Here is a 144,179-nt window from a genome sequence, read left to right on the forward strand (position 1 = left end):
ATAAGGAAGTATAATATTCAAGTATATGAGGAAGTATCACAAATGGCCACAGAGAAATATATATATATTTATATCTATAATACTGTATCAAACAGATGGAAAGGGGGTGTGAAACTGGTAGTGTGTACACAAATCTAGCTGATCAACCAATGTTCTAATCAGACACGAGTCCACCCTAATGAAAGTGCTTCATTCCTAAGAGATGCACTTTATACCACTTCCTCAACCACAGCTCAAATGTGTCATAACTATTTCTTAATTAGTTAAATAATTTATTGGATTGACTTATACTCTGATATAATTATCCAGGTCCCAAATGTTAATAACTTAATTGAATCTTTCTTCCCATTTATACAAAATAACGCTTTAAAAAAAACTTATTTCTTACATGCTCTTCCCTTCCTGCAATCAGACTCCTTGATTTAATTTAACCTGTAATAAGTTACAATGGGCAGCTTTTTACCTTTTCACCCAGCAACAAAATAGTGAAATGAGCAGCTTGGATTTTAACAAGGCCTTTCAGGATGTAGTGGATAGCCTTCAGGCACATGAAAGGTAGAAATGCAATTTTTAAAATAATATTACTCCATGCAAAACAGAGCAGAGCAAAAATAATTGTCCAATTGTACTCATGTAAAGCCAGTATCTTCCTGTTACAAATGGAAATCAAGTCAATTTCTGCATATACTATTCTTTTTTTTAATATAAAATTGTAACAATTATTACAGTTTGGGAATGAGATTATTTATTTTATGGTTTGTAAAGAATGAATATAACACCTGCTCAGAGCCCACTCCTGCCAAGAGCTCATGCCTAAATAGTATTACTTCAATGCTAAACGAGAAATATTCACAAGCCCTGCTTAGCGAGTGCGGCAGTGACGTCCTCGGCCAGGGTGGCAAGCTGGGGGGATTCGAGCAGGTTGATGCTTCCAGAAGAGGAGACGTTGCTGAGTCGTCGGGGGGATGCCACGCTGGATCTGCCTGGGGACTGCGTAATGATCTCAGCCCCGTGGTCCACACGGGCCTTAGCATGCTCTCTGAAGTTCAACTTTTGGCTGTCAATCTGTTTAAGACAAGCATCAGTCCTCGTTAACTCAAGCATCTTAACTGTCGCTTAGCTCCTTCTCTACATCCCAGAGCTGACACTCATGTCACTTCTATTCAGCTCTTACCATCCCTACTTCTAGATGTCCAGGCCTTCAATTTGGGACCCATTTTGATGAAGAGTATTTCAGAAGGATTTTTTAAAAAGGCAAGATCGGCTCACGATCTTGTTTCTTACCTTGACATTACCACCTCCAGGTACGTGGTGAGCATTGTCAAGTGAACCAACTTTAGCTTGGGCCTTTTCTTTGAAATCCAGTTTCACACTCTCAATTTTCACACGCCCACCACCTACGTAGGAGAGGAGAAAGGCTTTTAAATGCCTTGCTAAAATTAAATCTTATATTTGTGGTGACTAGTTCCCCAAAATGATTATAGTAGGTAGACCATGGCAAACGACAAACTTAATGACCTCTACTACCCCTCCGACCATGGATGTGAAAGGAATCTTTTAGAATTTCTAGTCTATGCCATTTTCCCCACACCAGCTACGGTAGTGACATCCTTTTTGTACCATTACGTGGATTGCTCTACATGTTAATTCCTTTCTCCTCTACTCATGTCTAACCTAAAATATCAGAGGGGTTTTTCTTGTCTGTGTGATAAAAACTCTAAAAATAACACAATGAAAGTATCTTATGTATCCTTTCTCAAACTTGGCACACTTAGTCTCTTATTTCTAAGGGAGCAAATTAAATTGCAATGAAGCTCTTATTTTTCTTAATGGTAATAGGTCACTTGTTCAAAGAACTATTAGCCTAGCAATGGAGTGCATGTGGGTAATATTACCATTTGTCAATTTTCAGCATTGATAGCTTGACTTATGAAACTGGAGTCAGGGGCTAAGTTGCTTAAGAGCTTCCATTTTAATTAGCAGATGGAGTGACAGGAAGAGACTCTTAGGAGATCCCATTCTTTTCCAGATGCCGTAGGACCAATGTGACTCTGACTTTGATCTGATAATACTGAGATGGAGTTTTGACCATGCCATTTCCTTAAATGCTAATTAGTCTGAAACTCAAGGATCTGCTGATAGATGAGAGTGCCATGAGCCACACTTCTGTGGCACTCCCCATTTCTGCACACCTTTCTCAGGCTTATGAATGTAAGGAGTTCTACATTGAGTAGGTATCTGTTGTCCTTTAGCCTGTTCTTGAGCCTGTCTGCTGATGTCTTTGACCTGGAAGGAAGCTGGATTAGACACCTTTACCTGTCTCCACCTAAGAGATTAGCTTTGACTTGCATTATTAACTTGGTTTTGGCTCTATGCATTTTTTTGGAAGGCCAGTGGTAAGCCATGTGACCCTCTACTATCATTGCATCTCTCTTGGGATTTTGATTTGGGAAAAATACCTGAGGGACTCTATGGAAACATGGAAGAGATTTTTCAATTTTGGACTCTTGCTGCTTATTTATCTCTGTAGACGAGAGAAAGGTCTGTTAAAACTTTACAGGTCACTTAGGCCTGTGGTGTTTTTCTCATGTGATACCTGGACATTTATATTAACACCCAATTACCTGGCCAGGGGCCCCTTGAAATTGTATGGTGTTACTGGATTAAATTTTGAAGATTCATTCATTCTCCTGCTGAAGGCTTAGGATGTGCATGATGTTATTTAACTCATGCTTACAGAAGACATGTAGTTGTCCTTCCCTCAAAAGATGCATAACTGCAGGAGTGTTATCCTTCCAACATTTTACTTGGCCCCATGGGTCTCACTTGTTGGTTGTTACAGGATTAGTGTGAGTCATAAAACATAATTATATTGGTTAGAGTCTAGAAGATGTTGAGCTTTCAGCTACATGAGATCAACTTTCTTAGGATCTTACTTTTCTATTTTTTGGTGGCCTCTGATAGAAATTGTCTTTTCAAGTTTTCTTTTATGGTTATATACTGTGTCTATGTAACCTTGTTAAAAGTTTTTTGAACTGTATTTTGAGAGAGAGAGAGAGAAAAAAATAACAATGTAACATTGACCCAAAATATATTCAGAAAAGGAAGATTGAGGAGTCTATTTCTGTTGAAGTCCTACTAGGTATTTTTACGTAACTCTTAGAGAAGTCCATTTGAATTCAGACATCTCTGCCTTTGGTTCTGAAAAATTCTGGCCCCATCAGGAGCAGTAACTGCAGAAGACTATAATCCCCATCAAGCTTCATATGTCCCGAAGTGAAGTCCACAAGACTGGATATTTCAATTTGTGGCTCCAGGTGTCAAATTGTTTCCTTTATTTTCTCCTTAGATATTCCACAATCCAAAGTAACTTTGTGAAAAGCTTGCTATTGTCAAGGATCATTGTGCTAGTACATCTTTATGAACTTAGTCATCTGGTTCATTTATTACGAAGTAAGAGCTAGATTTAGAAAAAGGTGGGAGTCCATGACAGTAGCCTTTTATGACCAGTAAAACATACACAGAATATTTTCTTATCTATATAAGATTTTTCTGTGCATCAAGACCCCAGGTTAATTTAACTAAATGTATACTTACTGTCTGGAATGAAAGAATCCAATATTGTCTTTTGTATTCTGGAAGAAAGTAGGCAGTGTAGCCAAATACTTCTGTCATACTGTTGACACAGTACAAAGTCAACTAAATGTTTGTAGACTTAAGTAATAGATGGGGGGTTGTGAAGATACCCACATGGGAACATATCCCTGCTGTTTCCTAAGTGACAGAGAGCTAATTCCAGGGTAGCAATTCTGAAACCAGGAATGGAGATTCCTTACTCATAGTTTCTAACTCCTTGACTTGCCTTATGAACACCCTTTGCCAAAGAGAAGCCTGATCTCTAGATATGTTTCCAATTCATTTATCTATTTTGAAACATATCCTATCTACCTTTGTTTTTCAACTAATAAATTCTTCTTAATAATCTCCTGGTCAGAAATCTCATTGGGCTCAATTGTTTTTATACCTTGTTTTGATAACATTTGAGACAATGATTAATAGGAATAACGTATTACCTGGTTTAATTAAGATGCCAAGCATAGATGCTTAAAACCAATTGCTTCCTCTTGTTCTTCAATGGTATATATAAATTGTCAAAATATTCTCAAGAAAAATTACAAATTTGACAGTTGTCCATTATTTACATATGCACAAAGGTGGAATTTAGCAAAAACATAATACACGATACTCAGAAAAAGTGACTCAATACATTAGAGGGAATTAAGGAGGGAAAAATCCCCAGCAAGATGAGTAGAAATTCTACCTTAGTGCATCAGTCTTATGAGATATTCTAGAAAAACAAGAAGTCCATGGTCAAATAAGTTGGGGGAAACATTGCATTCTGAGGATTCACAATACTTATTGATCTGGATCTGAGAAATTCAGCAGAAAAGTTAACTTTTTCAGCTTTGCTTAAGCACAATCCTTTTTTCACATAATGTAGAAAAACAATTTCTTGAAAACTCTTTGGAAATGCTTCTTTCAGTGCATGTATTATGTATAAATACATGGCTCAATGTATTTTATAGACTATATATTTCCAACGAGCTCCAACATGCATGTTGAGTACATAGAGATAAATGCATCTCATGTACCTTTTAATTTTTATTTATTAATTTTTATTTTTTTGTCTTTTTCTCTTTTTTTTTTTGTACCTTTTAATTTTTAACATATCCTATGATACGTGGCCTGTTTGTGGTAACTAAGTTTACTTGTCCAAGTGAAGATGCCTTGAAATTTCTAATGTAAATTTCTATTAATAAAAGCATGAAGTATCAGGATTTGGAAAAGTCCTTCCAATTAGATATTTCACAGCAACACAAATTTTGCTTGTCAATTTCTTGAATCCAATCTAATATCTCTCAGACTACTAAAAAGCACTGATTTACCTGGCCTGTGGCGGATGTTTTTCAGAGAGCCGCATTTGGATGTCACGTGGCTTAGGTCTATCTTCTTGGTGACAATCTGTACCTGTGTGAACCACATAAAATGTGCTTAAAATAGTTTAGACATAAACAACCCCCAAGATCATACGTCAAATCTAGAAATCCAAACTCACAACATACAACAACATATGCACACAAATGGGAAAACACAATCTTCCATAGATCCTCCCACATGTTTGGTTGGAAAGAAAAACCAAAGTGAAGGAAAATCCTAGAATAGAAGATTTTATTAGCAGAAAACAGATCATGCCACAAGGGGATAGAAACACCTGGATTCATAAGGCAAGCTTCCACCCAGAGAACGAAGCCACATCGTGTCAAACCTTTCCATAAGCAAAGAGCCAAGTGAAGAGAGAAATTATTCTTTAAAAAGTGATTTTTACATAAAAGTGACCAACTTTGCTCATAGAAACAAGAAGCCCAACACTGCTTTAAGATAACAAGAAGAAGAAAGCTCTAAACATGCTTTTCTAAAATACTATTGTCATGTCTTGGCTAAATGGAATTTTTATTGCACACCAGATTATCAATATAAAATGACAGCATTTTTTCTTCTTTGTGTCTTACTGAAATTATTTCATCTCCCAATATTTGAAACAGTGCTTTCCAAGTGTGATTCCTGGTCCATTTGCATCAGAAATACATGGGAATTACTTAATTGAACACTGGAAATGGCGTCAGGGAATCTGCACATTTGAACAAGTGATTCTTCACTAGGGGGAAATTTCAGGTTACTGTTTTGGAGGTTGGAAGCTCCCTTACTTACTTTAGAGATCATTAGTTATCTCAATTTATCCTTTTCCATGTAGGTGTTTTGACCGGCAGCACCCGTAGTAGAGGGCAGCTGGGTCTACCCTCTGATACCCTCAAATTATTTACTAGGACCAAGATTGCTTCTGTGAGAGTACCACATGGTGTGAGCTTACAGTCAGGGCAACAGGAAGGAGGGCAACCTTGTCAGTGTAAATGCTGAGCCTGAGGCTTAGCCCTGCACCCTGGAAAGAGCCCAGAAAACCTTGCTGTGGTCCTCCCACATGGCATATTTTCACGCCCAGTGGAGCTACTTTGAACATCAGGTGACAGCTCCTGCTAGAAGGCACTTGCTTGTCTCTCCTTTCACTGCTTGACTCCATCTCTGCCCAGTTGAGGAGCAAGGAACCAAGAGTTATTAGATAGGTGAGAATTCTGGATCTGATAATCTATAAATTACTTGAGTCACAGATGGCCATAATCTGAAGTTTAGGTGACAGGATCTGTAGTATAGAGAGTCACCCAGTTCATCTTTTTTGTTATTCTAATTTTACAAAGAACCATGCTTTCTTTAGCTTGAGTTTGCCTGTTTCAACTCTTCCTCAACTACATTTGAGAAACATGGATTCATCTTTCCCTTTCTCTCATAGGATATTCTTTTCACTCAATTTAAGAGACAGGAAAAAAATTCCATCATGACAGAGTATACCGGGACTTGAATCTTTTCACTGAATTACAGATGAGCCATGCTTCACCAGTTTCGTATTATTCCAAATGATAACCCAACTCTCGTGAATAATGAAGCACAAAATATTGACATTATACAGTTTGGGTACTTTCAAGTACATCAGTCTTTGCCTCAAGAGTAACTTAAATGGAGCTAGAAAAGTGTGTGCACAGCTGACTTTTGCAGGGGAGCAGAGACAGCATGAGAAAATACCTTGAAGCCAAAGGCCAGCAAACAAATTGGCAAGTGAAGTGGGTTTTCCATCTCCCCGAAAACCACGGTGTACCCCATTAGAAAAGCAAGAAATTCGCCAGTGATCTTAGAGGGAAGGATGGGAAGGCCATCACCAAAAATGCAAGGCTAACATGCCCCCAAACCAGGGGGACGTGTGGAGCAGCAACAAGAAGGGGGGAGTGGGTTGGGAGGGAGGCAGGAAAGGAGACCAAGTGCCTGCTGTGCAGATGGCTCCACACAGTCAGGACAGCTCCTAACAGAAGCTTCTACTTACATTTCCACCCCCAGCAGAATGTTTGATGTTATCCTTGGAACCACATCTGGACTGAACCTTGCTAAAATCAATCTTCTTGTTTAAAATCCTAACCTAAAAGGAATTGGAAGTAACTTCACTGTGCATTTTTCTTTCAGTATGCTGGGTATAGGGAACCAGAAATGGGCAGCACCAAAGAGGCTCCAAACTCCCTTCCACCTACATAATCATTTAAGAGAAAAAACTAACACTGAAACTGAAGAGCAGATCTATCATATGAATATGAGCCCCTTTTCTCCTGCACCCCCCCCCACAAGGGCCAAATGCTTGAGAGCCTTAGATATCCCAGCTGTAGGCTGCTATAATCTGGAAACAATATAGGAAAAGAATAAAACTTGAATTATCTGTGAGGAGGAGGCTTCTGATATTGTGGGCAATGCTGGGACTCAGGTCCACTCTATGGAAGGGCCAATAGTGTAGTGCAGCCCAGGATCCTGAAGGATACACCAGTGCCCCCTCCTCCCCCTTAACCCCTAAAGTGTCACCCATCACAATTGTGAATCACCTGGTACACTTGACTTGACTATGACTGGTCCACATAGAACAGGTGAGGTTCACATTGGTCTGGCTGAATGCTACAGGTGAGGGTTCTCATTCATCCAGGGGAAGAAGCCCTGGTTTCCCAAGATGGTCAACAAGGAGGCTCTGGGCCTCCTCTGCTGAAAGGATTTATGACTCCCTTGCTGGTTTGGCTTGGTAGCCTTTTGAAAGGCCTCTCTCTGACAACTGCTCATAAATAGCCATTATTCTTGGATTTGGTGTGAAAACATTATTTCCATTTTTAGAGGGGAGAAGACCAAGGACCACTAGCTAGCTGACTTGTACTGAGTCATGAACAGGTAGTCCAGGCCTTGGTTGGGCCCAACAGATATGAGGTTAGGTGTTCTATTTCTATTTTCAGCAAGTCCAGTACTCACCTTGAAGGTAATAGCAAATCCAGGTAATAGCAACTCCAGATCTGGAAAGATATTACTCTGGTGTAATGTAATGTGCAAAGTAATAACTCTTGTAGCTTCTTTCATGTGTTTTTGAATTGTGCATGTTTTGGAGGGCCAACAAGCAATGTAAGAATGGAAGGAAAGGTTTATTTTTGTTTGTTTTATCTTACTTTGGCTACAACTACCCCCCAATAGCTAAAGGGAAATCATGTATTTAGTGCTTTAGGGGACAATTTATCCTCTTATATATGATAAAAAAAGCTTAATAAAATTATCCTAGGGGCTTCCCTGGTGGCGCAGTGGTGGAGAGTCCGCCTGCCGATGCAGGGGACGCAGGTTCGTGCCCAGGTTCGGGAGGATCCCACATGCCGCGGAGCGGCTGGGCCTGTGAGCCATGGCCGCTGAGACTGCGTATCCAGAGCCTGTGCTCCGCAGCGGGAGAGGCCACAGCAGTGAGAGGCCTGCGTACAGCAAAAAAAAAAAAAAAAAAAAAAAAAAAAAAAAATATATATATATATATATATATATATATATATATATATATATATGTCTCTAAGAATGGTATCACATCTCCTGGTATTCGCAAAAAAAAGTAAAAAATTCAAGAGCACGTTGAATCCTGACTATTTTTAACTAGACAAAGCTTAAATTGCAGCATCTGCCTAACATTGACAAGATAGCTTGCTCCTTACAGGGAAGTATCATCGACAGCTCTCATCGGCAGCCCAAGGGAAGGGCCTCTCGTCAAAATCTGAATTCAGAAGACATGATGATTGCGCCACTCTTTAGGGCATAATAAAAATTCCTATTAAAAAAACGGGGGCTATCACAGAGTCTGTATCTAGCCATATGTGTAGTTGCACTATAAGAGTTTCACATAAATTGTAGATGCAGATAATGAAGTCAATAAGGGCCACTACATTTCAAACCTCACAGGTAAGTTAATTTTAGAAAGCAAATAATTTTGATTTGTTATTTCTAATAATAATACTTTAAATTATTCTCCATAAGGATCTATTTATTTTGGCAATGAAATAGAATTCATCTAAGCCATTTTTCTAATCCTTGGGGATATACAGAGTCTCATATTTCATTTACAAATTTTAATTTAGAGATCATAAGAGTACCAATCAAGTGACATTACCAAGTGATCAAAAGCCAAATGTTAAATCTGACTCATTTGTTGCAAAAATGGAAATTCCAAATTCAGTTACATAAATTTGTTTGACTCTAACTTTTAATCAATTGTTTGACAATTTGTATGATTTCCAAAACAAATGATTCAAACCCAAAGGGGACACATTGCTTGCATTATTTAGAGATGATTCAAATCTTAAATTCTAAAACTTCAAGGCCAACTTCAAAGTTGATTTTCCTGAGAATCATAGATTTTCTACTGAAAAAACTAGCTGGCCTTTTTTTTTGGGGGGGGGGGTACACGGGCCTCTCACTGTTGTGGCCTCTCCCGTTGCGGAGCACAGGCTCCGGACGCGCAGGCTCAGCGGCCATGGCTCACGGGCCCAGCCGCTCCATGGCATGTGGGATCTTCCCGGACCGGAGCACGAACCCGTGTCCCCTGCATCGGCAGGAGGACTCTCAACCACTGCGCCACCAGGGAAGCCCCTAGCTGGCCTTTTTTGATGGTAGACTATATTAACATTAACCCACGTTTGCTCAATTTGACATGCACTAATAGCACATTCTTTACATATTTCCATAATTGCAAAAACATTTTTTTTTAAGAAGATGTTGGGGGTAGGAGTTTTAATTAATTAATTAATTTATTTTTGCTTTGTTGGGTCTTCATTTCTGTACGAGGGCTTTCTCTAGTTGTGGCAAGCAGGAGCCACTCTTCACCGCGGTGCACGGGCCTCTCACTGTCGCGGCCTCTCTTGTTGCGGAGCACAGGCTCCAGACGCACAGGCTCACGCACAGGCTCCAGACGCGTGAGTTGTGGCTCACGGGCCTAGTTGCTCCGCAGCATGTGGGATCCTCCCAGACCAGGGCTCAAACCCGTGTCCCTTGCATTAGCAGGCAGATTCTCAACCACTGCGCCACAAGGGAAGCCCCATGGTATACTGCTTTTGTCTAAAATGAGGCAAAGTATGACATTCATTTTGCTTAATGGTTGAGTGGACAGAAATAAAACCACTCTGGGCAGTGAATGTTTGATGTTCAGTAAGTTTTACACTCTAGCTTGACAACTTATATCTGAGCCATGTGACTCACATTTATGCCTTAGCAAAATTACAAAATACTTCATGCCAAATATCTCTAGGATCATTGGCAAATAACACCTTAGAGAGTTAATTCCACAAATACAGGCAGTCCTCAGAAACCATCCCATAAAATAGAAAAATAGATGACTGCTCTGAAGGATAAGGCTTTATTTCAGATTAGTTTTTTTTTTTTTTTATCAGAGTTGAGTTTAACTTTCTGTTCTCTGTGGATAGATGAAATAAAAACTACTTTCTTTGGGAAGAAATTTTCATTGGACTTTTGTTTTCCTTAAAGCCTATGCCAAGAAAAATTATTTTAACATCTTAGAGACTGTCTAGAAAAAATATAATGAACTTCTATTTTACAAATGAACTAATTTTCTATTTGAATGATATGAAGGAAAAATTATTTCAATAACCATTATCCAACATTAACTCTAAATCACATTCTAATCTTTGTTAATTTCTTTCAATCAAAATTTTTACTTTCTCTATTAATGCAAAGAACATGACAACCTTTCCTTCTGCATACTCCATAGTGGAAGTGAAATGTATTATTGTATCAATCAACTGGATCATCCTCCTAAAATTCTGCCTTATTCAAAATTCTACCAAACTCCCTATTTCCTATTAAATACAACAAAACTTTTAGCCAGGCAACCAGGGTTTGTAGCAATTCTGATTTTTGAGTCCTCTCTTAATACTTTACATTTCATCCAGACTGTATTCTAGTCCATATTAAGGGCCTTGTTACATTTTCAGGTTCACCCCCATGCTTTCTTCATGTTATTATCTCTTGACAGAATGTCCTCTTTCCAAGTTTAGTCTGTCACAGTTCATCCTTCAAGGCTCAGCCAAATGAGTCCCTAGAAGTGGGAGGCTGGCAAAAAAGGATTTTATTCTCATGGGCATACATTGATTACTTGTATGCACACACCACTGATTTTTCATTCATATAAGGGTCCTATAAGCATGAAGAGTTATAAAGAATAGGTTAATGTAATTGAATAATTAATCAGAATTATTTAATTTTAATTTAAATTAATTCTATGTATTCCTCCACAATGCTAGGAAAGAACAGAATAGTTACTTTCTGGATATTCTTGATGTGACTCTAGTTGAATTTTACCATAATGGTTCAATTGAAGTGATCTGCCACTGTACTCTCTCTGCATATACGTTTAATTGCTCCTTTAGAGAAATGAGCTTTTTGTGTCCCCCCCCAATATGGGGTTACTCTAAGAAAGGGCAGGAATGCAAAATGCAGGCTATGCCTGTAGACAGGAAAAGATCTCTCTTACTAGAGATTAGCTGGAAATATGAAACATGAAAAATGAAAGAAAATACAATCCTAACATAGTTTTTAGTAAAACAGTTTATAAACCAGAGGCATTAATCACAGTGTCAACTTGGATTTCTTGAGCAACAGAAACTTGATTTTTTTGACACTCTCTGCTGCTGCTTATTTAAGTAAAAATATCCCCATGTCAGCTCAAGATAGCAAGATATGGAAAGTAACTGGGAGTCCAAAAGTTTGGATTCTGTTCTCAGCTTCTTTACAAGCTGGTACTAGGTCTTTCAGGTATCTTCTAGGTATGAACCTCAATTGCAAGAAATTTCTTTCTTTCTCCATCCAAGGTTGTCTTAGAAAGAAATTCTTTTTGAAAGGTAGTGGACAGTGACACTCAATTGACTTCCCTTCAACTTTGTGGGGAATTAAGCTTTTCCTTTGGGTTTGCATCATTTCTCAGGAAGGCTTATTAAGCTTTTCTTTATACTTGCATTATAAAAACACTCTGTCTTTCTCAAAAGTATTTCCTATTCCATAACATTCAATTTTAATGAAAACTATTTAGCCTCTACCGAGTCCAGAGGTATCATATATTAAAACAAAAATGTTATTATATCATATATTCCTGAAGATTGAAAGTTCTCTGGAACAGATGATGTTCATCAAATATTCATCTGTTAACAACACTGTGCTCTGGTCAAAGTGCATACAGGTATACAAACATTATAGTCCATTCTGAATTTTAATTAACTCTACCGACACTGATCAATAACTTCTTCAAAACTAAGTATATAAATATAAACAATAAGTATACTTCAATACACATTAATAGAAATAATAGTTTATGTCAAAACATACAATTCCACAGATCTCTAAGGAAAATAATATGGAAGAGGGCCTATTAAGGCATCAGCCCAATTTTCCTGTGCAGACTGTCAAAAAGCACAGAAGGTAAAACCTTGTTGAGAAACTCTGGGGTGAATGCATAATGCTGAAAATTTTAGAAAGAACTTTTTGGTGAAACAGACATTGAGTTTAGCCATTAGAACCACTGTTAAATATTTTAAGTGGTCTGTCCATGGGCACTGGAAGGAAAGTTATGAATATAGCAGTCATTGTGACTCATGAAAATTAACAGATAATGAGCTTTATCTAGTTCATATGCCAAAATCTTGACATTACATTTTTTTCTTTAGTTTAAAATTTTAAGATATTTTAAGGAATACTGGACCAAGTTGGTAAGAAAGTTAACTTTTTTTTTTTTTTTTTTTTTTTTTTTTTTTTTTGCAGTAGGCGGGCCTCTCACTGTTGTGGCCTCTCCCCTTGCGGAGCACAGGCTCCAGATGCGCAGGCTCAGCACCATGGCTCACGGGCCTAGCCGCTCTGCAGCATGTGGGATCTTCCCAGACCGGGGCACGAACCCTTGTCCCCTGCATCGGCAGGCGGACTCTTAACCACTGCGCCACCAGGGAAGCCCGAAAGTTAACTTTTTGAGAGTCTGTTCAGTTGTTTGAAAACAACCCGAGATTCAATGCTGTTCCCATGTCCCTGCTTGGTTTGTAAATGAACAGCAAACAAAAACAGACTCTACAGGCCGCAACTTTGTAAACCCAAAGTAATAATTTTTCCATAGTTTTTAATAATTAATATTTATGAAGCTTAGCTCAATAACTTTTCATTACCTTAGAAAAGATACCTGAATTACAGTTATAAAATTCTATTGCATAAAGACAGGGTCCCTGATCTCAAAGAGCTTTCATTTTGAGATAATGATGAATTTAATAGCAAAAAAATGCCTTGTAATGTATTTTGGTGAACAGTTTTTCTTCATGCTGGGTTGTATTTTACAGTTAATGGGGTATTTTATTACACTTCTTATTTAGCATTTATTTGGAGGCCTAAGGAGATGGAAAGAATGGCTTGGAAAAAACTTAAAATTAAATAAAGGCAGGGCACTAGGGGAGGACAAGAAAAAACAAATAAACAAACAAACAAACAAACACTTTTTTTCTGCCTAGATTGTAGAGGCCAGTGGATGTTATTGTCATCCATTCCCCCTTTATCGTATAGTGTCCAGCATAGTCTTTGTAAATGATGAAAGAATAAATATACAAATGAGAAAAAAGATCTAAATAAGCTTCAGTCTTTCTCTCTCTTTTTTTTTTTTTTTTGCGGTAGGCGGGCCTCTCACTGTTGTGGCCTCTCCCGTTGCGGAGCGCAGGCTCCGGACGCGCAGGCTCTGCGGCCATGGCTCACGGGCCCAGCCGCTCTGCAGCATGTGGGATCCTCCCGGACTGGGGCACGAACCCGTGTCCCCTGCATCGGCAGGCAGACTCTCAACCACTGCACCACCAGGGAAGCCCAGTCTTTCTCTTTTTAAAATAAAATTTATAATTTGTAAATTTGCCTATATATTAATAGCACTCAGTAGACCTTCACAGTGGTTACCATCATAATTTTATATAATGAGAAAAAAATCCTGTTTTACTATAACTTATCAGTTGCCTCCAGAATTAATTCCATTTTTTCATTTGAATATAAAATTGAAAGCAACTCATTCAAGTTAGCATGTGAAAGGCCAAAAAAGTCTCAGGATAATGCCTAAAACTTTATAAGAAAATATAAAAAAAGATTCCACTCTACGTTTCGCACATTTCATTCTCTCCTTCCTCCTTCCCATTGCTCCCCCTTCCTCAATTACACTCCTATTTCAGAAACACTGCTTTTTCACTCAACTTCAGCTGGCCCTTTGTGTCACAAATATTTATGGAGTCTATTAGAGTACCTAAATGAATGTTTTTTGATGAGCTGCAATGCAAAAACACTGTAGAATCATGGATTTGAGAGCTTAATGTATCCACATAGTCTATTTAAATGAGGTGGTGCTATATACAGAAACAAGTATTATTTTGTTGTTTCTATCTTACAAATAAGAAAGTCGAGGGCTTCCTTGGTGGTGCAGTGGTTAGGAATCCGCCTGCCAATGCAGGGGACACGGGTTCAAGCCCTGGTCCGGGAAGATCCCACAAGATCCCACATGCTGTGGTGCAGCTAAGCCTGTGCACCACAACTACTGAGCCTGCGTGAGCTCTAGAGCCCGCGAGCCACAACTACTGAAGCCCGTGTGCCTAGAGCCTGTGCTCCACGACAAGAGAAGCCACCACAATGAGAAGCCTGTGCACTGCAACTAGAGAAAGCACATGCACAGCAACGAAGACCCAACACAGCCAAAAATAAATAAATAAATAATTTTAAAAAATAATAATAAACTATAAAAAAAAAAAAAGTCGAGGACTAGAGAGGTCAGTATCTAAGGCCACACAATAATTTAGCAAAAAGCTGGACCAAGAACTCAGCTCTTACATTCTGATCCAATATTCTCTCAGCCAAAATTCACTGTGGTCTCAGCGTGGGGTGTTTCTTTGGGAAATAACTGTAACAGCTTTAGGCAGTCACACTCATTCAACAAGTCACTAGAAAGAATGCATCTCTCGATGCATATAGTATACTACATTCATTCAACTTTCACTCAACAAATATGCCAAATACCTACCATATACTGAACACTGAGGACAAAACAGACCTCATCCCTGATTTTATGGAGCTTATGGTCTAGTAGGTGAGACAAGATAGACATTAAATAATCAATTATACAATGGAATTTATAAATATGGTGAGAAGCGCTGGCTACAGTATCGAGAGTATATCAGATAGAGAAAAGAACAGAAATATTCTACTCAATATTCTGTAATAACCTATATGGGAAAAGAATCTGAAAAAAATGGATATATGTATATGTATAACTGAGTCACTTTGCTGTACACCTGCTACTAGGACAACATTTTAAATCAACTATACTCCAATATAAAATAAAAATTAAAAAAAAAGAGAAAAGAACAGATGAAGGGAGACTAGTTAACAACTATTGCAGTGATATCAACAAGATATATCCTGTGCTAGGGTGGTGGAGAGTGGACTGAAAGAAATGGGTAGAATAAGTGCTGTTTGGGGCACAAAATCATTAGCACCTAAAGATGGCCAGGATATGGAATGAAGGAAAGGGAGATGAAAAGAAAACTCTTTGTTCTGATTTGTGAAACCACCTCATTAGTATCTTTCAACTATCACAAGGTGCTTTGTATACTGATCTTCATAAAGCTGACGGAGAAAAAACAAGAAACCTGTCAAAACATGTAGGAGTATTCCATATAAATCAAAGTACCTATAAAAAAAAAATCTGATCCACAGATAGAAAAAGTACCATTCGTTGAGTTGTTGCTTAAATTTTTTATGCCTCACATTTAGAGAAATCGTTTATTTTCTTATCTTTGTTTAAATCAAGCAGCCTAGTCCTTAAAAAGCTAACACTATTTATTCTAAAATTTAGCTTTAGATTTAATGTAGATTAGGGAGCTAGGTACATTGAGATAGTTTTAAATTAATACACTTAATAAGATAGCTTTACCTATGCCTTGAGTTAAATCAACCAAGCTTACTATCTATAGTGAATCCGAGATTGCATATGTTCTTTACAGTAGAATGAATTTATATTTTAGCTGAAAAGATTAACTTTATTGCTTTCTGTAAAGCTCCTCATATCTTCAGCTAGCTTATCTATTCCATTAGGCATTGATTTGCCTCACTGAACTGAGCCCTGAGCTGAGCCTCTTTGCCAATAGAAAATTGGACTTCAACAGAAGAGATAATAGCCATAAGCACAAAACTTATACATATGGAAGAGCAATAAATGTTCAAAATGGGGCAAATAATAAAGCTTCCCAACTTGGAAAGTTGTTGAGTTCCTAAGACACTATATCTTTCATTATACATTTCCTCTCCCTAATATTAGTGATTGCGCAAACTTTAAAACAACAATAATAAATCTTTTAAAATTAAATTATTTACATACAATTAAACCACTCTGAATTTTATGACAATAGAGTCTGTGCAGATGGTTTGAATTAATTAAATTAAGGTTACATCTACCAATTTACTCCCATCTTCACCAATGAGAGTTGTGTGACTTTTTTTCTCAATAACTATAGATGACATATGTCTATTACAAAACAGGGCTCCTACAGAAGGTATAATATTGTTTTGGTCCTCTTCAGTGATGCTGGGTTGGTCACTGTCCATTCAAATATCCTAGTATATACAATTACTATTGGGGACAACATGCCACTGGCTTCAATTTCCCCAACAGGGTGCATTTATGGATTCTCTGTCAGATAACAAGGGTCTTTAGCATATCATCTTCACAATTTCTAAGAAGCTTTAACATAAAAATTTCTCTTAGTCATTTTATAAGGTTGAACCTTTAAAATCCAATCAAAATCCCCAGTTTAACATGTACAGAAAAAGACCCTTTCCTCACTCCCTGTATTTGAGAAGATCATACACTATAAGGAGGCTTTTACGGGGATAAAGTGTTGAGTGAAATACTTTTCCTACAAAAACAGTTCAACTGTAGTGCATCTCAATTTCCCAATTCATTTTCCTGTCCAATTTAAATGCACTGATGCCACCTATCACAAAATAGAAGGCAAATATATTCCCTCCATCTATTTCTTATCTTGGTGAGGAAATACCTCCTGCTTCTCCAACAAAAGTCACTTCATAACTCCACTGTTGTAGATTTTTTCCAAGTCATCTGAAGATGCAATAGGATAATTTTGCATCAGGTTACCACTTGCCTCACGGAACAAGAGATTTTCTTCAAATGACATGCTGATTTGAGGCTATTTTTGTTCCTTCTGTAATTTTTTGTGTCATATCTTTACTAACCCTTAATTACCATAATCTCTAGGGCAGCATTAGTTCAGCTCAAACAAGTGAGACATCTTTATATCAACTTTATCAATTAACAAATATAGTAGAAGTCAATTAAAATTAGACATAGAAATATTCACAGCCAGATATCATAATGAAGTAGAAAGAGAAAATAAATAAGTCTTCATATTTTGGGCTTCGTTTAACTTAATGATTCTAGCAAAGCTGAGGCCAAAACAACTTTTTGTCTGTCTTGAAAAGTCCTTTGAATAAAATCATTTATTGTCAAATTATATCAATAATTATTTCCTTATTAGATTTTCTTTTTAGTTTCAATAAAATATCTTTGAGGTACTTAATATTCCCTTGTGATACTAAGAAGAAACAGGTTCTTTTAAGTATCAATATTTTCCAGAAGATAAGCAAGTAAACCTCGCATTTAGTTAAGGACAATACCAGGACACTGGGATAGTTATAAAAAGAGAATTGATTTTAAATACACATGATAATTACTCTATTTTAGGGGGTAGCTCAAAAGAGCTAAAATAATAAACTTGCAAATTGGTACTAAATTTATTTTATTCAACTACTCTTTTCAATTATTTATGTATAAATATAAAAATAATATGACATTTGGATATTTCCAAAAGGCTCAAAATATTTCCCTCTCTTGGATGTGAAAAACTATGATAAAGGCAAGAGTATGAGATTTTTCGAATTACAGGCTTAAACTTGGTAGAACTATTTTTGTTTTATGCTTAAAAAGGGTTTCTTGTAGCTCATATTTTAATGACATTTTTCTATGAAAAAGCATCTTTCTGTGACTATATTATTATAGAATGTTATAGTTGTTCTGAAAATGGCATACTGAGTCCTTCGTCCCTTCTTTGGTTGATTTTTGCTTAACTCTTTGGACTTCCTTGAACAGAATCACAATGAGAAAGCAAAGAAGTCTGTTGCTAAAGGAAGAAGCAATACTTTTTGTTTCATCACTGAGTAGGAGTCTTCGACAGCCTCACGTTTTGGCAAGACATTTCTTCTAAACCTGCTGAAAATACATTTTCTTTGGCATGAGAGAGGGATACCAGAAATCAGTGGCAGGAAATATAAGAGATAAGAAAAAGAGTCGAAGAAAATAATATTGAGGTTAAAAAGAAAAGCTTTTTTGGTATATTGAAAGGGCATTACAAGTTTGCTAATGTATAAAGGAAATTATTGCTTTCTCTCTTCTTTCACTAACGGATGGGTGTTTTATCTCTTCATTGACAATACAAGTCAAACTATGGGTATATCAATATCACAAGGGAAATATTAAATGATATTTGTATTTGTATTGTATTAGCCCTAATTGCTTTGTCCAAACACATAGTGTAAAAGCAAGGTTCAGGTTAAGGTAGAACTCAAAGCCCTCTGGTTGGAAAAAAATGTGAATGTTTGCTCTGAAGCTGAAGTTAAGAGTTAGTAGTTAGAATTTTACTAAGAACCCTATTCAATACAATTAATCTGAAATAGATTTTCCAATAGAACCATATAGAACTGTCTATTAATTATCAACATGAATATTTGCCCTTTGCAATGTTTAGGCAATAGCAGCCAGAGAAGAAACTTGGGGAACCATGCTCTGATTTGGAAGGAACATGGGAAAATGGTAGAAGATGTCATAGGAAATCCTTGGGGAGAAGGAAAGAGATAAAAGTGGAATTACTAAAAGATGGTCAAAGGAACTCACAGTCAGGATCTAAAATAGATCACTCAAATTCATATCAGAAATGTAACTTTAATCTCTTAAGTTACAATCCACAAGGCAATAGAGATACATTTAGAAAAGATCTGTCAGGTAGTCAACTAAAAGATTCTCTTATATGGTTAAATCAATTTTTATCTAGTAATAACCACAAGGAATGGACATGCCATATGATTTCCATCATATTTCATAAGCTATCTTTCTCAGATAAGATCCATACTCTCAGCAATAAATCATAACCTGTAACGCTTTAAAACCTCCATCTCCCCTTTGTTTTAAGAACCGTTAGCCTATAATATGAGGATGGCAACATAATAAGTAATGGGATTTTACTTTGGCAGCAAATACGTGTGTTCATGTGATTCTTACCTGCCCCCCTTTAGGTTGGTATTTGATGTTGTCTGTCGATCCAATTTTGGATTTGACGTTCTTCAGGTCTGGCAGTGGTTGGTTGATAAGCCGAAGTTGCTTGGGAGTAGCAGGAGATTTTGGAGGCGTACGTATAATGGCAACTTTCTTCTCACTGGGCACCAAGATGGCAGACTTGGGGGTTCCTGGTGTGTGAGGGGTCCTGGGGTAGCTAGGGGTTCCAGGAGTGCCTGGTGTGCGTGAAGAATAGCTTGGTGGGGTCCCAGGAGTGATGGCGGTTGATCCGGGGGTAGTGGGTGTTGAAGTGCCACTTTTTCCTGCTCTGCGAATTGGCTCTGACCCTATATTAACAGACAAAACAGAACCCAAACCACAGTGTCAGAAAGTTCTCCTGGAGAAACCCCCCTTCCCATCCATTGTTAGAACTCATAATTCATTAAATTTCTAAAGGGTTTAGAATATTTATGAATTACAACAATGCTCAAAAAGGTGAGAACCTCCTATTTTTAGGCCCATAAACTGGTGACATTCTTTTGATTCTATCAATGTGAAGATAATACTTGGGTTTTCCTGATTTATTTATTTTTTTTTTTTGCAGTACGCAGGCCTCTCACTGTTGTGGCCTCTCCAGTTGCGGAGCACAGGCTCCGGACGCACAGGCTCAGCGGCCATGGCTCACGAGCCCAGGCGCTCCGCGGCATGTGGGATCCTCCCGGACCGGGACACGAACCCGCGTTCCCCTGCATCTGCAGGCGGACTCTCAACCACTGTGCCACCAGGGAAGCCCCTGATTTATTCTTAATTCTCATTATGAATGTGTCAAAAGTGTTTTCTTCTTGTGTGATCATTTAGGCATATGGATCTGCCTTTAGTTGGAAAAAGAGTCTGCACTTAACGTTCTTTGTGGACTCATATTTACTGAAGAGTCCTTAAATGACATGCAGACCACGCGTTCTTTTGTGTAGTAAGTTTATTCCAAGATCCAGGTGGATACACAACATAAAATTGTATATTTAGATCACATGCTTTTGGCCTGCATAGAAAATTATTTAACTCTAAAAAAAAAAATCTAGTTCTCTCCTTAGAAAAGTGGGATGTTATAAAAATTTATTCACATTGAATCTTGTACTTGATTGTGTTTGCAAATATTTCCTTTATAAGGAAATATATCTTAGCTCTTATTAGAAAAAAACAAAACAAAACAATTTCTTTCCTTAGAAAAGTAGGGTGTTGTAGCAATATGTTCACAGTGAATCTTGTACCAGATTGTGTTTTCTCCCATACGTTCATTATTAGTTTGCAGTTTGGAGTCAAATCAATAATCCTTCACTGTCTATTAATAATAAAGATATTGTGAGGTGTATTTCTTTGCCTCAACTTGATGTTAACCTCATTTTATCACTTAACTCACTTCCCCTCATTTTCCTATGCTATGTTTCTCACATTATTTTTTTAATGTGGGTTTAAATGCCATTTCAAATGCTTTTTTGAAAGAATAATGATATAAATGAGTATATACGCCTTAACAGATTTCAAAGCACTTTTGTGAATACCGAACATTTGATAACCAAACATACACACATGCAGTAGAGGCAGCTCTTATTATGTCTAATTTAACAGTAAGGACATTGAGGTTCATTTACCCAGATGATACTAAATGCTAAGCCAGATATGATATTTAGCTTCTTAATAGTTGTTGAACTTTCTCTTAACTCTAAAAATCTTTCGTCTAAAATAATACATTGATTCCAATAATAGAACACTGATTTACATTGTTTACATTTATTATACAAATTGTTTCACTTTTTAAAATATGTTATAGAAGGGCATGATTTTTATTTTTTACTACTGAGTATGATAATCTCTTTGTAAAATCAATGAATCTTCTGGAAATTTTGTAGAGGATAAAGATATAACTCATTAATTTTAAAATCAATGAAGTAAAAGGGATCGTAGAGTCATCTGATGTAATTCATCATCAGTGCAGAAAGTTCTTCCTGAGAAAGGAGACAATTAATCTTTGCTTAAATATTTACAAGGAGTGAGCTCAAGAGCGCTTCTGAGATAATTGTAGTCTGCAGACAAAGTAAATCTACCCATTGGTCTAGACTCAGTCTCCTGGATAACCAGAATAATTTTACTTCCTCTCTCAGTGAACAGTTTTCACATATCAAGGCAAAGTTGCCCTGTGTCCTTTTGGTCTTTTAGTAGAAGGGCAAGACATGGGTAGACTATTCAACTGGCAATATGAAATGGGATTTGAGAAGAGTAAAGTGATAAATTAGTGATTTTTATTGCTTTCCACAAATATGACATTTCAAGACCAGGATAATACAACCACATTCAACTTGTCTTTTTGTAGATTCCTGGCTATAACATTTGTTTATGGCAAGGTTTTGATGTTGGTTTGAGTCAGTCACTATGTCCTGAAAAATCTCTTCAGAAACTTTATTTCTTCTTCAAATGTATTCTCCATCACGTCATCACTTTTAAATAGCTCAGGTCTTTTGGGGAGAGAGATCATCTCTGTATTATTTGCCACTCTACCTAACACTGGTGTCTTTTATGGGGCCTGAACACAGCAGGAGATCAACATATTTTTTTTAATGGTATGAATTTGATTCAGAATTTATCCAAGTGTGCTGAGGTATTTTTCACTTCATGGAGACTGAGTTAAAGCAATAATCTGGATGTGCATAACAATATTTACTAAAAGAAACATTTGTGTAAAAGTAAGAGTTATTTCTATACCCCTAGAAAATGGCTTTAAGTTTTGAAAAAGCAAAGGAGGAAGGTTCTGTGTTATATCTGGAGAATGAGAAAAAAACACAAGTATTAAGAAGCTCTTAATGCTGCTGTTCAATAGATACTATCAATTTTTATTGTAATAAATTATGTTCTAGTCATCAAAAATGACAAATTTGAGTGTTTCTTATTAGTTCTGAAATAGAAAAGATTAAATCTAAATTACTAAAATGATTTAAAAAATATTTATGAGTTACTCTATGACACTATGTTCTTATTTATCTTGTCAACTCTTCAGTGACAATGTCTTTCCCTCCTCTTGGGCTGAATGAACTTCCTGCGTAGCACTTTCTTTCAAATCTTTTCAATAGCTGTACAAAATACTAGAATATTCCTGTGTGCAGTTAAGGAGATGATAGGCAAATGGGAGGAGGCAAACTGCTTGTTCTGCTAATTGTCCCTATGCCTTTTAGCTATTGCTATGTAGAGCTAAAATAGACCCTATGTCCTAGATTATCAGAGTATCCGTTATGTTCATTACCAAATAATACAATGTCATATGCTTATGAGCATAAGTAAAGGTAAAAAGTCAAAACAGAATTGGCTCAGAACATAAAAAGCAATTTGTATACAGATACATTTTAAAAGGCAGAGTACAGTGACTCAAAGATGTGGATTTATGTAAGAAAGTGTCATTTTGCTTCCATGGCAACAAATACAAGCATAATTCAAGGTGTGCCTTTGGGAAGCACTGGGGCCTTTGTGTTGGCTCAACATCCCTGGGGTAATTGCTGATGCCCAATTCCAACTCCAGGTATTTGTAGTTAAATTCTCTTCTCTGGAGATTACTAACTCTTAAGCGTCTTCTTTGCTAGTTTGCATACTTTACATGTGTTAAGGTGAAAAAGAGTTTTAGTCATTTCAAAGTGTTCCTAGCATGTATTTCAAAGGATGTTAATGCTTTATGAATCCAAACGGTGTGGGACACAATGGTTTTAATTATAATAAACACTTTCACCGTAGGCAAAAAACACTGTTTAAGTGTCACACAAAATAGTCACATTTGAAGTGGGGCAGTTATTATTAAATACTTAGAAAATAAGTGGTGAAATCAACTATAATGTGATAGTAGTAGCAATTTCCAACACTTTTGTAATGGATTTTAAATGACAGAGATGCTATTCTCCAAATGTTTCCACCATTTTGTAATAGTTTTTAAATGACAGGGATACTATTCTCTGAGTGATTCTACAGAACAGTTCCCTAATACTATTTCTTCTAAATAAATATAGAGAAGACATTAAGAGGACAGGTTGTGAACTTATCAGTGGGCTGAAAACCAAATTCAACCATTTCCTAGCTGTGTAGTATTGAACAAGTTACTGTCTTTAAAAGGTCAGTTTTCTCATCGGTAAATTTAATGAGGTTATTAATACCTAACCATCAGCATTGTTAATTAAATTGATTGAAAAATGTGTCTTAAGATTTTAGCACATATATGTGATTAATAAATGGTAGTATTTTTGTGGTAATAGAAACACGTTTATGAAAATAATTTAAATTACTAGATAGTCTTGGTAGCAACATAGCACATAAGTGGGTAATGATTGGAACTTTTTATATTCTTTACATAAACTGTGATAATTGCTGACCATTACATTATGAAATCAAAAGAAACTGAAGCTATTGCACAGAACATGCTATGTTTACAGCCTCATTGGAACACAAATTCTTACCAAATTGAGCAGGATCCTTAATTTTGATTGTTGATTTTCTAGTTAGATTTTAGGACTTGGAATTCTAATAAAGGTTAAGCTTTTATATTTAAAAAGTCCCTGGACTTCCCTGGTGGTCCAGTGGTTAAGACTCGGAGCTTTCACTGCAGACGGCGCGGGTTCCATCCCTGGTCGGGGAAGTTCGGTACGCCGTGCGGTGTGACCAAAAAAAAAAAAAGTCCCTGACTATGGGTTTTCTCTACTAATTAGTTCTTTCGAATTTTCTTTTTTTTTTTTTTTTTTTTTGCGGTACGCGGGCCTCTCACTGTTGTGGCCTCTCCCATTGCGGAGCACAAGCTCCGGATGCGCAGGCCCCGCGGCCATGGCTCACGGGCCTAGCTGCTCCGCGGCATGTGGGATCTTCCCGGACCGGGGCATGAACCCATGTCCCCTGCATTGGCAGGCGGACTCTCAAACACTGCACCACCAGGGAAGCCCTCGAATTTTCTTTTTTACTTTAAACTTGAAGAGAGAAAATACATTCTGAAAATGACTTTATTTCAATCCTATTTAATGGATAATGAGGTAGTATGTACTCATCTCCTCCATCAGTTGTTTTGACTCAAATAATTGTTTTGGACCCATTGATAGCCTGGGTCTCTGATTCTTAAGACAAATATAATCTGACTTTAATGCATATTTTATTTGCAAATGTAAAATATAAGTACATTATAAGCTACTCCACTTAAGGGATTTTTAAAAAATGAATGAACACGAAGCCAAAACAAAATAAACCTACTAGTGGTCCGCCGTGCAGAAGAGGAGATAGAACTGTTGAGAGAGAAGGAGTTCTCATCTCTGTCTCCTGATACGCCTCGTCGAGGAGGGAGAATGGAGGACGGTCTCGGCAGAGAAGAGCGCTTTTCTGGGCTCTTGGTTACTCCATCCTGATTGGGGAAAATAAAACGACGTTGCGTTCCTGTGAATCTTCGTTTTAATTATGCAAAGTAATTACATTGCTCTGGCTAAGTTTCCTCCTGTGCTGATAGATGAATTTCTTTTAATCCACACTACTGACTTTTATATACTTATAAGAATTTCTGCTTCAAAACTTAGAAAGAATTCAGATTTGCCTAGAGGTTTTATAAAAATATATTATTTTGGAGTTAGTGCTAAAAATCGATTGTGAAATTCAAACTCTAAATGATAACATGGATAAAAATAATGTGCTCAAGTAGTCTCCAGGTAATTAATAATTTTAACTGAGAAGTGTTCATCAGCATGATAATGTATTAATCAGAAAGGACTGGCAGAAAGGCACTGCATGCGCAGTATTTAGCAATTATCACCACCATATACTGTGCACTTACGTGACAGGAATGCTAAGTACTTTACATCCATTTATGATTTAATTTTTACAAAAAATGTTATATGCATTTTAGAGCTGAGGAAACAGCTTTCATCAGTTTATATAATTTTTTCAAAAATCACTGAGTTGAGAGGTAGCAGAGTTAGTATTAAACCTTGATGTGTCTGATACTGAGCCCATACTGTCTATTATATTATATATAATATAATTTGGTACAATATTATATATAATATGTCACATGTAACATCATATATAGTATATTTTGTATTTGAAATTTTACTAAATATCAAATAAATAATAAATTAATTATGCATTATATATCTTACAAAAAGACATCTTTTTTTAATGATTAGACTATTTATAACTATGAAACACTTAATTTGTACTTGTTTTTAATAAGGTCTATTGTTTATATGTCAAACACTTCAGAACTGAAAGTCTTTGCTTTCATACATTTACTGAATTGTGTCCTGCTCCCAAATTATGTTCCTTTCTGCACCTTTGATTGGCTTGCTGCCTTACCTTGTTCCCTGATTCTGAGTATGGTAAACGGTCTGTGGAGCCCGCTGAGGTGGGCTGTATGAATAAACTGTCAGAAAATGTAGCCCTTTTAGTCGTACTAGGGCAGGCTGAGCTGCATCGTGGGGACTTTGTGCTACCCTGTAAGGCAGGAATCTTTGACAAGGTAGAATTCTAGCCATGAAAGAAAACAAACAAAAGCACAAAATAAACCAAACTATGAAGTAAAAGGAAAATTTTAAAAAAAACATGTAAACGTATAAGAAATTAAATGTCTGCTTTTAATAAGAACACATGATAAATGGTTTAATCAATGATAGAGATGTATATTATGTGAGAACAAGAGATTTTCGTTGAACACATCTTTTTAACTGGAACTAACTTAAGAATACATATATAATGAGAATATAGATTAAAATATTATTTATAAATTCTATGTATAAGGTCTCTGATTAAGCCATAAACCTTATAATGATACCATATTTGGAAAATATCTTGAGAGTCTGTTGGAATTGTTCCTTTAATAAACACAGCCCTTAAATGGGATATATAATCAACATTTTGATCACATTTCACGAACTTTAGAACAAAGTATATTTAAGGCCTAATAATGGAAAATAGTTCTTTTTTAAGTTGAGAAAATGTATTTTCAGATTATCTACACTGATTTCATCAGAAAATTGCATATTTTATATATAATGAGTTCATTTTATGAGTCAAATGCATACCAGGGACCAAGTTATACCATAGAATTAATAACATTTTTATGCAGAGACCACAGTTTGTATGATGTGCTATAAATTCTAAAAATGAAAGTCAACACTGACTAGATTGCCCATAAAAATCACAAGACTTATTTCACAGGTGTTGATAATCCCTGGGAAGATTGTCAGAAAGAGCAAGTGTAAGTGGTTGTACATATATATACAGCTTTTGGAGAAAGCTATGCTGGCATGCCACATGTCTCAGGGGAGACTGTTAAAAATACAGACAAGTATGACAAAGCCGAGGAGATTTTTATCTTCAAATAATTAATATGATTTAGCCGATAAAAAAACAGCAGTTGAAACTAAGATTTTATCTCAAGTTGTAACCTCGGTAGACACTTCGAAGAGGCATAAGTATTCACAGATTGCACGAATCACTTCTTGTTTTAAAGACCCAGCACCTTGAGTGGGAAGTATAACTGGGTCAGCACAAGTCATTCTTTTTTGACTGATGCTACCCACAAATTAGTGAATTTCAAAAGTGTGGAATAGGAAAGAAAATGGAGTAATTGGATTGCCTCAAATTATGAAAGACATCTACTAATCTCCTGCTAAAAACAAAAACAAAATAAAATGAACAAACAAACAAAAAAACTCAAATGAAATGAAAGATTATAGGTTAGGTTCACAATAAAGATCAATTGAAAAATCGGAGAGAACTGTTCTGATGGATGTACTGAGTTAATCTTGAGGTTTTAGGAAACATAGGAAGAGGATGAGGTTACAAGGAAAAAGGCGGATTTTAAATGAGAAAAAGTTAGAAAGAATGGTGGTCTAATCTCCCTTCTTCAGAAGGATGAGATGGGCATTTACAAGGAAAAAGGTTAGTTTTTGTGTCAGATGTATATGGTCTCTGTCCAAGTGTAAGCATTGAATGCTAATTCTTGTTGAGTTACTTGAAGACCAACAGACTTGAAAATTTCTGAAAGATTTTGCAAACAATGTAATCTTAAAAATTATTTTCATAATTATTCATAATATTTCATAAATATTATGAAATTAATAATTTCATAATAATTATTTACATAATAATTTCATAATAATTATTTACATAATTATTTTATGTAATCTTAAAATTATTTTGTAATCTTAAAAAATATTTTACCAAGAGAAAGCTCAGACTTACTTTCTGTATCTGCTCCTAAAGGCTTCCACTTTTAAAATAATAATAATAATAATAATAATAACTATTGCTGTTTATTGAATAAATACTATGTTCTAAGCACTATAGAATGTATTATTTCATAAAATTACTTACTTAGTGTTTACAACTCACTTATGATATAGGAATTTTTACTCCTCCCTTTATTTTTGGAAAATTAAGACACAGGAAGAAAAAGACCATATAGTTAATAAACATTCAAAACTTGGATCTGGCCTGTTTCATGGTCCTGCTCTTAACCAACACAACCCACTAGTTCCCCATCAGAAACAAGGTAAAGAGATACAAATCTTGAAATAGCAGTGTGTTCAAAATAAGGACTAAAATTACCAAAGTGCTAAATGGATTCTATTGCTTGCCATAAGTTCAGGAATATGTCTGAAAACATTTATATAATAATCAATATACATATTTTTTTTATTAGTTTCTGCTTTATAACAAAGTGAATCAGTCATACATATACATCTGTTCCCACATCCCCTCCCTCATGCATCTCCCTCCCTCCCACCCTCCCCATCCCACCCCTCCAGGCGGTCACAAAGCACCGAGCTGATCTCCCTGTGCTCTGCGGCTGCTTCCCACTATCTATCTACCTTACGTTTGGTAGTGTATATATGTCCATGCCTCTCTTTCCCTTTGTCACAGCTTACCCTTCCCCTTCCCCATATCCTCAAGTCCATTCTCAAGTAGGTCTGTGTCTTTATTCCCGTTTTACCCCTAGGTTCTTCATGACTTTTTTTTTTTTTTAAATTCCATATATATGTGTTAGCATACGGTATTTGTCTTTCTCTTTCTGACTTACTTCACTCTGTATGACTACATATATTTTTTAATCAACATAAAGTCCCTTGGCTTCAAAATGATATAAAACGTTTGGCTGTCATTGAAAATGAATTCCTATTTTTCACAATAAATAAAAAGAAGTCTAAAATTTTATTAGTTTTTAGAAAGCTAAACTAAGAATTGTGATTTACATATCATACATGATGGCTAAGACCCAGAACATTGTGATACATTACTAATTATCAACACTCAAATTATTTGTTGTAATTTTAGGATTCCATGATAAGTCTTTTAACTTTTTTCTTTCAATAAGAAAGAAGTAAAATACTTTGTGTTGGTTTTGGTCTTTTGAAAGTTTAAAAAACATGATTAATAATATAAAGATAAAATTTGCGAAATAAGAAATATAAGATTTATAAACATAGAAGAAGCTAAACATCATTAATACAACCAAATTAAAACAACAAAATATTTCATCTCCATAACTTGGTAAATATAGAAAAAGTATAGAGATATCTAGTAATAACGAATACAAGCATGTTCATATACAGCTGGAGGACATATAAGCTGTAGAACCTTTCTGGAGGACAATTTGACAATATGCAGCAAAAAGTTTAAATGTGGACTTTCTTTTTGAAACAATGATTTTGCTACTACAAAATTACCCTAAGGACGTGCATATGGATACATTCATAGATGTAGCCAAAAAGATTTCTACAGTAATACTGCTAAAATAAAAGAAAACTAGTTTGAATGTCAAGTAATGGGAAATTGATTAAGAACATCACTGTAAAAATACAAAATGAAATATTATGTAGTCATTAAAATGATGTACAAGAATGTTTAATGACACGGAAATCTGTTTATTGTTTAATTAAAAAATTGATATGTGGTGTTTCCATCTTTGTTATTAAACATATAAATGTGTAAAAAAAATTAAGATTTTATGTCAAAATGGTAACTGCAGTTATCTTTAGATAAGGAGATAATATATTTTTACTTATTTTTCTCATCTACATTAATTTTCTCATATCCTTATTTTGTAAAACAATAATGAAAATGTGTTGTAAAATACAGTTTAGTGTTGATTATAATGGTTTATCTTGATTCTGTGAAAAGTAAATAAATTGGGCTCCCCCACTTTTGCCAGATCATTATGGTGTTTCACATGTTTTTGTCTTACTAACAAAGAGGCAGGCTAAATCCCAGCTCTGCCCTCACCAGCTACCATCACATTCCAGAAGACATTCGGACATGCTTGAATGCCATCAAGAATCAATCTGGGTGAGTTGAATGATCTAAAATGTTTTAAAAGAGTAAACATCTAAAGTCTAAATTTTATCTAAAATTATTAAAACATTGCCACTAATACCAAAGGGAATGTTGAATGAAGAGCAAGGAAAAAGTTATTTTACTCACAGACACTTTGTCCTTTGTCTGTTTAAATACACTGGGAGCCTGAGCTGATTCAGCACCTGCTGCTGTTGAGAGAGGAGACAAAAACAACCCCACACTTAGTGGCTAAAGACCACTTAAATGCATTTTTAATGCCTTTTGGATATTCAGTTGTGTCAACAGACTAATGCAAAGTGAATTTTGTTTATATTGAGACTCAAATTCAGTAACTGAAGAAACCCGAATAATAAGAACATTATAGCATGTGGCTCCCACTATAGAGTGTGCTAATTACTATAACCCAGTGTTTACCAAAGCACAGGTAAGCACACCAAGTAATTTTCTGTTACCAATGTACCCTTAAATTACAATTGATCCGTCAGAATGGAAATCATAGGACAGTAATCCGAATGCTGCAGAATTTAAGGAAAAGGGGAGTGACTGGTTTCTAGGGTGGGCATCACATAAGAATATTCACAGAGATTCCCAAACCTTCTTTATGTAGCCACTGTCATATCTACAGACATTTCTGCATTTTATATTTTAAACTGTCATGGTCTGCCAACCCCTTTCCCTCTGCACCCCTTCATTTCACAATATGAATGACACACTTGTTTGACGTGAAACGGACCACATGAGAAGGGAAGGGAAGAAAAATGGCTTGTCAAGAAGAGAAAACATGAGAAGAATTTTAAGTTCAGTAAAATAGACCATGTTCTACACATGCACTTCCTGTATGAAATTATTACCACATCTGTTACTGTTGTTTCTCTTGCTGCTGTTTTATACTTCTGGTTTCAATTTTAAACTCCATCATCTCTAGCATAATTTCTGCTGATGACTTACCTGACTTGACTTAAATATCTTTCATGATTGAACACAACCCTTTGTGTTTGGGGAAACTGTCCCTATTTAACAATTGGGCTAAGAAAATAAAAGGCATAAACTTGTGTGTTTACTTCCACCTTAATTTTCTTTCACAAGAGAGAAATCCTCTGGAAAAAAAATACTTATCCTTATAAGCGCTCCAAATGAGTTTCAAAAAGGTTTCTTGTGCCATGTGCAGTTCTAACACAAAAACAGTAACGGCCTACAATATGTTCTATGCTATTTAGGACTGGCTAGTAAGATTATTCGCAGACTCTGAAACTATTTTTTTTTTTTAAAAGAAGAAGTGCAAATTATGCCTCTTTACTATTTCTACAATATAGCTCACTTTTTCTGCGACATATATACTTTGCTTTAAGTCAATGAAACTCATGTTTGGTATATGCTTTCTGTTCGAGTATCTTAATATTTGAATAAAAAAGGAAGATCCTAATGAGTCCAAAGATCTTAAATTTCCTTTAATGAATGAAATAAAAAGGCAAGCTATTCTCAGTGTGGCATACTGAATACTAATGACATGCAGGTACTTCACCAAACCATTTGACATTTCCTCTGAAACTGTACGATCCTAATATATTTTTCATCTTTTTAGGTGGCATATAGGGCTTTTATGCCCCAACCAAGAGATTCTGCCTGTGCAAGCATTTTTCTAACTAGAAGAAAAATTCCAAGTTTAATGAAAATGTACTAAGTAAGATGCACTATAAGATTTAGAGATGTCATGTTAATTCCTAACTCTTAACTTAGAGGAACCCCTCATTCTAAACCTTCATCATCAAGGTGTGTGTATAATTATGTCTTCTACTTTCAAATCCTGCCTTACATACTAGTTCTTGAAGGATGCTCATGAGATATTTTCTATATGAAGAACACAAATTAAAAATACTTGAAATTTTTAGTGGCTATCATGAAACCATTAACCTTGATTTTTTTTTCTTACAAGGGTTAATGCTGCTCCTAACCCTTTAAAGCCATCCAAAGATTCATACAAAGGCACTTCTAATGTATAATGGATTGGGAAATATTCCTTTCTGACTTAAGAACTCTGATGCCTTCTTTTGTAGACTGCAAGTGTGTCATTTAATCAATGCTAAAATAAAATATATTCTAAATGAAGAGTATCCTAATACAATTATACATTTAAAATAAATACTTTGCACTGAAATTTAGGAATAGAGTTTACATTATAGATATTATGTATGGTCTTTTGTGATGATTTGTAACATGTTTCACTCCTTCATGTTCACTCCTTCACTCCTTTTTAAACAGTAAAAAACAAGTATATCTGAAGGAGACAGAACAATAAGAAGGTAGAAAAATAGAAATAAACCTAAATTCTAAGATATTAGGAGGGAAGGAGTTTATTAAATTTTAAATTTATTAAATTTTTGAATGCTACCTTATGTAGGGGAATTTAGCAGTTTGGATCCAACACATTTAAGAAAATCCCAAGGACAAAATGTCAGCTAAGAGATGTAGTATCACCAGAAAGCCTGGCTAATTTTGGATATGAAAAATAAAATCTGATAGGATTACCAGACAATTTCCTTCTCCATTTTTTTTCTTCCATCCAAAAGCAAAGTAATTTTTCAACCACAATTTCACCCCAGATTTGCTTTTCATTTTCCATCTCAAAATCACTATGCATTCTTGGTGGTTCTCAGTAAATTCATCAACATCAGTAACAGATTTGGCAATAACAATATAGAAAATAGGACAAATACATATGGGTTTTTAAGCATGAGGGAGATAAATAAGCAAAATAATGAGAATGCATACCACGGTTATATTCATCGCCATCGTCTAACCAAAAACACAGAATGAAAATAGGAATCCCCAGAACGTGACACTAGAGCACAATGCCAAGATACAATCACTGTTAAGTCTGAGCATGACAAAGAAACAAATGGTCATGACCTCTTCTGCAGGGAGGGAAAAAAAAAAGAATAATGATACAAGACACTTAATAGCGAAATTGTTCATGACTGCTGAGATTCTTGGAAGAAAAACAAAACGAAGCTGCTACGGTAATGAGATAAAAAAAATACATGTCCATGTTTGCCAGCCACATTGCAGAATTGAACAGTCACCTGTCGTTTTCCGCTTAACACAGGAGAGATGAGTTGGTCTAGTATATTTGATAGCAGGTTTTAAAATGAATTTCCTGGAGGGAGAGTGGGCCTGAACTTCTGTTTTTTTAGCAAGTTCAGCCTTCTTATAAACTGCTATGAATAAGAAAACACAAAAAGCATACCATCAGGAAAAAATAAACACTTGGAGCAAAACCGAATGAAATTTCATCAATAATTAGTTACCATGGTTAGGCAGTTTCTTCTACAAAAGAGTAATAATGAATTACTTCAAAAACATTTTTAAAGAAGTGATTGTTAAATGAACCTTTTTTCCTTCTCACTTCATCCCTGGAGACTGTGCTAGGTTCCTTTTTAGCTATTTTTCTTTCAGGAGTGGAAATTCTGCCTCTCCCGGTTTTAAAAGGCTTTTCTTTTCTATGTTTCTCAAGAGATGGTCTCCGAGCTTCCTTTTCAGCTTTCTCCTCTTTAGGAATAGTTTCTAACTGTTCTGTCATGATGCTCCTATCATCATCTGTGGATCAAAGCAAACCATGACAACAACAACAACGAAAACATTAGTAACAAATGTACAAAATCCTTCATCTATTTAAAAAAATGCAAAATCAAGAGATAAAGGGTCACTTTAAAATGTTTAAAAATGAAAAAAAAATTCCACTAGGTTACTGGATTTTATTTGGGAGTAGAAAATTAAAAAAAAAATAATGCACACCTTGAGTGTCCACCCAGAGGCTGTCAGCATCCATGATGGAGTCATCAATGGTGGTCTCGTCTTTGTAATCATCATAGGTTTCTGTCTTATATTCTGAGAGTCCAACCTCTTCTCTCTCAGGGGAAGCCGGAGCTTCTGGGGAGCCATCCTTGGGTTCAGCCTGGGCTTCAGCTGCCTCTTCTACTTCAAGCTCTTCTTCAGCACGGGGGGATGGTCTCCTTTCTACCTCAGGCTGCTCTAAGGCTGCAAAACGCACACTGTGGGAACCCGACTCCCCTTCATCAGTTGTGGTTTGCACGACAGTGATGAAATCATCCTCGATGGTTACAACAGACTCAATCACTCCCTTGTGTTCACCAGGGCAGGTCTCCACAAATTCCTCCCTGACACCTGGGACACCCAGGTCAGTAATCTGAAGGGTGTCTGAGCGGAAGAGCAGTTTATCATAATCTCCCTGGGCTTCTATCTCTTCTTCCTCATCCTCAGCCTCTGCTGGTTCAGCTCCAGTGGCTTCAGGCAATGGTTCTGTAACATCAGAGGGTGTGATAGATATATCTGGGGTCTCCTTATTTTCTTCTTTTGGCAGCTGAATAAATTCCATCTGGACGTCAGCTCTCTCATCTGCGGCTAAATCAGCCTCTGAAACAGCAGGTGCACAGGGTATTTCCACAGACAATTTGATGGCAATCTCGTCTTGAATTAGAGAAGATTCTGGGGAAATTTCCTTCTTGCCCTCATCAGCTTTCAAGGACTCCATGGTGAGGCTTTCATGCTCACCGCTGGACTCATAGGACTCCTCTTTGTCTACAGCCTCCTGGTGCACCAGGTCAGGCTTGGCCACCTTCTCCTTGACTTCTGTTTCACTAAATTTTGTGCCTTCTTTCACGTGGCCAGACTCAACACCCATAAACGCATCTGCCTCCTGAGGTGCTGTGGATGAAGGGGCGAGGTCCTGGGTAGCCTTGAGTTTAAGCTCTGCTGCGTTTCCAGCATCTATGTGTAGCCCTGAAGCCATCTGTCCAAAGTCACTGATTTTAATATCTAACTGACCCTGGTCAGCTTTCTTTGCAGCAAAATCGAGTTCTGGTTCAGCTTTTTGGGATGGTTCTACTTCAGCTACCTCTGGCACGGAACTAAGACCTTTCTCTGCTTTCTCAGCCATGAGAGGTGATGCATCTTTTGAGACTGTCAGTTCTTTGGCTGAAGCTTGCTCATGGGTTACTCCTAACCCAAAAGTTTCAACTTTATCACCAGCCTCTTCTGTTTCCTCGGCATGTTCTTCACTTTTTTCTAGTAAAGTATCCAGCTTATCATTCGCTTTCTTCTCCAGATCAAACTCCCTACTCAGTCCTGATTTGTCACCAGAGATAGGCGGGGATACTTCTTTCTCAGCACTGAGTTCATCTTTGACTCTTCCAGCAGCTGCCAGTTTGACTTCAATCAATGAAAGATCCGTGACCAAATCTCTTCGTGCTTTATCATCAGTGCCTTCATAAAAGGAACCGCTCTCCCCAGATAAATTCTCACTGTCTTGAACAGGTGATGGGAGTGGGACTGTGTATTTATTGAACACACAGTAGCCCAGGTCTTCGAGCTGACTGTCAGTCTTAACAATGACATGGTTTTCATCAGTGACAGGGGGGAAGCCAGTACTACTCTCCTCCACCAGAGTCTCTGATGTGACTGATTTTCTCCTGGCAACCTCAGCATCTGCACTCACGGAAGCTAATCTTGACCTTGTGCCTGCCAGGTCTAGCATCTCAGGCAGGTCAGGTGCCATGACAGTACCATTTTTGTAATAATCTTTGGCTAGGAAAGGTGACTCACACGATGACTCGACTTGGGTGTTTTCCTCTCCAGTAGCTTTTTCCCCCTTGATCTGTTCTTTTTCTTCTTTGCTTTCTGTTGGGAAGCAAGGGGCTTTGTCCACTGCAGGTGTTGTGGCTGGGAGGTAATCATCTCCTTCGTCCATACTTCCACTAGTGTTGGTTAGAATATCAGAAGCAAGGGGAGAAAGATCATGCCCCCGACCAAAGTTAAATCCAAGGGCTATGGAATCCAGGCAAGACATGGGCAAATTGATTGACATGCTTCTTTGCTCTATTGCAGACCTACCACCAAGTCCTAAACTCCTGCTTAGTGTCAAATCATCCTTATTCTTACTGTGTAGATCCCTTTTCTCCCCATACACTTTTGGATCAATAGTGAACATTCTTTCTTGAGGAGAACTGGGCTCTTCAGGTAAGTCAGACGGATAACTCTGTGTGAGAGTGCTATACCCTGCTTCTTGTGCTGGAGCACTGGGCTGGGAGTCTTTCTCTGCCATAAGTGCCTTGTCGCCATTTTTATACATGGAAGATACAGTATCAAAAGACTCTTGGGCACTTTCTCTTGTGTCACTCAGTTCATAGTAATCACTGCCTGGCTGGATACTTTTTGTCACTTCTTCTTTCAAGGCAGATGTTTCAAAGTACTTGGACATTCCTGACTTATCTTCATAAAATGGCATGTCAAGCTCAGCTGACGTTACAGCTCCAACTCCTTCAACCTTATTATCTTTGTCAGCAACTTTTTCTTCAAAAAGCTCCTGGGTGGCACTCTTTTCACTTAGTGCAGCTGGTTCAGTCATGACTTTTTCTGGTGTCTTAGAGGTCACGGCTGAATCGGTAACTGCTTGCTCCAAACTTACAGGGAATAAGTCCTGTTTTAATATATCTGTGGGAAGCTCCTGGCCTTTCGGTTCTTCTTTGGAGTAAGCGTGCTCTGTGGAGGGCTGAATTACACCTGTTTCTTCATCTGTCAATTTTGGGGCTTCACTCTCTTTTGACACAGCTTCTTCATCAGAAATGGTTGTTTGTTCTTCAAGCTTTAGGTGAGGTTCCTTTTCAGTAAGCATAGACTCCTGTTCACTGAAGGTGGGAGTCTCTTTTATCTGCACACTCTCTTGCTTTATTGCCCCTTTCTCTTCTCCTAAACCTTTCTCCGGAACATATTCTTCCACAATCGAAATGTGAGCATCTTTGGGTGATGTAACTGCCTCTGAGGCTGGTGCTTCTGCCATTTTGTCAGGTTGATCCTTATGGGGCTCTTCAACTTTAGAGCTATCTTTGGCAGTCGCTGGGCTACCAGTTTCTTCCAAAGATTTTTTGTCATCTGGCTGTAGTAGGGCAGGGGCAAAGGGTGATGTTGCTGCAACAATGTCATTCTTTGTGATATCTAAAGGAAGAGTGAAGCTTCCACCCTGAAAGGGACTTGGCATGGGAGAATCAAATTGTTTCCCTTCCCATTTTGGGATGTCCTCAAGTACGTCTTTTTCCTTCATGGGTGTTAGGGGGCCAGGAGATACTGGAGCAACTAAACCCCACTCATCCTTTTTTGCTTCCATTGGCATTTGGATGAACCAGTCCTTTTGCTCTTTTGCAGCTGAGGGCTCTGCGGGAAGGCCAATATCAGGTACCACTAGGCTCGTTTCTGTCTTCTGTTTTGTGTCTTCTAGGCTGGCACCCAGAGTATGCCCAAACAGAGTGGGAGGTACTTTTTCTTCTTCTGTGTCTTGCATATCCTTTTTATCAGGGGAAGTTTTAGTTGTCTCAGGCTGAGAAACTAAGGCAGCATGTTTAAGGTCTTCACCAGGCTTACTTTCTTTCTCTGACTCCTTTTCCTTCTTGTCTAATGGCTCGGCTGGAGAGGGAGTCAATTCCTGTTGATCATGAAACTCCATCTTCGAGGCTGTAAGCAAACCTGAAGTAATTGGGTTGATTTTTAAACAAATAATAGGCAAGTGCTTTCAGGCAGTAAGCTTAAAATTATATTTTGAAATGGGAAATGAATGGTAGGGTATAAAGAAAAACTATGAAACATGCAAGCATGCTACTCATTTAAAAATCAATATGAAAATGTCAGGACTGAGATATATTTGTACGATTGCTAAGATGAACTCCCACTGTGAATTAATATGTACATAAATTGTAATAAGAGTATATTTTGAATACTCTTTTTTCCTTTGTTTGGTCTCTCTAAACAGTATGTGATGTGTACTGAAGTAGAAAAAAATTTTCATGTGCCTTCTACAGATAAAATTACAAATTAAAGAATATTGAATAAGTAACTAACATTAAGGTACAAAAGAATCTATATAGTAATCTAAATATGGGAAAGAATTGATTTCTACTGACCTTTTTCTTTGTTTTCTAATTTGTAAGTGAATTGGCAGGCCATGGGCAGAAGGCCAATTAAGTTATAGCTATATGTGTTAAATAAATTCAGTTAACTGGATTGACAAGTTCCAGGACCAATTTTGGGGGCACTGAAAGGTTACTAGAATAAATTTTTAGAAGTCATCTGAGAATAAATTTTGGTAATACAAATAAATGATTACTACTGACTTTATATGATATGACCTAAATATTGACAAGTCAATTTCTACCACATATCAAAATTCTTAAGTTCTAATCATTACTTACTCTGTATGGTAGAGGTAAGAAAATCTGAATTATACTGATAATACTGGGAAGTCATGTGACTAACAAAATTTTAAAGAGTCAACTATTAAAATTCTTTCTCTCCTTGGTCATGACCTCATTCTCTGGAATGTGACCAACTGGCAAAGCACTGACCAGTATTGGCTTTAGAGATGCTTCACAGAGACTAAATGACTCTTTTTAATTTTTATTTGTTCAGCATTCCAAAAGGTTTCAGAGTTTCAATTGTATTTTAAGGTCAAAGTTATTCACTGTGGTGAATAGGGCTAAATGTAATTATCTGGAAAATAAAACTCAGTCATCTCCTGAAGAGCAAGTGTATGGATCATTATTACCTTATATACTTGTGTGTCTTGTTGTCACAATAGAAAAGAAATACTACACGAACCTTTCTAATAAAGGTTAGATGAATGAAAACTCAAGAGATATGGTGATTATCAAAGGGGTTGGCTGCCATGGAAAGGAAATGATATGAGAAGCATCAGCAGGCGCTTTTAAGGGAACCAAACCAGTATTCACTGAAGCATAAAAAAATATAGCACACTGCGGTTGCAAACAAAAACGATTCTACCATTTAAGCCTGTATGTGCCAAAATCCATCTCTACAGTTTGAAAGAAAAGCATATGAATTGCTGTCCCCCAAAATAAAAATAAAAATATACATGTATTAGCAATGTGACTGGCAAACATTTGAGATGAAGAGCGGGGGCGGAAAAAAGCTCACATAGTGTCATCAGCCTGGCTGCAAAGCGTATTGTATCATGGCAAAGTAAAACCAGGAATCAGCTGCAGCAGTGGAAAATCAAGCTGCCACACAGCACCTGCACAAGCCACACTCTCTGCTCATTAAGTCTCAAACAGTGGTTTTGGGATCATGAGAAGACCCAGCGATGGAATAGCATTGGAAAGGCATCAGGTTGGTAAGCTGCTGGAGAGATCTATCTTTTGCAACAAAACACATGCAAATCCTAAGAAAGACACACCTTCCCCGGCAGAGGAAGGGGTTTTTACTTCTGGAGACACCTCCGCGACCTCTTTTATACTTTTCTCCTGTGGGGTCCCTGCTGGGGCGCTCTCTTCAGGAGCTATTTGGGCCTCCGCACTAGACTCCACTTGGCCCTCACTGAGGCCCTTGGGCTGGTCTGAGGCCTTGGCAGCCTCACACTCTTTCCCAGGAAGAGTGGCAGGTTTCTCTTCCTCAGCCATTGGACTCGCTAGCATTTCTTCTTCTTAGGGAGGAAAAAGATGTTGACATCATGACCACAGAAACATACATGAAACAACAGAAATATTATTCAAGGAACACTTTCAGCTCGATTATATTGACCTCACAAGAATCTTTTACCATTTGGATGAGCAAATTAATATCCTAATGCAATGGACATTATGTATTGCTTGGAAAATTATTATGCATAATCTGCAAATCATGATGCCTTTTACAGTCTTATGAAAAGGCTCTTTATTTTAAAACTTGAGAGCTGAAAGGGTTTTATTGCTCTATTACCCTCAGTGGAAATGGCAGTAAGTTGTACACAATGTGGAAAGCTGGCTAGAAATAAGAGATGGTACTGCCAGATAACAGATGGTTGTGAAAAGATAGAAGCATTGATGTGCTTAAACAAACCTTTAAATTTGTTAGACATGTGCTGTTTTCTCCAATGCAGGAAGCCCCTACATACGAATTTCTGATTACTTAATTTAAAACACGCAAACTTCGCTAAAAAAATCTTTGGGAATAAAAAGCCTGGTCTCAAACTAATATCCAATCAACTACCTTATTATCAGCTTTATCATGAAATCCATCAAAACTCTTTAAAATATAATTTATTTAGTATTTTTAAGGCCAAAGACTACCAAACTTAATTTTACATTCATTGCATTATATGATTGGAGAATGTAAAAGTTTTCAAGAAGTAAGTAAAATATTTTGAAAAACAAGGTCCAGGTAAGAGTTAATTTCACTACTATTTAGAAAAGTCTACCTCTGGGACATGACTGTTATCAGATTGTTCAAACCACTGAAATATCAGTAATATAGTTCTTGTATAGTCCTCTTTGACACTGAAGAAAGAAAATGTGCATATTATAAAGCCTCATTTCTGCAATTCAAAACAAAACCACCAAGGAAAGATAATTCAGTGGCAACAAAACTGCCAAAATATCCTCCCCAAAGATGTATATCACACAGAAAAATGTTAACAATTAAAATGTAAAAAACAAATTTATGAAGGCCATGAATTATCGTGTTCATTTGTTTCTCATTTACACTTCAAATGTCAGTAAAATAAATCCTATTTTATTGCTTAAGAAATTACAGGGAGGGATTTCCTTGGTGGCACAGTGGGTAAGAATCCGCCTGCCGATGCAGGGGACACGGGTTCGAGCCCTGGTCCGGGAAGATCCCACATGCCGTGGAGCAACTAAGCCCATGCGCCACAACTACTGAGCCTGCTATCTAGAACCTGCGAGCCACAACTACCAAGCCAAGGGGCTCTCTAGAGCCCATGGGCCACAACTACTGAGCCCATGTGCCATAACTACTGAAGCCTGCACGCCTAGAGCCTGTGCTTCACAAGAGAAGCCACCACAATGAGAAGCCTGCACACTGCATAGAAGAGTAGCCCCCACTCGCCACAACAAGAAAAAGCCTACACGCAACAACGGAGACCCAATGCAGCCAAAAATAATAAATAAATAAATTTATATATACAAAAAAAAGAAAGTAGAGGGAAATATATAAACTGTTTTCTAGTTCTGCAAATGAATGGCTCTTATGAAATTCCTAGGAAATTCTTATGAAATTCCTATAATTTAAACAATTATACATTGTTTAAATGGACCTGTGAGAAAGACTACAGATGGAAAGAATTTTTTTGAGAAATATTAAAATCTTTAGAGGGGGGAAAAGAGTACTACTTCTATTTTCTCACATTTAGCACTCAGAAACTTTCATTGTTGTAATTTAATTATGTCAGTAACATTTTAAGCATTCAGATTCTAACTCATTATTAAGGCAATTTTTATAATGCCATAGAATTAGAGATTTTGATTAAAGCTAAGAGACTTTTAATATAGCTGCTTTAATATAGCACCTTATTGGATGAAATCTTATCAAATTAATTTACATGTTTTCCAAATCCATGTAATTTTTTAGCTTTCCATTTTCTCATTTTGTCTAAATCATGTTTATTTCCACACCTGTTCTTTATTCAAAAATTCACATAGTTTTCTGAATTGTTTTAAGTTCACTTAGTTGTACTCAATATGGGTTATATTTCTCCATCAGAGTGTCTGAGCCACTGGTGCTCTTGCCTTGGAACTATCTGCCCTTACATTAAATATTGTGCCATATAAAAATAAACTCTTCATTTAAGCAAGTTATTTTTCCTCATTTGAAAATAACTTCTTCATCTAAGCAAAAAAAAAAATTGAGCTCTATTTTTTTTCCTTATAAAACTACCTTGTTAGAATGAGACAAATTGCAGCCCACTGCCCACTTATTTTATCCTCACCAGAGTCAACTATACATAGGGTCTCCACCTTCATGAGACTGGAATGACAAAAGCTTTGGAGCATTTCCCTCATTTTAGCCCACTTCTACTTATTTGAAGCAAGATTTAGGTCACCTGGGGAAGCCTCTGTAGTTTCTGTAGATGATTAAGTGATTTGGAGAAATAAATTCATTCCATAAAATTTATTCTACCCTAAACAGACCTTTCTCTTTTAAAGAGCTATCACATTAACATAGCACTAAAAAGAAGCCTAACTCTATTGAAGTCTGGTCCTAGAAATATTACGTATCCAAGAGGATAAAATTATATTAAAGTTCATCTTCTTTGGTTTGGGTAAGAGAATATATTCTTCCCCCACTAATTTATTTGCAAGGGGCAGAAAGAAGTCATACTTTATTTGAACTTTTTTTGCTTCCTTCTCAGAAGCCGTGAAAAAAAAAAGGAAGTACTCACATGTCTCAAATAAGGCTTCTTAGACATAAATTGTTGAGGCGTTTGGATGGACTGAGCTATATAGGGACTTCACTTTCATATGGAGAAAGCAGGCTCCTGTCCCTCCCACTCCACACATGAAGGCACGCTTAGTATGATGCATGTGGTCAAAGCTGCAGGCAGGGGAGGGGGATCAAAAGGGGACCATGCTCGGTTCACCTTTCTCCTGGTCTAAGTGGGCCTCTGCACTCTGCGCTGGGACACTGGGGAGCACACTAGAGGTAGTCCACTGTGAACTGAACAAAGGATGCTTATAGTACTCCTCATCGGAATTGGAAGAGTCATCATCAGGCACAGACACCGAGATGGTGGAGGGGGCTAGGAGCCTACGCCTCTCCCCACTGGTGGCAGGTTTGTGGTTGGACAAACTGTGTAGAGGACCCACTTGATCCTCAGCCCCTTCATCTACAAACAGACACACAGGAAGAAACTGCAGGGAGAACTGGACAAGACAGACACAAGATCAGACAGACACCTGCGCGAGGACATGGGGCCATGGAAGCAGCAGAGCAGGATGGAGGATGGGAGACAGTGACGTCTCATGCTTCAGTAGCCGCTGCATTTCAGCTATCCCTTCAGTAATCTTGCCATTGATCTAAAGGAACCAAATGCTCTGACACCCCCACTGCATAATAGAAATTATCTTTACATTCCCCTCAAACAAGTTAAAACAACAACAGGACACTGGAATAGAAACAAAGCACTATCAAACAAATACACTTGTTAGAAGAAATTCTTTCAAGTACATAAATTTTCCTCATGCTTTTATCAATATATTTATAAGTTAAAAAAGAGGAAAGCTGTTAGGATCTGATGCCTGCACAATTATGGGGGAAATCAGTCCTGATGAAGTACAACCTTAATTATCTAGTATGCTCACATGGTTAGCATTTTGGTTGATTTAATTTTTAGTTAATGACTTCAACCAGAAAGTAATTTTTAATTTCAATCCTGTTAAGAAAAATCTACAATGCATTATCTTTCTTTCCTGTCTTGCTTAGGGGAGCACAGTTGGCACAGCTTTTACTTTGGATGCAGACTCCTAGGCATCTTTTTAAACCCTGGTCCTCATTTGCATGACTGTGAAAATATTAGAAAGTTTTAGAAAGTACCTAGCAATATACAGTTGTTTTCCCGTGCTCTGCTTCTCTTCTGAAAGCTTAATAGATTACAGGTAGCTGAGAATTTCTATTGAGTTGGCTTCAGACTCATCAGTATTTTATTCAATGCAGTTTCACTTGCACTACTGGCTTCTGACTGTTTTTATATCTCAAACACCTTATTGCATATTTCTCATTGAAATGCCAAAGGAACTGCTCTCATTTCTCTTCTTTCCTGTGTCTTGGCTTAGAAATCTGCATTATTTAAATATACTTCCTTAGTTACACGAGTGTAGATCAATCAGTTTGCTTAGCATTTGGATTCTTGCATATTTTAATGATCCTTAAGGATGATGACAAAGAACAATATCTGGCTGCTGATGTAGTACAGACACTACACCTCAGGACTACATGGCAGGTTACTAAATTTGCTAATCACTATTTATTTACTTATATAGAGAATAATTTTAAAAATTTTGTAATTTTCAAAATGTGTACTATCTATATAATTTTTATTTCTATCAAAATTTAAGTTGACAAAATTACAGCAATAATTTGAAAATGCATGATATTTTTAGGGCAATAACTTATTTTTAGCAAACTGAGTGCTGACAACTGGAAATGAACCTGAAATCATAAGGATGCTAAAATAACATTTTGAAAGGAGAATACTTTTAATCTTTTGAACACATTATTTACTGATTGTTCCATGGAAGTTGTTTCTGGATGGGTGCTCAGAATTTTCTCAGCCAGGATGCTTATTATAACATGGGATAGAAGAAACCTAAAATTACATTTGATATTCTTAGTTCAACTCAGCATGATTTCTCAGCTGAGCAGACAACTGGCTGAGATGTGGCCTACAATGCTGGCTGAATCCTAAGTCCTGGGCTTGTCACAAGTCCCAACCATTCATATTTCCTCTAGTGACTTCTGAGGCTGTAGCCTCCCTATGGACACAAGTTCCTCCTAAAACTTCTAATACTTTCAACAAATTGCATGGACAATCCATTAGTGAAAATGACATATTTGCCTCTGCTTTTCAACATGTTCTGGGGAGCAGAGCAGACTACAGTTCAAAACTAAAGAATTTAAAGCTGAGAGCTGAGAGTTCAAAGGCAATACCCCGTGGATGTTTTAACCTTTTGAAGATTTTGGCTTCCTCTTTCTTGTTGCTTGTTGCTCTTTTCTGCAAGTGCCAAAATGTGAAAACAGCCCAGAGTCTTGCTTCTGATCTATAATATTTCAAAGAAACAGTACTTTCTATTCTGAAAACTTTGACTAATCAGAGAACAACAAAAACAACAAAAACTTTAAGTGCTTCAGTGGAAAAATAGCTTCTCTGTAGTATTTGTCTGGCCCTTAGCCAGGCAACGCCAAAAAGAATGTCTGGCAAAGCCCAGTCCTGTCTGGGTACTGTGAGCTGTATGCACTCCAAGTCTCTGTTTAGGACCTATGAGCCTGCAGTCCATCTACATTACAAGTCCCAGAGATGTGCCAGGCAAGTGACACTTAGAGCATCATGGCTGGCTAAGTTCAGACAGTGTACCAGTGCATGGGCTTCCAGTGATAATGCTAGAAGACAAGAGATCCTCATTTGCTACAGAACTGTGTATGGCAGGTGGTCTCAGTTCATTCCCAAATAGAGGTGGACACATAATAAATTGTAAATGAGTGAATTATAAATACATAATAATTATAAATAAATACATTATAAAAGAATGAATTATTTACATGGGAGTAGTTTGGATAAAAAGGAAATCAGTCCAGTGGCTTGTAACCAATAAACTCATTAGAAGATCACTTCACTTTCATTGTCCCACAGTAAAAGCCTAAATAACATACAACTTTAGGGATGCAGTGAGGCTGTGTTTGTAGGGAGTTAGATTTGGATTTAAATTCTGGATAAGCCACTTACTAGCCATGACATCCTGGGCAAGAGTGGAAGTGAGTATTATCTGTGTGGGTTGCTTGGAGGATTAAATGGGAAGGTATTTGAGAAAGCACCAAGTATCCTGTTCAATTCCATATACATTAGCATCTCTGTCTTCAGTATATCAGACAAGTTGTCATGTACCTTTGCTCTTTACTTTCATTTGACACATCAAAGCTAGACTTGAGAGATTTATGAAAAATGAATTCATAACAGTTTTGTTCTTTAAGGCCAGGATTGAATGTCTCCTTTTAACTATAAGGACACTTGCTTATGGAGTCTCTGCTTCTGCCACAAAATAGTCTGTTTCATTTAATAATGTGATACTTTAAAGGACAGGGTAGCCTTATGAACCTTGGACTTTTACATAAATTTCTTTGCATAATGATAATCTTTAAAAATGAAGTTTACCTGGTTTCAGTGGAAGAATACATTTTCCCTAATTGGCTTTCACACAAACCTTTTTTTTTTTTTAAAGCATTTGAAAATTTATAAAGTTTGCCACACAAAATTCAGTCTTCGTATGTCAGTGCCCTTTGGTACAAATGATAGTCACTTTTATGAGAGGCTGAGTCTCTTGGGGTATCAATGACTCAGTGATTTTGCCTGTCCTGGCATCACAGCTTCTGCCCCATGCCCTGGGGCAGCTGGCTCCACTAATATTGTTTCTTACCATCTCTAAGCCCTTTCCATTCTACAAGCTTTTGATGAGGACTCCTCAGTTGGCCCACTGTATCTGCTGCCCCAGAATGTTATGGAGGGAAACTGCTTCAAATCAGCAGTTATAATGTGGCCAAATCATTGACTCAGGAAATCATCACCCTAGGATTTGGAGCAAACCTAAGAGGGCAGAAGCATTCCTGGTTCTGTTTTCAGATGTTTCCACTGTTCGTGCACGGGCTTCCAAATTCTAACAGTTCAGTCCAAATGACAGCTATTATGGCTAGGCCAAAAAGAAAAAGGAGATTAATTTGAAAATATCATAAATAGTACAGTATTGGTTCACTGTACCTGGCTGTCCTTTCTAAACGTGCTACTAATTTAATTTTTTCATTAAAATCCCTTTGTTTCCCAGAATAAGCAAGAATTCTGGGAATTATGAATATTAAATCAGTTATAATAAATGGATATTCATAAATGACAGTAATTAACATCTTAAATTATTTTTAGTGAGAGCTTTCATGCTTTCCCTTTGGGAAAGAACAGCTTTTAAAATGTTTGATAATTAATAAAAAGTAAGTATATCCTCAAAATCATTGAATTACTCAATTTAAGAACTCTTTTACGTTTGTATAATAGGATTGAATTGTGACATTCACTGTGCCTTTAGATTAAAGTTGCTTTGAGAGTGTTTTGAGGAGGGTAAAAAATCTCCCAGATGAAAAAATCCACGTGCTTTCTTTCCACCCAGCATACTATGAGCAGTATATCAATGGAATTTTGGCTTGGTCTTTACAAACCGATTGGTTTGAATAATTGAAAAGCTGAATCCTGTCTTGCGGTTTTTCACTAATTTTTTCTGATAAAACAAAACAAATAAGTTATTATACGTACTTTAAAAGCGGTTTAAAATAAAAGAGATGGACTAGTTTGATTCCCTAGATCACATATCTTTCATATATTTAAGGTGAGAATATCTGATCTTTTAAATGAATGAGGTAGAGTTTGTAAAATACATACTTTTTTTCTATATAACTCAAAAATATGGTTATCCTTTTAAAAGCAAGTCATTAGGCCTTCGTATAGGTTAATGCTTTCGTTTGAAAAAAATAAAAAATAATAATTCAATAAAAATACAGGTTTGGTTTGAAAAATGTTAAAAATAAAATATGTTCCAATTACTTTCAGTAGGAAGTAAGTTGACATTTTCCCTAAATATACTGAAACGGCTCGAAGAAAACAATCCCGAAATGTGAAGGAACAGTTACTTTGGAAAGTGACACCTAAGTTACCAAAATGTGAAAGTGATTCTATATTTTATTTATATTTTCATTATATCCACTGTACCACCCCCCAGAAACAGACTGGGTGAATCTCGGATGGGAGGACGCTGCTGCCCTTTCGGCTCCAACTCCCATAAAAGAGTAAGAAGAAAAAATTACGTGACCTCTAGCTGACTTTGGAGTCAACATCATACCCTTCTCTGGGCTAAGAGGATTCTCTGACACTTGGAAGGTTTTAAGTACGGGTTCAGAAACATTTTCAGTGACCTGAGGGAGGCACAGCTGTCATGGAAGGCTTTCTACTGCATCCAGAGTAAAATCCAGGTCCCTGAACCAAGTCGGCTGCCGCTTACTCCCAAGCTCCTTCAGTCCTCTACCCTTTCTCACACATTAGTCATAGGACTCCTTCAGTTCCTAGAGCACTTCATGTGCTTGCCCACCTGAGAGCCCTTGCACATCCTGGACCCTCTGTCCAAAATGCCTCTTTCCTCCTTCTTTGCTTGGCCAACACCTCCTCAGGCTTTTGAGATCAGCTCCCAAGTTGTGTTTTCCCCATCCAACAAACTAAGATTACTCTTCTATCTTAAAGCTCCCTGTTCTTTTCCTTCCTAGTGCTAAGCTTATTTATTGGATATCTGTTCTCCACCAGACTGCATGCTTCTTTTAAGCAGAGATCATGTCTGTTTTGTTCACTAGTGTATACCTAGAATGTGAAGACTGCAAGAACCTTGGGCTTCATAGGTATGTGCCGAATGAACAGAAGAACATAAGGCCAAGAAGGATCTTTCAGATCTATGAATTAAAAGATCAAGTCACATTTTCAGGGAGTTAACTAATAATCAGTAGCTATAATGACACTGATTATATGCACTGCTTATAGTCCTCAAATTTTCGTTTATTCCTTAGACTAATTTAGTTTAACATTATATCAGGCAGCAAAATGAGAAAAAAAAGGCCTCAAGTTAAGAAAAAAAGATCTTGCTAAAAAAAGGTTTAAGTTTATAAATCTGTGACAAAAATAAATTATATTTATTGATAGTTTATAGTTCAGTAATTTAGAATAATCTCCATTAAGGAATTCAGAAAGTATTTTAAACAAACCTAATTACAGATTATAAAAAGACAGTGGGTCTTTTGTGACATTATTCCATTTTTAGCACAACAAAATGAGCTCTAAAAGGGAAAACAAAAGGAAAAATAAGTGAAGAAATAAATGAATAAAATGGAGAAGTATTAACATTCTGATTTTAGTATACAAAAACTAAATTATATTGAAACAAGTAAGCTTTCAATATATTTTAAAAGCTTTCTTCTGCCTTCTCCTGTAACTCTCAAATAGACAAAAGTTACCTGATCTAAGTCAGAGAACCAATAATAGTTTGCTTTTAAATAGTGCCTTTCATCTCAGATTCTAAATGAATATTCTTCAAAGGCATCTGTCTGCTTCATCACTGAGAACTGAAAAGCTGACATGGCATTGCATGTTGAGTAAATGCATTAAAAAAATTCATGGACAATAACAGGTCTCAGCAGGAAAGAAGCCATGATCTCAGTTTCCAGTTCACTACTCTCAATATCACATTCATTCACTGACTTCTTCATTTATTCATTAATATTTATTGAGAGTTTGCTACAGGCCATGCCCTGGGGAAGCCCTTGGCAATACAATAGTGAGCACAACAGAGACAGTTCCTGCCAACCCTTCCATAAAAATGTGTTGATTTCATCAATAAATGTATTTTGGTTCAGTCACTTATAAAATTAAATTGTATCTTCTCTGTCAAAACTTTCTACATGAAGTAAACTGGTTCTCTGTAGTTATATATTCTAGTTAGCAATTTAAACACAAAGTTATCTTTTCCTTTATCGAGCAGATTTTTCCTTTTTTATTTTACCATATTCATCTACTTTTGATTTTGTATAGAGAAATGATAATACATTTAATTAAAGTCTTTGTTTCTTCTTGACTATTTGAAACAGAGCTCCCAAACTGGGTCACATACTAACCCATACAGAAGTCCAGCGCTTATGGGTTGAGGTTTATTTACCCTTATTAGAAGACAAACCTCAAAGAGTCCAGCAAGCCTTACCTTCCTCCACTGTCACAGTCTGTTCTGAGGCTGGTGATGGGGGTGGAGAAGGAGGCAGATTAGCTGTCTCTTCAGCTGCTGAAGAGGAAACAAACGAAAAAATGAGATACAACAATTAATCCGATTAGGACAGTAGATGTGTAGGCAGTTCTGCTATCTGTAAAAAGGACTTTTTATTAAATTCAGGGAAAGACTCAATAGCAAGCTGCATTTGACTTATTTTTAGCCCCATTACCTGGTTCACATATTTCTGAAAGCCTAAAAAAAAGAAGAGCATTTGATATTAAAAAAAACATTTTGTCCTCTCCATAAAAATGGATTAGAGATGGCTAAAATTCTATCATTAATCCCATTAATTTGTGTCTGCTTGTTCAATTAATAAAAGATTTCATTCTGGTCCTAATTTACTAAATTCAAACCTACCCAGGCAAGCATTTTAGTTTGGATTTGGCTTGACTGATTAAAAAAATGTTAGAGCTCTCTATTGTTCATTGTGATCTGGAAACTAATCACAGTTATTTTAGGAGATGTATTTTTTAAATAACATTTTGTCCACTGATAATGTTGAAACCCATCCTCTGTATGTATTCTTAGAAAAGAAAAATGAAGCTGTCACAGCTTGAGGCAACCTTAGATAGAAACATGTACTAGTGGGAGCTGAGAAATATTCTAGCCTCGGCACTACACATGAAGAAGGACCAAAGAGAGAAAGGTTCTAAAAGATGGAATTCATTCACATTTAACTCCAACTTTTCCTCTTCAAGACCCTTACCTTCTTTATGACCACTCATATGAAGGTAAGGGATTTTAAAAGGAAATATTTATCAGTCAAGGGCAGTGGTAAAATTTATTTTAAATAAGCCCTGTGGGCTTCTAAGCCATATTTTAAAGTTTTAATTTAAAAAAAAATTATTTAATTTATTTTTGGCTGCGTTGGGTCTTCATTGCTGTGTGCAGGCTTTCTCTAGTTGAGGCAAGCGGGGGCTTCTCTTCTTTGCGGTGCACGGGCTTCTCATTGCGGTGGCTTCTCTTGTTGCGGAGCATGGGATCTAGGCACGCAGGCTTAGTAGTTGTGGCATGCGGGCTCAGTAGTTGTGGCTCGCGGGCTCTAGAGCACAGGCTCAGTAGTTGTGGCGCACGGGCTTAGTTGCTCCGCGGCATGTGGGATCTTCCCAGACCAGGGCTGGAACCCGCGTCCCCTGCATTGGCAGGTGGATTCTTAACCACTGCGCCACCAGGGAAGCCCTCAATCTTTTTTTTAAAAGGGAGATTTTTCTTTTAAAAAAGAATGAAATTTTGTCATTTGTAGCACCATGGGTGGACTTGGAGGGCATTATGCTAAGTGAAAGAAGTCGGAGAAAGACAAATGGTGTATATCACTTACACGTGGAATCTAAATAATATAGCAAACTAGTGAATGTAACAAAAAGAAGTGACTCACAGATACAGAGGACAAACTGGTGGTTACCAGTGAGGAGGGGGAAGGGGCAACATAGGGGTGAGGGTGTGGGAGCTATAAACTACTGGGTGTAAGATAGGCTCAAGGATGTATTGTACAGTTCGGGGAATATAGCCCATATTTTGTAATAACTGTAAATGAAAGGAACCTTTAAATTGTATTAAAAATTAAAAAAAAATAAAAAGGGGTTTTTGTTTTATTTGAAAGAATACAAGTAAACCACAGAAAGAAGGTTAATTTTTTAGATAAGTTTTTCCCTCTCTGTTTTAGAAGAAAATAATCCTTGATAATCAAAGAACATTTTACTGACTATAATGAGATTATTTTTAATTATTATTCTGGGAGAGGAGAAATTTTTAGTAGACAATGGAGTGCTAATCAGAAGATCAAATATTAAGGATACATTAGGGGCTTCCCTGGTGGCGCAGTGGTTGAGAGTCTGCCTGCCGATGGAGGGGACACGGGTTTGTGCCCCGGTCCGGGAAGATCCCACATGCCACGGAGCGGCTGGGCCCGTGAGCCATGGCCACTGAGCCTGCGCGTCCGGAGCCTGTGCTCCGCAACGGGAGAGGCCACAGCAGTGAGAGGCCCGCATACCGCAAAAAAAAAAAAAAAAAAAAAAAAAAAAAGGATACATTAGATTGAAAGACAGAAAAATAGATATGTACCATTTTTAGGCTTTAAAAACCATACCTTTCAATGTGTTAGTTATATGCACCTGTGAAATAAACATATATGTTGAACATAAGAGAATTTCCTTTTTTATGCACCTCTGCATGTACATACATCTACATTTAGCATCTATCTATCTATCATCTATCTATCTATCTATCTATCTATCTATCTATCTATCTATCTATCCAGAGTAGGGACAGGGAGCCTTTGGCTGAGAGTGTTTTCCTTGGTGAGCACCATTATTACCTGTTTGGCCCTGCAGGGCATTTGACTTGTGATGGAGTGAGAGGGCAAATGCTATCTCATTTTCCTTAAATGAACCAAGTGAAGACCAGTACCATATATGAGATACTATGTCACTGATGATTCTAACAATCTCTGGCTATAGGTTTTGTGTAGCCTGTTCAGGGAGACCAAAAAGAGACTGTAGTATAGACAATAATTAATGAAAACCCATAACAGGAAAAAATCATCTCTAATTAAAGCATTAGAACATTTTCCTTATGAGTAGGGGCCATGACATCAAAACGCACTGGCTTTATTTTTATAATAACTATCTCCAGTGGTCTGGAGAAGGAAAATTAAGGGCAATTTAGGGGCAAAGTCTAATTATAAGTTGACTGTCCTAAAGACTACCGAAATACCATGAGTCTGTTGAGAAAGGTGAAAATAGATCCCAGTGCATCCCAACAAAGATGTTTGATGAATGTCACAGTTAGGGATGAAGTATGAGATATGGCCTATCTTTGAATGCGAAGACTTGATTCTGTGATCAGGGTGCAGCAGACACAGCCCCTGACCTGAGGCTCTTTCTCATTTACCTAAAGGCAGAGCTGCAGGCTGATCTTTATGCTGAGCTTCTTTCTCTTGTTCACCTTTCAGAACTGCTACAGCTTCCGCCGTGACTACTTGAACTATCCTTGCAGACACCTCCTCTGTAATAAATAGTAACAAAAGAAAATAAAATGATGAGCCATCCAAAACAGGTAGCAACGAGGAAAAATAATCAAACAATATAGTCAATTAGGATTTTATTTTCACTGTCTTTCTCCCAAAGAAGTATAACAATTTATTAAATTGCAGATAAATACACACACACACCACATATAAACAAACAAACAAGAAAAAAAGTGAGAGAGAGAGAAAATAAAAGGAGTTGGCATTCTGGGAGCTAAGCAAAATTAACACAGAACTAAAGAAAAATAATTAACCTGTATGGCAGCTTAAATTTTAAAAACTTTATACAAAAAGAAACAATGTAATATTTTGTACCTAGTAAAACAAATTCTAAGAGAAGAGAGGATTCATTTTAGATTTAACTTAAAATACTGTTTTATAGTTTTCTTACAGTTTTATAGAAAAGTATATTAAAATAATCTTCTATGCTAATTTGCAGAAATACCATGATTTAAAATCGAAAGATGCTTCAAAATGTGAATTTATGATTAAACAGCACTATCTGGGATTAGTTTGAACACAAGAGATTAAGAAAAATCTGGGAAGATAAAATCTGAGTGAAATACATGGAAATGATATATCAGATGGTCTCTTTCTAAAGAGCTACTACTTTTCTAGACAGTGGATGGTTTAAAGATCTTTAAGGCCATATGATATATATTCAACCTAGTCAGTGCAATAGTTTCATTAAAAAAAAGCCAGGGTGGGAGGGAGGGTCATCATTAAAATGATCAGTCTGTGAGATGCCTGATAACTAGTTTTTGGCCTGAAATGGCATCTGCTGAACCATTAACAATGCTAACTTCATATAACCTAGTCAGAAAAAATTCAGGAAATGATGTTCCATATATCATCAACTAAAAAGGAAAGATGCCTTTTGAGATTAAAAATATTTTCTAAATTAGAAATAAATTCTACAGAATTTAACTTTTCATCATCTTTATATAAAAACATCTTCCATACTAGGAAATAAACCCACTTATAGCCTTAATAGAAACAAGTTGTCCTGGATAAGGGGATGGGTAGGGACTTGTTCTCATAATTTTAATCAAGATTTTAGAATAAATATTTCATTGAAATTATGGTTCCTGATTGGAATTTACACATTCACAAGCAGGTTGGGGGAGATCTGCCTGTTTTTACCTGGCTGGTTCATTTAGACACAGCCTCCTCTAGAAAGGCTTCATCACCCCACCCAGGATGACAGAGACCATAGTGCTTGAGAAGCAGGCTTCTGGATAAGCAATCCACTTGGACAACATTTATCTGAATTTTAAAAGCTGGATTACCTGATTGAATACATTTGCCTCTATGTGTTTAACTTCCTGATTTTTTAAATAGCCACTTGACACTATACCCTATGTATATAGTCTTAAAGGATGCACTGTAAACACTCTTATCTACAGCCAGTAGCAGTAATAGTAGGAGAAGCAGTATTTTAAAAATATTATAGTGCTCACTATGTGCCAAACACTTTGCTAAGGTGGTTGCTCTCATCATTCTAATGCATTATTTACTATTATTACTCCCATCTTTCAGATGATGAAACAGAGGACAATAGGATTAGATCATATAATCAGACATTCTTATAAATATCATAGTTAGAATACCAATTTTCAAGTAATTAGTATATTATAAAATGCCTTAAACACTAAAACTAAACTAAGCGTGATTTAATATATTTTTAAAATTATCTATTTTGTTTATTTTTATTTTTGGCTGTGTTGAGTCTTCATTGCTGCGCATGGGTTTTCTCTAGTTGCAGCGAGCAGGGGCTACTCTTCGTTGCGGTGCGCGGGCTTCTCATTGAGGTGGCTTCTCTTGTTGCAGAGCACGGGCTCTAGGTGCGCGGGCTTCAGCAGTTGCGGCTCGTGAGCTCAGTAGTTGTGTCTCGCGGGCTCTAGAGCACAGGCTCCGTAATTGTGGCACACGGGCTTAGTTGTTCCGCAGCATGTGGGATCTTCCCGGACCAGGGCACAAACCCGTGTCCCCGGCATTGGCAGGCAGATTCTTAACCACTGCACCACCAGGAAAGCCCTGATTTAATATTTTTTTATGTTCGAAGTATAATTTTAAGAAGCTGGAGTCCTAATTTAAATTTCAAGTATCCAAAGAGCAAGTATAGATAGGCTACTTAAAATTATTTCTGAAAAAGCTTTAATTTCTAAGCAAGGCTCCAGCAAATTCATTTCATACATTTATATACCAAGTATTTTTCATAAAGCAATTTTTTAGACAATACACTTTGCACTCAATTTAGTTTCAACAAGGAAGGATCTTTTTTCTTTACTATTGCAAACATGTACAGAATAATTACAATATCAAACAGTATTGATACAATTCATCCTTATAAGGATGTTTTAAACTATACAATTTAATTCATAGCATCACATAATTTTAGAGCTAAAAGAGCTCTGAGAGAAGATTTTGTCTAAATCCTCTCATTTTGCAGATGAGGAAACAAAGGCTGGGTATACTGATGAGATTTGCTCAAGTTCAGACAGCTGATAGAGGTAAACAGACTAGAACACAGGTTTCCTATTATGATGTTTTTTCTCTTAAATAGACGAACAGAAGGACTAATGGAGAAGCAACCAGAAAATTCTCTAGCAGTCATGTGAATGGCTAATGGAAATATATGAACTTTAAAGGTATGAACCAAGGAAACATTCTCTCAGACCTGCTTGTCTATTCATCTATCTAATGTACACTATTACCATTCCTGATTATATTTTGAGACTATGTAACAAGTGATTGACCATGATTGAGTAATTACCTATCTATCTATCTATTTATCTATCTAATCATCTACCTATCTACCTATATATCTTGTAGACCATGTTAGATACTGTAATAGATAATTTAACTCAAGAAGATGAATACTTTATTTCTGAGACAGTACTATTTTATTAGAATTTTTGTTCTATTTTAGTGTTTGAGCAGAAATTTTCATAGTTGTTCCAGGTAAATAAATGACAATAACAATCATCAAAGCATTGTAAGGAATACTAACTGCTGTGCTATTGGGGGGGGGGGGCAGAAGAGGAGGAAGGGCTGTGTGTTTTCGTGAAGCCAGGCTGTTGGGGAGGGTTTCTCTGAAAAATCCCTGAAAGGCTAGTCTCCCAAAGTGACATTTTCAATGGGAAAGAATACCGCAAAAAGGGCTACAGAAAGTTAAATCCACTTTGAGACACCTCTTTGTTGTTTACACTGCTTAATAATATTGCAAAAAGAATTATTGCATGTTTTGCGAATTGCCACTTGCATATATTAATTTTCAATGCAATTCAGAACTTTAAAAATCAAGAGTGATTTTTAGCACTTCTAACATCCAGGTGTTTTATGGAAAACTGGATATAATGGAGAGGTGGAGCAAGAATTGCAGAAAATGGGACATATATAGAACCCATGCGTCTTCTGGATCATTCCTGCATCTCCTTGTTGGCATGTATGCAAAATTTAGTATCTCTCTATGGCATATAGTAAATACATCTTGCATGGAATTGTGTCAGTACACAAGCCTTATCTCCACTACTATGTAAAGTTTCCCAAGTCAAGGACTTTCTCTCTGTCATTGCTGCAATTCTCGAAGCTTCTCTCATTGAACTTGACCCAGATTGAATGCTTAATACAAGTTTTTGAAAGGATGAAAAATTAACATGAAAGGCTTATGATGCTTACACAAATTCAGAAATAATCTGTGCTTGTTACTATATTTACTAACTTAACTCCCCCAATTTATATCATTTATTGTATTCTTGTTTAAGTTTTTGATGCATTTTAGAATACTACTTCTTAAATGGGTGTTCCAAATTCTTCTGTACCTACTGAAGAATTTTCCAGGATCTAAGAGTAGTTTACATAAATTAAATTTGTTTAAATTGGGAAAATAATCCAATAAAAATAAGTATTACTAGTTTATGTGAACAAATTACAACTGAGCTATACTACATTATTCCAGTCTTTTTGTTTGAGATTGTATTTAGAATAATTTTGAAACCATGGAGAATTAGTTTATATGCTGTTGGCTAATGAGAACAGAGGTGAACTTAATAAAGAATGCATTAGCATGAGGTGTAGGCCAAATGACATCATTAGGCACTGTACAGACTTTCAAAATATTCTAAACAGAGATAAGTAAAGGGAAAATTGAATCATTACTTATCTCCAGTCAGTATAGACACGTCCAACCTAAATAAAATGCACTGTATCAGCTGGTACCACCTATTTTGTGAGTGATAATTTAGTCTTAGCAAAACAATATTATTTTTTTAGATGGGAAGAGGCAGGACATTTGAATTTTATTGGTTTTGTTGTTTCAGAGAACATTAATTTATAAATGTGTTTGAGTTTCATAGTTGAATAAGCTGATTTTGTATTTGTATGTATTTAATCAAAACTAGTAAGAAAATAATTTAGCCCATTCTTGGGATAATTGATCATTTTTTTCTTTAAAAGAATTTAACAGATTATAAGAAATGTTACTTTAGAATAATCAAACGGGCTGTATGGGAGTCAAGTTCATGACATGTTATCTTCCGTTTGGGGGAAAAATAATACTGTTAAAACTTTAAAAATAGAAAAATAACTATTTTTTAATATTAATTTCATAGTGTATTTAGGAAAACATGAGTATAGGATTGCTCTGGGTGTCTCAATTGGTCCAGTCAATTCAAAAATCTTCCTCTAAGAAAGGGCTGTCATCAGTGCAGAGATGGTAGCTCCCCCCACGGAGGATGGCCTTTTTGCAATGGAGGCCTAATCAGCAGATCTCCTGAGTGAGGCTCACCATTATAGCCCGGCTCCTGGAACAGGAGCAAATTCACTCAGGGTTCAGGTAAAGTTCAGGGAAGATTAATGGTAAACGTGTCAAACATATACAAAAGATAAAGGAAGGCAGTCACAAAATCAGACCTATAAAAATGATAACATAAGAGTTACAATGTGTGTGTGATTATATATGTATATATATGTACTTAATTTTATAATTATATATATAATTTCTTTATTCATTCTACAAGTATTTATTAAACGCCTCCATCCATCCTCCCATCCATCCATACACCCATCTATCGTATCTTTCTATCTAGGGGATTACTGTCATTTATAGTGTGCATTAGACAAAGTCACGTGGACTTTAATTCAGAGAAATGTGGGTATAAACTCTAGCATTACTACTTTCTAGTTACTTCATCCTAGGAATTTTACTCAAACTCACTGAGTTTCAATTCTTCAATCAAAAAATGGAAATGATAATAGTACCCATCTCACAGGTTTTTGTGAGGAACTCAATTACAAAAATATATAACAGGCCTGGCACATCAAGGAACTCAAATAAAAAGAAGATCTCCCACTAGTTCTTTACCAAGATGTTTTCATTTTCTCTCAGCTATATATTGTTCTGAGTCTTCTACCTTTATATTTCTACTTTAAAGAAAGAGCAACAGTGATATGCCCTAAGGGTCCAGCCCAACTAGGCTATCATTATGATGAATATCAGATAATATGGTTAGTCTGCAATCATCTATGTTGATGGCTAAGGGCAGATTTTTGTTTTTTTCTAGACAGAGCTAGAGGGATGTTATTATTTATTCTCTGGCTTTATACCCACTTCTTTGGCTGTGTAGGTTCTGGTCTACCATCTGCTCCAGATTCCAGCCAGTAAGTCCCAATTTAGGACTGTCTTCTAGACAGCATTCTTAAAGGCATGATAACCCCTATCTACTGCTGAGGACAATTAGCAACATGAAACATTCTTTTTGTAATTAAGAGATTAGACATTTTAATTTTTCATTGCTCACTTGTTCTACCTCCTTATTGCCTTTCCTAATTTCTAGTCTAATTCTTTGTTATTTTTTCTTCCAAACATTATACGTATAAAATTTTGAATAGAACTTAGCTGTTCAGAAGATTAAAGATGAATACAGATTATGCATAGATTGAAAAAGTACTATTCATTATACTTCATTGAAAGTTAGCATTGATCTTCACAGCTGTAAACATGACACATCTTACTGTAATCTGAAATTCTGAAAGGCTCGGTTATGTTTCTTTTGAACGTCTAAAATTTTCTGGAAGTGGACATTTTTAGTCTATGTTAGAAATTGTCTTAGTTAAGGAGCTTGTATAATATGTGTTTTATTCTCTCTTTTGTTAATGTCAAGGATTTCGAATTTCAGTGAAAACCTTACAACCAGTATTTGAGTATTAACTTGGTGTTACTTTATTAGCAGTGTCATTATGGTAATGAGACAGTTTTTATAAATAATACAAAAATGTCTCATGATGTGGCTGTAAAGTCCCATCATGCCTAAGCAAATGAATAACTTGGAATTGATCTGATAAATGATCTCGCTGTAAATCAGTTGGAATAAAAACAATAAAAGCCTCATTTTTTAAAAACAAATTCATCTTATAACCTCTAAGTAATGTTATTGATTATCAGCTGATATAAAACAAGGGATTTAAAGACACAGCACAGGGAATAGAGCAACAGGTGATATCATATCATCACTATATAGATAAACAGCTACAGGTAAAAAGTGAAGTCTGTCTTGTAAATGTATTCTGGATAACAGATATGGGGTCAGTATTCACAAGAGGATCAAAGCAGTCCTCAGTAGACTGAATTGAATTCTGGAAAGAAGAATGTTTTTTCTTGTTGTTGGATAAATATATTGGTGTTAACATATACACCAATAGGAGTAAATAGATGTAAGAAACTAATTGAGGGACTTCCCTGTTGACTCAGTGGTTAAGAATCCCCTGCATCGGATTCGAGCCCTGGTCCGGGAAGATCCCACGTGCTGCTAAGCGACTAAGCCCGTTCGCCACAATTACTGAGCCTGCACTGTAGAGTCCGTGAGCCACAAATACTGAGCCCGCGCGCCTAGAGCTTGTGCTCCGCAACAACAGAAGCCACCGCAATGAGAAGCCTGCGCACTGCAACGAAGAGTAGCCCCGGCTCGCTGCAACTAGAGAAAGTCCAACGAAGACCCAATGCAGCCAAAAATAAATAAATAAATTTATTAAAAAAAAGAAGCAACTAATTGAGACATGCTCTCATCCACAGAAACCTACTTGATAATACCTCAAAGATATGATGCTAAGATACTTACATTATCATAAATAATGAATGAGCATCATACTGCAATACAAGGTTATTAAACAAGTTGCTACACTAGGCACTTTTATTTCCTGTCAATATTATTTAATCCACACAGTAACACATTTTCCAGGTTGGAAAACTGGCAAAATAATGGATAAAGGCAATTTACTGTCTCATTTGAATATCACTTTGATTTACGTCAGTGCAGTACTAATATTTTATATCATAGTAGAATCTGGTGTCAGAAAATCTGGAATAAAATTCTCTCTTTATCTCTTACCATCTGCAAGTAAGTGACAATCTCTCTAACCCTCAGTTTCCCTATCTGTGAAGGGGAATAGAAGTGATATTCATCTTTTGGTATGTTGTGACAATTAAATGAAATTTATATATCAAGTGCTTATTTAAATTACATATTACTGTTTTAATCACTTTTACAGTCTTGTTATCACCAAGTCTACTATCATCATTTGATTGCAAAATGTAGGTAAAGACCTGAGAGTTTTTGTTATACATTAGGACGATTCTCTCATTTTTCCCAGTGAGTACCTTCTTGCCTGAATTTTGGGTCACTATCTAACAGACTCTATCAGGCTCCTGCCACTTATTATTTAAACTAAAATGTTAAAGTAAATTTTACTCTACCCTTGTACCATACTATTCAGCATTTACAGTTGGGTTGCAGCCCTCTGTTTTCTTCCATGATGCTGATTCATGCTACACCACTCCTATGCTCTGCTGGTCACATTATTTTATCATGTCAAATTTTGTTGCCAGTCTCAGAACCAGTTTTTAGCACCTATTTTAAATTTAGTTATTTTGTTATATTAATCTATCAATATTGTTTCATTGATTTATAATAAAAACAATGGAGTTGAAAGTTTCTAAGTGGTCCTGAGAATTCCAACTTTGTCCTGAGCAACACAGGACATTGTTGGTATGCACAGAAGTCTGATTTTGAATGTGTACCTTTTGGGTTTTCATCAGAACCAGCTGTGATTACTTGAACATGTAAAGCCTCATCAATTAGACTGTGAACAAAAAATCCAAGCAAGTTGGCATATGCCTGAGAACATATTTTTGTTGATTTCTTTCAGGTTGTTTAAGAGAAAAGTAAGAGACATCGACAATAAATTCAAGCACATGGAATATAAAAGCCAGCAAGTGTTTCTGCATTTAAGAATAATGAGCATAATAGTGCTGTGTTAAAATAAATGACAAGTAAGCCTACCGTACACTTGTGAAAGAAGGAAAACAAAACAATTTTAGAACGCTCCTGTCAAGAAAAGGTTTTTCTCAGTAGGGTACAGAATGGTTGCCTAGGAAACTGATGCTAATTGCTGCTGCTGATGGAAACTAGTCAACAAGGAAAGCACTGTGTTGGAAGCGCCCTGCCAAACAAATACCTTAGATAAATTCATAAAAGCAGGGAAAGAAGGAAAGTTTCTTGCTTCTACTCCTTGCTTAATTTGGAGAGTAAATATTCTCTCTGAAGCTATTTCCTGTAATCAACTGGTGATGAAGGAAATTAAAAGAGCAGATTGGATTTTTGTTGTTGTTTTGTTTGTTTCTCTGGCACCTTAGCACTTATTAAAGAGGCCAGTGTTGGCATATCCCTCGCTAGTCAGACTCCCATTGATTCCAAAGGGTCACCCTGGCCAACACTACAGCTGTAGATCTCTGCATACCAGCTTTTTCAAAGATTTCTTCCTAAAATTTATTGACTAAACCTAGGATAAATTTAATCTATGGGGGGAAATGCTTTTGCAGTAAAGTTAGTCTATGGAGATAAATGCATTTAAGATACACGATCATGATTGCACAAAGTTCATTCTGATGGGTACTTAAATTTAAGAGAATTTATATCGCATCCACTATAGATGATGGAACTATGCTTAGTCATTACGGGGGCTACAAACATGAGTAAGACATGGTGTTCCTACATTTTAGTTGTGCTTGAAAGCGGGGCAATCTCATTGAAGGGCATGGTTTTGTTTTTTAAGATTTTTCTAGTAATGGCCACTGATTTTAGCTGATCTCACCACAGTCACTCATATGGTCCTCTTCTGAAATGCATTTGGGCTAGGATTAGGAGTACGGTGTACTATTATAGGAGAATTTTCCCTCTTTCGCTCTCTCTTTTTCCCTATTTCAACCTGTGTGCTTAAATCCATAATCTTGTTTAGACTGACAATTTAATTTACTCAAATGAAATTTTTAGAACTTGGATAGAATTGGCCTAACATTTAAATTTAGTCAAAGGGAAAGGCTTAGTAAATTAAGATGGTTATCAGTGAAAGGATACTGCAGGTTAAGGATATTATAGTATGGAATCAAAAGTAATTAGAAAAGCAAAGCATGGATCAAAAATAGTACCTACTGGAAAATTTTACTTGTAATTTTAAGGGTACAGCAGAAGAAATATAGTAAGCAAATATGGTCTAGCTTTATACTCACATATTCTAGTTAAAGATTTGTGCTGTTGTTGGTATTGGGGGATCCCAATATAGTAATGTGTGTATATTTATATTGTTGTTTGTACTTCATATATTAAACATTTACTAATTAAATCAGCTTGTAATATTTTATTGATCTTAAATTAATTTGAGAAAGAAATGTCTTGGGGAATATGTCCCTCTGAAAATTTCAAAAAGCTTAATATTAATAAATTGAATACAATAATTAAGGCACTGAGGGAATTGATAAAATGCTTTTAGAGCTTTGAAATACTCAGTTTTGCATTTTGTCAAAACCATTACAAATGTACTACTTCTTGTAGACATTGAGAATTTGGATTATCTTCTGCATTGTCTTGAACACATCACACTCTTGAAGGAACGTAGCATAAGACATTATTAATAACATTAATGAAAAGGTGAAATATCAATAAAACTAAGAGAGCTTGAAAAAATTCATCCTTAGAGTAACTGTGGGACAAACAATACAAAATGTACTGTGTATGCAGAACAGCACTTGCGCACACACGTGCTTATGTGAGTGTGTGTGTGTGAATTTACGTATGTGCCATCATTCATGCACATAAGGGTCTCTCCATGTCTTCAAAGCTTCACCTGTATTTGGGTACCTCAAAGGACTTGGGCACCAGGCGCAAGTCTAAGATTTCACGTGGGGAAATCATTGCTTCTACAGTTGCAAAACCTAGGAATGTCCGAGGCAGAGGATACAACGGAAAAATGGAAAAACATTCTAGATTCCAAAAGAAGTCACTGGGGTGAACTTTTAAAGTATAAGTGCTCCATACACCAGGAAGAGTCTTTACTAGTTACCTCTATTAATTTAAATATTTCATCTAGGGAAAAACTGTTACAATAAAATGGTAAAAATCACCAGCTTAGCTACCTTTTGTTTGCTCCTTCTAACTCATCCCCAGCATAATAACTTAAGTAAATCTTTGGAGGCCTTGTGACCTAGAAGCATATGGAATTTAGGAACTATGTGATGAGAAAATCACTTTGTTCACAATACATCATAGGGTACATTCAATCAGCAAACAGATAAACCAACGTGATTTCTGTGTAATTACAGTTTGCTTAAGCCTCTAGTCCTAACATCATTCTGAAAATGAACGTGCAAATAGCAACATAACAGCATCTACCTTATGTGCTTTCTTCTTAGCCAGTCTCTCGTGAACTGTAAATATTTTAAATAGGTGATTCTCCATCTGCTACAACTGCCTATTTTATTTTTGCCATTGGAGCTATAAAAAATATTGTCCACAAATATTCTCTTTATATCAGTCCTAAAAGAACTTGGCAGACTTTAAGTCACTAAGTGCACATGGTAATTCTTTATAATTTTCAAATTATAACTGAATATATATAACCTGAGAACAATGTTTCAATTATACTGTGGGTAAAGGGACAATGGAATTAATTACATTGTGAAATTCTGAAAACTAAAATGCTATGGTGAAAAAGAAAACAAAAAAAATGAGAAGAAAGATAATTTTCAGTCATCCTTCTTTTATCCTTTACTAATGTTTGTTAAATTAAGCTCAGTCACAACCTGAGAGAAGGAGGACCGCTTCTCTGGAAAAATTCCAAACAAGCAAAGCTGTTGATAGTTAAAGACTTTTTTCCATGGTCTCTGAGTAGCAAAATCAATAGACTTTGCAAGTGAGAAAGTAATTTTTTAAAGTAAGAAAATAAGTGTTAGGTCCAATGTCATATTTGTACTATTATGATAGTATTTAAAAAGTAAAGACTTTAATATAATTTTAACATTTCTTTATGCCAAAAATTATTCTAGAATAAAATTTTCTTTTGTGTTCTGGATTAATACATCCCATGGAAAATACTATTAAATGAATTTCTCTCCAATCATGGGATACAAAAGTTCATTATGTTAAGACAAACAAGAACAATAATAGTAATTTCAAAGTTATGTTCAGAAATTTTAAAATAACATACAAATCCTACTTTAGAAAATGTCCCTTAGGGATCTGTTGAAATAAAATTTTACATTGATGATTTTGCTTCAATGTTGTTTACTTATTTCAGTCTATATCTCTTCTCTGTGTAGTGGGTCTCATTGTTACCAAGCACATCTCTAGAAATACTTGCCAATTGTGGGTGCCAAGGGTGATATATCGCACTTAAAACTGTCAAAATATTCATTCTTTATTTGAAGACACTGACACTTTATATCAGAAAGCAAATGATATCTAGGAAGCATAAAATTGTAACTCATTATGGCAATAGCTCTGGTTGTTCTACTGTAGGAATGCAGCAGAAAGAGAAAGGTAGATCAATTTTGATGGAGTGGCAGTGTTGAGAAAAATGCAAGAATGTAATGCTAGCTAGGTAGGTAGCCTAACATGGGGCAAGGCAACTGCGCTTTGCAAATGACATTGAGAGTGGGATCCTGGGCATATGTGGTATCTGCAGGTGACTGCTGACAACCTGAAGAAAATGAAGAAATAGGATTCAGGAAGCAAATGGAAAGGTGCTCAAGGCAAGTTCTATTTACTTCATAATTTAGCTTCGGATTGGCAGATGCTACTGTAATCATATGCTATGCACAGTCAAGAAACACAGAGCTTCATTTGGCATAAAAAAACACAGTTCTAAGGAAGAGTTATAAGGGGCTTCCTGATGATATGAAAATTCAAGTTTCCTAAAAAGGTCCTGAATTTTTCTTAGTAAAATATGGCAATGAAAATTCAATTTACTATGAAAATATCTATTATTTTCTTCCTGACATATAAAAAAGAATTCTAAATCAGGACTTGTATGTTGTCAAAATGAAATTACAATTTCAATATTTCATATACAATAGCCCTGATTATGAAGAGGCTGACCAAGTTTTGGTTCTAAGAATATGACCCAAAATAGCTTGGTTTCTCTGATTCATTTTCATTCCCCTGCTACATTATCAGTCACTCCTTCCCAACTTTTACAGAGGTCCTCCACCCTTAAAAAATGTTTTATTTGAGCTTGTATTTGGGTCTGATTTCCTAAAGAGCAATTTGTTGTATAAGTAAGAACTCTTATGAAACCAGGGAACTTTGTGGTTTCTGCTCTTTTTTTTCTTGGATAATTCTGAAACGCAACATGAAATGCAGAAGCAGGGCTGACTTGGTCTGACAGTAACAAGGTGATCAAAAGCTATGGGAAGAGAAGTGCAGTTTTAATGCAATCATTATATTATTTGAAGCATTATAGTTAAAATTTTATAGGAAAAAATAAAAGAAACACCTTGACATTTTAATCAAATAGATATTAAAAATACTTTCTAAAATTTTCCACAGACCTAATGAAGAAAGGCATTTTGTATTTATAGTTTTTTTTCACACCCATTTGCATCAGAGAACATAAGGGAGAGTTGAAACACCATTATTTGAGCATAGGAGACTCAAGCATTTCTAGTTAGAATTGAAGAAATGCTCATTATTTTAAAATTTACTTTAAAAAAATTAAACATAATTTGGGAGGTTTTTATTCCTTCACTTAAAAAAAAATAAATCAACCTTCTCTGGTGATTCCAGTCCTAAGACACTAAATTATCAGCTAGGGTAGCTTCAATTCACTCATAAACAGTGAAATCCAACTAGAAAGGAAACGTGTGTCACTGAAACAGCCAAACCCTTGAGCAGTGTTTTCAATACAGCATTCAGATCATATGTGCAAGTTCACTGTGGTCCAAAAGCATTTCAAGTACTAAATTTTTCTTAGGTCAGAGAGCAGATATTTTCACGAGGTCAGAAATCACTGTTACCTTGATTGAATGAACTTCCTCTCCTAAAATGTGACTTTTGAAAGTGGCATCTGTATTTGCTTCAAACCCATTTCTCTGTTTCTTGTTTTACTACGATCAAGACATAAGAATTGGGTGAGAACTGGCCTGGAGGAACTATCTTACATGCTTTGTGACTTAGGCCAAATTAGTGCAATTTTTTTTTTGAGAAAAGGCAATTCTGGTAAAGCTCTCAGGGGACGTTTATTCCAATCTTTTCAGTGCATTAGTCACAAACCTTGGTTTTTCAAGCTGATGAGAAAAACAGCCAATAGGTAATTTTTAAAGAAAGAGAAAAATATAATTTGGCTTTAAGAAAAAGAATAGCAACATGCAAAATGCAACAAGGAGAAAAAGTATCCAATGAATTGATTCATTTCAAAAATTGCTTATAAAAGTAATAGTAGTTGTTTTTCTTGTTATTTTATTATTTTCCTCCTTGGAGAAAAAGAAAGTCCTTTAAATACTGAAAAACTTAATGATTAGAATCAGAAAGTGTAAATGGGAGCATCTTTGATTTTAATATGTCAAAAAGAAAAAAAATTATCGATTACAAACAGCTTTTATCATTTTAAAAAATAACAAAACTAGAGAGGTATATCTAATTGAAATTGAAACATTTCCCCTAAAGTTAGTGAATAAATATCCCTGTTATTCAATAGGGAAATCCTGTTTATTACCTAAGAACTTATCATTTTCAAATAATTTTATAGACTCACAGATGAAGTAGAGTAAAAAAGAACATTGGTGATATTTTATTCAGGTTAACCTTCAAAAGCAGGATACATAACATCTCTCCAAGCCAATACTGGTATATTCCTTTACAGAAGTATAATTAAGTCTGTGATTTAGAACATCAACTTGCTTTAAGATTCAGTCTGTCCATTTGTCAGAAATGAAATTTATGTGACCTCCTGATCTACAGCAGTGAGGCAATCCTTACCTTACAGCCAGAGGATAGGATCAACAAAGACGTTCATTTTAGATTTCTGTTTGCAGGATATTTCGTTTCTATTGTTTTCTATCGAGGCCAACTCTATTACATGAGGCTCAATTTTGCAGGAATGAACAAGAAAAGTTGTTCAATATCTGTATACTTCTTAGCTGTTAGATTATTGATGTCTCTTAGAAAGGTCATTTATCCTGTTTTTTCATATTCTTCCCAGTTCAGCTGTTTTCATCATGAAGACAATGTTTCTAATCAAATGTCTTACTGCTATCTTAAGTCAAAGATATATTATCTTTCTTTGCTTCAAACCTTCACTCTTATTTTCAGAACATATCAGAACATATCAAGTCTTCTGCTATATCCCTCCATGACATTCCCTTTATAACCATATTTCAGAGTTCCTACTTGATTGTCCTAATCAAGTTATATAGTCTTTACTTTTTTTTTTTTAAGATGTTGGGGGTAGGAGTTTATTAATTAATTTATTTATTTTTGCTGTGTTGGGTCTTCATTTCTGTGCGAGGGCTTTCTCTAGTTGTGGCAAGTGGGGGCCACTCTTCATCGCGGTGTGTGGGCCTCTCACTATCGCGTCCTCTCCTGTTGCGGAGCACAGGCTCCAGACACGCAGGCTCAGTAGTTGTGGCTCACGGGCCTAGTTGCTCTGCGGCATGTGGGATCCTCCCAGACCAGGGCTCGAACCCATGTCCCCTGCATTAGCAGGCAGATTCTCAACCACTGCACCACCAGGGAAGCCCCTATAGTCTTTACTTTGAATCTAGTCTCCTCTCATGTTCCTCCATCTGCCTCTTTAGTTCCAGTATTCCTTTCTAACATCATCTTTCCCAAAAATGTATTGCTTACACTATGGTGTAATTTTTGTAGCCCCATTTTGTTGATGTGATTTCCATTCTCAAAACTGAACATGGATACTAACGCTCTCTTTCTTTATCTCACTTCAAAAAATGTTTATTAGCACCTACTATGGAACGTAAGCATTGCATTATATATCAGAAGGAACACAAAGATGAATGAAGCACAGCTTCTACCTCAAAACACTTAGAACCTAGTGATGGGGATTAAAACAAGTAACAAGTAACCTCAGTAAAATGTTTTGATATGATTAGTGCTATTATTAGCAAGATATAAACATGGTACATGGGGATGTTTGAAAGAAGAAGAGATTCATTTGAGAGAATAAAATGAATCAGCTCTGGATCTTTGATCATGGACTCCTGATAATCTCTTCTGTTGTATGTACCCTTTCAAAATATTTTTCCATCACTTGTTTCATGATGCTGCACACGAATGAAACCATAACAGATTGCTTGGGCAAATTATCTTTGCTTGCAAAAGAGAAGATTGTTAGTTCAATCAAAGGACCGACCATTCATGTTGGAGTCACTTATGCAAGAATCAGAGGTGCTCAGCTCCCAGCACCGCTTTGACCTATGTTTCCAAACACAAAATCTGGACTGAAAATATTGAGTCTAATTTTCAGGCTGCTGAGGCTGAATCATCTCTATTACACATGATTTTTCTCTGAACCTTGATTCCTCCCTTGGTATCCATTTTGCCTAATATCTTCTGAAGTTTGAGTTTTGATGAAATCAACTGTAAAAGTGGATATTTAACTCTCATTTCTGTGTTCTAATAACCACCTACCATTTGCATATTTGTTAAAAGTTGCCATGAGAGCCTAGGACATATGCTCTCTTCTTTCTCTGCTTATCAGTTTGGCTGGTTTTAGAACTGTATTTTCTCGGAGGGTTGTTGAACGGTGACTCATCCTGTGAGGCGAGTAACACAGTGAGAGGGCAGCGAGCGTTCAGTGTCCTTTTCCCCCGGGGACTCATGATGCCAAGTCAGATCATGCTTAAACTACCAGGTCTGCAATGCAGCACCAGTTGTTCTGTTCACTGCTCCTGGTATGAATTTCCAGGCTCCCCAGACAGTCAAAGCAGTGTTTTACGTAACATGCTAAGGTGCAGTGAAGTGTGAGAGAGCAAGAGGGCTTGATACACTGAAACAGAAAGTCAGTTCATCTCAAGTAGCTCGGAGAGAAAAGAGGGAGGTGTGATGACTGTTAGGTACTCCCCGGCCTACTAACCTCCCAACAGCAATAAAATCAAACCTGAAGCCAACCCTCAAGGGGGTATTTGGTATACAGAGACAGATATTTTTCTCAGATATATATAAGCAATATAATCAATTTATATATACATCATACATTTCAAAAAACACATTATTGATTGATGATGAATATATTTCCCAGATATTAGGGAAATTTATTTGTTCCAAATTAGTATTAAAGTTTTTCTCATCTTTTTTTTCTTTTCTTTTCTCTTTTGTGAGGAGAGAATGCTTAGAAATTGAACAAGGGACAGATAAAGGCTGTGCATAACCCTAGCCAAAACACGGGCTTAGAGGGTTGAAAAATGAATCAAGGAAAACTTGTTTCCATGACTGATTAGTGTCATCTACTCACTACAAATAAAAAAGATTTTATGAACTGCTTAGAGATCTTCTCTTAGTGGAGATTTTAAAAACCTCAAATAATTGGAATATATTAAAAGAAAAATATGATGACCCACCATGACAGCAAATTAGGAGAAAATTTGATAAGGTCTGAAAAATACAGGATTAGGAGAAAGGCTCAAGTAAAAACTACAATGGTATTAAATTATATCTACATCTAGAAACAAGCGAGACAATAATTTTTACAAGTAGTTCTGAATTATTCTTAGCTCAAATCTGTTGCATTGATTAAGATTCAAAGTCAACACAATTTTTCAAAGTGCCAGTAGACCAAACAAAATGATAAAATAGGTTTTTTTTGCTTGTGATTCTGACATTTAACACAAAACAAGACAATAAAGAAAAGAGAATGATTTCTGCAAGTGCATGGGAGGAATTTTCTGGAGGACCATACATGGGAGTAAATGTGTATGCAAATTAATCTTAATTTTAAAATATCATATTATATTGTGTTACACCGAGCCTTGCTTTTCACAACTCGAAGTGTTTGTAGGCAATTAAAATTCCAAGGAATAAAATCATGTTTTATTTGTTGCATCATTGGGGTTAGTTAAAAGGAGTCTAGAGAAACCAAGTTTTCCTTAAATTTTGATACATAATTACCGGCTTAAGACAATCACATTCTACTCTAAGACTTCAGCTGAAGAGCAAAGAAAGATATAAGGTAATTTTTTATAGGAAGAACTACCCTCTAACTGCACATTTAAATAAACAACTGTATCTGGTACCTGTCTTTTCTTCTAATTTGTAAAACATTATAAGCTCTAGTTAGCAATACCTGGTATAAACAAGCTCATACCTTACCAAGATTAAGAGAGGCAGTTCTTTATTACAATGTCCACGCAAGCTAGCCCCCAGTTAGGTTCAGATCCTTCTATTTACCAACAAGACAAGTCACATATGATTGAAGCCAATTCTCCAAACCTGCCTTCAAATAGTATAGAGACCACATAGGACAAAGCAAACGTGACAAATACAAACCTCATGTCTTTTCTATCAATCCTTGTCTTTCTCACTCTTTCTAGCCCCCGATGCCTAACCTTTCGAAGGAAAACATTGAAAAGATCCCCATTCTCTGTCCTCATCCATCGGCGCCGCCAGGCCAGACACTCTGCAGCGAGGCTGTGTGCTTTTCTGCAGATCCGCCCTGAATGCTAAATAACTGCTCAGCACACTCCTCTCTGTGGAGCTCAGGGAAATGGCAGCCAGAGCAATGAGTGGTTGGCATGACAACAAGGAAAGGAAAATCTGCAACCTCTTGTATTGTTAGGCCAGCTTGTTTATTTGCCTTGGGGGTCGTACGGATGGCTTCAGTCATTTCACAGGAGAAATGGTCCTGTACTATTTCGCTCTGCCTACATTAATATATATTATATACCATATGCCACAGTTTAAATGGGATGGTGACTCCTACCAGTAACTCTCAAATCTGGGGATGGAGGAGGGGAGAATGGGGAGGTAAGAAAACACTGAATTTTCCAAGATCGAAAAGGGAAAGAGAGAAGTTTAAAGGTATGTTCAGATTTTTGCTTGTGAGTGATGACAACATTTTTCTCCACTGTGCATTTTCAAGCTTAAATTTATAATTTCAGCAACAATAAACTTAGATATCCGACTATGTTCATGACTTGGCTGCTTCAGTCATGCAGATGTGAAAGGGCAGGCCAGGCTTTAGAAGGCGCATCTCCATTGGAAAGCTCTAGAAAAACTGACCATGGATAACCCAGAGGAGCTTTTACAGATCTCACTGCTTTGACAGGGAGTAGACCTGGAAAGAATCCAGGGAAATGTTGGGGAAACACAGCAGCCCTGGGAAATCAAGGGGCAGTTACTGAAGGAATGCCCTTTAATCTTTAAATTTACTCAAAGAGATACCTGATGCTGGCTTTTGATGATCACGAAGGCACTTTATACTGTGACTGGTGTTTTTACTAGTATTCAAAGCGCTGTACCTTAAAACAGTCAAAATCACGAAAGCATGATTTTAAATACTTCAAAGTTTTGGTATCTGTAAACTTCTCAGAATTGCCTCCTTTCTTTCTCCATTCACGCTGAAAACTGGGAATAAAGGTCTCATTTTCTGTCATGCTTCAAGGTACATGGACATGACCGTTCTGCAATGGAAGAAGAATTGCCTTCTTTGGCTATGACTGGTAACAGCCGCAGCTGGGCGTGTGGCTCTGAATCAGGCTGCGTGGGGCAGTGGAAAGAGCACTTGTCTATAAAGCAGGAGACCTGCATGTTGGCTGTAGCCATGTGATCTTGGATGGGTCGCTAAACCCATAAGGAGGAGTGTGAAAGGTCATCTTACAAGCTAACATCCAGTTATCTTGATGTTATCATGATATAAATTCTCATATGAGTTTGGGCCCCACCCACGAATAAGAAGCTTAAAGATGAGGCTCCTAATTTTCACTCAGAGTTCAAACTCTATAGGGACCAAAATGCATTCTGCTTGCTTTCTTCAATGAAGATAAGGTGGAAAAGAGAGGAAGGGTTTATTACAAGACTTTACTCTTATTATTCATGTAGGGAAAACAATTTAAAAATGACTGCTTTAGTCACATGTTTTATTCACTTATCAATAATAATAACTTTACTAAATGGCCTGATTCTCAATGTTTTCTCACTTCTTTTGTTAGGCTTCTGTGGCATGGCTTCTAAAAAGGACACGTCAATAAACAAATGTAAGAAACATTCTTAAAGTAATAGGTGAGCATTTAATACTATCTACCTTTCTATGGATTAGCTTTAAATTGGAAGGAAAGAGACAAAAATCTAGAAGGGTAAGCTGTAAAGAAATATAATGTAAAGTATAATTTCCTTCCAGCTTTTCCTGTGCAACTCCTACCTTCCTGCTGCCTCCCCCACCACCTCAGGGCATGAGATCAAAGATAAGCTGACTATGGCCTTGCACCTTTAAAAATTAAAAGTTATTATGGCCCAGAAATGAAGGTGCACATTGAAAAGGGCAGATGAGAGACAATGAGGTAGACCTTTGGGTGAAGTAAGCCCACTCTGATAAAGGAAGGAAGAAGGAGGGAGAACTGATGATTACAATTCATTTGTTATGTGATCTTGTTTATAGAGATAAATAAAAATAAACAATGTTGAGGAAAAGATTTACTTCTAAGAATGAAGAGAAGGCTACAGCAAAGAAGGAAAGTAGAAGAAAGATCTTCGGCTTTAACCAGGAATGGTCTGGACACTATAGCATATAGCTGAGGATGTCACTGGGAAATGTTTCATGTTCACAATGTCCTGAGAAATATCCATTATAGGGGAAATTGCAATATACCAATACATTATATGGAAGGATAAAAGAGTGGGCTAATATATAGCCTGGTCCTCTTTCAAATAGTCACCTCAAATTATTGATATAATGCCAGCTCGTATCAATGGTCTCCATCATCAAAGGATAGCATTTTTAAAGAACATATCTAAGATTTGAGAACATTTCTGTTTACTGGGGATAATTTTTGTTTGTGATTTGTGAAACAGTTATATATAAACCATCAATAATATAATTTATTCTTTTATTAAGCCAAAATTTGGAGAGAAATTTAATTGAACATTAACTTATCACTGGGAAATCCTCTGTAGGTATGAGAAGACAATATTTTACACTTTTTCCTCTCCTACTGCTTTCCACATGTGGATAATTGATGGATTCAATACTTGGCCTGTTCTTTCTGGAGGGACATTGATTTAAAATCACATCATAATTTGGACTGAAACATCACTCTGGTAACCTAGAGCAGGCTGTTTACACAGCCTTTGTCACTTTGAATATACATATAAAACTTACATAATTAGTCTCCCAAAGGTAATGTAATATTCATTTGATATATATTAAGCTGAATTCAAACTTGTCTCTGGATGGTCCTGAACCCACAATTTAAAGAAACATCTGTTAGTCTCTTTTTCATTTATATTATTTTCTCAAAGAAGCTGGCAAGGACACACTGACCTGGCAAATAGATTTTTCTGATGCTCTTAAATAATTAAGACCATTGAAAAAATGAAATAGTGAATGATGTTGGTTCTCTACTGCTTGACCAAGCATGCTACAGTGATTTTTTACTTGAGTATGTAATAAGCCTCCATAATAGTCAGTGAGAGTCAACTAGGGAGAGTTCAAGAGACAAACTAAGACTTTCCAATAGTTTTCACCATTAATTTGAAAAGGACTTTCTTCTTTTTGCATCATTCATTCAACCACTCACTCAACACACATTTATTGAGTCCTCGAGGGATAATGTCAAGTGCTGCAGGGGACTATGATGAGAAAAATCTTGGTCTCACGTTATCTCTTTCCTTCCCACAACCATTTTGTTCTAACATGTCCTCAACTCTTGATGCCTCAATCCCTTCAAAAGTTTCACAGTTAGTGCTCCTGACACCCAAGTCCCACCCTCTTCAAGTTGAATTACACTCAGCTGTAGAAAAATATTCCTAGACCCAGAGTGCCCTGTTGTCCATATAGATAAAGCTACCACCACTGATAATCCTAATAACAATAATGGTAATTAATAGACTATTTCTTAAGTCATTCATTTTACATACTCTACTATCTCTTTCAATCCTCCTTGTAACCATGAAAAGTAAAAATAATATTTTTATTTCATTCTTAACCACAATTTCTTCCTAATGTGACATTTGTGCCTATAGGGCATTGCACAGCTTTTCAAATCTTTGAATTAGATTGGACACTGCCACCCTCTTTTTCCATTCCACATACATCTCTGCAGGGTATTTGTTTTTTATCACAGCAACTGCCAACATGCAGCTTCACAAAGACAGGGCATCTTGAAAAGGAATGTGGTGTGATCTAGTAGTGAAATGGAACTATCTTGAACTAATAGTTCATGTAGTATTTGAAAGCTATTGAGTATCACAGTGTTTCTTCTGAGTATTTAGAACACTCTGCCATACTCTTGTGCCTTTGCTGTGGCACCTCAAGATGCTTCTGTGCACAACTTGGGAATTTTGTTTGGAAACAATCTCTCTTTAGCTTTGTCCTCCTATACTGCTTATTTGATATTTAACACACTGTGCTCTGTATCTGAATTAATTGTACGCACATGTCTAATGTCTGCTACTAGATCATCCGCTCTGTGAAGTTCAGAGTCCATTCCTTGCACATGCCCTGGCACAGCTTGTACATAGAAAATGCCCAATAGTAGTTTGTTGAATGAGTGGATTTAAAAATAAATCATAGTATATTTGAAATGCCCTTCATACTTGCCCATTAAAATTTAAATATATTTTTTGAACTGAGTGTACAGTGCACATGTTGTTAACTAATTGAGTGTAGAAAACCAATCTTTGAATAAGTAAGGGATGATTTTGAAGGCGGTATAGCCTTTCTAACTAGTAGTTTACTTACTCTCTTTGGAGTAGCATGTCAGCAAGTTGCTGTGTTCAAATGCATTAAATTCTGAATTACGGAAAAAAGGGAAATAATGGTGTAGAATATTATAGGGCAGGCTAGTGTTTCTCTAAGCCATTAATGACAATATCATCAACAGTAAAGAGGACTATTGGTAGAAATTACACTTTGAAAGGAAGTACTTAAGATTAAATTACATTATGTTCTCCTTTAAGCATCTGTATATTAGTTCTTAAAAAGCTATCTGAGGAGTGGGAAGCAGCCGCATAGCACAGGGAGATCAGCTCGGTGCTTTGTGACCGCCTGGAGGCGTGGGATAGGGAGGGTGGGAGGGAGACGCAAAAGGGAGGGGATATGGGAACATATGTATATGTATAACTGATTAAATTTGTTATAAAGCAAAAAAAAACTGATTTTAGATTAAAAAAATAAAATAAAATAAAATAAAATTCCTCTCCTTACAGAAAAAAAAAAAAAAAAGCTATCTGAGGAAGTATTAAATGGTTCCTGTGTATGTATGTGTGTGTTTGTTTTCTTTGCTTTTTCTCTTTTATTTTTTAAAGGCTGGGAGATAGACTCTACATTCCTTTCTGCCCTAAAAAGTAAATATGCTTCTTATCAATTAATCGATTTAAGTCCAGTATCATTCAAGAGTATCAATAAGAAACTATTCGTGAAGTTTTCTTTCAGTAAGTTACAGTGCTGACAGTTACTAGCAAAACATGCATACATCAAGCCATTTGTCTACTAAAATTAAAGTGGTAAAAACTAAATAGGGAGATGAGATTGAGCACACAACTAATTTGGGGGAAATGTCAGGCTAGTTCCCATGATTTTTCTCTCCTTTTGGTGTCTACTTCCCCTGACCGACTGGAATTTCAGTCCTAGCACTAGTGAAAGAAGATCAGTGCTGTAAATTAATTCACTTTCAGCCTAAACAGACTTCAAAGCACAAAGCAAGCCCTGGTGACAGAAGAACCGTTAGTTACCTGCTGTTTCTCTGTCAGCTGAGGTCAGCTCTCCATTGATCCCATTCTCTTTGGTATTTGAGTAGGTGTCCTGTGACCCATGTTCTCCAAAGGCACCCTCTTCATCCTCCCTGTACGGGAATCCATTGGCGCTTCTGACAAGTCCTTCCCCTGCCCCACCTTGATCCTTGATCTCAGGTGGATGTGGGTGGGCGGATGCCTCTGTTAGTTGAGCTGAGGTCCAGTGAGGCGCCTTTGCTTCATCTTTCCGATCATCTGCCATTCTTCAACGTCCTGTGACTTCTGTGATTGGAAGAGGAAAAACGGCAGCCATGACTTTGGAGAAAGCTTATCAGATATTAGTAGTACTAAGATAGGGAAAATTTATAGCAAGCTCACTAGTTAGCTACGGTCAAAAAACATATTCGACAACCCACTTTTAATATCAAGAGGTAGCTATTGTTAACACCTTGGTTTTTACAGATCTTTTCTGGAATATCTATTCTTTTAATATAAGATCACCATCAGTTTACATATCCTCTTTTTTTTTTTTTTTTAAACTAGTGTTTGGCATTTAAGGACATACCTAAGCTAACTTTCATTGACATGTGACATTGTACAGTAAAGGAATTCTTTAGTATAGGGAAAATCTGTAAGGTGACAAAACAAGAAGAAAAGAGTGGGGAAAAGAATGGCTGAGGGGAAATGCTGGATTATGGCAAATTATCCCAAATACTCTTTTAAACCACAACTCTCTGTGAAACCTAGAAAAGACAATGGCCAATATATTAGCCCTTTCAGTTTCAAAGATGATCAATTTAAACCAGGTGGATATGTTCTTCTGGATACTGTGTATTAAGAGAAAGATAGTTTTGACAATTTTTCAGCAAACTTTTCTAAGCCCTATGTATAGATTACAAGGGAATGAAATTTTCTCAGTATAAATCTTACATAGAGAATAAAAATTATAATATCAGGCCTATGTCATAACTTACAGTTTTATTTCACAATTAAGTCAATTAAGTTAAATCACTAACATATATTAGGTGGCCATAAATTATAGTAAAGTTTGAATAAGTCGTGGAGTAGGTGTTCTGTACGTGTTAAGCAAATGGCAGATACTGCACGGCCTTTACTTATATGCCGATGCCACTAAATTTAGAGATGTAGTTGATGAGAGGTGATAAATCACTCAGTTTTGAAAAGCTGTTGCCAGCAATGTAGCTTTGTTGATGGTCTATTGCCCCCACACTCATGATGACACAAACAATGAGAGTCTCTGATGGAAACTAAGAACACTTTCCTTTCTTTCAAAAACAGTAACTCAAGCAAAACCCTCGAAACAAGGAAACAAAAACTGTATTAAAACAAATCTACTTTTGGCTACCAAGCTCTGTTTAGAGACATCAAAAATAAATTAAGCTGTAAAGAAAGTAAGCTTCCTATCAGATTCCTAGTAACGATCTGTCTGTTTTTTACTGAATTTCTATCTATTCTCAGGTCCCTATTCTAATTTTCTGTTCATACCAGGAAGAACTAGATGAATCAACTCATTTAAACTAATTTGATGATAACACACCCCTAACCCCAGCAACTGTTTCCCATAAGGATTCTGTTTATTGTCTCTATGAGCATATTTAAATAGAAGATAAGAAGTTTAACTTCTAAAACATTGATTGAGGGGCTTTTGAATAAACCAAAGAGCATCCGCACAGCCCTGATGATGTACAAAGAACTGTATGCATGGAAGAGTTTCCTCATATATAAAATGAGGACAAGGCTGCCTAGTTTATTGGTTTGTTGCGAAGTTTAAACAGAATAAAATAAAGGGCTCAGCACAAGTCCCTGGCAAGCTCAATAAATAGTAGTTACTACCTTTGTTATTATTATTATAATTATACTAACAGTCATCATACCACCAGTCATTACATATAAAATATTTTCAGTAGTTTTTCTGGAATTGCTGGCATAGGAAGAAGAGCCTGAAAACTTGGTAAGTCCAATAATAAAGGGTTACTTGCAAATCTGCTCCCAGATATCACAGAGAACTGAATGAACGTTCCAAGACAGACACAGCAAGTGTCTGGGACATGAGAACCTGATGGGAGGAGCGTGTCCTCAGAACTAACCACTCCATATGTACACCTGAAAACTCAGCTACATCTTTTATAAAGACAGTTCTAGACTCCACTCTGCCATTGTCCTCTAGTCAACTATCAAAGGACCTAAATTGGGAGTCTGAAGATTATGTTTCTTCTGAGAAACATAATCTTGTTTCGGCATCTTCATATATCTAATGGGCTGAATAAATTATTTACATTCAAAGCGTGACTTTGATCACAATATTTTATTGCTAGCGAGGCTGTTGGCTCAGCATCCTTATCTTTTTCTTTTTCTTTTTTTTTTTTTGTGCGGTACCCGGGCCTCTCACTGTTGTGGCCTCTCCCGTTGTGGAGCACAGGCTCCGGACGCACAGGCTCAGCAGCCATGGCTCACGGGCCCAGCTGCTCCGCGGCATGTGGGATCTTCCCGGTCTGGGGCACGAACCCGTGTCCCCTGCATAAGCAGGCGGACTGTCAACCACTGCGCCACCAGGGAAGCCCAGCATCCTTATCTTTACATGCCTTGATTTCTTTACTTTTCCTTTACCAGAACAGCTTAAATAAAATTTCCATATTCTTATACGGTCCAAAATAATTTTTGTGCAGAGTGAACACCTGTAAATAGAAAAGAGTTTTCCACAAAAAAAGTACATGCCTGGCTAATACTGTTTTTAAAAAAAATTATATTTTTAGAACAGTTTTAGATTTACAGAAAAATTGAGCAGACAGTACAGAGATTTCCTATGTATCCCCTGCACGCAATTCTCTGTTACTAATATCTTACATTAGTATGAATACATTTGTTATAATTAATGAAACAATACTGATGCATTATTATTAAAGTCCATAGTTTATTTAGATTATCTTAGTTTTTTCCTAATGTCCTCTTTTGCTTCTAGAACCCCCATCCAGGATTTTACATTACATTTAGTTTTCCTGTCTCTTCAGGTTCTTCTTGGCTGTGAGAGCTTCTCAGACTTCCCTTGTTTTTGATGACCTTGAGAAATACTGGTCAGGTAAATTATAGATGCCCCTCTACTGAAATTTGTCTGATATTTTTTCATGAATAGTCTTTGATTATGTGTTTTGGGGAGGAAGATCATCAGCAGTAAAGTGCTCAAATAAGCTTGAGAGATGCTGAGTTACATGGGCATGTATAACACAAGCTTTCTGAGAGCTTTTGCTGTTCTACTGCACATGGGAATCTCAGGGAAGGCAAGTGGTGTGCAAAGCATCTCAAGCAATTGGATATAGAACCTTCACTCCAAAAGGATTTGGAAAATACTTAGGTTTGCACTTTAGCCCATGTTTAACTCTGGGCATTCTAGCCATAGATATTCAAAGGAAATAAAATAATATGAGCACCCATAACTCCCAGCTAAAATTGGCAATTCTTCCCCTAGGGGTACCTGGAAAAGATTTTTCCATGACTAAAAATCTTCATTTTGAACCTAAAAATCCAACATGAAAATGAGCAGTGTGTTACTTGGTAATCATCCATTTAAAAATGTTATGATAGGGCTTCCCAGGTGGCGCAGTGGTTGAGAGTCCGCCTGCCAATGCAGGGGACACGGGTTCGTGCCCTGGTCCGGGAAGGTCCCACATGCTGTGGAGCAGCTGGGCCCGTGAGCCATGGCCGCTGAGCCTGCACGTCCGGAGCCTGTGCTCCGCAACGGGAGAGGCCTCAACAGTGAGAGGCCCGCGTACCTCAAAAAAAAAAAAAAAAAAAAAAGTTATGATAATTTGTTTTCAAGAGACCAGGCATTCAAAAAGTGAATTCCTTAGTGTTTAATACTTTAGAGTTTTTAATTCTTTCTTTTTAAGTAATCAATAAAAACTAATGTTGGAAGAAGAAAGGGCAGGCTGGCTACACTGATTTCACTTACTATCAGAGGCACAAATAAAGTGAATTTATTATCTAAAGTGCATCATCTGGCTTCCTGATAAGACTACTCAGATAATACTGCTTAAAATGTATACAGATCAGTCAGATATCACTTTCTAATTTGTTGGACTTTTGAAATGTACATAGTCTAACTCTCTATTAAGTGACAATCATTTTAGGAGATTTCAAGCTAGAACTGGACTGCTGACAAGACTACTTTGACAGAAAATATGATTTGGAAAGATTTCCTTAGGTTTTACTGAGAAGCAGTTGGAAACAGAGGAGACACTATTTAGCTTCTCTCACTTAAAATCACAACATGGTATTATTAAAATACCACCCATTCATGGTAAATTTCACTTAAACTCCCAATCAATGTTTTGGGGTCACAGATTATCTCTACTCTTCAAAATGGTGTTAAAACATAGTTAAAAGTGATCACAGCTTCCTTTAATTTCTTCTTCCTGATGTATAATATTACTTTTACCTGAATCTCTCTGAAAATTGTGCTTGTGGAATTAAAGAAGATAAGAAAACTGAGATAAAGGCAAATTCTCTCCAACTCTATTAAAGAAAACTTGTGAGGTACCAGGAATTGTAGCATTCCATTCCTACTGTGTAATGGAAAAGACTCCTCTGTCCATATTGCAAAAGATCACATATCCTCTTTGCTCCTAACTGCTGGACAGCTGGGCATCCGCCATACAATCTTCTGGATGGACAAAGCAAGCTGGGAAGCTACCTACACTCTTCTCCTTCTCCTCTTCCCAAAAGCCTAGCTTGATAATGTGAGCAAGGAAATTCCTGAGTTTTTAAAAAAAGGTACTAAGTCCAAGACATTGACCTACAATTCATAATAAGTTGCAATGGAATCTTAGCTGTTAGGGCTAAACACAAATGCCAGTATGAATGAGGATACAGATACTTGTAATATGGATTTTTAAAAAGGAATCCAAGAAGTTCAAATTTCTATTTATTTGATTTGAGAATGAGATATTTCACTTGACTCTATCATGTCATGGCTATTATGCTACATAAAACAGGGCCCCAGTCTTCTTCCCAATTAAGATATACAGTTGGAAAGAAAAGCTAAGAGAAGGTCTTGTGCCACAACAAACATTAGTTATAGACTTGAGTGGTGAGCTTCAATCTTTGCCACCATTTGTTATTAAACAATTTCCTTTTGATATTTGAAAGTTCTCTAAGGACAGACATTTCTTCTTTCATCAAAATCCCAGCTTCTAAAATTCCAGTTCTTCCAGTTTTTCCCTTAATAAGCTTTAGAACTGGCTCTCTCCATCTAGTGCTCCTTGGTAAGAGCATGCAGGATTTTTTCACACCAGCTGTTGAACCTACTAATCATGGCTACACTCTGATTCATATCACTGATGGATAATTATGAAAAAATGTAAGATTCTTTAGTGTTTGGAAACCTGTCATTATCCTTTGATTACAATGACATGAGCCAGACATGATGACATGGCATTGATCAGATTTCTAACTTGCTGAAGATTCAACCTGTATCCTCTTGTATCATAATAAAACTGCTATAACCTGAATGAAAACAGTCTTTCTACAGAGTAATTTCTAAGTTGAAACGGTATACAAACTAATTCCTTGTCTATTTAATATATGTAAAATTCATCAGTTTTGTCTTTAGTTAGATTTAATGCATACATGTTTAATGTTGCAGAGTAAAAAATAAGTACCTTCTCACACGTTGATTAGAAGGTTTTTATTTCTATGGATTAGGAGCCTTAGCTAAGGCCCTTAGATAATTCTAATTAAGAAATACTGAGAGAGAGAGAGAGAGAAAAAGCAAGTAAAAGAGTGGAAGAGGGCTTCCCTGGTGGCGCAGTGGTTGAGAATCCGCCTGCCGATGCAGGGGACATGGGTTCGTGCCCTGGTCTGGGAAGATCCCACATGCCGCGGAGCGGCTAGGCCCGTGAGCCATGGCCGCTGAGCCTGTGCGTCCGGAGCCTGTGCTCCGCAACGGGAGAGGCCACAACAGTGAGAGGCCCGCGTACCGCAAAAAAAAAAAAAAAAAAAAAAAAAAAAAAAAAAAAAAAAGAGTGGAAGAAACAACAACAAAGAGCAAACAAAATAACAGAAAAAAAAAGGAAATATCCAGCTCAACATCAAACAAGGCTATGATGGCAAAACTCAATTCATGGTTTGGGATAGACATATTCTAATTTTCAATTACTTAATAGAAAATGTTTATCTTATATGATAATTAATGTAGGTTCTTGGAGACTCATTTTGTAGCTTATGGGTAGGTCTGTCAGTCAGTACTGCTATTACTTAGATTTCTAGAATATTGACTACAACATCCATAATTAGATTTCTACTATATTGAGAATCACTTGTATTTAAATGCATCTGCTTTAAAAATTTTCCAGGCCTAAGACTATAATGTTCTATGTTTCAAAACTCTGAGACTTTACTTGAGTACCTGTCCAGATACTTAAATAAATTCATATTTTTGTGTGTGTAAGAAAAAATTTGGATTTGCCCACAAGCAACCTAAAAGTCTGCCTCCAAATCTGTAAAATCACTCTTGAAAACAGTCTTTTGTGATATGATTGTTCATTGCATAAGGATACATCCAATAAGTTAATTTATATTAGAATTTAGAAATAAGATGAGATAATGTATATTTTGCTGATTTCTGATATTTCTTAGTCAGGTAATATGTCTGTTCCCACATTTCCCCTTAATTACCAGGGACTCTTTTAATGCTTAACTGCAGTATTTACCTCATTCTAAGTCTTCGTTACTGTGTCTCTTTATAGAAATAATTATATATAAATATAATTTATATATAATTTAATTGTAAAACTTATCAAATCTTTCCTCAAGTCAGGCAGGATATATATTATAAATAAATAATAACTGTATCTGTTGCCTTCTGACATTTTATTTTAGGGTATCATTCTTTTGAGCAAATTACATAATATTATTTAGCACACAATAGCTCTGATATTATCCTTCATGTATATAAAGTGAATAAAATACAAAACAGACATCAATCTTTTTCATACAACATGTTTTATAAAACTTCACTTAATATTCTAGATCTTTCAGACAGGTTATAAGTTAAATTCTAATGAAAATATAATTTCTTAGAAAAAATAACATTACATGGCTTTTAAAAAAAGTATCTCTCCTTTATTCATTTTCCTTAGAATACTCTTTTAATTACCATCCAAGCAAATGTTGCTAATAAGTGAATGATAACTTTAGAATGACAAAGTATTTATTATTTTGAAGGTGGCCAAATAATACAGTTTTGTTGGTTCTCCCTAAAGGTTACAAAACCATATGTGTTCATTAAAACTTAATGTGTTTAAAGCATAGTTTAAAAAGAGAAGCATTTTCATCTGGACCTTGATCTATCATTAAACTGCCTGCATATTGTACATTAAAACAAATTTGACATGCTTTGATAGTTCCTGTATTTTTTGTTCTTTAAAGCAAGTGGTGAATGTATTTATTTAAGTGAACCAAACAGTAGTTCCTGAGCATATATGTCCCAAGGGCTTGCAGATACAAAGAAATAAAATAAAATAAGGTACATCTGTCACATTTCCTCCACTATAAAGAGAAGAAATAAGAACTAAACAGAAACACTCAGAAGAAAATGTCCCTGACAGCTCTGCTGTCTGAGCTACCAATGAATTTCATTTCTCAGAGGAAATCCAGGACTAAGAATGCAAATCAGAGATACATTTTTACTAAAAAAGAAACCATTCTCTAATTTTCTGCCTACTTAGTTGGAGCTTTTCATATTTTTCCTTCAAAGTATGAAAAGGGTTATGTAAAAGTAAGATGCACACAAACAAACCATGACAGTAATATTCAAACCTACCAAAGGGCCATTTAGTCATAAGCTGGGTTTCAAACATTTGTTGAATATTGAATTAATTAATACATCCAGATAAACACAGGGAAAAAGGTTCTGTCAGCTATAGCTATTTGGCCAACATTAGCTCAATCAGTGAGAGAAGAATGGTTTTGAAACCTAATTTTCAGGCATGGTAGAAGAAGTGAGACTCAAGTTCTAACTCCACTGAGAGTGTATGAAAAATAATGCTTAGTAGAACAAACTTCCAGACCTGAATATGACCTAGCATACATAATAGTGACCATGCAACCTACAGGTTTAGAAATTTCTTTAAGATAAACAGTTTCATCCCTCACAGAAAAAGGCTTTAAAACATGAAACTAAAAAGCTCTTTGGGGATCTATTCCAATGTAACTTAAAGTGTCTTCAGCCAATCACCTCCAACATCCATCCAATAAATGAGAATTTCTGGGTATAGGGCTTGGAAATTGGTATTTTAACAGGTTTAACAGATGACTCTGAAACACTGAAGTTTGAAGATTGGTGCTTTCAGGCAAGCCTGCTGCACAGGACCTCAGGAAAGAATGGGGAGTGATAGAAATGCACACACAAAATATCCCTGTAGAATAACTGGAGTAAGGGGTTAAGGCAATTATCTTGATAGGTCAGGCAGTCATTCTCAAAAATAGAAGCTGAATCTTTCATTGCCTTAGTCAGGACATTTATGATGATGGGATGGAGTCCAATCACTGCTTTCAGTCAGCTTCCTGGGAACACGCCAGTTCTTTGTTGTGTCTAATCCTACTTGAGGGAAGCAGAAATGTCTCAGAAGAATGTTTAAAGTTACTCATTTTCTATGGTAAAAAACCTACTGCACGCTGTGAAAACAGTGACTAGTTCTTGGTCAGTTTAACAACATCTTCAACATGTCTTTAGAATATTTATTTCAGATACTTCTTGGCACTCGTTAACGGTTTAGGACAAAAATACACTTTGCCTAAAATACCTCAAATCCAGTTATAATCTTCTTTATCTGTTAGATCACTTTGGAGATGGATGTGAGGTAATAGGCATGGTGTGAATATGTGATATTCTGAACTAGCAAAGCCCTCAAAGGAGTAACTGAAGGATTTAATATCTAGATAGTTGAGATGTGTGCCAAAAATGTCATTTAGTCAAGAAGAACTTTTTTCTCTTGGGATTCCCATAAAACCACAAACCTCACTGTTTTTCTTTGGATTACAACATTAGAAAGATCACAAAACACAGAAAGAGTCACTGATTATAGTTATTACCAGGCAACATTAAATACTCCCAAAAATTGGCAAAAGGAGAAACAATGAAAGCTTGGAAAATCTAAAGTAAAAATACACTGTGTGCTAGATAAGCATGTCTCCATTTTTATAATGCACTTGGCATTAGCGATTCTAGAATGTTTTCTGTGATATGCTCTGCTCTGTCACCACGTAATGTGCCAGTTCAATAAAAACACTGGGATTCTAATTTTGTACTGATACATATCCAAGGATGAACAAAAGAATACAACAACAAGTTATATAATACAATTAAGCATATGAATATTGTTTCCCTTTTCCATGTAGGCTCAATTATGCTTTATACTACTAACTATCCATATCAGTACTACAAAACAGAAACTTTTGTTTTGGTCCCTAACAATATAAGAAATTTATGCAGAATCTGTTTCTTTCCTAACAAATGCTGAGGAGTTCTAAGCTTAAATAGCTGTTGACTAACAAATTACAGCCCTACGTATTTTCTCTGTCTCTATACAAAACTGAGGAAAAGTTCTTGATGACATGAAATTTGAAAATCCAGGTATTTGTTTCATGTCTTTTCTGCTCTTTTCAGGCTGATTGTAAAATACCGATAAGGATGATTCATTCTTCACCACACACCATGACTAATAAACAATTCACATCAAGAGAGTTGTTGAGTGCATCATTATTTCTGATGATAATGGACACAGAGTATACAACAAGCCAATGCTATGTTATTGATAGAATTAGATAAGGCAATACAAATAAAGCATAATTCCAGGCAAGTTGGAAGTGCTCAACAAATGTTACCTATTATTTGTTATTATTTTGTGGCTTTTATTTGAACATTTTTAGCAATAGGATTCAATGTATGGTTTGCCACATATTGAAAAACTGAGGCCAGACCGAGTAAATTATTTGACAAAGTTAGACACTTCCAGGGAGATCTGGAATGAGAAGCCAAATCTACTAATATCCATTCCATTGCTTGCTCTTTCGCCAAGGAGTTGGTGGAATGGGGTAGGAACTAGGAGAATCCAGTCTAGATGAGGACACTAACTTCATGCACCCATTCCACTGATAACAGTTTATCATATTAAACTGGGTAAGGAGCTTTATGTGACCATGGCATACAACCTGTACTTCACAGTTGTATATTATTTCTGGCCCTTTTTCATATTATATAAGAGAACTAATAAATACAGTATACATACCAGAAATAAATAATATTTAAATGCTCTAAAGCTTTAGCCTCTACTGATGATATTTCACTAAGGACCTGGAGATATAGTGTAATAAGTAATAGATTTCTAACAAGAAAATTAGGGTTGAATACTGGTTTTCCCATTTACTAGGTGTACAGACTTAGACATGAACAAAACCTGAGTGTGTTTCATAAGCAAGGGAACTATTGAATGGATAAATTTTGACCCTTACATCAATACTTTTCTTTTACCATATAAAGAGAAATTCAATCATAGTAATTTTAATACAATTTTCTTTAAGCATAAATAAAAAGGATAAAAAGTGTAAGAGGGAAATTGTAATTTGGATTTTGACAATTAATACTTTTGTTTTAAACTTTTTCCAGTTTGAAATCTGATTCCAGATTTGTCAGACTTTGTCCAGTGTCACATAATAAATCACTGTAAAAATAAATCTCCTTTGGGTACAAAGCTAGGCCTATTCTATAGAATTACAGGTTTTCCAAACAAAAAAAGTATGTCCTAAGTATTTACTGGCACCACCATCAAATGAAGATCCTTTAGTTCCAGACACCTGAGAACCACCTTATAGGGAACTGGTTGGGTGTTAAAGGGGCTACAACGTAAAAACAGCAATCAGTGCTTGAGGACAAGATGCTTCAGAGATTTCTTTACAGGAGGTGGGAGCAGGGTCATGACCCAGGTAAACTTGGAGGCTGTGCTATATATCACAAAATAAGATGCTAGAATTAAAGACAAAAAAAAATGTGAAAAGTTGGAGAAGAAAATAGGAGTTATGAAAAGAAAAAAAAAAAGGATGGAGAGTTGGAAGTGAAGGATTTAAAAACTAAATACTTTATGGTTTTCCATGAATAGGATCTGCTTTTAGCTATTTAAGACAAGAAAGGATGAAGTCCTGGGAAGTTATAAACAAGATGCCACTTGTGCTCTTTTCTGCCACTTTATCTGATCTGCTCAGTCCCTTTATCTTTTGATGAACAATTCCTCTTTCACAAACACAAGCCATGCGACTGAAGCTCTTCCTCTGAACATGTTCAGATTAAAATCTTTTTCTAAATATAGTAAGTGTATATGGACTTCTAGGATAATCAGTTGCCGCATTTGTTTTCTGCACTTCTTTGAACTTAATGCACTCCTTGTCAGTGCATGTGTTCAAGCACAAGTTGAATGCCCATCCTGTCATGAACGTTATAGAATCAAGGAGATGTTGGCCTATATGACTTCTAAAATGCCTTCCAACTGAGGTTACAAATCTTAATTCATTAACCAATTAATTGTTTGAGAAATGTTTCCCAAACATTAATGGAAAGGCTCTATGTATCATAGGGAATGCACTGGGGATACAAGAAAAAATGTATAGCACTTATGCTGAAGGAGCTCACAGACAAACCAACAACAGAAAGTCATGTGGTCCATGCTGTGACGCAGATAAGGACAGGAAATTGTGGAGGCACACAGGCAGTTCTTACCACACTGGGAAGTCAATACTTTCCGGAGGAGGTAACATCGAGTTGAATTTAAAGGACAAGTAGGAGTTAGCCAAAGAAAGGAGGGGAAGCTTTCTAGGAAGAAAGAGTCTGGGTGACCACATCCTATGCTATTTTTGACTTGGGCTAGGCAACACCTTCCAGGAAGATACCATAATGAGCACTATTTTGGCATCCCTAACTCCAGTTTTCACTCTGTGTTGGATGTTCCTCCCTATTCTGTCTTCCTCAAGAAGCTGTGAGCTCTTGGAGGGGGAGGGTTTCATATCTGCATCACCTGCATCTAGTACAGTGTGTCGCACAGAGTAAGCTCAACAACACATGTTTACTACACAAATGAATGAGGAACATGTGTAGAGCACAGGATTGTTCACTGTGGTCCAGAAGTGAAGCGGGACATAGGGAAAGGAGGCTGACAGGCAGGCAAGGGTGGAATCATAAAGGGGTATAGTGAGCCATACTTAGACTCTCCTGAAGGCCAGAGGGCACCCACAAAAGATGTGACATAATCAAGTTTATTTTTTAGAATGATTGATCCAGCAGTGGTATTAAAAGTGAATTGGAAGGATGCATGATTAAATATGGAAGCAACTCTTAGAGAAAGCTACTTTAGAAAAGGAGCACATAGACTGAACTTGGTGATGAGATCAGGATTGAAATGAGAGGCTAGATTCCATGTTCAAAAACTTAATTAATTAAAATAAAACCTGTCTTTTATCAGACTGCTTATAAATTAAAGTTTCTCTATTTTACCTATCCATCTATCTACCTACCTATCATCTACCTATTTACAAACCTTACTACCAATCTGTTTGTTGTGAGAAGTATCATGTTTTATACTATTTTGACAGGCATTTACTTTATTATTTTCTTGAGGTCAGTTTGTAACTCAAGTTCAGATTTCTTAAGTTCAGTCACATACCATGTTCTGAAGAGTGCTCTTTCATTAAACTACACAGTGTTAGGGAATATTTTGCTTAATTTTTGATGAACACTGTAAGATGGAATTTTTTTTTTTTTTGGTTTGTTTTTGTTCAGTGTGAGTCTCATGAGGTTCTTTTAGACACCACTTTTAAAATTTTATTTATCTTGTTGTTATTTGAAATGTGATAGTGGGTTACAGAGACACATGAGCCTGGTCAGATCTGGATTCATCTGATGAGACACTGAAGCAAGAAAATGGAGAATGCTGAGAAAAAGAGAGCCTGAACAGACTGAAGAACTGGACTTTTCCTTAAGAGGCACCATTTATAAATTGCTTTAACAAAGCATGGATTGAGCCTTCATTTAACTTTCAGATTGTCATCAATTATCGATTTATTTATTGTGCTTTCTAGAATCTTATTCAATAAACATTTATTAAGTACCAGCTTCATACCAAGCTATTAGGCGCTAGGAATACAATGATGATTAAATTATGGATTCTGGCCACGAACAGCTCACACTATACTGAAGAGGTCAGATGTGTTTGAAATATATATGTTACAAGATAACACAGTTAATGCAATGATAGAGGCCATCACAGGTGCTACATGAATATAGGCCTTCTAAGTCATATATATTTAGAAAGAAAAATGGATAGATGCAAAATATTTGTATAACATCCATTTTTAAATATACTAAACTACTGCATCCAGGGAGAGTCCAAAATCTAGTCAATTATAATAAATACTAATTTTCTTCTAGGGAAAGGTAAAATATGAGTCATATAAAAGTAAAGTATGAGTCATATAAAGAAGATCAACTTTTTTCTATTTTCTTTCTTTTTGGATTTGGATCAGGCTGTGTGCCATGTTGCACAGTGCATCTGCTGGCTGTAATTGTGATTCAGGAGAATTCTGAGTTAAGCTGAAAGTGGTCTTGTTCACTCCATCAGCTGAGTTGGGCCAAAAACAAAACAAAACAAAAAAAACCACCTCACAGAATCCTTATCATTTGGAATTCCCTCACAACTCATGTCTGATCTAAGTGGGTCAGTCAGTCCTCATATACTGTTTGAGATATTTCTTTGAGCTGACATATCTTTATGTACCCTGGAGTGAATTCTAGAAATCAGTTCAACTTTTATGGCTTGTGACTTGTATTCTGCTAACCTTCTGGAGTGATATGATGTGACATAAAATTGCTAAATCCTCCAGGCCTGAAATATATGTAATTAGACTATGTTTATGAGATGATTAAAAACTGAGCTGAAAAAAATATTCAAGTAAAGAAATATTCACAATAATTAATTTTTCTACAAAGACAAATATTCCAATCTTACATGTAGAAGTCTTAATGCATGTATAGGCATTGTTGTGGCAAAATTATATGGTGAGCTCACAGATAAAAACATTTTGATATAAAAACAGACCCATCTTAGGCAATTAAGGCAAATGGGACCTGGCCAAGAACAAATAAAAACATGGTTTGGAATGTAAAAAATGCTAAATTAATTTTTAAATGAAACACATTTCTATGAAAGTCACAAGAATTTTGAGGAAGCACGTTAATTTTTTAAATATATTCTTTGGGCGGTGCTTACTTTTTTAAATTAAACCCAATACGTTTTTAACACTTCATTATAACCATTGCATTGTTAAAGGATAGGAACTTTAAGCTTTTTTAATGGCAGTAGGAGAAGGGGAGAAAAGGGGACAGATAAGGTTGATGATAAACCTCTGGGCAGGTTAGAAGTGTTGCTGGTGATAACATCTCTGAAAAGGAAAGAGAAAAAGGGCTGCTGTGGACTCTGCCTCGTCTGCCTGGGATTGCAGATGACCTGAGGTAACAGGAACACAGTAGCAGTAAACCTGCTTTATTCAGGTAGGTTGTGTCTGAGCTTTTGGTTGGCACTCTTTGATTTTTAGATTTCTAATCTATACATCCAAGAATTCACCTTAGTGTTCTTATAGAAGCAATAAATAGGCAAATCTGGAGAATCTTTCTGTCTCTCCCACTGTTAATCTCTAAAACATTTTTTGAAATTCTTTTCAGTTCCATGCTGAAGAACTTGGGTACCACAAGTAAATCTATAGATTAAGAATTGGCTTCTCAGCAAGAAGCAAGCATATGGATTATTTCTACATTGTCTTCTTTTTAAATGCTTAGAACCTATTGTATTAGAACCTATTGTTTCAATACAATAGGTTTTTTTTCAAAACGAAGAAAAGTTCACAAAATTTCTACTTAGGTTTCTCAAAACACTTAGACATTGATCATTACAATGAGAATTTTTTTTTAATTATTTCTGGAAGCCTATAAAGAAAGTGATGTACTATTATAAAAGAGAAATATCAGACTGTGGCATCAGATTAGAGGACATGGGTGATGGGACTTTCAGAGCATGGCTTACAGGTCTCCATTTTGGTCAAACCAAGTACTAATAGACCACTCATTTCCACTTGGCAGTTCTCTTGACACTAGATGAGACTATTGAAAAGTGTCAGACAGAAATAGATGGAAAAAGCACTACCCTCACCCACTGAAGTATGGGACCAAAAGAATTTGCTTCTTTTATTTTTTAAAAATCTTTTACTTTAACCAAACTAAGAGGTAAACCAAGGAGAGGAAATACTCCAAATTTAAGTTAGAAAGTCAGCGTTAAGCTATGTAAAAAATGAGAACTCAGGATGGGATCAAGAAATTCAGTGAAATAAGGTAACTGCATTACTCCAAGGAAATGGCCATAAAAAATTGTCATTTAGCTTCACATGAGATCCATATTTCCAGTAGGCATTTTGGTTGAGAATTTCTAAGCAGCAAGATTTAATTTTATCTTTGTTACCTTTTTCTCTCTGTTTTATCTTTAAAAAATTAAAATGAATAGTTTAGTTTTTAAAACTAAAACTATATACCATGTCTGGCATTTTAATTGTAAAGGCCAAGGGAAACAGACATTTCAGTTAAACATAAATATTTTCTTGGTAAGGTCAGGATAATGCAAATTAAGATGCACAGATATATCTCCTTTGAGGAACCACAGACCTCAAATGTAAAGGAAACCAAAATTTCTTAGGAAAAAATAAAAGTCTTTTCAGAAATAATTTGTAAATAAGAAAGAGACTGCCTCACTCATTCTTAACTAAAAGAAAAAAAAGTGACACAAGTGCCTTAATCATGAGCAGTAGATGAGAGACATATGAGGTTAGAAAATGTTCTCTTCTGGTGAAATTTAACAATATTTATTAAACACCTATTATGTCACAGGCATGTTTCTAGATGCTCAGGATATGTAAGTACTAGCAAAACTCAGCTTTTGGTCTTAAGAAGCTATTGAGAGAAATCAGTATGACATAATACAGTTAAGTGATGATATGATAAGTGTTTTAATAGAGGTATACAGGGATTCTGTGGAAGTTCCTATGAAATTAAAAAAATTGTGGGAGACTTCATAATGGCAAAATGTGCTTTCAGTCTTGAAGGGCATTCATGGTGGACAAGGGCATAATTCTAATCACAAAATCAGCAACACTAAGACATGGGGGTAGAAGAGAACTGGCAACATGCTAGAAAACATCAAGGATGTTTCAGAATGCCAGAAATAGGAGAGTGGATGTGCTGCAGAGAAGCCAGTGTCCAGATGATGAAGCATCTTGTCAGCCTGTGTAGGATAAATTTAAGCATTATTAACGGTACCTCACTGAGAAACTTTAAGCCAATGATGAATGAGAAAATGAGCCATAGGAAGGGTTATAGAAGGTTATGATCAGAAACAGGAAAAGTAAATAGATGGTCAATAATGTGATAATCAATGAGAGTGCATATAAGAATTTGAATTAAATTAGTGCTGGTGGGATTGGAGATGGGGGAAGGATATAAGATATTTATTTTGAAACAAAGGTAGGTCACTCAGTGCCCCACAGTTCATGCAAAATTCCCATCCTCATGAAAGTTACATTTTAATGAGGTAATCATATAGTTACCAAACACCTAATTAAAATATTAAATTTCATATGATTAAATATTAATTTATATTAAATTATTAAATCTTGCATTTCATATATGAAATAGCCAAAATAATCTTGAGAAAGAAGAACAGAGCTGGAAGACTCACACTCTCTGACTTCAGACTATACTACAAAGCTACAGTAATCAAAACAGTATAATACTGGCACAAAAACAGACACAGATCAGTGGAACAGAATAGAGAAGCCAGAAATAAACCCACACACTTACGGTCAATCAATCCATGACAAAGGACACAAGAATATACAATGGAGAAAAGACAGTCTCTTCAATAAGTGGTGCTGGGAAAACTGGACAGCTACATGTAAAAAAATGAAATTAGAACATTCTCTAACACCAGATACAAAAATAAACCCAAAGTGGATTAAAGACCAAAATGTAAGACCAGATACTATAAAACTCCTAGAGGAAAACAGGCAGAACACTCTGACATAAATTGCAGCAATACTGTTTTGGATCCGTCTCCTAAAGTAAAGAAAATAAAAGCAAAAACAAACAAATGGGATCTAAATTACATAATATAGTTACTCAGGTCTGTAATGAGAAAATTATATAAAAATTATACATCAGTATGTTACTTCCCTACAGAGCTTCATTGAAGAACTTCCCTGCCCTCGTGCTCCATTCAAATAACACTTTTGTAGTGTATATTTAAATGATCCGTAGATATATGTCTATATATTATAGTTAAGTGTGCATGTATGTTATATTATCTTAAATTACTCTATTTTTCAATTCCTCTTCCTTTTAAAACAAACTTTCCTTTAGAATTCTTAGGTTTCAAAAGCAAGACCCGCTCCAGTTGTAAACATATGCTAAAAAGGAATACACAAGCCTGAAACAAAGAGGCTTACACACTGTTTCCCAGTAGCAAGAACTTTCTAGTACCACAGCAGTCTGTCTTGGAAAAAGGTCTTTTTGATTGTTTTGGTCCTTTGCTCTTTATTCAAGATTGATTACTACCGGATCTTTCCTAGGGTGCTGTTCACAATGGTTTTAAATGACTCAAGCTTTGGCACCCCCTCACTAAAGTATTTGCTTTAGTGAATTCTAAATTTCTCTTACAGAGACTACAACTGTCTCAGAATCAAACTGCCTTCTGTAGTAATTACTGAGCACATGGTACAATGGGAGTCCTTGACAGTCATTAAAAAAAGTGCAGGGGGTGGGTGAGGAAAAAAAAGAGTAAGAAAAATTAATCACAAGAAATTAGCATGTTTAAGTAAATCATTATAGTGCTCAGGAAGAAAGATCTGACAGAGACACTCAGAAGGAATCAGCCTCCAGGTTCAGCCAAGTTGGAGTTTTGCTTATCACTTCTTATTCTTCTTACACAGGCTGACGCACTAAACCATTTTTCCTTATATACTTGCAGGAAGGGCCATTTTTTAAAATGCTCTCTGATGCCATGAGAACTTGATTAAATTGCTACCCATTCTTAAAGGGAAAAGGAGTTTTAATCTTCAAGGAAAAAACAGTGATCATACACTTACTGCAATGTAATATGCTTACAAAAACCCAAGCGTTCCACAGTCACAGGAACCTGAAGCTTTGTGACAGAATTATTAGCAGGTAAGTTGATTTTGCAGAATGTTTACCTGATTGAATGGCTTTTAAACAACACTGTAACACAATATTCTGGTCACATAAAATTATATGCACAGCTACCCTCCATATAAACAGCAATATTTACTACTCTCCAAATAAACGGCACTGATAAAACAAATAAAAAATATAATATGGGGCCTATATTAGTTGTGAATTCATCCAAAAATCAAAATTATTTAAAAATTTTTGCAAAAGTATAAACTGTGGGTTTTTTCCTCAATATTTTACCTTTACTTATTTTTCTTTAAAAGGGCACCTCTTTTTTCAGTTCAAAATGAGTTTTTATTTTACCAGCCCAACTCATGTCTTTTTATAATGAATTTTAGAAACACATCAGAGTACAAATATTTATTTTGTTCTACAATGATGCTTTCTACATTTATCAATTAATAATTTGATCCTTTTAGCAAGCAGTTATTGAAGAAAACCAAGAGCAGTACCAGGCACTATGCTTTTTGAGCCATTATCCTTTTGGATACAACATTTATTTCTATAAGGGGCATTTAAAAAAATACCTTGTTTGTGTACTACTGTATGAATTAACTTTGATAAACTGAAGTATCTAGTATATTTACTATTTTAACATGATACTGAGATTATGATTCATAGTTTTATCTCTATGGTATGAATGGCATCTATTCTTGTCAGGGCTTGAACTATTTGATCCATATGTTCAAATATATTAATTCCATAGACAGATTTTCTTTTGGTATAACAGAGACTGCTAGCAGTTTATCAAAATCTCTGTCTTCTTTTTCCTCAGCACACAGCAGGATTACATCTCCGAACCTCCCTTGCAGTTAGATGTGGTCACATGACCCAGCTCTAATGGAATGTGAGAAGACGTCACATGTTCACTGCTAGGTTTCACTCATACACATTTCCATGTGCTCCTCCTTGGTCTTTGCCCTTCTACCAGCTGGATAGAGACAATAACAAAGCCACAAATAAAAGGAGTCTGGATACCTAGTTGACTATGAAGAGGGAAGACAGCTTCCCAACCCAAACACTAAGCTAGGACTGTTACATGAGCAAGAAATAAAGTGATAACACACTTCTGAATCTACTTGTCTTAGCAACTAGCCAATCCTAACTAATATACTTGGAGAAAAGTTTGAAGAACTATATAATGAGATTAGAAAAAAAAAAAGGATGAGACTAATAGAAGCAACAGGGTTAAATGAAACAAATTTCAGTAACTCTCCTCCATCTGTTGCCCACACAGCAAATCCCGACAGCACTAGGACAGTCCATGGGTGTTGGAGTGGGAGGAGGGAGAGAGTCAATGGGAGGCAAGAGCATGTCCTGCTGCTCTTCCTAAATTACCTTCTTCATGCCCCTCACCTTTTCTGGTATGGATGGTGCAAAGAGCCCAGCCTTCAGGTTGGTCCTATTCTAATGCCTGCATTGAGGCCAAGGTGGAGACAGAATTTGCAATCATTTTCAGAGAATCTTAGGATAGTTTGATGTTTGCCAAGGACAAAGTGAAAGCACTGCCTTTCCTGAGATGATAGAAGACTTTACACCTGGTCTATTTCCTGTCTCCACAGTCCTTCTTCATCCTCCCTTACTGTCTTCACTTTATCTTAGAACAGGTGGCCCTTGCTTTTGTTAATATTAATATCTCCACTTGTTCTTTAGCAGATCTTCTCCCACCTCCTCCAAAGCTTTGTTTCCTTAAATATTCCCTTTTGGAATCACAGTGTCAGCTTCCTCCTTCCTTCTGACTATAAACATACTCTTTTTTCTTATCCACAACAAACAAACAATCACACACACAAGATAAATGACAATTAAAAAACAACTACCATCATAAAACCTATTTTGTAAATCTGCTACCTTGGGCTAGAGCTCATTTGCTTTTCACCTCTTTAACCCCTCATTTATATACCACCTACTCACTCTTTCAATCATTATTTACTCATTATTTATTGTTGTTATTAGCTATTGACAATTTATTAAATATTCATTTGTTTCACATCGAATAACATGTTTCTGGAGGCACAAATATGATGAAGACAAAACTTTTGCCTTTGAGGACGTCACAGAGCTGGGGAGAAAGACAGATGAAAATAAGTACACAGCAAGGTGATTTTTCTGTAGTCTAGATATACCTAAAGGGCTATGAAAGTGCCTCCTGCCTCAAAAGGTACAATTAATACTACTTTTCAGGCTGGAGAAGAAAGCTTCATAGAAGGAATGGCATTTGAATTGAAAAGATGTAAGCTTTTGTAAGCCAGACAAGAGGAAAAAGAGTATTTAGGCAGGAGTTGCAGAAATAACAAAGGCAATAAGTAATATGAGAAAAACATGGTGTACAAAGAAATAATTAAGTTGAAGAAACAACAAGTAGTCTACTGTGGTTAGAATGAAGGAAAGGCAATTGAGTAAGAGACAGGGATTGAAGATTGTCCAGAAGTGGCTACTTAGAGCCCTAGTTTGAAGGGTCTTTAGTGAGTTTGGACCTTTATATTATAGAAAAGTTTTAAATAGGGAAAAGAAGCGATATGATCTATATGAAAAAGTCACATGATGGAGAGTCAGGTTATACAAGAGTCAGGAAGAGGGAAGCTCATCAAAGGCCATTAAAAGCTTCAGGTAAATGTACTGGAGGCCCATACTGAGGGTTGAGTCCGGCACTTGCATTATGAAGTACCTCAGGGACCATAAAATAATTTTCCCTCTTCTGCTTAAGCAAAAAGTAGACTTATTGACTTTGACTCCTTCCCCAAATTGACTGAGAAAAGGCTACAGCAACAGGTCTACAGAATTTTCTAAAGGCAAACATCCAACAAGATTTGGCTTTTAAGACCTCCCACAGTAAGCCTCCCTTATTAAGTGACTTGTAGTCATGGCCAAATAAAAGAACTAAATGCATAGTAACTATTACTTATTCTAAGCATTAGAAAAAGTGCTCATCAGCACCCAAGTTTTGTCTTTTCCTATCTCCATCTGGCCAAACTGTTAAAAGGCAAGACTTAATAAGAGCACCCTCATGAACGAGAACTAGAGCCTTTTGGAGCAGGTGGTGCCCACCTCTGCCTACAGAACTGCAGCCCAAACAATCTGCTCGGAATTGCAGAGAACTCAGTAGAATGTGCTTATGACTCAGCCTGTTAAGTAGGAGGACTGTTATTGTTATTTTAACTCCTGCCAGAGTATGTGGGCAATTCTCCCTCTTTCTGTCTTGAGTTAACCAAGAGACATCCCTCTTCAAAACCTCACCCCAGAATAGGTTCTTGCTCAGTTAGAGCCAGAACAGTTTGGGGTCTGGGTATGACTGCCAGCTGATAGTGCAGATTAGAAAAGGCTTTCATGAAGGGAACATCTGATATCCTAATTTACCAATAGAATTTTATTTTTAGAATGTTTAATCTGCCTTTAAAATTATTCACACAGAGTGCCATAGACCAGAGCTGAATGCTGATGAGACAGTAATCAGCACAAGTCAAGGTACTTATTTTCGGAAAGGATGGTGAAAATACCAGGGTTTCTTTCTTTTTCCCTTAACTCTTAGGGTATTGTGGTCCTACTGTTTGTCTTTCTCTTGCCAAATGTTCTCAACAGTGTAAACATTCATCAAGGGCTGCTCCTAAGGAATACGATAAAAATGAAACAAAAAAATCAGCCTATTTTACAGAACATTGTCTTAAAGGATAAACTTCACCCATTGATGTACGATGAAAAGATGTAAATGTATTCTGAAGATAAAGCAAAATCTAAGCAATGTCAGGTTGTGGCAAGTCTTATTATTATATAGACAAAAGATGGTGTGGAAAAGGAAAATAAATATGTTCTGCTTTCAAAATGGTTTTCTCATTTCCACTCAGCTAATTTTTCTGTTTCTGGTGCTATAAATTAAGATTCAAGATTACGTATCAGTAGAATAAAATTTTGTCATAATGCTATAAAATCATGTGTCAAAAAGATGCAGGAAAGCTCCTCAGCATTCCAGAAGCGAGGGACTCTATTAAGACAAACTGAAAGAATCCTGAAAAAGGCAACAACCATCACTAGTGTGCGTGAAAGATAGCATGTGTATTCCAAAGTAACCTTTGCATACCTCTCTAGTCCTTCAAAAAGTGAGGGTCCACCAAGGTAGAGATACCATTCTAGACACAGCTCAGAACATCACACAGTCTCTGCCCTCAGTGGGGAAAGAGAGGATGTTGAGATGACATGAGGGAGGTAGAAGATGTCAGCTTATATAGAACCTTGCTGGCCATAACAGGAGTGTGGGTTTTCTTCTGACTATTAAGGGCAGTCATTGGTGGATTCTGAACAAAAGAGTCATATCAACTGATTTATAAAAGATCAGACTATGTGAACAATACATTATACAAGAGCAATATTGAGCACAGGAGGCTACTGCATTCACTAAAATGAGAGAGAGTAGATTCCAATGATACAGGTAAAGACAATGAGAAATGAATAGTTCTGGACAGAGATGAGCTTGTTACTGTTATTATCTGAAATGAGGCTTAAGAAGGTTAAATAATATGCCTCTAATAGGTAGTGGAGGCCAGAAATAAAGCAACCGTCAGGGTCGTTTACTACGCTTTAAATGTCTACATGGGACTTTTGTGTCAAAAAGGTGCTGATATTATATGAAGTAGTCAGACTTAAATGTTAGAGAGATATAACAACCTTTATACTAAGAACTACACGTATTAGGTTTGAAAAATTCAATTCTAAATTTTACAGAATTAGTAATATTAGCACATGATTATAAAGATTTTGTCATTTACAAAGCATTTTCACTCCTATTATCCCATTCAATGTTAGCATAGCAAAATAGAGATATCTAATAGTCATATTTATGATATCACTGAAGTGTCAACTACAAATTGGCACTTGCCATTGGCACTTGTTATCTACCTCTACAAGGATTAGATCAGGTACTGCAGCTGCTGATTTTCAACACCCCCTGAAAGAAGTTCAGGGTGGACAGCAGAAATGAGGCACTCTGTGCTCCAGGGCGGGGGGTGGCATAAACAGGCAGAACAGGTCTTCAGATAGTTAGATATTCTCAGGAGCCAATTTTATGAGCCCAATTCCTATATCTTCTCAGATCTAGAAAAGCAGTAAAATCCTTCATGGTGACTTCTGCTTCCCGTGACTAGCAGTAACCTGCACAAGACTAGCAGAAACCTTCTGTAAAAAAATATGTGCTTGATTGCATATATTCCCCCTTCACCAAAATCACATATATACTGACCTTCCCCGCTGCCTCCTTGGAGCAGTTTTTCAGAGCTATATGAAATGCTGTCTCCCAGGCTGCAGTCCTCATTTTGCCCCAAATAAAACTTAACTTGCAACTCCCATGTTGTGCATTTTTTAAGTCGACAGAAGGAATCTTTGCCATTCTCAATAGTTTGTTTTCTTTTTTTAACATCTTTACTGGAGTATAATTGCTTTAAAATGGGGTGTTAGTTTCTGCTGTATAACAAAGTGGATCAGCTATACGTATACATATATCCCCATATCTCCTCCCTCTTGCGTCTCCCTCCCACCCTCCCTATCCCACCCTTCTAGTTGGACACAAAGCACCAAGCTGATCTCCCTGTGCTATGTGGCTGCTTCCCACTAGCTATCTATTTTACATTTTGTAGTTTATATATAAGTCCATGCCACTCTCTCACTTCGTCCCAGCTTACCCTTCCCCCTCCCCATGTCCTCAAGTCCATTCTCTGTCTGCGTCTTTTTTCTGTCCTGCCACTAGGTTCTTCAGAAGCATTTTTTTTGATTCCATATATATGTGTTAGCATACGGTATTTGTTTTTCTCTTTCTGACTTACTTCACTCTGTTTGACAGTCTCTAGGTACATCCACCTTGCTACAAATAACTCAGTTTCATTTCTTTTTATGGCTGAGTAATATTCCATTGTGTATATGTGCCACATCTTCTTTATCCATTCATCTGTCGATGGACACTTAGGTTGCTTCCATGTCCTGACTATTGTAAATAGAGCTGCAATGAACATTGTGGTACATGACTCTTTTTGAATTATGGTTTTCTCAGGGTATATGCCCAGTAGTGGGATTGCTGGGTCATATGGTAGTTCTATTTTTAGTTTTTTTAAGGAACCTCCATACTGTTGTCCATAGTGGCTGTATCAACTTACACTCCCACCAAGAGTGCAAGAGGGTTCCCTTTTCTCCACACCCTCTCCAGCATTTATTGTTTGTAGATTTTTTTGATGATGGCTATTCTGACTGGTGTAAGGTGATATCTCATTATAGTTTTTTGGGTTTTTTTTGCTATATGCGGGCCTCTCACTGCTGTGGCCTCTGCTGTTGTGGAGCACAGGCTCCGGACGCGCAGGCTCAGCGGCCATGGCTCACGGGCCCAGCCGCTCTGCGTCATGTGGCATCTTCCCAGACCGGGGCACGAACCCGTGTCTCCTGCATCGGCAGGCGGACTCTCAACCACTGCGCCACCAGGGAAGCCCCCTCATTATAGTTTTGATTTGCATTTCTCTAATGATTAGTGATGTTGAGCATCCTTTCATGTGTTTGTTGGCAATCTGTATATCTTCTTTGGAGAAATGTCTGTTTAGATCTTCTGCCCATTTTTTGGATTGGGTTGTTTGTTTTTTTGATATTGAGCTGCATGAGCTGCTTGTAAATTTTGGAGGTTAATCCTTTGTCAGTTGCTTCATTTGCAAATATTTTCTCCCATTCTGAGGGTTGTCTTTTGGTCTTGTTTATGGTTTCCTTTGCTGTACAAAAGCTTTTAAGTTTCATTATGTCCCATTTGTTTCTTTTGGTTTTTGTTTCCATTTCTCTAGGAGGTGGGTCAAAAAGGATCTTGCTGTGATTTACATCATAGAGTATTCTGCCTATGATTTCCTCTAAGAGTTTTATAGGGTCTGGCCTTACATTTAGGTCTTTAATCCATTTTGAGTTTACTTTTGTGTGTGGTGTTAGGGAGTGTTCTAATTTCATTCTTTTACATGTAGCTGTCCAGTTTGTAGTGGTCCAGTTTTCCCAGCACCACTTATTGAAGATGCTATCTTTTCTCCATATTCTTGCCTCCTTTATCAAAGATAAGGTGACCATATGTGCGTGGGTTTATCTCTGGGCTTTCTATCCTGTTCCATTGATCTATATTTCTGTTTTTGTGCCAATAGCATACTGTCTTGGTTACTGTAGCTTTGTAGTATAGTCTGAAGTCAGGGAGCCTGATTCCTCCAGCTCCATTTTTCTTTCTCAAGATTGCTTGGGCTATCAGGGTCTTTTGTGTTTCCATACAAATTGTGAAAGTTTTTGTTCTAGTTCTGTGAAAAATGCCATTGGTAGTTTGATAGGGATTGCACTGAATCTGTAGATTGCTTTGGGTAGTATAGTCATTTTCACAATGTTGATTCTTCCAATTCAAGAACATGGTATATCTCTCCATCACTTTGTATCATCTTTAATTTCTTTCATCAGTGTCTTATAGTTTTCTGCATACAGGTCTTTTTTCTCCTTAGGTAGGTTTATTCCTAAGTATTTTATTCTTTTTGTTGCAATGGTAAATGGGAGTGCTTCTTTAATTTCTCTTTCAGATTTTTCATCATTAGTATATAGGCATGCAAGAGATTTCTGTGCATTAATTTTGTATTCTGCTACTTTACCAAATTCATTGATTAGCTCTAGTAGTTTTCTGGTAGCATCTTTAGGATTCTCTATGTATAGTATCATGTCATCTGCAAACAGTGACAGTTTTACTTCTTCTTTTCCAATTTGGATTCCTTTTATTTCTTTTTCTTCTCTGATTGCTGTGGCTAAAAATTCCAAAACTATGTTGAATAATAGTGGTGAGGGCTTCCCTGGTGGCACAGTGGTGGAGAGTCCACCTGCCAATGCAGGGGACACGGGTTCATGTCCCGGTCCAGGAAGGTCCCACATGCCACGGAGAGGCTGGCCCCATGAGCCATGGCCACTGAGCCTGCGTGTCTGGAGCCTGTGCTCCACAGCAGGAGAAACCACAACAGTGAGAGGCCCACATACCGAAAAAAAAAAAAAAGTGGTAAGAGTGGGCAACCTTGTCTTGTTCCTGATCTTAGTGGAAATGATTTCCGTTTTTCACCATTGAGAACGATGTTGAATAGCTTGTTTTCTCTCTCTGGGTAGATATTGTGCCTTCCTTACTTTTCTAACACCAGTCCCCTCAACTCTCCTAAATGAATCCTAATAATATTGGTGGAATAAATGAAACTGCAATTTAGGTATCAAACAGGTTAAGTTTTCCCCATTCTTTTTCTGGTAGGAGTATAGCTTTGAAGTCTGAGAGAGATGAATTTGAATCTGGGCTCTGCAATCACTATATGATGTTAGTAAGTTACCCAACATATGTTGGCCTTGATTTTCCATCTGCAAAATTGCATTGCACTTTTGACCTGCAAGGCTTGCATTAAATCTTACATGTACTCATATTTGCTCAGCAAGGGTTAGTTTATCTCTTCTTTCTCTCCCAACTCCATCAGAGTAGTAATTTACTCCCTTCAGAAAATAAAATGGTTATGAAATATTCTACGTCTATAAATATTATTATATATTGATATTTCTTTTACCTTAAATGAATTGTAAAATTAAATGAAAAAAAATCCTTTTATAAAGTTTCTCTCATGATTTTTGAAGGGCATATGAACAGCTAACATGGGCCAAACAAGAGTGTTTTTCTTTTATGTACCTTTCAAATTTCAAGGGTAGTATTTACATTGTGTTTGGGAATAGTCAGTATTTCACCTATGGGGAAATAAAACAAATTTCAATATTGTGTTATGGCAAAAGCAGTAAAAAATATGAGTACCATTAGTTAGCAACATCCTTACAGCCAAAAAAACAAAACAACAACAACAAATCTTTTCTAATAGGAAAAAATGAAACAAACAGAATTGGCATGATATCACATATTAAGATATTTGGATCTCTTATATAGAAATCTGGGAGATGCTTTGAAAGCCATACTTAAACCATTTTAGCATTAAATCTTCAAAATGCTGAAAGTTATTTAGAAATAATAGTTAATAATACTGAGCACCAGATGACTGAAACATTACAATGAGTCAACTTTACCACAGAGTGAGTCAACCAGATCTTTATGTATCAATATGGATGAATCTCTAAATATAATGTTGGGTGAAGGCAAGGTGCAAAAGAATATCTGCAGTATGATGCCATTTATACAAACTTTCAAAATGTAAATGATTATATGGGATATTGTTTCATACATATGTCATTAAATTTAGGACATCATTAAACATAGGAAGGTTATATCATCTTCAGGATTATGACACATTTTAGGAAGAAGGGAAAGGTTTATTTCTTTAGAAAAGATTTCAACAAAGCTGAATGTTAGCATTTTTTTCAAATTCATGTGGCTGATACTCAGGTACTTCTTATAATATTTCCCATATTTCACTTTGGAAATTTTGTAAGCTTTCTTGATTAAAAATAAAATAATAAAGAAATAATGAAAAGAGAAAAGTGCTTACTGCTACAGAGGATTTAAGACTGAATATTCAGTACTTCCAGTAACAAGAGATTACATGAAAATGCAGCCTTCATTTCCTAGAATAAGAAATCATTCATCTGTACTCTTTCTGTAATATTGTTCTGCTTTTATCAGAGGAATTTTGAGTTCATAGATGTAACATGAAAGAAAATATTCTTTCTGCTTGTAAACTGAGCTAAAGTGTACACACTCCTTTATTTACTCATGCAACAACTGTAAGGTAACAAGTACAAACCTAAAATAAATGGTTCCCTGCCATCTCTTTGGGTAAGTGCATTGTCTTTTTTTCTTCCTTAATTAGAGAGAACCAACTCAACACAAACAAGAATCTGATGACTAGGCATTTCTACCACAACTAGCCTCACAATAACAGCTGGGCTGACGTTCTTTCCAGTGCCTTGATCCCAGATCCCAGGATACAGCCTTGGGTGAACTTCTATACCTACCTACCTCCTCTCTCTCTGCCTCATGCCCTTAATCTATAAAAGGAGCACCCTTATATCTACTCACAGGGTTGTTATACAGAATAAATGGTTTAGTTTATGTGAAGTAAGTCATGTAGGACCGCAAATGGCACATAGTAAGTGTTGAGAAGACACTATTGGTATTGTTAACCATAGCAGGAGAGACAGGCTTAGTTCAATCCTCATTTCAGAGAAAGATTTTTTTCATTCATTTACTATGAAATCATTCAAAACATTATGAAATGCTATTTTAATAATCCTAAATCTATTAGCTGTAGAATGCATGTATATTTTTCCCTTATCAAAATGAATTGATACTTATTTAATAAAGAGTTTTTTAAAAATGTGGTTAACAAAGGTTTAGTTTCCACAATTGTGGGTAAACTCTTTTATTGTAGAGAGGATAGGGTCTTACCTATTCAAAGAAGTGGTAAAATGGTAAAGTTTGTTATATTGTGTTCTCAAAGGGTTGATAATATGTTCTCGTTTCTTTCTGTAAAAAAAAGAAGTTAGGAAATTAATAATTTAATCTCTGATCCATGTATATCAATTACATCATGTAGGTTAATACTGAATTCAACCCATGGCTTTATTCCTATATTGGGTAACTGAGACTATGAGATGAATTTCGTGATGGTTCCTTATAGTCATACACTGAGCATTTACAAACAGCTAGGTCCTTTTCTGAGTGTTTCGAATAGAGAAGTGAAAATGCTAACTGTTGCAGACTTTTTCTTACTTTTTAGCTTCACTCCAGTGAAGCTTTTATAAAGAAAAAATAATATTTTAAATTGTTTAAATTGTTTTCATCTAATAAATAGTAGGCAATTGTATTCTCTCTCAAGAGAATATATTTGTCCTGGTAAATTGTTAATTACATCCAGTAAGCTTTAAAGGACTGGGCCTCTAGCCCAGTCTGCACTGATTCTGTACAGCACAGGATGGAAGGGAATTTTTTAACAACTAATTACATTTTCTGTCTAGAGTACTAAACTTATTTTGACATTCAGAATCCTAAAAGTCATTCTGGATTAGTAGTTCTGCTTAGAAATTCCACTAAAACAATACAAATTATTTCTTACTCAAATAAACACAATTACTAGAAAGCACTAGCTTTGTTTTGTACCTTAGAAGCCATTCAGGTGTACTCGCCCTCAATACATGAGTGTCCTTAAATGCAAGGGGCAGAGCTGAGGCTCATTTTCAAGTCCTGCTCTCTTACAATAGATGTCTAAATCTACACATCACTATGTGTCTCCACCAAGGCCTGTGTGATTTTCACATCTGGTAAAACAGACCCCATCCTGTTCTCAAGGAAGATGTTGCTCTACTAGTAAGGAGCCCTAAGAGTTAAACTGAGAGCTGTTAATTCTTCTTCAACGCCCAGAAGGAAGGGTAAACTTGGAAAGACATAAAGCAGGTGCCTCAGTTCTTCTCTGTGCTCCTTCAAAGAAAAATGTGTATATGGATATGAGCAGACAAGGTTTTGATTCAAAAGTGACAAACACTGACTGGGCCAGGACCTGTATTAAGTGCTTTTACATGTATTAGCTCACTTAATCTGTGAGCACTCACATACAATGTACAGTAGCAAACAAATCTATTAACGCATATTAAAGACAGAAAGGCTTAACATTTAAAAAAAAAAAAAGAAAATTCTGCAGGCAAGAAGAAACACAGTAGAATTTTCCATTCCCTCAAATAACTTGATAGATACTTTAGGAAAAAAAAAATTGACTACCCAGACCTCTGTACACAGCTATTTTCTCCTTTAGTCCAGCTCAGTGGTTCTCAAATTTGGAATATATATAACATTATTATACAGAGTGCTATACACAATAACAAGACTCTATAATATAGAGTTCTATGCACAATAACAAGACTAAAGAACTTTTTTTTTTTGCAAATCCTCAATAACTTTTATTGAATTGTTAATGATTTCAATAATTGGAAACAACATCAATAAATTAGTTAAATAAATGACAATACATTTGAAGACTAGAATATTTTGCAGCTTTTAAACAGTATCAACTAGCGTTATGAGTACTGGTATGAAAAGATAACCAAAATATAAAACAAATGTTTAAACAGAATGTAAAGTGAAAATAGCAAGCTGGAGAATACTATACATATAGTAAGACTAAAGAATTTTTAAGGGTAGTTTTGATCAAAAGGAAATTAAACCTTACAGGTTGATTTTAGAACAAAAAGAAAATGGTAAAGCCGCTCCGGACCTTGTTCAGAAAGAAAGAGTTTTGGGGTAATTAATCAATGAATACTGAATAAAATATCATCCTTTATTTCTTCTTTAAGTTCCTTCTTTTCGTTAAATTCTTTAACGTGCATAGTTTTTTCACTTCATCTTCATGATTTTCAAATTAATGTGCACACACATATATGTGTGCAAGTACAAAATTATATATGTGTGCATGTATATTTTACTCTAGTAAAAATAAGAAAAATAGGAATTCTCTAAGAACAGGGGTCAGCTAACTATGGCCCATGGACCCAGTCCATCCTGATGCTGCCTGTTTTTCCAAATACAGCGTTCTGGGCACACAGCCACGTCCATTCATTTCCTTGTTGTCTATGACTGCATTCATGCTCCACTGCCAGAGCGGAGTAGTTGTGACAGAGACCGTGTGGTCCTTTATATATTTATGTATCACCCCAAATATTTACTATCTGGCCCTTTACAGAAAATGTTTGTTTACACCTGCTATCAAGGAACACGTTCGTCATTTGAGTAACACTAAAAACAATATTGAAAAATAATCCCGTCTTTTAAAGTTTTCCCCAAAATTAACTCAATAGTTATATATGAATGAGAGAAATTCCAGCCTTAAACACTTAAAAACTAATTTCATTCCAACACAACTGGAGAATTATTGGCCAAAGGATGAGATGATTATTTGAAAGTTGACCGTGCCCAGTACCTATTAGTCATAAAAATAATGCCCCGTTTACCCATCATCCAGACTTTTGTGTGGTTTTTTTGTTTGTTATAAAATTAAAATGACTATCTTTTTTCTAGGCTTTATTTTATGAGAAAAAGATAAATGCCATCTGGGAATTATATTATTATTATTATTATTATTATTATTATTATTATTTTAGTTAATTTTTTATTTGTTTTATTTTGGGCTATTTTGGGTCTTCGTTGCTGTGCGCAGGCTTTCTCTGATTGTGGTGAGCAGGGGCTACTCTTCGTTGCAGTGTGCGGGCTTCTCATTGTGGTGGCTTCTCTTGTTGCGGAGCACGGGCTCTAGGCATGCGGGCTTCAGTAGTTGTGGCACACGGGCTCTGGAGCACAGGCTCAGTAGTTGTGGCACACAGACTTAGTTGTTCCGCAGCATGTGGGATCTTCCCAGACGAGGGCTCGAACCCGTGTCCCCTGCATTGGCAGGTGGATTCTTGACCACTGCACCACCAGGGAAGTCCCTGGGAATTATTCTTAAAAAGCAACTTATGGCCTATTCCATAAGGCACATAAAATCGAATAGTCATTTTAAATTAACACAGTGCAGTTAGAGGTGATCATTTTTATTCCACACCAAAAGTTTTAAACTAACACAGTTTTTGTTAAGAATATTGTTTGGCACAATTTTAGTATTTGATATATTATATAGACGGGCTGCAACACCACTAAAATAATATTAGCAAACACTTACACAGCACTTATTATGTGCCAGACAATGTTCCAAGCACTTCATATACATTAATTCACTTATTCCTCACAATCACCCTCTAAGGAGGCAACTGTTATTATCCCCATTTTACAGGTGAGAAAACTGAGGTCAAGAGACTTTAAATGCCCTTTTCAGCATGACACAGCTAGAAAGTAGTCAAGCCTTTCAGCCTTTATAGACCCTGAGAGTTGGTTTTAGATCTTCAACTCTGGTTAACGACAAGTTCAGACAAAGGCTTTGTGGCTTCTCTGAGACGTGGTATTTCACCAATGGAAAATTGCAGCTTACTGGAAATACTTAGCACATCTATTATTCAGTATATTCAGCTTCTTGAACAAATTGAAATTTACTCAGCTGCTCCATTATTTCTATCAGGTTTGCTTATGCCACTTTCCAGAACTTCTTAGAGCTGGGTCTGAACATTGTCGAGAATCATGACTGACATCTGACAAAATCAACTGGTTGACAATGATATTTAAGGGCTGCTTATCCATGATAGAGAACAGGATGTGCACTGGCATCAGAAAGTAAGATGTGTGAATCATTTAAGGAGGAACCCAAGACAAACATTCGTTCAGCTATAAACAAAATCAGCTTCTATCAGTTGGTTACTCAGATAAATAGGACGTGCAGTCAATGCACTTAGGCTGCATATAATACATGTCTGGCTGTGGTATATTTATATGCAAGTTATGTGACACCTACAGGGTTGACGTTAGAATGATAAATTCATGCAGACTTTCGGAATCTCATGAAGAAAATATTGCCAAGGCGTGGTTTTCCCGACTGATATAAGAACCCAAGTTTCATTAAGCAACAAAGTAATGATGAAACCTTTCCTGGATTGCCAGACCAGGATATACTTTTCATTAACCTTTGAAATACATTCTAGCATTAGGTGTCATTTGGTTATTTTTCACATTTTGACAGTCTTTGTTAGGTAACCTAAACGCTGAGATGCTTGAAGTTGCTGGAATCCTGAATAGCATTTCTGCCGGCTAAGCTTAACCTTACTGGCTAGCGTTAGCCTACTCGGTTAGCTCTCAAATAAACAATATTAACATCGTTGTCCACCTCTATCAATCTGCTTTATGAGGTTTTGAACAGTTCATGTAATTCAGTGCACTTGTCCAGGATAACAAGATTTCAACTAAATTGCCAATACCGCTGGGAAAATATCCACAATCCAAGCAGTCTTTAAATAGGAGAGCAGCTACCAACATAAACCATTTAGTCGAACATACTACTAAACCATTTCTCTTCCCTAAAGGTTCAAAAGCAGTTCATTAGCACTGGTTATTTGTGAGGAGCTGAAAGTCACGGTGAACCAAACTCACTGATAGTTGGACAGATGAGAGAAAAGATCTTCCTTTCTTAGTGCTTTTGCCAAAGTTCTTTTAGGAGAACAATATGTTTCTTGCAAAGGAAACATGCTTAAAAATATACATTGGGAAGAACTAAGGACAGTTAACACAAACCCTATTCAGAACATATGGTCTCCAGTTGACCAGAGAATCTAGGTAAGATAGACAGTAAGAATTTCCCCTTTTAATCCCCAAACCTGCTACTCCAGGCTATTGCCAAGGACTAGCTGACTGCATGAAGGTGACAACAGAAATTATCTAGTCTTGCCCAAAGAATCTCAACATAATTCAGGGCAGTAAAAATAGGCTACAAATAGGTGAAGGGTAAAGGACTGGATTAGTCAGAAAAGTCAGTCAAGTTTCTGAGTCTTCACAAAATAAAGGTTTATATACTGTTCATACAAATCCTGATGTGAGCAGGGTAACTCTCCTGGTGGAGACCCAGTAATCTGACTGTATTCTTCTCATTGCTCAACTAACTCATGGCCTCAAGATTGCTGCAGCAGGAGAGGAAGCCATCTGGAGGGCTGTGCATTGGTTCCTCCATGCTTTAACATGGAAGGGACACACCTCACTGCCTCTCACAGCCTCCTGGACTGAAACAACAACACGGCTCTGCCTCAGTGCAAGGCACTGAGAAACAGGGAAGACACATGGAGGTTTGCTGAGCAGTACGAGTCTCCATTGCACGAGGGAAAAAGGCATGATGAGATGCCCAGTGGCTGTTTTAGGGCCCTGTTTAGATTCCTTCCTTGTTGAGAAGTGTTGAAAAGAAATAATGCTCAGTGATATCAGCTAAAAACTTGTTTTGCTAAATTAACACATGCTGACCCTCACTGTGTGTGTGTGTGTGTGTGTGTGTGTGTGTGTAAATAAATAAATAAGTAAGTAAATATTTTATTTTCTTAACATGAATTGGCACTGCAATATAGAGAACCTTGGGGAGCAAGAGGGCACCTGTCAGTGTTTTCACTTGCTGATGTATTGCACTGATGTTTTCTGCTCAGAATCAGATACAGCTGAAGAACTAACTAACTTCTTTGCTTGACAGAAAGCCATCTGTTCATTTGTTTCTAATTTTTATACAAACACTAACCATTTTAAAAATGGTAGAATAAGTTAATGCAGATGCTCAGGTTCATGAGGTGTAAGGGAAGGGACTGGGTGGGGAGGGGCACAAAGGAAACAAGGCTGCCACGAAGCTTATCGTGCCAGATGTCACATAATGATTTTACTCTCATGTTCAAAACTTTTCTGTCAAAGTGATAAAGACTAAGTTTCTTGGCCTGGCCTCAAGGGCTTCCATACTGTGACTCTACGTTACTTTTTCAAGGTTATCCCCAACTTTCTACCATCACAAGCGCTCACAGCTTCTTAGACTAGTTATTTTGTAGACCTATTAATTGCCCTTTTCATTGCAGCTTCATATTTTTCTTCTTCCCTTCTGCAAAGTCCTCTTCTTTCTCTTTTCCATGTCTTCTTGCCTCCCTGCCTCCCTCTCTTCTCTCCCTTCCTTATGCCCTCTAGGTTTGGCAACACCTTGTGGAACTGAAGCCCTCTTCTCTAAGATCCCCCCCACCCCATCACCTCCAAGAATGCCCACTGCTGCCTGGTTCTTGTTTTTATCACTTATTTCGCATACATATGAACTACTTTGTGTTGTTACTTAAGCTTATTGAAATGGAAACAAGTTCACATCCCCACCCTTTTTTCTGCTTTCTTTCAATTCTAGAAGTCATTGGTTTCTATCAAATATACGAATTCTTTTTTTCATAGTATTTTGAGTTCAAAACAAATACAAATGAAGGACAAAAAATATTAAGCCATATAAGAATATACAATGCACTTCAAGTAAGGCTGCCATATTATTAACTTGTCTCAAGAGGTATTAGCAATTTACACTTCTATTTCCTTACACCATCAGCAGCACTGTGTCCTATTAATTTGTTTAATGTCTGTCCCACCTCACCTCAACTAATCTGTTAGCTCTAGATGGCCAGAGGCCATTTTCTTTTGTATGTACTCTCTTTTGTATTACTGTACTCCCTGGTTGGGAGCAAGTACTTAATAACCATTCATCAAATGAATGAAAAATTGAAGTATGTACTCCCAAAATGGAAAAGTATGCTGATACTTTAATTGCGAGTATATGAACTCCTCTGTTTCAAGCAATGAAATCTCCTTATCTACCTGGCTTACTGTTTCCCTGATTTGAAAGTGGGTTCAATGAATGAAAGAATGATGGCAGTTTATTTCCCTAAACATTCTGGTTAGAACTTGGTTAAATTAGATCTTTGAAATAAAAATAACACAGACTTTAGATACGGAAGCTGTTTTGGAACCCTGGCCTATCACCTACTGGCCGTGGAATACTGGGCAGAACTTTTGACTTTTTGGATCCTCAGTTTTATCATCAGTAAAATAGAGATTATCAATGCTATTTCCCTTACAGAGCTGCTGCAAGAATTAAATAAAATCATCTGTAGAAAAGTGCTCTGACAATTGTGGGAAATTGTGATGTGTCAATATCAATCTTCAAATGGTATTTCTTCACCCCTTAGCACAACTACATACACTTGCGAAGAGATTATGTATTAACTTGAACAAACTTCATGCCAATACAAGATTTGTTAGCTTCAACTCTTCTCTTTACTTTTGCTTAGCTGCCAAATCCCTTTTGTAAGTTCCTAGGACACAGGATGTCTTTGGGAAGGACTGTGTCAGATAAAGAAAGAATCTCATTCACTAACAGCCCCAAGCTCACCTGCTGGGAGCCATCTGTCAACCTGCAGCAGCGTATAGAGATTTCACCAGGAAGGCATTTGGCTGAACCCGGGTGACAGCGCACCAGGCTATTTTTGAGGTCACACTGAGCACTCAAGTTCCAGCTGTGGCCTAAAGAAATAAGAATTCAGCCCACTGATGATGTTCTTTGCCTGAGCTTCTGCACTCTCTGAGGATGACATTCTTGACTGCTGTTATCATTTTAAAAGGCATGCATTTAGAAAAGAAGACTCCACCAGAGAGAGGAACATACATGCTGGGCTATAGTCATCTGACCAGAAAAATAAAATTCTGGCAAATCTACTTTTCATCCGAAGAGCTGAAAGCTCTGGAAGCAGAGGGATCTCATCAACTTACTGGAGTGCTGGGGAGGAGTTTACAATTAAGGCTGATCTCCAGCTGATTCAGGTCCTTCATCTTTTGCTGCATATTGTTCAAGAGGCAACCTGTGATAACTTAATGAGCACAGAGGAGACTAAGTTGCCACCCACCCCTCCCCCTTCTGTAAGGCTAATTTGAAATATCTTCTTTTCCTCCTCAAGTTATTTTCTTAACAGTGGCAGCCAAAGTTTTATTACTAAAGAAATTGCCAGTAATGACCTATTTTAAAAAGTGAAGATTTCTTAATGGAGTGAGAATATTACTTGCTTGCTGAGAAAATGTATCAAAATAAAAGCTAGCCTTGAAAGGTATCTAAATCTGCTATATTAGCACTCCAAGGTGTTCTGGAAATTCTATAACCATATTTATTCATGCATGATATGTCCCATCAATAATCTTAAAATTATTAAAACACACAAGGATAAATCATTAAGATTTCACCAAACAAAAGGGGAGGACTTGGCATGGAGATGCTATTTAAAAAAAAAAAAAAGAATTTCGGGGCTTCCCTGATGGCACAGTGGTTAGGAATCCTGCTGCCAATGCAGGGGACATGGGTTCAAGCCCTGGTCCGGGAAGATCCCACATGCCGTGGAGCAATGAAGCCCGTGTGACCCAACTACTGAGCCTGTGTTCTAGAGCCCACGAGCCACAACTACTGAGCCCACATGCCACAACTACCAAAGCCCACGCGCCTAGAGCCTGTGCTCTGCAACAAGAGAAGCCACTGCAATGAGAAGCCCATGCACCGCAACGAAGAGTAGCCCCCGCTCGCCGCAGCTAGAGAAAGCCCGCATGCACCAACGAAGAACCAATGCAGCCAAAAATAAATAAATATATTAAAAAGAAAAAAAAGAGTTTGCCTCCCTATAAATAGGAGGCAAAGGAGGAGGCAGATCATCTGCTGGGGAGCTCTTTGAAGTGTTTTCTCCCCCTCTTCTATTATTCTGTTGGTGGCCATGTAATTTCCCTCCTTTCTGCTCTTTTCAGGAGGGTGTTCTATTATTATGCTTTATTTAATTGGCTTAGATTTAAGTAAATAAATAGACACCACTGAGTTGAAGGGCAGTGGAATGGAGGGAAGAGGAAAGCAGAGATCAACACAGGAGGAGGGACACAGAGAGATAGGGACTGCAGGACTGGAGCCAGATAGCAGAGAACCCAAGCACTGCATGTTAGTGAAAGGCTTTTATCTAAAGCTCCTAGTGGCCACTTAACATTTATAATCAAGCCATATGTGTCTGATTTATACAGAAACATATGAAAATAAGATTAAAGTCTAAGCATTAAAAAAAACCAGCAAGTGAGCCAATGAGATTGCAAATATTCCAGCTGCTCTGATTACTGTTGTTCCAAAGGAAATGTGAGGGCTGCTGATGCCTTGCTTGGGCTCCCCTGGGACCATATCAGCCATCTTTGGTATTTGCAGGCACAGAAGTCTGCTTCAGAGGTAAGGTTTTACCCTCACACTCTGAGAGTGGTTTTTAGAGCTACTCTAGGCCAATGAAGAGGCAATAGTCTTTAAACAAAATTATTGCAACTTTAAAGGTGTATAACTGGATCACTTTGCTGTATACCTGAAACTAACACAACACTGTTAATCAACTATACTCTGATATAAAATAAAATTTTTTTAAATTTATTATCTTTTTAAAATTGTGGCTTACCATAAGTACACTAAGAAGTCTTGGAGTCTTAGGGTGGTCTAACTCCACGTGCCAGTCTACTCTCTGCCCAATCCCACTGACCACCCCCATCTCTCAGGATCTTCCTAACACAGTGAAGTCCAGCAGCCTGTCCTGTGAGTACCCCCTGCACCTAGTGACTGGCATTATGTCATCTTTAGCAGAGGCTTGACTTCAAAGACTTTAGAAGTACCTTCTTAATGAAGGAGCCCAGATCCTACAGGACAGTGGTTTTGTTTGTTTAATTTATTATTGATTTTACTTTTCCCATCTCACATCCATCCTATTTTTAATGTAATGCCAAGCTGAAATTCATTCAGCTAAAAGAAAACTCATGCAGCTAAAGAAAAACAACAAAAAAATAAAAACAGATAATAAAGAGACTGGAAGCCATTTGTGACCTTCTCTTTGCTTCAGTTTCGGATGCTCTATCTGGTTAGCATGAACTTGAAATTTTCACCAGGCACAGCAAGTCTGTTCCAAGTTCTCCACTGGTTCTTTGGAGATTTCCTAGTGACCACAGAGGGGGATTAGGCCCTGATCTAATGAAAGGTAATCTTACCAACAGCCTCCAGAAATTCACTGAAAGCCATTATAGTAGAGCACAGACATGAAGGAGTGAGGACTCATTAGATCCAGATATAACTTTAAAATAATACTAAAATCTGGAATACAGATTTCTACTAAATTGTTTGTAAGAAAATACATATACCTCCACTGCAGGAACAAAAGATACAGAACTTTAAGCGTCAGAAGGAAGTTATAAGCTTCGCTGTCCTCAAGATTCCCTTGGAAACTTGTTCCAATATGATTTTATGTCTTACAGGAGCCCATGCACAATTGCAAAAGGCCCTTCATTTCTCACCATGGTCTTGAATCTTTTTTTTGTTTGTTTGTTTGTTTGTTTTTGCGGGCCTCTCACTGTTGTGGCCTCTCCCATTGTGGAGCACAGGCTCCGGACGCACAGGCTCAGCGGCCATGGCTCATGGGCCCAGCCGCTCCGCGGCATGTGGGATCTTCCTGGACCGGGGCACGAACCCGTGTCCCCTGCATCGGCAGGCAGACTCCCAACCACTGTGCCACCAGGGAAGCCCAAAAGCTCATGTTTTAAAGAAACCCCACAGACCTCTCCTCTAGCACCTTTACTGGGTCTTTCTTCCTTTTTTTTTTTTTTTTTGTTCAATAGTGATACATGCTGGTAGATTTTAAGGTCACTTTACATGATGTAAGGCTTGTTTTTCCTGTATATTTTCTACTTGTTAAATTGTTACAACTGGAAGCAATTTTCTTATATTCACACTATTCCTGCCTATAAAGTGTTACCTCTGGAAGCTTCTTTTAGACATGTGTCAGCCAGTTGTACTTAGCAAAAGAGGCTCATGTGTTATACTTTGTTTATTACAAATCTGCAATTTTGTTGATGACCGTGGACTTCAGTGGATGTTGACTGGGGTTGTAAGACTCATATATAACTCCATTCATTTTCTTTTTTCTGGATACTTCTTGCAGTGGGTCACTATTATAGCAGTTACAGCAAGAGGCTACTTGACAGAGTGGTAAAAAAGGCTTTGGAGCCAGCAAGACTCCTATGTAGCAAGTTATTTAATTTCTTCATCTATATATTGTGGATAATAATATCCACTTTCCTGCAGAATGGTTTTAAGAACTAGGGGTAGGTTAGGGAAAGTTTCTGATACATATTCAGTGTTTGTTACATGGTAGTAGTATTGGGTACTAGTACCATTACTACTACACCTAATGAATTGGGTAAGGCTGGTTTATCACAACACTGAACAGAGAAAGGGTATTGCTACTTACTATGTTTTTTAGCACTTTACAAACATGGGTAGACATCACAATCACCTGGGATCCTGGTTAAAAAATCAGATTCTTGGCTTCCATTCTAGGGATTCTGACTCCAGAGGTCTGGAGTGGGTCCAGGAATCTATATCCCCTCACAAGTGCTCAATACGATCCCTAGGAGGGTGATCTGGGGATCACAATTTGAGAATAACTGCTATATAACAGAGACTTAATTCTATTGGTATAATCATGAGTATTTTGACTGTCACTATATCAGTTTTAAAAAAATAAGAATATTGTTCTCAAGATATTAGCTTAGTTTAAATGTTGTTGTTATTGTTGTTTTTTAACTGTACAGGCTTTAGCTTCTATAAGTGATACAAAATAAGCCCCAATATTTTTCCTAATAATTTATGGAATGTTTCTCTTGTTAAAAAGCCTGATTTTTAGCTTTTTAGCTAAAAATGCATGATAGACTCTAAAATTTAATGAAAGCTTTGGATTCACACCCATGTAGGCATGACCCTTATTTGTATAAAGGCTTCCTGGGTCCCATTCATATACTTCCTGGGAGGCAATGGACCCCAAGTTAAAAGTATTTAGGCTAAAGAATTTGGTATTAACCATTTGCTGTTTAGAGAACTATTTCTGTACTCTTTAGATTTTACAGGTCTAAAACATGGTTATTGTGCAATGGAAAAATAAATGTGACCTTTAAATATCTATTTACTCTCTCTCAAGTAGCTTTGATTGCTTATCCTGTAGGAGGATTGGAAAGAATAGTTCTTTACAAAATTGAATTGGAAAATTCTAATAAGGAGGCTGTTCATTCTGTGAAAAGAACACAAGTTTCTACTTTGGATAACAAGGAATTCGGTAAAAGCAAACTTTAAATGCTACCACATTAAATTCTACCACAAGTTTTGGCAAAGCAGATATGTATTACCCAGCAAGTTTGATAGTTTGTAATGCAACTAAGCCCTAGGAAAGAAATGTAGGCAATGCCCAGTTTCTTTTTGTTTGCATTACCTGGGGGATTAAAATACTTCAATGGTCCAGTGCTCTTAGGAAAAATACCAAAACCATTTCCTTGTCTTGGAATACCTGGCTTTATTTATCGCTCCAGCCTCATTTTATACCATGCTCCCCTTCCCCTCAGTTCTCCTGTTACACTGGCCTCCTGGCATCCCCCCCTTATATGCCATGTTCCTATAGCCACAAGGCCTTTGCATGTGCTTTTGCTCCACTTGGAATGCTCTTTTCTGCCCTCTTTGCCTACTTAATTATCACTTACTCAAAGATCACAGCTAAATTATCCTCCCTGACAAGGTCAATTCATGAATCTCTCCTACACAGCCCTCATCATATTTCTAATTTTGCATTTATTTATGATTATTTGATTATAAGCTTATTCCCCACTAGACTGTAAGCTTCATAAGGACAAGGACTATAACTGTTTTTGCTACCCAGACTGTAAGGACTTGGTGCTCTGAGACTATTAACTATATGGAAGAATGAATAAAAGAATGAATGAATGCTTGCATCATATTGTATCAACCTAGCATCTAAAATAATAAGAAACAATAAGTATCTAGATAAAGGTCTAGGAGTACCTCTTTGAGCTTTAGTTTCACGTGCATAAAAGGAGAGCATTTGAGTAAATAATCACTGGGTTCCTTTTCAGTTTAAAAATCAGTGTTTGAACAACCAAATGTTCATCAACTGATGAACTAATTAACAACATGAGGCAGATCCATTTGGCGGAATATTATTCAGTCAGGAAAAGCAATAAGTACTGATACTTGCTACATCATGAATGACCCCTGGAAATATTATGCTGAGTAAAAGAAGCTTCTCACAAAAAACTATATTGTATTACTTTATTTATATGAAATGTCCAGAAGAAGAGGCAAATCCACAGAGACAGAAACTAGATTAGCAATTTCCAAGAGTACATGGGAGGTAGAAATGGGGACTGACTGCTAATAGGTATGGGGTTTCTATGGGGGTGATGAAAATGTTCTAAAATTAGATAGTAGCGATGATTACATAACTCTGAATATACTAAAATCACTGAATTGTGTATTTAAAAGGCTGGATTTTATATGTGAATTATGTCTCAATATAGCTATTATTAAAAAATCAATGACCCAGTGGCTACATTAATTCATAGCTTTAATATTAAAATCTAAAATAATTCAGTAAATATTAATTTTTTAAAACATTTGCTTTCAAAGAGTTAAGCCTATCTTCCCATAATAGAACAAAACATTCAGAATATCCATTCTGAATATTTCTTCATTTGTTACTATATATTAGACACTGAATTATACCCCCTCTACTTAGACCTTATCAAAAAATGCATGCAACACCCTCACTGATTTCAAGGAGCTTATATAATCATATCTGGGATGGTAATTAACTATAACACAAAACACTGGGTTGAGAGTTTTGTACAGAAGAAAAAGTACAAATCAGGGATTATGCTGAGCCAAAGGAAAGATTATACTGAATTCCAATTATTCAGGAGAGCCTGGTATTTCAGATGAGCTTTATAAAGTTACATATGATTTGGACAATCAGAGGATGAGGGATAGAAGAAGAAGAAACTGAGAAAATAGCAGAAGCAAAAGAATAGAAGCAGAAGAGAATGAGGAAAGTAGTTCTCATTAGAACTACAAGTGATTGGTGACACAAGGAATTTGGGGAGATAGAATGGGAAATATAGGCTGGGGCCATATGACAGGGAGCTTGGAATTCTAGTTGGAAGACTGTATATCCATTCTGTAGTAATAGGGTTTTAACTGGAGGTTTTAGGTAAAATATCATAAATTAGTTGCCTTTTAGGAAGATTAATCTTGAATTGAAATGGATGAGTTCATCAACCATGTGTGGAATGAGTGTCTTGGGATGGACCAACAGTCTTGGGATAGACCAACAGTCTTGGGATAGACCAATGGTAGGGTGGCAGGGTGAGGAAAGCTAGTAAAGACAATAATGAAGGAATAAGACAAATCAACATTGCAGAATCTAATGAAAAAAAGATTTCAAGGAGAAATGGATGGCCATGAATAATATATTTTATGTACATGTACAGTATTTAATCTTTAACAGTCTTCTGATGTATTATAACCTGTCTGAGTTCTCACCGTCAGTTGTGGGGGGCACAGTCAAGATTGAAATCAAGTTTTCAGTATTCTTTTCGCGGTATCATTGCTGCAACAAAGAGAAGTCATTCAGCATAAAGGCTAAGAGGCAACCATTCAGGATTTTAATAGATTCAGGGGATCTCTCAAAAAGTGTTTCACCAAACAGTAGGGTGAGAAAAAGAACCATTTAGCAAAATGCTAAGAAGAGAATGGGACAGATAAACGAGGCAGTAAGTGGAGTGGCCATGTTACAGGAGTTTGGATAGCAAAGGGAATGAGAAGACGGTAGCGAGAAATATTAGCAGGTTTAAGAAGTATGCTTTTGGGCTTCCCTGGTGGCACAGTGGTTGAGAGTCCACCTGCCGATGCAGGGGACACGGGTTCGAGCCCCGGTCCGGGAAGATCCCACATGCCATGGAGCGGCTGGGCCCGTGAGCCATGGCCGCTGAGCCTGCGCATCCGGAGCCTGTGCTCCACAATGGGAGAGGCCACAGCAGTGAGAGGCCCACGTACCACAAAAAAAAAAAGTATGCTTTTAGTCTGGGACTTTCAGAATAAGGATTCTGGAGTAAAAAGGTACCAGACTAGTCAGGATCCAGCAATGAAGCACATTCACAGGAGTAAGGCAGCCATATGATATTACATTGAAGACCACTGAAAGGGAGGGAATAATTTACCTTATTTCCAAAATCTGTTTGATATGCACTACTGACCCTGATATCAAATTTTATATTTTCTCTTCATTAATTCATCTTAGTCAGTGGTACAGTTGTTTCTCCTTGTATTTAACTATATCTCTTAGGACAGTGGAAGGAAAAAAATTAAATATTCAGACATCCCTCAACTTTTGAAAACATTTTAAATGTTAAATTGGATCCAATGTTTATACAGTTCCCAACTCTATTTGAAAGTGGAATGCCACCTACTGGAAATGTATCTTGAATATGTATACTATAACACAAAAAGTGTTGGAGATTAGATGAGTTTTGTTATCATTTCATTATACTAACTGGCAGATGCTATTAGTTTTTCTGATCATTAAAAATAGAACAACTTTAAAATACATTTAAGGTTAACACATATTTCTGCTGGAGTTTAACAGGAACACAACAGCAAATGATACATTTAATGTCATTAATGCTATAAGTTAACTGTGCAGTCCTCTTAAAATAAAAATATCAGTCCTGCTTTACCACATATCATTTGAGTCTCTTGAGCATTTGACTACCTGCTGTGGTTATTGTTTCTTTAAATGACAATTAAATTATGGGGTTACTCAGCTTCAAACAGGAGCCTCATAGATGCAAAAATAAATGACTCATAGACATGATCTCAACTATCAAATGTCAATTATTTATTAGATTCAAAATGATGTCATCAAAACAAAAGAATGATTTGTACTGATTTTTCTATAGCTTCCCTATATGCCCAACTTAATAGAGACGGATGCTAATTAGTTTCTGATTACAGTGGGTCCACAAAGTGAATCTACTATATTTTTAATACCTTTTCAATTTCCTTATTCTTTCTTTACATGTTACTACAAAGAGGAAACCTGCCCTTTAACTGTGCCTGAAAACAAAATATGTGTAGTCATCGCTGGCAACTCTATTTCTTCCTTTCTCTCTTTTTTTTTTTTTCTTTTTTAACCCTTGGACATATATTTAGAAACAGTTTTCAAGTAAGTTTTCTGAAAAAGCCAGAAATCAGAAAGACTGAATAACATTACTAATGGCCCTCTGTTGTGGTGTTAAGCATATGGATACTTTCTCAAAGAAAAGCCTTGACATATGATTTTAAGTGAGGAAGACTATTTTCCAAATTTGGAAAATTTCTTTTCAATTTGATTCTTTCATCATAGCATGAACATAGGTCACGGACTAATGAACTGACCATTTATAAAATGAGTATGCACACGAACAGCCATCTGTTCTCTGTTTAACACTAGCTTCTATCCTTTCTCAAAAGGTCAAGGTCTTGCTCTTTAGTTGATTCCCAGATGACTGTCTGAAGTTGTTAATATCTGACAATGCTACCTGAATTTGATACCATCAATTGCAAGTTGAAATTGCAAGTCATGAAAAAGATGCAGGATTTCTTGAAAAGCATGAAGGCAACACTGGAGAAATGCTCAAATAACAGACAAATCATGGAAAAATAAAGATCTGGTATGGTTAGATCAGTTCCCCAGGGAAGAACAGAAAATCCACAAGGATGAGGACATAATATTCACTTTAGCAGATAATTATTTGTATGTCACAGTAATTATAAAGAAACTAGGGAATATTGATTAAGCTCTTGAAATTTTTATAAAAACAGCTTTTCTAAGGAGACACTGAAAGGGTCAAATGAGACATGAAGGATGTTGAACTGTACTACACTAAAATCTGTAGGGAAATGATTCTGAACAAAACCAAACAACACTTGATTCATTCCTTTTTCTTAGAATCAGCATATTGTTGTAATTATAATATAAATATTTCTATGAAGAGTGATAACAAACTTATTTCATAACATCTAATTTTACTTTTTCAAATTAAAGGTTGCCTCACATTTTTCACTGTTTTTAGTGAAATTTGATCTGCGTTTGAAGAAGAGGTACTTCAAGTGTCCCCTATTCTGATACCAATTATTGTCAATTAATGAGGGCCTCTTGTACGTGTTTAACACAAAAGATCTAATTTTGAATCTGTTTCCATAAGTGCTACCTGGAAGTCATACAAAACTGTCTAAGATATTGAATTATCACCAAAATAATTTAGTGGAGAAAACTACTAATGAATAGCAGCTAGAAGAAACCGCATTTAAAAAATTGTTTTCTAGAACAGTCCAGTTACTTCTATCTAAATATTTTTCTTTCAGAGCTTATTTATTCATGTTTGCAGTCTCTCTCTCTCTCTCTCAGAATATTTCTGCTGCACTAACTAAAATATAGTGGGAAATTCCTGATTATGTTTAAAATCTCCATCTCTTTGGTTGTGCATAATATACCATAACTCTATAGTCTTGTCAACAGCCCCTGAAGTTCTCAGCATTTCTGTGGGGAGGCCATTAAATGTGGGAGTTTATTTCAGTAGCAAAAGTATTCTGTTTTGGGATTTGCTGACACTAGCACTTTGTCTTTCCTGCCCCCTTCTACAACATGCCTGGCAAATTATAATTATCAGTATTTTCTTCTATAGCGGATAATTATTTGTTATTTTTGCTTAAGCAATAAAAGAACCTAACAGTGTTCTCCCCACAAACAAGACTCACGTGCAAAGGGTTATAGCCTTGTCTGCCTGCACAATATGGAAAGATCCCAACTGCTCTCCATAAAGCAGACTGCCATTGTAAGTCACTCCAGTGAAATATCAGAAAATTTTATGGAAATCCTTGACAAAAAGCTTCCAAGAGAAAGCAAGATAGTCACATTTAAGATCTCCTTTTTCTTAGTTCCAGTTATCTTTTAACTGCTGATGTTCATACCAGAGAATCTATCAACAAAATGAATGCTGGTAAGATTCTTAAGGCCAGGAGCAAAATTCTTTTTGCTAGAATTTATGATTATGTAGCTAGGGTACTGAACTCCCTGTGTGACAGTCATTTTAGTTAGCTCAAGGGTCAAACTACCAAATTAGCTCAACTGGATCAGGGCAGATTAAGACAGGGATTTTTGTAGAATTCTCATCTCAACGGCGTTGGGCACAGACTCAATGAATACCTCAGTATCAGCTAGGAATACTAAATTGAAATTATCATTAAACAAATGCAATGATCCTAAGATTACAAGTCTGTTCATCCATCTTAGTCCCTACCCTGATCTATAGCCTCTTTTTGGTACCTCTCCTTAAGGCTGGAAAGATCCAGTGGATCTCGAGGTAAAGTAGTACAAACTGGTGCAAACTAGTGAATGCACAGGGTATACAAAACAAAATCCTCCAGCAGACCATGGGACCTGCCAAAGCTCAGCAAAGCAGAGCCCTTAGCTCACCGGAATGTGTAACATGTCCCCCCAGGCGACTGCACATTCCTCTCTCCAGCAAAAGCGGGATATCTGTGGTTTTACTATGGCATTATACAAGCTTTTCCAAATCTCTTTTTTTGCCACCTGAGCATACATAACCCTAAGATTGTTAGATCAATTTTGAAACCAATAGTGGTAATCGTGGGTTGTTCCACAGATGAAAAGACTGGGATGATTACTAACAAGAAATGTTCTCTTATAGTATTATATTTACTTCAAAAACTGAGAGAGATTCTGTCAAAAATGTGCAAAACTGTGGCTTCTCTGTTATGTGGTCAAAAAAGGATGATACAAAGAGAGGAGAAACAGTCATAGAGGGATTAAAGAGTGTGGGTAATTCCTCTCCCCACTTAGCTGTTAACATGGAGCAAAAGGGGCTGCCCACCATCAAGCAGAAAAGCTTTGAATATGTGCCCTTAAATTACTCTGTGCCCTGTTTCCCTCTTCTACACATACAACAAGGTCAATGGTCTGTGCTAAGCCCCACTTTCTTTAGGTTTCTACATCAAATGAGACAATAACTATGAAGGCACATTGGAGGTGATAAAGTTCTTTCTGCTGATTATTGATTAGTACTTGGGCATCTGTCATGAGCAACATGCTAGGTAGAATAAATAATAATAGCCATGCCATATTGTACTTTCTACATTGTACTTTAGCCTTAAATAAATGGAGGGGTTTATTTTTCCCAGAAACTTCTTATTCAGACCAGGTCTGAAGCCAAGGTCTGAACAGGCAATCCTATTCAACTATTATTGTCCCCATGATTGAAGCCAGTTGGACTCCTGGTGGAGTTGAATGAAAGAATGACAGTGCACAGCCAGTAGTCCTCTTTGTTAAGGATGTCTTACCTTTCTTTGATATTTGAGGTTAAGCAGTTTCTTTTGTAAATGGTCTCAGTTCAAGCTACTGATTTTTGAACTTGAGATGTCTGCCTGAATCATTAGCCTCCCTCCTAGGGCTGCCAGTGAGGTGTGGTCGCCAAAGCATATCTTGACACTTTGCTTCCTATTTCCAGAAAATGGGGCAAGTTGTGAAGCCATTTTAAGATTTGGTAGTAAATTTCCAATGTGTAATATTTACTTCAACGAAGTGGCCCCAAGCACCATAGGTAGCTCTTCACTTTTATGAAAACCCCAATGGAGTGGAGATGAAAGCAGCTCTTTTGCCTCTTTCTTGTTTACCCATTTCTGTCCCCCTGTAACCTTATAACCCTAATTATAGGAATGAGATCACTAAGCAGTTGAAACTAACTCCTGATTTATGCTTTTCTGAATGCACACTATGCCCTGCCTAACCTGCCGATTCTTTTCCTAGATAAAAAGAAGTAAGAATGAAGAATTAAGTAGTTAAAGAATGATTAGCTATCTACAGGCAACAGCCCCCTAAGGAGTCCTGCAGGCAGATCATTCCAGCAAGATAACATCTGAAGAGAGGGTCAGCCAGTCTGCATGCAATGGAGAATGATGAAGAACCCAACCTCCTGCCTTGATGATTCATCTTCTTCCCCCCATCTTTTCCTTTAAAAACTGTCCTGGCTGAGCAGAATCTTCCAAGTTGGTCTCTGAACACGAGTCCACTTTCTCCCCAGATTGCCCGCTTTTCTGATTAAAGCACCTTTCCTTTCTACTGACACTTGCCTCTCAAATTATTGGCTTTTGAGCAGTGAGCAGCCGAACCTGAGTCTGGTAACAGAGTTAGTCCAGTTTTGGTATGCTCAGAATCCACTAAGGTTCTTACAGTAACCTGAGTCTTCTTGGTCTCTTTCAGTTGTCAGGAGAGCTGGTTCCTGTCCTGCAAGCTCATTAAAAGAGATCGCCAGTATAAATATGTACTTTTATCGGTAGTAGGTATTAACTATCAATACTAGTAAAAGAGGTTTAGGATTTATTTCCGTATTCATCTTCCTATTTACAGTAGCTCTTCAACGTGCTGGGATTCTGATCCAGAGAGCTTACAAAAGGCTTAATCTTCTGACAGCTCAGGGAGGCCAAGGTGACTCCAAGACAGCTGAAGATGAACATGTGAAATGAAATGCAGTGATTTCATCAGCATTTAGTTTATCACCGAATGGGTAGCCTACTGCCTCTTGGCATATTCTACCTAAATGAATTTGAAGATAAAAAATTTTAGTAGTTTTATTTTTGTTTTAAAAGCCAACGACATTTTTAACCTCCGTAGTAAATGCGATCTGCCAACTTTTTCTTTTTAACTGAGAGTTGATTTGTTTCATTTTGGGGGAGAATATAAAAAGCAAATAAATGGTTGACCTTCATTTGAGCTGAAAACTGAAGCTTAGGCATATCAGGCAATTTCCTTTCAGACTAGATAAAATTTAAAAGATGAACAGGTAGTTTAGAAAAGCAACATTGACAACATTATATGCTTGAGTCAGATGTTGTATAAATTAGTTTGGGAGATTTTTCACACAAAATGTCTGTGAAAAGAGGAATTTATAAAGATGAAACTTAAAGCTTGGAAGAGTTTATGCATGTCACATAAGTAAACAAATGGCCTTTCTTTAAATGCCGTTAAGTAGAAAGTCTGTTTTACAATTTAATTTTAGTTTGTAGATACAAGGTGTCTTGAAATTAAGATTTATCTTTAAAAATATAAGTAAAAATATAAGTAGTACTCCTTCAAAGGGGACTAAGATGCTGAATATCCCTTATCCTTTCTTATCTGCATGTCCTAACAGAAAAATATATTGCCAGTCAAATGTGACTTAACCTTCCAGAACTGATTCGCAGTAAACTTAAGAACCATTATTGATGGAACCCAGAATTAATCAGTATTTTTCTCATTTACATACTTGGTAAATCATTAGCAACAAAAGGGGGAAAAGACACTAAAATAATTAAACTCCCAGGAACTGACCTCTATAGCATACTGATTTCCAAGCTCACTGTTATTTTGGCCATAATTCATTAAAGTTCTCTTTATAAATAATGAATAGCTATTTACCTTTTTTAATAGTGATGTTTTACATGTCAAAGATTATTAGATATCTTATGAAAATCAATAGCATTTTCCCTCTAGATTCAAAAATTTATTTTCCTGAAGTATGAAACATGGTCTGAGTTAAGCCTAAAAAGAATAAGGAATAATTCTTCATGAAAATGTTCCAAAATAAAATCCTACATTATTTTGACTAAAAAATAAAAGAAAGAAAAAAAGAGGGAGAACTGGAAAAGATTAATTGATGAACTATAACTAGTGTATGTCACTAAATATAAATAAATACAAATAAAATAATTGGAATACCAGCCTCCATTTATTGACCATCTCTAAGTACATACTGATTTGTAGTAGAAACGTTGTTAAGTAGAGAGTCTGTTTTATAACCTAATTTTAATTTATAGATACAAAGTCTAAGTCTTTAAAAATTAAAATTTGTAAAGTACTTCACAATCTTGCTAGGTACTTCACAAGCAATTTGACATTTATTCCTCACAACAACTCTGACGCAAGTATGATTGAAATTTACTGGTGAGAAACCTATCCCCCCAGAGTCACTGGCCAAGAGCACATGCCTGTCCACGGGAGACACTTAAACCTGAACTGACATGAGCTATTAGCCTCTCAACAATATGCTTGCGAGTCATAAAAAACTGAGTATGAATCTGTGCACGCAAATTAAGCATAACCTGAACCTGCAGGAAGGGTCGCATAGTCACAATCCTGGCTTAACTGATGGAGTCCTGCAGAGAAGCAACAGCAGAGCATTTGAAATCAGTTGGCCCCAAGTAGCACGAGCACCTAGGGAAGGCTGCAAATTCTAGGCAGTGGCCTCCGAGCTACCCATGGTGTCTCAGCTCCACCAGCCCTACAAGGAGATGTGTCACTTTTGATTTTGCAACAGGGGCTGATGGAGAGCTCCTGCAAAAGATCACATCTATGAGGCCAAAGGCAGAGAGTGGAAAATAATTACTCAATAATTCACCTTTCTTTGAGTCAGGCAATAATGGACCCTTACAACTCTGGGGATTGGTAGGGATTTTGTTACAAATTCGAAGGGGACAAACATCTATCCAGAATAGGTTCTGGTGGTGGATGACCCAGGAAGCGTGTTGCAGAGACGATAAATCCTATTAAGCCAGCTGGGAGGAGTGAGAGCAGCTGGTCGGTCTGGAGGCTGAAATAGCTAGGAAAGGCTCAGAAAAATCTGCATTGCAGATAAGCCTCAAGGGAGACCCCTGAAACTCTTAACATCTCCCCAAGCCAGCTTCTCTCCTAAGAGCAGAGTGGCCTCAGGTGGTGTAATTTAGAATGTATATAATTTTCAGGCTTTTCTGGTGACCTTGGGTGATTTAACACAATTCTACCTTTTGTCTTGCTGCTTTTCACCTGTCATTGTCTTTTTTGTTTTGGTGGGGTGGGGTGGGCAGAAAGGAAAGGGGCACAGTAAACAGAACTGTGCAGTACCTTCCACACTTCTTTTATAAGTCTTATTTTTTATTTAGTGTTAGGTTTTACCTTTATCAACTTTATATCACTCAGCATCAAAACAACATAAAGAACTGAGCATCCACCTTGTCTGTTAAGAAGGGGGTGGAGAAATATAAACTTGGAAAGTCATAATAATCACTACCAAATATAGAGCTTCTGCTATGTAAATTATCTTCATTAATTCCTGCAATATCTTAATGAGGTTGTTATTATCATTCCTGTTTTATACAACCGAGTCTTGATAAGTTCCCAATTTCTCATAGCTGATGATGGGCCAGATCCTGGATTTGAACCCAAGGGTATCTAACTTCAAAGTCTGTACTTACTTCACTGCATTATAACCCAGCATTTGTTAAATGTCTTTTATGTGCCAGACATTCTGCTTGCAAAAGGCAATAATAGCCATAGCCTCCAGAAGTTTCTGCTCTGTTGGGATGAAGGCAATTATAATAAACAGCTTTTTAAATAGAGGCTGTTATTATTAAAAAATAAACTTTTTTTAAGACTTCATATTTTCTAGAATGTGTTCCCAAATAGTAATTCAAGTCTTGTATATGATCTCAAGAAAAGTAATTATTGGTAGGAGGGAGAGATGCATAGATGGAGCACAGAGGATTTTTTAGGGCAGTGACAGTACTCTGTATGATACAATGATGCACATATATCATTATATATTTGTCAAGCCCACTGAATGTACAACACCAAGAGTGAAACTTAAGGTAAAAACTACAGACTTTGGTGATTATGATGTGTCAATGTTCACCCTTGGTGAAAAATGTACCATTTTTTAGTAAGTGATGCTCATAATGGGAGAGCTATGCATGTGTGGCGGCAGGAGGTGTATGGGAAATCTCTGTACCTCCCTTTCAATTTTGTTGTAAACCTAAAACTGCTCTAAAAAAAACAAAGTCTTTAAACAAATGGGTGGGGGCAGAAAAAATAAATATTTAATTAAAAGGTGAGAGCACATGCATGGTTTGGATGACCCAGGGAATGCATGGGCTTTTGATAAGTGGAACTCTGGTTGAGATGTCAGTTAGCTATGCTTTTTAGGGAAAAAGAAGAAAATAAAGGATCAGTCTGTCAGTCAGTCAACATTGTTCTTTGAGCACCTACTCTGTCCCAGTTCTTTCAGCGGGTTCTGGGGTTATTGTCAGGATTGGGACCGACACTCAATGGACATTCTAGTCTTGTGGGACAGCCATGCATTAAATTGATAAATATAAGCGAGAGAAATGCAGAGTGCTATGAGAGCATGTGATACACGGGCCTATATTAGACCTGAGGCTGGGAGATGGCTTAAGGCTTAACCATGAAATCTGAGACCTAACTAATGAGCAGGACTTAGTAAGTACAGGGACAGAAGAAACAGGAGTGGAATGGGAGGTGAGGAGAGGAGAGTAGAGAGAGTGTTCCAGGCAAAGAGGAAAATAAGTGCAATAACCCCAAGGCAGTAAACTCAGGATGGGCTGGAGAGTCAGGCAGAGGCCACATCATGGATGGCCTTGTAGCACAGTTTATAGATTCCTGACTTTATTATGAATACTATGGTTTTCAATACAGGCATATCATGATTATATTGCATTTTTAAAAGATACGTCCACCTACTATGTGTATAATGACTTGTATGGAGCAAGTGTCCATGCAGGAATCTGTCATGGTTGTTAAGATCAGAGATGATGGGAGACAGACTAACACAGTCTTTGGGGATAGAGAAATGGATGGATTTGAAAAATGTTTAGGAAGTGGAACTGATGGGACTTAGTAACTGACTGGACAGGTATATTTTAGGTAGCAATTTTAATATAAATATTATTTATATAGTCAACAATAATACTTGCTAAAATGACATTTCAGAGTCTTTGAAAGTAAATATAAGGTTGCAAAGTTGGTATACAAATGATGACTAGGGGGCTTCCCTGGTGGCGCAATGGTTGGGAGTCCGCCTGCCAATGCAGGGGACACGAGTTCGTGCCCCGGTCCGGGAAGATCCCACATGCCGCGGAGCGGCTGGGCCCGTGAGCCATGGCCGCTGAGCCTGCGCGTCTGGAGCCTGTGCTCCGCAATGGGAGAAGCCACAGCTGTGAGAGGCCCGCGTACCACAAAAAAAAAAAAAAAAAAAAAAAAAAAAAAGATGACTAGGGTAGGCTGTAAGTAATGGGAAAACTCCAAATAACAGTGGCTTAAACGAAATGGAAATTCATTACAAGATTATTTCATATTCAAAATGGTTGCTAAAGCTCTAGCCATTATGTATGAATTCCCACCAGCAGAAAGGAGGAAGGAGTGATGAATAGCACACTCCTTCCTTTTAAGCAGTTGAGCTAAGTTTCACACACAACTTCATTCATATCCTACTGGCCAGAAATTAGTCATATGGTTACACCTATATACAAGGGAGGCTGGGATTCTGGATCTTACTCTGAATGGCCATGTGATCATGAATCCTCCAAAAAGCTGGGGTCCTATTATTACTGGGGAAGAAAGAGATAATCGATTTGGGGGGCAAAAGTAATCTGTACCACCTTAATTATGAGCTAAGGTCTTAGGCATGGATTAGAAAAAAAATAAAACTTATAAATTGTACCAGGCTTTTAAAACAACAGAAAATTAAACCACATCAAAATGAACTCACTTTGAATTAGCACTATGCATTTTGCCTAAGTTGCCAAGTACATTTTTAAACCTCAATTACAATATAGATGGGCTGGGTAAGTTAAACAGAGCTTCCCCATCAATAAATATGGTTTTGTACTGCCACAAAGCAGACTCAGCTATGCCAATATTTGAGCATAGTTGTTTATGGTTTCATTTCCTTTACTTTTAGTAGTGGCCATAAAAAGCCAAACAAATGCATTTTATTCACATTCCTTTGAATGAGGCCTTGAATTTAAATTATGTCACTGGATCCACTAACATTTAACTATGGCTGGTGACTTATCCTCTACAGACATTCAACTTTGGAATAATAACTGCATGCAGAAAATGAGGATTAATAGCAGTCAGATAGCACATCGTATATGCATCACTCAGCATACATTCACATTGATTTATTTCATGTTTTGCCTGTTTGATGTGTTCTCAGTTTGTTTCTAATAATAAAGGCTATCAATAAGATGCTAGATTTTAAGAATTTAGGAAAAATAGTCCTTTTATCAATTATCCACAAATGGTTCCCAGTACGCTGAAGTCAAAGACTGCTGTGACTCTTAACTTTCTTTCTACGTTTAATTTTTTCTTAACATTTTTTCAGTTTTTACAATTAAGCCACTCTACTGTTACTGCCATTTAAAAATTTTTCCTCTTCCTGGGTACTTCAAGTCCCAACTTTATTGAGAGAGAAGAGACTTTCAATGAACTGAAGCCATATGAAATAATATTTTTGATAGCTAATTAACAGCACTACATTATACTCATTATTACCTAAATATTCACATTCTTAATTTTTTCAAGCAAAAGGATCACACAAAATTAATTTGTACATTCTATGCTAAACCTAAAATTCACATTTGTTTAATTTAACTACAGTATTTCAACTACATTCTTGATCTGCTTTTATCTTCGTCTTTCCATTAGGTAAAAAAACATATCCATGAACAACTGCTTATTTTAGTGTTGCTACTAATACATAATTTCTGGTTCTTTTGCATCGCATATAGCATTTTAGTTCTAATATCAAATTGGCATCACCTTGCAATTTCTACTGGGTAGGGAAGGAGATTTCCTGTAATTGTGGCTAATCTCCAGGTTTGGATTTACTGGTTACTCTGGATCCTTGACAAAGTCTTCTATATAAAAGATAGCTTATATTTGTTTTCTACTTTACAGCTTTCAACATGCATTCATATGTTCCATCTCAACCCTCAAAATCAGATACTGTCATTATTTTATAGGAAAAAAAAGGCCCAGAAAAGGGAAATAATTTTTCCACTAGCTAGTAAATAGTAAAGGTAGAACAAGGTAACTAGCACAAAAAAGTGCAGTGTAAACATATAAGGATGCTATGAAAATGATAAAAATGTTGAAAAATAATGTAACTCTAACAAAAATTTTGAAGATATTCTAGAAGTCAGAATGCAGGTAGGCTGAGATAGAGAAAAAAACACCAGGGAAACTGCTGCTAGGAGTTTCAGCAGGTCCATCCCAAGGAAACCTGGAGAAACTCCAAGCTGAAAGTCTTCAAATACAGAGTCCAAGGGGGCTGTGAGACCAATATCATGGCAATTCACTAAGAAACGTATTCAGAACAATTGAGACCCTTTCTCTTCTTCTCCTTTGCTACTACATTTTTAGCTGACGGAAGAAGCTTTTGCCCCCAACAGTAAAAATAAAAACTAGTCTTTAATGAAAGCAGGTTATCAGTTTTGGAAACAGTTCTGGTACAGATAAACCCATGAAGAACTGAAACACATTGCAGAATTGTAGGGACCCTAACCTGCTCACTTGCTAGTTCCACCTCCATGCTCCTTCTGGGATGCCTGCTCCTGACGAACTCAGCTCACTTACCCAGAACTTGCAGTCAGCCTTCACAGTGAGGAAACTTACAATAGCTAGCTATGATCCTCAGCCTAGTTCTTCATTCATTAAAACAAACAAACAAACAAACAAAAACCCTTCAAATCAAGGCATTTGAGAAAAACCAGAGGCATGAATAGAAAAATACTTTAAAAAATGACTCCTGGAAATATTTTCTCCCGTTCTGAGGGTTGTCTTTTCTGGGGCGAAGTGAGGGTAGCATTGACATATGTACACTACCGAATGTAAAATAGATAGCTAGTGGGAAGCAGCAGCATAGCACAGGGAGATCAGCTCAGTGCTTTGCAATGACCTAGAGGGGTGGGATAGCAAGGTTGGGAAGGAGGCTCAAGAGGGAGGGGATATGTGGACATACGTATGCATATGGCTGATTCACTTTGGTGTACAACAGAGACTAACACAGTATTGTGAAGCAATTATACTCCAATAATGATCTATTTAAAAAAAAAACGACTCCTGGAGAAATAGAGATGATTCAGGGAACAGAAGAAAACTTACAATTGTAGGTGTCTTTTTCAGAGGCATGTGAAAGAATATTGCCTACTTTAAAAATAAACTTCCTTCCAAAAATGAATTACAGAAAATTATCAGAGAATAAGAAAAAAATTCCTGTAAATTAACATATGATTTAAAATATATAATTAAAAAATAGAATTGGCAGGACTAAAGGCAAATAATAATTCAGCTGATTAGAAGAAGAAAAAAACTCCTTGGATGTAGAAAAAGTGAAAACAGGATTTAAAAAATATGTGAAAAAGGAGATGAAACAGATCAATCCAGTAAGTACAGCATTTATAAATAGGAATCCTCTAAATATGGGACAGAGGCAGAGATAATCAGAAAAAGAAGAGAGGAAAGTGTCTGTTAGTTTAAAAGATTTAAATAATTTAAACTAATAACTAATTTTAAATAATCTTATTGCCAAATGAGATAAATATTAAAAGACCTACATATAGACACATCCTTTTGAAATTGCACAAAACTCCTAAAACTTACTGTAAAGAAAAAGAAAATCAAGGTTATTCGCAGAAGAATGAGAACCTGACTGAATTCTTATCAATAACACTGGATGCTAAAATATAATAGAGCTAAACTGCAGATCTAGTCAAACTACCAATCAAGTATGAGTACTATATGAAGACATGGTTTGAGACATGTAAGGACTCAAATTTATCAATAACCTGCCATATATGAATAAATGCCTTTAGAAGAAGCTCCAATAAAACAGAAATGGAATATAATAAAAGATAACATGAGATAGAAAGTACAGGGAGAGAGGAATATAGCCTAGAAGAAGTGTTGGGAAATTATGGCCCATGGGCCAAATACAGCCACAACCTGTTTCTGTAAATTATGTTTTATTGGAACACAGCCATGCCTATTCATTTACTTACTATCTATGTTTCCTTTGGGCTACAATGGCAGAGCACACTGTAGCTGTATGATTAGCTGTAATGGAGACTGTATAGCCCTCAAAAACTAAGAGTATTTGCTATCTGGCCCTTTATAGAAAAAGTGTGCTGACCTCAGTCTACAAGAAAGAAATTTGGTTGCAAGAGATTAAAGTCACTGAATCAGAATCAGAAGAATTCTTAGAGTATAGCAATTATTAAACTGGTTTGCACTGGGATATGAGGTTGAGGATGGGTTTAGGGAAGAAGACTCTAATTTTACTTTGGTCCCTTTGTTTGGCTTGATTGTTTTTTTACCATGTGCAGGTATTTGATTAATTCAAAAATAATAAATTCAGCACTCATTCAAAAATATACATTGCATGCCTACTCTACAGTAAGTAGTTGTCAATGCACTGGGGAAATAGCAGTGGACAAAGCAAAGTCCCCATACTTTTAGAATTTAAATTCGTTTGTGGGGGGAGATAGAAAACATACAATCTTGGCATTATTATTGACATTTTGAGCCAGATAATTCTTGGTTGTAAGGAGTTCATCCATCCTCATCCATTGCTAAGGATACTTAGCAGTGTCTCTGGCCTCTACCCTTTAGATATCAATAGCTCTTGTCCAGTTATGACAATCAAAAATGTCTCTGGACGTTTCCAAATGAGCCCTGGCAGGGGGACAAATTGTCTTTGGTTAAGAACCACTGGTACAGGGTAAAAGGTCTGGCTTTGGGGCCAGCAGACCTGGGTCTTACTTCGTCCTCCACTAATTATTAGCTATTTATCCTTGGGAAATATACTGAACTACATTAAACCTCATTTTCCTCTTCTGTGAACTGGGGATAAAGAAACTACTGTGTGGGTGGCTTCTGCTGCTGCTTCTCCTTTTCCTTCTTCCTCCCCTTCCTCCTCTTCCTCTTCCTTTTCTTCTTCTTTTTCTTCTGAAAATGTATGCCCTTGGCACATAATACACATTAAATAAATAGAGCTATTATTATTTAATTATAATTGTAGCAATGAGGATGAGGGAGAGGAGGAGAGAAGTGTGTGGAGTGGAGTGTGTGCAAGGGTAGTGAGGGACGCGGGAGTCACTGTAGGCCTTGGATGTTCCGGTGAGGGTTTGGTTAGGCTCTCGCCAAAGAAGCACTGTGGTGATGGACTTGTACTATGATACGTAATGTTCTACAAAAATAACTTGGCTATGGAGCACTTGAAATGTGGTTAGTATGACTAAGGAAGTAAACCTTAATTATCTTTTGTTTTAATTAATTTAAATTTAAGTAGCTACCTCTGGCTAGCTGCTACCACATTGACCAGCACAGCTCAAGAGAGCAAACAAGAACCACTGGAAGGAAAAACATGGGAACACAAAGAAGAGCTTATATTACAGTTGGTCTGTGAGACGAATGGGGTGATGATGTTCAGGGCAGGGAGAGCAGATAAAAACATTTCGGTACCACTGGCACTGAGAGCCTGGATGAGGGTGGTGGACAGAAGAATTTGGGCAAGAGGTGGGCCACTGCACTGAGGATGTCCTCAGTGGATTCATTCCTATTGGTGCTGCCTTGAGACACTGACCTCAGCTCTGACCCTACTCAGTGGCCTCTGAGGTTATCGTTTTTCTTTACATGTGCTACCCTGAGGTCAGAACTGAGATCCACAGCTTCCAGCTCAAAATTCTTCATAAGCTCTTATAATTATCCTAATATTAGGCAGAATACAATGCCTGCTTTATAAAATGTTTTTCCATAGATCTGATTTTCTGAAGCTTTCATCATTTTCTTTGTGATCCTGGGTTCTTGTTGAGCTGTCTACCACTTGACTCAAATTCTGTGAAACTTAGAACTAAATAACGAATTCTTATTAATCTATCCCTCCATCAAATGCTTTTTAAATCAGTAAGATGACATGTTCTGTGATATATTTAGACTTAGCTCCTTTTTATACTGAAAAGTTTAAAACCATTTCAGTAAAAACTGATATTTTTTACTAGTATTTACTGAACTCCATGCCATGCTCATCCAGGATTCTAAAGAGCAGGGGTCTTTTGGAAGAGCAGGGAAATCCATTTAGTGGAGGTCACAGCTACCTTGGAATGGGTTATTTTAGCAGTCAAGTCAGTGCATTATTAAAATAGTCTAGATTTAGGACAATATACTCATTTATCTGTTTTGGCTGCATGGCAGTAGAAAGTAAAGGTTTCAGGGCCAGAACAAGTATACAAGCTCAGGTTAACTATCTTCTAGTGGGTGACTTGGGTAGGTCACTGCATTCTTTTCACTTCAGTTTTCTCATCTGTAATAAATATAACAAGATCTGCCATTCCCATTCCAGAGATTGTTGTGAACTTTGTGATGTCATGTATTAGAAAATGCTTTGTATCACTTAAAAAGAGGTACTGATTTTTTTTCTTAAAATCTAAATGCAGCTTCTTAGCTGGTCACATTATTTTAACAATTTTATATTCCAAAGTCTACATCCTGGGTCTTTTTGTGAGCATAACATACAGAGTAGAACTAAAAATGCATGCACATATTAAGCTATATATTACATTTATTATGTCCCTTTGATTTTTTGGACTATCCACCGTCTTGTAGAGGAAAAGTGCAGCAGTGTGACCAGAGTTATTTGAATTACTCAGAACCATGAGTGCTTGTATGATTTAAATTTTTTCATTGTTAGATCTCATATTTCCTCAAGTACCAATAAAAATCTTGGAAAGTCAGTCATTTTAGGGATTTCTGTCCCCAACTCTTTAAAATATTGGCAGTGTAGGTGTGCTTTTAAGATTCTAGAATATCACAAATTCACCTGCAGCTATACCCAAAATTGTGCTAACCAGTTGCTCTTAGACACTATGTGAGAAGAATCCTAAATGCCTACGTGTTGCATCTTATTCTGTATACATAACAATGAATTCTTAGCATGAGAAAGTTCTACAATGAGCAAGAAAATATTTTTAAAGAAAACTAAGTACAAATGCTGTTCACCTTGGAAATAAAACATAAGATCTTCCCGAAACGAAACATCATTTCCTAAATTCCTACACAATGCAAAGAAATATATGTTCGTCGTAATCTGTTAAATGGAGTAGCTTTCTTTTAACAATTGCCAGATGTGGATCAATGTACTTCTGCTGCTTTAAATGGTCATAATCCAGAGTCATTAACACCAGAGAGAATCTGAAGAAAGGTTAATTCAAACCAGCTGAGGCAGACCCAAGTGGAATTCACAAAAAATGACGATTGATTCAGACTTTTTTTTTTTTTTTGAGAGAGGGAGTGTTTGCATCAGAAACACCAGAGATTATCTTGTCTACTCTGAGACTCTTAACAATTGAATGAATGATGAAAGGGCACAGACATGGTATTTAAACTCTGGCAATTTTACCAATCCCAGTTTGACTGTGCAAAGAAGACCAGCACTGTCCATTACAGAAAAACTACAGTTTCACACACACTCATTTTCTTAGCTTCAACTTGGCATATGTATTAAGGGCATTTTCTGTGTAGTCAGCAAGGAAGTACTAAGAAGTACTAAGATGCCTTAAGACATGGTCTCTCTCCTCAAGGATTTTCCCCAAGCTTTCTCCTTGAAGAAATGTGTTTTTCTATTTAAACTGACTACTGTTTATATGAAAACGAATTTGATATTTCCCTGGAATTTTCAATTTAAAGTTTCTAATGACACTGACCCTGCCTACTTGGCTGTTAAACACCAAATTACAAAATGACAGTGGCAAAGTCTAAAGATCAGGTCATGACATGGCTTAGAGACAGAGCCAGCCTTTTAAGCAAAGGATAAATGCTGATAAGTGTGAGGCTATCACAGGTGTTCAATATGCACTTAAGCTGTTTTTCCTTGACGAGTATGCCGTATTTCTTTGATTTGTTATTTTCTTAGATATTGCATAGCTGAAACATGTTCTGTGGAAGGAATCAGCCAAGTAGAGGCACCCATGTTCCTGCAGCTATAAGGGAAGATTGAGAGTTACAGCCTAGCAGTGAGGCAGAAAGATAACACTCCTCCAGATGGAGTCTGTCAAGGCTTCTTGTGAACACTTAGCCCCTCTGAACACTCTAATCATCTACAAACACATGCATCCTTCCTTCAGAGGAATGCAGATTGCTGTCACCAACCAAAACAGTCCTCCAAAGGGAAATGATTTTGTTGGAAAAAGAAAATGCATTCTTTAAATCAGAGACTATACTCAATAGCCTCCTGTGACTTTAAGGAGAGTCCTCCAAGACCTCCAGGCTGTGTGTGGCAAGAAGACGGGATGTAAAAATTGGGAAGCTCTGCTACTAATCACAGATGAACATAAGGGATGTGAAAAGCTAGCTGGCCAGAAAATTTAGCAGGCCAGGACTGTGCTGAACATCCAGGCAGAGAGGAGTCCAACGAAATTATGAAGCAGGGAACAGAACTGGAGTTAAGAAGCTGGCCCAGGGTTATATGCACTCACATCCCCAAAACTGAGCCACAAGAATTCATTATATGGCTTGATAAAGCATTGAGCGTGGGCAGAAAGAATGAAATGTCAGTAGCTCATTAGGACTGGTTCAATGGCTTTCATAAAATAACTGATTGGAATTGAAAACACTTAGAGCTAAAGAGGGACAAATCTCTCTCTCACCATCAAAGAGGCTTAAAAGTATGTAGTGCTACTTCAGGAAGAGAAGGACTCACATTTGACTTGCTCATAACAACAGCTCCTATCATATCAATTTTTTTTTTGGGGGGTCTGGAAATTTGCCTTCTAACTTCTTGCTAATCAAAGCATGGTCCACGGTCCAAAAGCAACAACATCACCTGGGAGTTTGTTAAAATATAGAATCTCAGGCCCCTCCTCAGACCCACTAATTCCAAATCTGCATTTTAGTAAGATCCCCAGTTGATTCATCTCTGCTGCAAAGTTTGAGATGCTTATCTCCCAGTATCTACTCTTATACCTTATCACCCATTCTCTGCATAGCTGACTCAGTAACCTTTTACTTTTGTTTACCCACTGATTATTTCCCCTCACTAGAAAGAAAGTTCCATTAGAGAAGGAAAAGGACATGGAATTGGTGTTCAAGAAATATTCACTGAATGAATAAGCGAATTTTCCTCCAGTCTGAGATAAAGTCTGGATGATATGTTAAGGTCCCCATATCTTTAACACTAGGCGATCTCACTCTCTTTTCTTTCACTTTTATCTGTAGGGAAGATGAATTTTGCTTGCCAAGCCCAAATCCCTGTCTGTGCTCTTTATCTCCCTTCCATTAGGACCTTGCTCTTTAAGTGTGTCCTTCTTCTGCTTCCATACATAGCACGCCCCCCTGACCCCCTCCCCTTCAGTTTAGGACTCTCAGTGTTAGGAAGAGAAGGGGAAGTCACTGCCCTCCTTGCCTTACGTATTCTGTCTCTTTCCTGAGAACCCTGGCCTTAAGAATGTTTCCTATTATCTTCATATCCTTATTTACTTCTCGAGGTCTTGTTTCTGTCCCCACAGTTTGATTGGTTTGAGTCAGACCCAGATTCAAAACTGGTCCTAAAACTTGTGCAATTCTCTCAGTCCCTGGTCCTTCATTTATTAAGTGGAGATATAAGAATCTACACTGGAGTCACTGTGATAATTAAAGTGCCAGAGGCTGGCACATGGCAGGTGCTAAAGTAATTTTAGATTCTCTTTCTTGGAGGAAAGCTGAGGCTAATCTTGAAAACAGCAAATTATATCTGACCAGGAACTTGACAATATAGAATACATTGATTCTGTTGTTAGGAAATATCTATTGGAAATCACTTGAAATATCATGTAAGAGTGACATAATGAAGTATCCCATTGCACTATTGTGATGACAGTGAAAAATTAGGAACAATGGGGAATAAACATGTCTGACGTCTACATGACAGAACATTATGCAGGTGGCAAAATGCTATAAGAGATGAGTGGAAAAAAGGACAGAATTCAAATTGTATGGTTCTGATCTGGATTATGTAAATTTAAATGCAATAGAGGAAAAGAAACAAGCTAAAAGGTTTAGAAAATGTTAACCATAATCTCTGGATTGTGTAATTATGGATGGCTACTATTTCCTTCTTTATACTCTTCTAAATTTTATAAACTTTACAAAATGTTGACTTACTGTTTTTATAACAGAAAACATTACTGAAATAAATAATAAATCCAGCAGTCTCTTATTTATTCTCATTCTTCAATTTTTCTGGAGAATTTGCATTTTAGCCTTGTTTTCTGTTACTTCAACTATCTTCTCTTTTCTTTGCTTTAAAAAAAAAAAAATCTTCCTTGAACTTTGTCAACCCGTCCCTCATTCTGCATCCTAAATGTGAATGCTGTCAAGAATTTCCTCTCTGGTCCTCTTCTCATCTTTCTTGATAATGTCATCCACTTCCTATTTCCCTAATTTCTCTTCTCAGCTTTGGATCTACATGTTCTGCAATCTACTAGACCAGTCCACCCACATCCAGCCATCATGGCCTAAACTGGCCTCTTCATTTTATTCACTCTCTCACTCATTCAGTCAGCATGTATTGGCTGTCTACTATGTACTAAGCTGTCTGCTAGAGACTAGGGATACGATAAAGATAAAAGGGGGGGGGGGTTCCTTCCTCAAGCAACTTTTACCTACCTTTCTCCCCTGATTTTTCCAGCTGTCAAATTCAAATGTTAGAGTCACCATTGAGTCCTTCTGCTTTTCATCCCTCCTACCAATCAAGAGGTTGCTATTCTCAGGGTATAAATTTGAGTTCAGAAACAACTTTCACTTTCATGACCTCTTTTTTAATGCCCACTGTCAACACAATCTTTGAGCCTTTATTTTTTCCTGGATTATCCTATGACAGCTTCCAAAGTGATGCTTTCTTCAATATGCTCTCACACACAACACTGTCATATACAGAGCTATAAAATAAGTCCTGTGAAAACACAGTGTAGGTAATTGTGGTCTCCTATCCAGAATACAGTCAATAGATTTTCAGTGAATACTGAAAAAAACTCCTCAACTTGGCATTTACAGTCCTCTTTCAATGTATTAGGTTGAACTGAATGAAATTTTCATTTTGTAGTTCAAAAAGGGTAGAATATTAGGCATTCCTAATATTAGGAATATTAGGCATGGTACAATCTAACAGTATTCACGTATATTTCCATCCTTATCTTCTAAGAATCCCCTTCTTTTGCCCTCCATTCCAGAACATAAGTGGGATCAGTCTATGCTTTTCTTGCATGTCCACTTCCTTTGGATCCTTTGCTAATGTCGTTTGTTCTTCCCAGAGCTCCTCCAGGCATTATCTCTCCCTTGAATATTTCTATTCATCCCTAAGTTCCAACTCAAAAGACTCATCCTCCACTGTTGAGTCTCTTCTCAATTGTTAGTAATACTGCCCTGCAATGAGCCTGGGTGCTACTTCCTGGTTTTAATCCGCTGCACCCAGCTGAGCTCAGAAGGTGTTCTCTTGTATATACTCCCTTTCAAGTAGACCATCCTAATACATATTTGTGTAATTGTTAGTGCCCTCAGTTGTTTTTCTGGGTTAGTGAGTTGTACTTTAAGGGTGCATGTGCATTTTCACTCTGTTTTCTGCTTCTTTATCTATTTTGGCCATATGAAACTTCAGCCATGATTTCAATTAAAAAAAAAAAAGCCTTTGCAAGATATGGCATCAGTTATACTATTTAGCACTTGAATTTTCTGGCTAATTTTCTTATATAGATGATGCAATTCAGTAATATGACTTCATTGTAATGACATAGGAGATATTTTATGAATCCATTTATTTCAAAACTAATTTATCTCTGACATTCTTCTTTCAAGAATAAAAATCCTCAGGTTAAATATAAAATATATATTTAAAATATATAATATACCAGTGCTGAACATTACAGTTAAGTATTTGAAGATGTATTCACTCCTACCTTATATATATATAAAAACAAGAATCTACAAGCATACTGTTTTAACCTTATTTCAGTAACATATATTTCATGTGCATAATAAAACATTAAAATGATGATTATGAGCCAAAAAACCTACTAGAAAAAAATGTAATATTCTGTGATTAATATGAAGGACTTTGGGCTAGACTTGCATTGACTGTCCGATTGGAATCTCAGTTCATTCATAATATGGAGACCATACCCATCTCCCCGGATTGTAGAGAGAGTTAAAATGTAGTAACGTATGTTAAGGGCTTAGGATATTATCTAGCAGAGAGTTAACAACAAAAATTATAGTTTTATTAATAAAAATAAATGACAAGAATAGCATTCTCTAAAGCTATTATGATTCTAGAAGTTTCCTTACAGATTATATATATGTATATAAGCATATATATATAAAACGATGTCATACTTAGTAGTCCATAATAAGCAACCAAGTGTTTAAGAAGATTATGACATCATTTCTAGTATTACATTGAGAGAGAAAGAGAACAGCCTCCCCGCCCCGTCTGCTGCAGCAAAATTTTGGCTGAAGACATGAAGAGCAGTAAACAATGCCAAGCCTGGGAGTAGTATTTAGGAAGCGTCCATAAAGCAAAACTCATACTGCAGTTTGGCGTCTTTCCCTTAGCTGGTGAAAGTGAAAGGGGACATTTCAAAAATTCTTTCCATCTTAACCTAAGACCAGAAAAACCATTTTGCATATAGCCTGAAGAAATTTTGGCACATGGGGTTTGCCTCATTTTCTACCTGATATTAATTATCTAATTAATTTTGATTAATTAGAAACATATAATGAATATTTGGGGTAACTGAAAAAAAATGGACCAAATGTCTGTTTTAGAGTCTGTAATCTCATGAAAAACAAGAACAAAAAAGTAATGGGGGGAATATCGACAAAGTCATTTATCCATCAAATAATTAAATAAATATTTATTGAACTCCTGCTGTTGTCCAGGGACTATTTTATATGCTGAAGATTTCAGTGAAAAAATCAGTAAAGGAATTAACTAATGTCAAGACGATATTGATTAGAAAAACCATGATACAGGCCCCTGACTCTCTGAGAGTCCAATAGCCAAACTCTATTTTGATTTGACAATGTAACAGACTATTTGAATAAACCCTGATTTATTACACAAAATCTATTAACATACCACAAGATGAATTTTAAAACGGTCCTAGAAAATTTAGGAATCAAGAAACTTTTGATGAGGTAATATGCCACTTCTCTAATACCCAGATAAATCGTAACAGAGCTGATTAATGCCTATTGACAATATACTGAATACATTTTTTAGTGGTTAAATAACAACTTCATCCTTTTCCAATTCACGTAAATACCCCAAAGTTCAATATTAATATAGTGAGTTGTTAAATGAGTCTGAAGATCAGGAAACAGTGTCTCATCTGAAATATATCCTGTAGAAATTTAGTTAGATGGTAAAATACCAAATATATATATATATTTTACCAAATATGAAATGTTTTCACTTACTCTGAGTGAAACCTAAAAAGAGAGAATGGTCCTAAGGGTTTTACAGTATCCAAGAGGAATAGTAAGTCCTGTTTGGAAATTTCATACATGATTCCACTGAGAAATTTCTGAGGAAAAAAACACAATCTACTTCACATATCTCTGAGACTAGCCTATTAGATTTTGTTCAATATCTGAAATAATGCAGTTTCCTTTTTTAGAACACACAGATTTATTTTAATGAATTCATTCTCCTGTGCAAAAATATTATGTGATGCTGCCTACACTCTGGAAGAGGGGGGGTGACAGTGGCATGTGCCCCTTCCTTCTCTCCCACAAAAACTACCCACAGCAGCAAGGCTCTTAATAAGTGCTTGTGGAATGAATAAATTAAGGCTCTCATAATTACACATTGTGGAGAAAATTAAATAAGCACAATGTGTTCATCTCCTTCAGCTGATACAAATATTCACACTCACAGGTGTACACTTACATACTTCTGGTATTTCAAGATCAGTCGTTAAACATTAGCCATTTTTAAAGTACATTTAAGAAAACAAACCTTACTGCATAAAATATTTTGGACTGATACTCGAGGTGAATGCCAAGGAAAGACTTAAAAGATGTATTGATCTTCTCAGCAAGGTGGAAAATGTCTTCCGTTTTTTAAAAGGCAAATTACAAATACTAGTTTTACTGACATGAGCATATGTTCAAGTCAAAGATCATCATAAAGAATTAACGATCCCATAATTGGCATCTCTGATCAATATATATCCTGATGTTGAATTTGAAGATTAATATTTTTCACGTAAGGCATAAGGCCCAGGATCAATGATTCAACTGCTTTCACAGCAAGATGAAAGATTACTTTCTTGTGCTGTCAATGCTAAATAAAGCATATGTAAAATCGGTTCTTTCAATAATGAACAACCTCAACCTTTAAATATATACAGTGCTGAAGACTAAAGCATCAATGAAGAAGTTACAATATTTTATTCGCAAAACCCAACAATACTGAGTCATTCCTGGGCTTTCGTCTCTAGTGCTCATTCTACCTGGGAAGGGCAAGCCATTTTATTTAGCCATTTAAAAAATATCACTTACTAGCAGGATTCCCTCAGATAAGATCATTACTTAGCATATTTCTCTTAAATTCAAATTATTTAATTTTTCATTAAGAGAGAATTTTGGATATTTTTTAAAGCTGTTACAGTGATGAAAATCCCTTAAAAAGCCAGAAATATTGATATTTGCTAACAACTTGCAGCACAGACAAAAAACATAATTCTTTAGACATCTTAAAATCAAAATAGCCTTGGACAATGGCATTCTCGGCATAGCAAATCATACATGCTATAGACAATTATCAATGTAGGCTTAAGGATAAAAGACCAACCATAGAGAGATTAATTCAAATAAAACATTCCAAATCCTCCCCGATTTTCCCTCATTTAAACACCCAAACAAAACATGTGGTACCTTTTACTTTTCTGAATGAGTAGTTTCCAATCAATGTTTCCTCGGTTAGAGACAACAAGCTGAAGAACCTACCGAAACAAAACAAAAGAAAAACATTCATATATAGATTTATTAGCTAAATATTGAAAACTGTAACTCACCAGCAAGCAAACGCATTCTTATATCCAGATAATAAATCTACGTCTTGAGATCTGTAGCACAAAAAATGCAGTACTTAAATTCTTAGGAAGCCCAGTAAGGAATTTAAAAGCATTTTACTGTAAGATCACATATAGCAGATGCTTTGAAAAATGGATTAAAAAGAAAACAAAATAAAATGTAAAAAAACCCAAACCAT

The 144,179-nt window shown here is 36.6% G+C and overlaps 1 protein-coding gene across 29 annotated transcripts; it reads right to left on the minus strand.

Moving 5' to 3' along the window:
- Positions 1-849: 849 nt before the first annotated feature.
- Positions 850-75,634, minus strand: MAP2 (microtubule associated protein 2; the record flags this gene model as incomplete). 29 transcript variants are annotated; one of them, XM_079710070.1, is made up of 14 exons in its annotated part: positions 850-1,065; positions 1,285-1,397; positions 4,947-5,028; positions 6,989-7,081; positions 19,358-19,698; positions 24,617-24,764; positions 25,709-25,879; positions 29,837-29,898; positions 32,791-32,925; positions 33,098-33,304; positions 33,503-37,243; positions 49,054-49,131; positions 52,009-52,122; positions 75,373-75,634. In XM_079710070.1, 14 exons carry the CDS (start codon positions 75,632-75,634, stop codon positions 850-852), a joined length of 5,763 nt encoding a protein of 1,920 aa, XP_079566196.1. The 29 variants fall into 29 exon arrangements, with proteins under 29 accessions (XP_079566196.1, XP_079566221.1, XP_079566220.1 ...); XM_079710095.1 differs by lacking the exon at positions 25,709-25,879; XM_079710094.1 differs by lacking the exons at positions 6,989-7,081; positions 25,709-25,879 and adding an exon at positions 38,967-39,209 and having other exon boundaries at positions 32,791-32,922; positions 33,503-37,231.
- Between the last annotated feature and the right edge of the window lie 68,545 nt (positions 75,635-144,179).

The sequence above is a fragment of the Hyperoodon ampullatus genome (assembly GCF_949752795.1).
Source record: "Hyperoodon ampullatus genome assembly, chromosome: 8".
Taxonomy (NCBI): Eukaryota; Metazoa; Chordata; class Mammalia; order Artiodactyla; family Ziphiidae; genus Hyperoodon; species Hyperoodon ampullatus.